This window comes from Pholis gunnellus (genome assembly GCF_910591455.1).
Source record: "Pholis gunnellus genome assembly, chromosome: 4".
Classification (NCBI taxonomy): Eukaryota; Metazoa; Chordata; class Actinopteri; order Perciformes; family Pholidae; genus Pholis; species Pholis gunnellus.
Genome location: NC_136530.1, coordinates 4,710,685 through 4,854,863, shown reverse-complemented (window position 1 = coordinate 4,854,863; position 144,179 = coordinate 4,710,685). Strand labels below are relative to the sequence as shown.

At 42.7% G+C, this 144,179-nt stretch overlaps 6 protein-coding genes across 9 annotated transcripts; 2 read left to right on the top strand and 4 right to left on the bottom strand.

Moving 5' to 3' along the window:
• Nucleotides 1–5,203: 5,203 nt before the first annotated feature.
• LOC306694486 (Rieske domain-containing protein) lies at nucleotides 5,204–7,174 on the top strand (the record flags this gene model as incomplete). The annotated part of the gene is made up of 3 exons (XM_079157366.1): nucleotides 5,204–5,393; nucleotides 6,357–6,472; nucleotides 7,041–7,174. 3 exons carry the CDS (start codon nucleotides 5,204–5,206, stop codon nucleotides 7,137–7,139), a joined length of 405 nt encoding a protein of 134 aa, XP_079013492.1. The 3' UTR covers nucleotides 7,140–7,174.
• A 2,345-nt stretch (nucleotides 7,175–9,519) lies between these two features.
• Nucleotides 9,520–34,488, bottom strand: cilp2 (cartilage intermediate layer protein 2). Its single transcript, XM_079158667.1, has 10 exons — nucleotides 34,324–34,488; nucleotides 22,988–23,065; nucleotides 22,010–22,279; nucleotides 21,589–21,771; nucleotides 20,764–20,919; nucleotides 20,356–20,673; nucleotides 19,736–19,844; nucleotides 18,507–18,664; nucleotides 14,223–16,649; nucleotides 9,520–14,131 (listed from the first exon to the last, which is right to left on the bottom strand). The coding sequence occupies exons 1-9, from the start codon at nucleotides 34,385–34,387 to the stop codon at nucleotides 14,233–14,235; spliced, it is 3,753 nt and encodes a 1,250-aa protein (XP_079014793.1). The 5' UTR covers nucleotides 34,388–34,488; the 3' UTR covers nucleotides 9,520–14,131; nucleotides 14,223–14,232.
• Nucleotides 34,489–38,573: 4,085 nt separating this feature from the next.
• Nucleotides 38,574–80,239, bottom strand: yjefn3 (YjeF N-terminal domain containing 3; the record flags this gene model as incomplete). The annotated part of the gene is made up of 6 exons (XM_079158346.1): nucleotides 38,574–38,770; nucleotides 39,071–39,221; nucleotides 39,994–40,107; nucleotides 44,754–44,864; nucleotides 52,866–52,974; nucleotides 80,172–80,239. 6 exons carry the CDS (start codon nucleotides 80,237–80,239, stop codon nucleotides 38,574–38,576), a joined length of 750 nt encoding a protein of 249 aa, XP_079014472.1.
• Nucleotides 80,240–84,281: 4,042 nt separating this feature from the next.
• Nucleotides 84,282–106,516, bottom strand: gatad2ab (GATA zinc finger domain containing 2Ab). 3 transcript variants are annotated; one of them, XM_079158198.1, is made up of 11 exons: nucleotides 106,382–106,516; nucleotides 92,571–92,882; nucleotides 88,956–89,079; nucleotides 88,729–88,860; nucleotides 88,450–88,518; nucleotides 88,130–88,246; nucleotides 87,819–88,019; nucleotides 86,612–86,861; nucleotides 86,106–86,491; nucleotides 85,782–86,004; nucleotides 84,282–85,543 (listed from the first exon to the last, which is right to left on the bottom strand). In XM_079158198.1, exons 2-11 carry the CDS (start codon nucleotides 92,867–92,869, stop codon nucleotides 85,410–85,412), a joined length of 1,935 nt encoding a protein of 644 aa, XP_079014324.1. In that variant the 5' UTR covers nucleotides 92,870–92,882; nucleotides 106,382–106,516; the 3' UTR covers nucleotides 84,282–85,409. The 3 variants fall into 3 exon arrangements, with proteins under 3 accessions (XP_079014324.1, XP_079014325.1, XP_079014326.1); XM_079158199.1 differs by lacking the exon at nucleotides 88,450–88,518; XM_079158200.1 differs by lacking the exons at nucleotides 92,571–92,882; nucleotides 106,382–106,516 and adding an exon at nucleotides 90,390–90,527.
• Nucleotides 106,517–109,371: 2,855 nt separating this feature from the next.
• Nucleotides 109,372–119,042, bottom strand: mau2 (MAU2 sister chromatid cohesion factor). Its single transcript, XM_079157464.1, has 18 exons — nucleotides 118,785–119,042; nucleotides 118,379–118,462; nucleotides 118,141–118,236; nucleotides 117,812–117,906; nucleotides 116,688–116,715; nucleotides 116,424–116,579; nucleotides 116,182–116,328; nucleotides 114,986–115,076; nucleotides 114,737–114,840; nucleotides 114,524–114,601; nucleotides 113,895–113,960; nucleotides 113,664–113,747; nucleotides 112,673–112,722; nucleotides 112,460–112,537; nucleotides 112,263–112,374; nucleotides 111,547–111,637; nucleotides 111,239–111,366; nucleotides 109,372–110,687 (listed from the first exon to the last, which is right to left on the bottom strand). Exons 1-18 carry the CDS (start codon nucleotides 119,016–119,018, stop codon nucleotides 110,613–110,615), a joined length of 1,797 nt encoding a protein of 598 aa, XP_079013590.1. The 5' UTR covers nucleotides 119,019–119,042; the 3' UTR covers nucleotides 109,372–110,612.
• A 683-nt stretch (nucleotides 119,043–119,725) lies between these two features.
• On the top strand, nucleotides 119,726–126,385 carry LOC306695398 (mitochondrial coenzyme A transporter SLC25A42-like). Of its 2 annotated transcripts, none has more exons than XM_079158630.1 (8): nucleotides 119,726–119,893; nucleotides 120,396–120,533; nucleotides 122,040–122,151; nucleotides 122,367–122,392; nucleotides 123,668–123,834; nucleotides 124,107–124,223; nucleotides 124,423–124,574; nucleotides 125,231–126,385. In XM_079158630.1, the coding sequence occupies exons 2-8, from the start codon at nucleotides 120,447–120,449 to the stop codon at nucleotides 125,554–125,556; spliced, it is 987 nt and encodes a 328-aa protein (XP_079014756.1). In that variant the 5' UTR covers nucleotides 119,726–119,893; nucleotides 120,396–120,446; the 3' UTR covers nucleotides 125,557–126,385. The 2 variants fall into 2 exon arrangements, with proteins under 2 accessions (XP_079014756.1, XP_079014755.1); XM_079158629.1 differs by having other exon boundaries at nucleotides 119,726–120,015; nucleotides 125,231–126,384.
• The last annotated feature ends 17,794 nt before the right edge of the window (nucleotides 126,386–144,179 follow it).

Below are 144,179 nucleotides of genomic sequence, written 5' to 3'. Positions count from 1 at the left end.
AGTCTTCTTCCTGATGGAAGAGGTTCGTATTGAGATAAGAGGGGATGTTGAGAGTCCGCAATGATTTCTGTTTTTGTTTTATGACTGCCTCAGGGTACGGGTCTGCACGGGCTCGTTGGCTTTCTTCTTGGTTATCTTAAATAACTGTTTAGGGAAGCCTGCTTTTCAGTCAGGCTGCACCATAGACTGTGTGACTGTATACATATATATAGTGATGTACGACGCATCCCCACTGTGCAGAGGTGAAGCCAAAATATTCCTCTGCAAGAAAGCAAATCAATGTTGTATTATTGCGTTACCATGACTGGTGTGATCAGTATGAGTGCAAGACGGTGTAAGGGCTTAAAATTAGCTTGTTGAGTACTTTACCAGGTGTCTATATGTCTGTCTGTGGACAGATTTTCTCAGTGTGATAGCGTTGCAACCATACATGATGCAGCCATACATGATGCAGCCATGAAACTTTGCACGCGTGTAGTTCAGCTCAAAATGAAGGCCATATGTGAAGATGGGCAAGGTCAGAGCAGGGGGAGGGGGGGGGGGGGGTCTAGTTTATCTAAGTTTGCTGCTCACTTTCTGGATCGAATAAGTCCATATGTTACTATGTTTAATCAGAGCAGATTAATACAAATCAACAGGATAAAATAAAGAACTAGACCTAGTGCTTGCTGTTGGGTAAACTTGTTCTTCATTTTTGGACCTCCTGTTATGCTCATTTTTAACATGAGAACGCTATGAATTGTGGGTTAGTCCCTGAAGCAAAATCAGCAGCATTGCAGACTTGTATAAAGTGTGCATAAAGAGCTTCAAGGTTTATTAAAGAGCCCTTGACCACTTATCGTTTTCACAGTGGATCCGTGCAGAGCCTTGGGGCTTTTTGGGAATGCTGGTGTGTGAGGGCAGACATCGGGACTGGGCCCAGGAGTCAGATGTGGGTTCAGTTTCCTGTCCACTAAAAATCAAAATCGAGTCTGGATTTGCATTTGAAGTGACATAACGACATTATGGCTCTTCACGTTCCACAGTTATAAAAAAGGACACCAGGTACTGAGAAAAAAACTGACTTTATCCTTATATGAGCTCCTTGTGGGAGCGTTAAATCACGCCGCCCTCACATCGGTACTTGAAACGAGAAGCACTTGAATGACAAGATCTATTGGAACAAGGAGCAAAGCAAGCAGGTAGCGGCGGTTTGAGCTTGGCTGAAACATTTGCTCAGCTAATAAAAAAAGCACGTTGGCTGGAGAATTTGTCTTCCATCCATCCTTGGCGGATGAGTTAGGAGACATTTGAGGGTGGTTTGCTGGGTTGTGGACAAGATGAGGCTAATGATGGATGAGTTTGGGCTCCGCTCACGGTCTAATATCTCATCTGAGCCAGACTTTCTCTACCAAATTTTGCCTGACACAAATAGCTGCACTGTCCAGTCGAAGCAGAAAGAAATTTATGGACAGCGCTATCCTCATTTTGGCCCGTCTCTCGCTGTCTGCACCTTTGTTTACTCATCCAGCCCACTGATTCAAATGTTCCACAGTACATCATTTTGATGTCTGTAATTATTTTTTTCCCCCCCTCTCTCCCTAAAAAAACTCAAATCATTTGAAGCTCATTTAATTTGATTCACAGCGTGTGCCTCGCCGTTTTCTCACCTTTCAGCGTGCCAAAGCGGAGCTGTTGGTAATGACTGTCAGTTTGTCAGTGGCACCTCAAACCTGCAGACATGCCCACTTCACTGTACAGCTGTTTGGCTGAAATACTCTGAAGTCTGTTTCCTAACCTCAGGACTCCACCCTCTAATTAGTAATACTTGGCCGCATTGTCGAAAATCAACACCTTTGGTGATTTTCCAATCAAACCCTGCTGTGAGTGGAGGCGGCATGACTCAAGCCTATACCTGCGCTAATCAGCCTGCCAAAATATCCCCAGCTGTGTCTCCCTGCTGCTTGTTATTTGGGTTTCATTCTGGGTATTTACATAGAAATGCTATGATATGCTGATAAACACTCATTGTCGGTAACTTAATTATTTAAGTTTAATAAAGCTAATTTGGTCCTCTACCTGTTTGAACATTATTATTTGGCAAGCAAAGAGTGATTGAAAAAACATTAATTCCTCAGGGCACTGCTGTGAGACGTTACACACCGACCAGCCCTGCCTCCTAATAATGACTTTCCCATACAACGAAACTGCATTGTAATACGTTTTGATTACAACTTATTAAACATATTATATTTACTTTTGACATTTTACAAATAAGTCTAAAATGAGTCGGCGGAGCACCGTGTGAGCCAACTAGTTTTCATTTTGTTAGGTTTTTGTTTAGTTTTGTTATTTTAAGCCAAACCATGTTTTTTACTTGTCATAAAAAACTAAATGTGTTGCCTAAAACTAACAAAGTATTGTCGCCTAAACTTAACAAAGTTATTTTTGTTACATTTTTGTTTTTGTCTTGTTATTTTAAGCCAAACCATGATTTTTATGATAGTTTTGTAGTGTTTTCCGTTCAATTTACAACGTAAACCACGTGTTTCAAATTTCTCAAACTGTGACCATGTTGCGTGAGAAAATAAGTTTCCCTCAAAATGCAACTAAGTTATATGGGAACTTAATTTTATCAGAGACAGAGTTACACCGTCATGACTTGGCACACAATAACCAATTGAACTCAGTTATACAAAGTGATGCTGAGCAATGGTCAAGGCAGAACCAAAGACCAAAGCCAAACAAAGATGAGCACCATACTATTACATGACATGTTGGTCCATAATATTTAGTACCTCATCCAAACTGTTGGCATGTAGAAGTCTTTAGTCAGCATTCACACTTAATGGAACACATCAGGATGTGTGTAGAATGAGTTATAATGATGATAACCTGCCAATCTGCTGAGGCTGTTAGAGGCCTAGAACACAACATATTTGAGAATTTGTTCTCTCAGCTCAGGTTTCTTTACACTGGCTCTCCTCATTCTTCTGAGATTTTACTTCACATTTACTCTCGCTGAGATCCAACTTCTGACAAGACGCAGTGCACATTCTCTCTTCCTGCCCATGACACGTTTTCTCGTCCCTCCTCCTGCTGTAAGGGCGCCATACATGAGTCAGTTTCTCAAAGTCAGGAATCAGAACAAGCGGCCTCTGTTATGCATCACTCCGGTCTAGACAGTAACTCGCATTACTTCTAGGCTAAACCGCCAGCGGCATTATTACTGGCACAATGAAGCGATGGAGACAAAGCGAATAAAAGTTGAAGAAATACAGATCAGTTATGTATTTTCTTTGTTAGCAATTTGCCAATTGGATAAATTTATATGTGGCAAGAAATCCCAACTTCAATGCTACTGGAAAGGTCGGTTTTATACACTGACGATAATTATGAGCAATAAATCTACTTTGTCATAGACATATGGCACAAATATTAAAGGTTGAGGTTAAACTGATTGACAGAAGTTGGAGATCCTGTTTATTGACGTATGTCTCTGAGGTTACGTTTTATCTGTTCCATCAACTTTTATTTGATAAAGTTCTGCTGACTGTAATCGATTTTTTTGTTGTTGCCGCAAGTGAAAACATTACACTGTTGACACGCAAGCTCAACAACTAAAAACCTGGCTCACCAACAACTTGTAATAATGTTAAGAACCTGCACTGTGGAAACCTGAAGAAATCTGCCAAATACCTGTCTGGAGCGCCTATGGAGTCTGCCATGTAAGAACAATAGCAGGCTTTATGGCTGATAATTAAGAAATGGTTTTGAACTACATGCGCGGTACATAAAAAAAGTAATGATCCTCATTCACCGCACTCTTTGGGAAGAAGTCCAACGCTCTGTGTATTAAAGGGCTCCCAGTAAACTCAATAGGGCCACCAAGAAAGCACGGAGGATTGGTATGTTTGCAGAGTTTTATTGTTTGAACATAACACAGAGTCACAAACTGACTTTAATCAATGAACATGAAATGTGTGTCGGGGTGTGTTCTTCATGAAACATGTAGCATGTTTATTATGATGGACAGAAGTCCCCAAATTAAGGGGAAAAAATGTAACTAATAGAATGAAAATTCCCCATTTGTTTACTTATATTAATTATTATTATTTTTTGCATCACAAGTTTTCTTACAAGTTTGTATTTAAATATGTGCTAATTTGCATACATTTTCAGAACAGAAATCTGAACTTTGGATGAAGCCAGGTTCAAAATTCTTCTTTTATTTCATTGACATATTAGAGTCAAAGGTTTTTACAGCGGGGGATTTTGGATATCTCTTTGTATCACTCCATAAAACCCAAAATACTGTCAACAGACATTTAAGAAAACGTTTTTAAGAATAAAATGTTTCAGGCTCTGAATGATATTTGAACAAATCCCTCCATAAAAACCTTTAGAATATAGAGAGCAATGCAACTGGAAAGTTTGCTGTATTTAAGTGCAACTGAAGTGGAGAGTTCTGGATCAGTCTGAATAAAAAAGCAGCCTTTAAAGATATGTTTTGTAAAATTACACAATGACACTACAGGGGAATAGGGTGAACAAATAAAAATAAAAATTTGATATCACAATAAAACTTCAGTTGATTACTTACATTAAGTTTCTTTATTACATTTTTTCTAAAAAAGGAATGTTTCATTATCAAAGCCATTATCGCATGTTAACTTTAGGGGAATTTAGGGGAAATAAAATGACAAAGTAGTCAAATAAACAGCTATATGTTGGATGTTTTCTCTCCACTAGTCTGAAAGAGCACATGTTCTGGAAGCAAAATAGCACAACATCTCTAAATGGGTGAGTGTTTTTAAAACGCAACTTTTTGTTTACCCGAGGTGCCTCTAAAACTCTTTGATTTAAGATGAAAGGCCCATTTCTGCAAGCTGGATCTAGCTGCTGCCTCGGCTTTGTGATTATTTTAAGAGCAGCTGTATATTAAACTGATAAAACTAAGAGAATATAATAAGGCTGTGCTGCTCGTTAGCTGTTAGCAGCCGTGCTCGTGCCTCTCGGTGTGACGGCGTCACGGCTCACCGGCAGCAGGCTGCAGTCAGCCCGGATGGATGCAGCTCAGTCCCGCACCGCTGACCGTCGCACCGCTCGGCCCGGTGGATAAAACGGAATATATTCTCCACCGAGATAAACTGCCAAATCGCATTTTGCAGCCGAGTAGCAGCGCAAATTAGAAAGACAACCCCGGCTCATTTCGCTGTTCTTTATGGCGTCTGGCTCCGGAGATGAAGAGGGAAACACGGAGGGTGTCTCATGGAGACTCATAGGCCCGGTAGCGGGACTCTCCACGAAGCGCTGCCGCCTCATGTACTCCTCGCTCGGCAGCGGCTCTGACGTCTGCCTCTTCTACGTGAAGGAGGAGTTCTTCGCGATGGACGCTCGCTGTTCACATTCCGGTAAAAAAAAGCATCGACCTTAACAACCTCTAAAAAGACAGAATAGTGCATAAGAGGCTACACAACACATTAAAAAAAAAGAGTTAAATAATAAGCGAATTCACTGTAATGACCCGACTGTACACCTGTGCGTCACTTCCTCAAACAGAGTATGAGGTTCTGGTTAATTTATCTCTCAGCTGGTACTGAAAGGTCTACAAAAAAAGTGGCAGCCTGCTGTCCTTTCATAGGTTTATCAGACCCACACATACAGTATATAAGGTGCGTCCACACCATGTTAACAGGGCCGTAACTAAACAGAGTGAGGGCAGAGTGGTTGCTTTGGGGCCCCTGGAACAGGGGGGGGGGGCTAATAGAGAGAGGAGGCCATCTAGCAATGTGTTATATTGGGTACACTCAGGTATATGCCTGTTTGAGAAACAACTAACTGTTCATTTTACTGTTATTTGCTATATACACTAAAAAAAATGAACATCAATTTTATTTTTTGGTTAAAAAGAAGTCAGTGGCAATCTAAAATGGAATTACATGCTTATTCTACATAAACTATTAAATCTACGAATAAATTATTTAAAAATATACTATTTTCATATTTTTGTCATATACAGATATACAATAATGATTTGCTCAGTTACATGTATGTTGATGTCGTCCAAAGTCAACATACTCGGCGTATGTCGTATCGTAGCTGAGGACATCTGCAAGCCGAGCCGGCAGTCATGCATTTTTAAATATGAAAGATGCAGTGAGTAAAGACGAGAGACAAAAGAACAGGAGACGGTAATAAAGCTCCCTAAATTAGATTGCAGCCCTCGGTGTGTGTTTGTGCGTCATAACGACCCCACGCCTCTGCTTGTTATGCAAACCTCACAACACAATCACATTATCTCGAGAAGGACGACAGCAAAAGTCATTTGTTTTGAAAAGACGGTGATTAACAATTTCCTGTCTTGCGTCTCCCAGGCGGTCCTCTGTGTGAGGGGGACATCGAGGAGGCCGACGGAGTCCTGCAGGTCTTCTGTCCCTGGCACGACTACGACTTTGACCTCAGGACGGGGAAGTCAGGGACGTCCTTACAGGTCAGTGAAAAACAGTAGTTGACCCCAAAAAGATGCCCAAAATATCATCATTAAGTACTTAGAGACGTGTCAAATCTCCATCGTGTCCTCAGCTGCATTCGCTGACTGCACCTCGGGGTCGACGAGAACATTCGCAGCGACATGTAGACAAATCGTCCACTTCTATCAGAAGTAGGAAGTTCCATTTATTGACACGGCATGGAAAAAAAAAATCACAGCTCATGAGTCAGAGTCAAGATTATATTTCCCCTTTTTGTTCTGCCGAACATCTTTTCTTTTCCCACCATTCTGTTGTTTGGTTGCAGTGAACGGTCCCAAACAAGAGCTTTACTTTCCGTAAACATCTTGTTCTCTTTTCCATTAATCATTTTCATAAACTGATGTTTCTCTCGTACATAACAAGCAGCAGAAGAAACATAAAAACAAACGGTTTTCACAAAAGGGTTCGTTACATTGTTTAACATTAAATATACTGTAAGCTCACTTCTTTTGACACATTAAGGCGTGAGTTCTTACTCATGTTGTTATTAGCTCTTATGTCTTCCTTTTTGTTTTTCTTTTTTTACAGCAACGAGTGTATGAAGTCAAGCTGGAGGACGGCAACGTGTACGTGAAGCACGGCAGTCGTCTCTCCCTGGAGCCATTTCCTGCGGAGCCGAAGAGTTGAACAACCTCTGCGTCTATTTTTAAGTCTTGTTCCACAAACCCAAGCAATCTGAAACATTCCTCAGCCTTATCTGTCTTTTTCACAGACCGCTTCTACTTTGATTTCTGTAAGCTCAGGATGATGTCAAAAGAGGATTGTCTTGAAGAGGACGTGACATCATGAAATTTGAGTTTTTCCCGCTGCCATTCCAGGTAGATTCTTCATCACAGACGCTGAACATGCACCAGACAGTAGCAAATATGCAACGTGAAAACACTAAATGTTACTTTTCTCACTAGATGTTGAGAGAACTCACCAGCATATAGTATTTTATTATTGGAAGGATAAAACTATTTGCCACTAGATCATTCTAGATTGTTAAGGATTCCTAAAGATATTATATAGTCTATTTATTGCCAGTGTTGTTGCACTTGTATTGCAAATCATTTCTGTTTTTGGCGTACAGAAAATGCTCCCAAATCTTTAATTTAAAGCAACTGCAAGAAACTTTTACTTTGTGTTGATTTTGGCGGTCCTTGTGGACAAAAGCGGTAGTGTTCCCGAGTGCCAGATTCCCTTAAGAAAACCATTAATTTTACCGCAATAGGGTCTGACAGTCGGCCCTGCTGAGTCCTGGCTCTGGTTCTCCCGTACCTCCTTTACCTCCAGCGGGCCCAGCAATACGGCTTCCGACTGCAGGTCGAAGGCGCCAGCGAAGCCGGATCTGTCCTCGGTGGGCCGGTGGCTGCTGGAGGCACCGCTTGAGTCTGAGCTGAAGGAGTTTTTGGGTGAACCTATCGGACCAGATAATGGGCATTAGGAATATCTATGAAGAAATAGCCAATCTTCTCGCTGAACTGCTTCATAACCAGTTAAAAGTTTCTCACAGTAACTTTTAATACAAAATCAAACCATAATTGCAATGAGGGGATGAATTGACAATGCAGCCAGACATGAAGCCTTTGTGTCATTAGAGTTGATATTAGAAGTCATTACAATACATGCAAAAAGCAGAGATAATCTAGTGATTTGTAACTGCAGTTCAATTGGACAACATGCACAAAATCAATAGTACAGATAAATCAATTATGTGTGTAATGTTGAGCTCCTAACAGGCTGCCAGTGTATTTCAACAAGTATTATATTCATGAGTATAAAGCTTCCACTCATTTCAGTGGAAGAATCGGTACAATCATGTAACAGCGGAGACGTAATGACACTTTCTTTCAGCAGCTAATGTCTAACTAAACGAAACCGTCTCATTACCGTCAATAACTCTCTTCCATGTTTTCAACTCACTTGCTGAGTTGTGGCCTTTGGATACATTTAGACACTTATTCCAGTGATGTCGCGCAACAGAAACTCCCTTTCAGAATTTGTATTTCTGAACGGGTTTAAAAAAGAATATATATATATATATATATATAAAAAAAAAAATAGAGTTACAGCAAGTAGAACACACATGAAAGGCACTGCAATTAGGATTGGTGGCGGTCCCGGAGTCAAGATGTCTCCATCAGCGTTTCCCTCCGTTCCTGGCCTGTGCACTGACAGGTTTGTCTGTTACTGACGCAATGGGACTCAAAAGAAATGGTTCGTAAGGCGCCAGAGGAAGGTTCACGACCTGAAATGCACCATTGACTCAAGAAAAGTGTGTTTTTCTAGCTTTGTGTGTGTGTATGTTTCTCTTTATTTCCCAGTGGTGAGGGAACTCACTCACTATATTTTCTGGCAGAAGCACAGCGCCCAGTCATGAAGGTGTCAGTGACGGTGTGGCATAACGCTCTCATTTTCCTTCCTGCTGTGCAACTTTATTACAGTAATAATTCCACTGGCTAAAAATATCTGTTGTGTGCAGCATAACTCATCACCTGCAGGGTAATGGGCGTACACAACAGGGATGCAGCTATTGTGTGTCGGTAGAAAAGTGAAAGTAAACATTGTTCAGGATGCTGCACAGGTCAGGAAGCTGCTTCTTACATTCTTACCTCTTGAGATCTTGAGTCTCGCTGAGAAACAGACAGCGTTCAGTTTAGCCTTTCGCTACATTCTCTTAAAAGTTTTAATGCATTTTGCTTCTTGTTTATGTGAATTATGTTAATTTTAACAACCTGATCACTTGTACTGTAAACTGCTGTTTGCTGTTAACTATATTTATTGTTGTGACTCATGCAAAGCTGAATATTTATCTGTATTGTTTAATTCACAAAATTATAATATCTTGTATTTCAAAGAAAAAAAAATTTTCATCACAAATGTGACTTTTTGTGTCTTTAATATATACTGTAAAACACAACTCAGAAAATATGAATCAGAAGTTTACACAAAATCATTTATTTACAGTTTCTTGTTCGTACAATAATAGTAGATTTAATACAATACACAATTTACACATAGAAACGAGATCGGCAACACCATGCAATAGTTGAGTATTATCAGGAGAACATTTATGTAATTCTTTAACTGGAGGTTAGGAAGTCTTCCTAGAGAACAGTGGAACAAAATCAAACTCCAGAAAGTGGTGGAAAATGTTCAAAGACGACCTGAATAAATTAGGATCTCTCTGGACTGTACAGAAGAGAAAATGGGTGAATCGGATCATGCGTAAGTTACGGATAAATTGTTGGTGGATTGAGAGTCTTTTCTGCCTAAAGTTAAGTTTAGCATTACATGCACCCACTGTAATTCTGTGACAAAATCTGGTGATGTATTTCAAAAGCAATTCAGATTTTTAGTTTCAAATTCTCTTCATAACAAAAACAATCCAAGTTTAGCAAGTAAATCTATGGGATTGAAAATACAAATCAAGACTTCAGTACGGCTGTAACGACCAGTGTTGGGCACGTTACTCAGGAAGTGAAATCTACTTTTCACTCCTTTAAAAAGTTATATTTCTTTAAAGTAATTAGTTACGTTCATCATTAAATTACTTTGGCTCACTTTATTTTTGCCAGGAGTTAGATGAGTAGTACCACTTTCATGTCTGTACGGTAAATATGAAGCTACAGCAAGCAGCTGGTTAGCTTAGCTTAGCATGAACTCAGCTAAAAAGAGCCTGGCTTTGTCCAAAAGTCACAAAATGTACCTGCCAGCACCTTTTAAAGCTCACTAATGAACATGTTATCTTGTTTGTGTTTATCTGCAATCTCAGAACCCATCGACTGAGGGTAAAGGGCTTTATATCTGGGGATCCGGTGTAGTCGGAGGATATCCAGGCCAAGACTCTTCATTGTTTACAAGACGATTAGCAACTTGAGATGAGACTGGAGGTGGAGTAGAGCGATTACGTCAACTAATAACGAACAACAAGCTTATTTTAAACCATTAAAAAGCTAAAGATTGCATTTTGGCTCGTTCTACCTCCTTTGCTCTCCACACGGATTATTTACCCGCATTCAACCACAGCCTGCTCGAACGTGATTGGTCAATTCTACTCGGACTATAAACGAAAACCAGAATGCTTCAGATGCCGAAATCTTGTCCCATCGCAACAGATTTTGCATGTATGTAGATTATTTTATCTGTACAACCAGTTGTGCTTTTACAGTGACTTCCCAGAGTCCTGTCGTCGCCATGAAGTTGCCAGGCTAGCTGTTTCCAGTCTTTATGCTAAGCTAAGCGGCTGCTGGCTGTGACCTCATACCTAACAGACAGAAAAGAAAGTGCTACCGATTGTCTCATCTAACCCTCTGCAAGAAAGCACATGAGCTTATTTCCCCAAATGTCAAACTATTCCTTTAAAAGGTATAAAACTAATGTACATGAATCTCCATTAAGCCGTATTCATAACATTGACACTGAATGATTCCTCAGTGAGATGAAACGGTTGCTACTTCTACTGCCAGTTCAACAAGATAAACATTTTCATTCCATTCAACGTGTTTTATCTTTTGGACTCTCTCTCTTTCTTTGATTCTAAAGACTTTGGAGACTTGTTCTTAAGTCATTAAAGCAAACTTTGCAGAGGTTGTTTAATCTCCTTTTGATGAACTTCCCCAGAAGACGGAGTAACTGTCTGGAGAGCCCCGCTTACTTTCCCATGCAAATCCTTACATAATGGTTTACTCAGCCTATTATTGTTACCTTGTCCTTCAAACTCCCCTGAGAACTTCTCCTCATGAATAAGCCAATTCTCCTGTCAAAGCATTCTCCTCACAAAAACCCTGCATTCTTCCATGTGCAACCACTTTTGAAGCCCGAGATTCGGTAAGTGATGGACTGCGAGGCCAAAGACCACAAATATTTTCCCTTCCCTTTTTTCTACTTTACCAAACAGTTCCCCTAAAAATGATTAAATCCATCACTTGATAATCTCTCTCTTATTTCTATTGATGTCTTTGCTCTAACATTTCCTCCAGTTGCTTTCCAACTGCTGGGCCTCCTCAGCTGACCTCACACAACCACTGCATTTGTATGGGACTTATCTCTTCCAACACCTGGATTCAATCATCTTTTTTTTACAGGGTGAATTCTATGCGTCTGCTGCAGGGAGAGGTTTGTTTTCATCTGTTGAGTGGTGGGCAGCACTCAGGCTTGTGATTAGAGAGGTCAGGGATAATAGCGATGGTATCACATGTTGTCACCCTATATTACTCCAGTTTTTCTGGAGTGTGCTGCTCCTACTACATAATGGAAAAAATATTGTTTTTTTTCTGATGTGGAGTAAAGTACAGCTGTTGGGTTACAGTCCTCTTTTGGTGGCCCACCACGGGACCTTACTTCAGGAAAAAATAGGTACGGTAGTCAACGACGAGAGACAATAATTCTATGATCCTGCTTGAATTGTGCCGTGAATTACACATAATGATGTTTGTCAATTTAAAAGACAATTTTGCTTTTTGGAGGATTGTCGTGGAGTCATTTAGTTTTGTGTGATGTTCGGGCAGCTTTGTTGTAAAACTGTATAAATATATGACAGACAATATGTAATTAGAAGACTACGTTCCCTAAAGTCGCGTACCGGGATGTTCTCACACCAACGGGTCTTGCTTGTTCTTTTGCTTCCCAGCTGAAAATTATATTTTCAAATTGACAAACGTGGAAATCATCTGAAAAAAATATTTGTCTACTGTTAACTACCGGAATTCTTTTTTCTAAAATTAGAGCCCATGGGGGTCACCAGAAGAGGAAGAACTTTGCCTCTCCATATATGGTTTTCATTTTATACATACAACTTTACATTTTAGGCACACATTTAAATAATGAATCTGTGGCACATTGTACAATAATAAATGTAATCAGGCTTAAATGGAGTTGCCTGTAGTGTGGGCTGGGTGCCATTTTAATTTGAAATATGTTTGACCACAATCCTCCTGGGCTCAGTATGTCGTTGATGACATAAGCTCATTTTGCAGGATGAAGTTGTTTGGCTGTTTGTGAAAGTCAGGGTCAAACTGTTTTAATAGTTCTCAAGAGAATATGTAATTTATTTTCTCATAAACAGCAGGCTTATATTTACCTGTAAGCCTCTTCTAGTTTCTCCATGGACCACGGCCCCCCTTACAGTACATGATTTTGGATTAGTTCAGCTTGAAGAGCTCTTCCCATGGGTCTGCAAGTTCACATTTTGCAGATACAAGTTTGGCACTTTTATCACAGAGGGAAGTTTCTTCCAATCACCAACCTCAATTAAAATAGCCTAATATTTGTCATCCAAGTCTAATAATCTGTCTCAATATCTTTAGTATCAAGTTGACATTTTAAATTGACAGTACAATTTCTTAAAACATGGCCAGTAAATTCACAGATGTGTCACTTTTTAATTATCGCTCTCATGTCCAAGAATCATACAGTGGGTTTTCTTAATGAAGAGAAGGCTCCGCTGAGAGTTTTAACTCCCTCTAAGAAGATTGCTCTCTAAAGTAAAAAAGATTACTGGGATGTACAAGTTTAAAAAATCAACTGAGTCATGCAGCAAAGTATGAAAAGGTTAATAAACTCTTGGCAGTTCAGAGAGTTGAAGAGTGATTACGTAGTTAAACTATTTGCTTAAAATGAGTCCTGTGCAAGGCCTCATAGGAAACACCTTAACCACACTATCTGCCACACATTACTGAAGGAGTTGTTGCTTCATTGTACTGTAATAGTTGGTTACATGCTGATCTTTAAGAATTCTTAAGTTAAATTATATAGTTATTGCACTTCAAGATACAAAACGCACCTCACAAAGCACATTACCCAACAACAAAAACAAAGTTAGACACTGAATGAGTCTCCGAAAGGTTTTCTGAGAAAGTGACATATTTGGGGTAATTTACTTTTAGGAAATGTTTCTCTGGTGATGCTAATTTGGAATGTGCAGAGGACAGAAGGAAACTATGTCATACCTCTCAATCAGCTAACCTCATTTTGGACTGCCTGCCTCCAGTGAGATCCATGCTTTTCTTGGCGGATGCCTCGGTCTTGCACCTTCTAAGTATGTGTGAAAGGACGTTTGGCTGATTCACAGATGGCAATGTGGCATGCTAAGGAAAAACATTAGGAAGCATGACAGAAAACATCCTCTGTTCCCTGGGTGGCATGCCTCATCCCGCTGCATGTGTCTCTTTTGGTGGAGAGGGATGGATTCAAGTTGTCTCTGATCTTTAAGAAAAGTTCAGTGGAAGGGAATGGCTAGTGTTTGGGGCCTGGCGCGTAGTATTTACAGTTTTTAAATGTTTCAACTCGTGGGGGAAAGTGGAATGCCACTAATTATAACTATAAAAGTTACATTCTCAAATGTCAATTTAGTCTATTCATACATAAAATTAGACCAAAGCTAATTAAGTAAATGCCAGTCACCGCACTACACACAGTCAAACGATGCATGTATTTTCAGAGGGAAGGAAGAAATGAATATACCAAACCCTTCAAGTAAGTCTAATGAATATCTTCAACCACTCATCGATGTTGCTGAATTGCCGTATGCCTCTGTTTTGTGGTTTCGATAGTCAAGAGGGAGTTCATACTCATCAACAGACGGGCAACTTTTACTTCCTTGATTCGACGGCATCATATCAGTCTTGATGGAAGAGCTAGAAATTAAAAAGAAAAGGACATTTAAATCATTCCGATATTACTGTCAATGTAAAGACACTTCAAATGATCTTAATTAAACCTGCCTACCTTGGAACATCTATTGCCGTTGCTGTGTGCGCGTGGACACTCTTCTTCTGGTTGTAGAGGTGACTCTGCGACTCTGGGCCCTGACCTGCTGCTCTGAAGGATAGGCCACAATCCGGGAGGGTAACCTCTGCACCTGCATACCATCCGACTCCCTCATGCTACTCGCCATCTGTGTCAGAGTCTGAACCGGGTTGGTCTGCAGGCGTTGGAAAAGGCTTTCTCTGTTAATTTTCCTCTCTGGACAGCTGAAGGTCAGCGCCACACCGGAGTCCGTCTTCATCTCCCTGGAGAAACCATCCGAGGTGCCGTCAAAGCAGCGGCCGATAGCGATCTCCTTGGCCACCCTGGGGTTCTGGTCTGTGACTGTGTAGATGCCATAGTTGTGTCCCAAAGGATCAACGGGGGCCAGCATGGTGAATCCATGGGACTCGTTGTTTTGAGCGACTGGTGGATGTTTGAGGAGATACTCTTGGAGGAGGCTGTTGGTGTTGGTCCTGCGACAGTTCCCCTGTGAAAGCACCGAAATGACGGATCTGTCCACCTCGGCTTGATCGAACAACATGCCGCTGCATTTGAACTCTAAACAGGCCGCGGAGGTGTTGGCCTCTCGCATGTCCCGGGTGCTGCGGATGTCTCTTATGCCATAAAGTTTGCCTTTCGTTTCTCGGTGTGTTCCTCCGTGATTCCTCGACCTGACCATCACTTCCTTCTGTCCTTGGATCTTGACCTTAATGAAGCATGCTCTGAACTCCTGGGGGTTGGGCCACCAGGAGAGGTAGTCTCCCATCCAGGTCGTCAAATCGTTCTCCTCAAAGGGAACGACATTGTACTCATACTTGTCCTTTTCCACTCTGAAGAATCTGAAATGATTCGCATCAATAGGGGCATTTTCACAACCTATTAAATTCTGATACGGATATATTGGCCCATTCGTCTCATCGAAATTATTTTGGTTAGGCTTTGCTAAGTTGATTTTGAAGGCTGTTTTCTTCAGAGCCGGATCCTCGTGGTCGGAGCGCTGGTAGTCTAGTTTATTCAGATACGGCTGGGACACGCCAATGATGTTTGGATTCATCTTGGGGGAGGACGGAGCTGCCTCAAGTTCTTCCCCACCCATCATTGCTGTGACATAAGCTGTGTAAGCATCGTACCTTTGGGCATCGCAGAAAGCTGGTAAACAGGCCCCGTTGTGTCCAGTTATGACACTGTCGAAGCGGCCCCACGCCCTAGGATTAGAGGAAAATCCAGGTTTAGGTTCCAAATTGATCAAGCTGATCACAACGCCCTCCAGCTGTTCACTAGCTAGGAACTTGTCGCTCATGTAGGCACGTACTTTGACGTAGCAGCGTCTGTTTTCAGGCACGTCTAGATTGAAGAGCCTACGTTCTCTGATCTCCATGTTGCCTATGAGGAATGTGCGCTCTTCTCGTTTGCTCCGCCCATGACCACCGGTAGTTGTCGCGGTGTAGGAGAAGTCACTCTCTTCCTCCCAGACTCCCGTGTCCGGGTTTAGAGACCACAGTTTCATTTTAGGGATGTGCTCTGGCATTTTGACGTGCTGCGTGTCGAGAAGGACTTGAACAGCTCCAGCTCCAAGCACCTCCTTGTTGGTCTCGTCTCTGAAGTCCACAGAGAACATGCCATAGGTCCTCAGAGGGAGCATGTCACCCTCACCATCCACAAAGTTGAGATCGCCAGGCGCTGCGGCCGCCGTGGTGATATTTCTTGGGTCAATGAATGTGACGCTGGCTTTCACGGTTCCCTCATAGATTTCTCCATTGTCCTTGTGGAAGGAGTTGGGAGGAATAACCAACTGACCAATGGGGTCTTCGCCTTTAATTTCCCCTAGGTTAATAGAGTTGGTCTCTCCTGCATTGATGTCAATTGGTGTCTTCTTTCTCATCACCTTCACATTGTGGTAGATGGACCCACCTTTCTTATCGAGGATGAACACTTTAGGAGTGTCAAGAAACTTCTGAGTGGGGTCAACAAAATTGACCACTAATCTCTGTGTGTCAGGAGGAATTTGCAGCGTGAACCCTCCTTGGTATCCAGTGGTGCCCATCCTCTCTTTACCAATGTAGATGTGCCCAAAACGCAGAGGCTCATCATTGTCAGCTGTGACCACTCTGCCACGGACCAGCACAGTGGGCTGCAAACACTTCTGACAGCTGCAGTGAGTCACAGCCTGGAGTGGGAGGCTGTAGCTCCCACAGTTGATGATTCGACTTTCCGTATTTTGGACCCCGCAGCAGAACCCGGCTTCGTCTCTGCAGCGCATATCAAAGTCTAGGGAGCCAGCGCATTTGTTATGAGGGCAGCGGCCAGCGTTGTAGTGCATGGAGTCAGTCCCAGGTTGAACACAGTCCATCGGCAGTCTGATGAAGTGCGTCTCAGGGATGGAATTGCACGCTGGCTTTCCTTTCGCTGTGAATAAGACGATAAATTACATTAGGCTGGTGTTGACATGACACATCTGAAAGATAAAATCAGTTATCTGATGTACATAAAACGTGTAAGGCTTTTTCTCAGTGCAAAAATGAACAGACTTGCCATGTTGAATACTGAACTGTTTAAGTTCTACTTTCTCTAAGATCTTAAAAGCCTGTCAAATCTGTTTGATTGTAATTATAAAATCACAGGGTACTGGATAATTGTATATCAATGCATGAGTGGAATAGGACATGTGTATAGGGAATAAATTGGAACCTGCCAATTGGATATTTGAAAGATATTATTTCTGCCCTTTTCACACATAGATTGTATACAATGTATTCATACACACACACACCGTGTCTCCATGGCCTGAAAGTATCTTTGAGTGGCCAAGTTGAACGGTGAAAGGTGCATGAAACGGTAATTAGACATGAAGTTGAAGAGAACATTTATTTATCAACCATCCAGTGGGAGTTGGAAAGAAAGAATGAGTGTTCACCCAGACATTGGCAGAATAATGAATGTGCATGATATCATGGTTGACTTTATAGTTAAGTAGCCTTGTTAAGCTCCCAATCTCCCAAGTAAGTCCATAATTGCAGACACATGGAGCAGAGAGATTCCTATGAACCATTACTGTACTGCTGATGACTTTACCAAAAAGGCTTAGAGTTTACTTTGATGACAAATTATGTAACTGTTAGTCATCTGTATGAATTGTGATTAAAACATTTGATGAGAAATCAACTTAAACCTCTGCATAATGTAAAATAAGAGACTGTGTTAGAAGGAGTAAAAGTTTTTCATCCTGCTCTGAGGCGCAGGTGACTTTTGGAGTGCAGGGATTCGTCTGTGGCCTGGGATAGATTACTTTAGCACTCTTCCATGAAAGCCCTGTTTGTTAACCGCGTCTTAGCTAACAAGCACCTGAAGGATATAAGCAATGTGTAGCTCGCCCATGCGGTCGTGGAAACGCATACTCTATGCTCCATCATAGACTCCGGGAGAGAAAAGAAACAGGATTTATTGACAAGCTTGGATTTCGCCTCAACACCGGGTGTTCTGGAGAAATTGTGTTTGAGGTTTTACGGTGTCCAGAGTCATCTCACACAACTAAAGCAATCCCAGCTTAGGAAGTCGTGGCTTCAACCAACGTCAACATAATAAAAACGTACTCCAAGACGCCAGAGTGTGCCAACCCTGATATTTTTACTATCCTTTTTTAAAATCTGTAATAAAAATGTTTTTTCCCCCCAATGACCGACATTCTATCAACTGACTTTTCTCTCTCCCTCAAATTGTAGCACACTGTGGTTTTGTTTGAATCCTCTTTATGCATAGACATGGCTCATGGATGATTTGGCACTGACATTATCCCACATTAAGTGTATATGCAAGCTCAGAGGCAGCTGCTTTTTATCCAGTAAAGTAAATTGTGGTTGTTTGCTTTTTGTCAGCGGTTTTACTTGAATCTTGTGTCGAACTTTGACTTAACACTATCATCACACTAAATTATTTTCTGTCCAGGCTGATGATGATTAATTACAGTTTACATTACATCACTGTGCCACTGACTAGAGGGGAGCTTTTGTGTCGTTTTGACTGTGAGAACAAATTAGACCAAATAGAAAGGATACCCCCCCCCCCCCCCCCCCCCCCCCCCCGCCTTTTCTCCGCAACTTTTGTGCGTTTACTTGCACTGATATGTGTCATCAAAGCGGCCCTCAAACCAGCAGATTAAAGAGATAAATACTGGCCTATGTGAAGGGGTTTATGTTTAAGTGGAAACATCCCAACTACGGTGAAATCTAGACACAATTGCTTTCAGTGAGAGATCCAAGGCTTTACCGATTACAGTGAGGAGGGCTGGAGAGGACTTGATGCTGCCTGCAGAGCTGCTGGTCTTGCAGTAGTACTGCCCCGACTGCTCCGGCTTCAGGCTCCACAGTACAAGGTCCTCTTCATACTTGTATAACTTCCTGTCCAGAAGAGTCCCATTGTGGTACCTTGAAAAATAGTTACAGAAATTAGTTTTTTTGATTTATACCATTAATATATCAAAAAGATGTATATAAAATGTTGATGACGGTACCACTCAAACCCAAAAATATGCAGATTGTTCAAAAAATGTGATTTGATATTTAAAGCTGCACTGATTAATGATTTATCCTAATTATGGATTAAATAGCTATGCGTTATGTGAAGAGGGTTTCTTATAGTGATGAACTCATGGATTAATATCACCCGACTCAGCAGTTCCTTTCAGCTTTATTAAGCACAGGGGTCCCCAATAAGTAGCTCGCTTAAGGTTTAAAGAATATAGACTTACATTTGACAGCACAAAGTCACTCAAATTCACAAACATCCCACCCCCTTCTGACGCAACATTTTTAACAATCAGCTATAAATTAAACAAGTAATGCTGCTTTCAAATTTGGTTACAGCAGTGATGCTGTAACACTAACATGTTTTCACGAACATGACCGACTTTGGCCACCTTAACGAAACACATAAAGCACCTTGTATATGGTGGAATTGTAATAGAAGCGATGACTGCAGTGGCTGAAATGTTATTAATGGACCATAAAAGTAAACAGAAATGATGTCTGCGTTTGGCAATGTACAACTTGGTGCCATGAGGCCACTCTCATTTGGTCAAACGACTCTCAAAGGAAAGAAATGTTCGTTAAACCCCTGATTTAGCTTCCTTCAGCTCATTGTTCTGGCAACTTTACCGTTTTGGTTCAGTCTTACTGCTCTCATAAATGGTGTTTTTCAGCTTCAGCTGGCAGATGATTTCAGCCAAAAAAGGGCTTTGATAAACCTTCTATATGCTAGCTGCCCAGCACCAAATAGCAGATTGGATAAAGGCTCTAACTGGTGAACATAACGGAGTATTTAGCAGCTACAGAGACATTATTCTCAGGACCGGGTAAAGACCAAACAAAGTGATTAATGCCACTTTAATAAAAAGGAACCTCCAAATATAAATTTCACAATATATAAAAGTAATCAGTCCGCTCTGTTGCTAGCTATTTCTGTGATTAATAATGTGCCAGCACAATAATTCCTCTCACCAGTAGTATTTGTCGGGTGTTGGTGATCCCGTTGCCTTGCAGCACAACATCACCCGTCCTCCCTCAAAACGCACTTTGTCCTCCGGGTGCTTCACAATGTACGGCTTTTCTGTGGAAAGAGGAATAAGGGCAAACCCTCAAGACCTTCCTCTGACTGTTGTGAACGTTACCGCAGAGTTTTGAGACCTCATAAAACTCAGTCAGACATTACACTTTGTTCTCACATTGGTCCCTATCCTTATGAAAAATGATTGTTGGGGGGGATTACTTTTTCAAAAGCAGCACTGGGTTATTTGTATTTGGTTTCCATGCAACCAAACAAGTAAGTGCTCCAGACAATGTGAAGTCTTACAATAGGCCAGACTGTTTATGTTGCAGCTTTGACAATTTCCTGTTTTCTACAGTCTGCGAATATGACTGGAGGATTTACTGGCTCTGTAGAATGATAACAAAGGAAATTAAGAAACTCTTTCTTGAAAATTAAAATAGATATTTTAAGAAATAATACCTTCAATTAATGCTAAATTATTCTTGCTTTGTTTTTGGTTTGATTGAAAGCAACAGACATCAATAGTAAAATATTCTTTTTTTCATTAATAATCTTTTTCATGAGCACTCACCGGCTGATTTGAGGACCACTCGTACCCAGGACAACCCTGTGGTGTTACTGGAGCTGGAGACGGTGATCGGGGCAAACTTATCCTTCCTGATGGAGATCAAGGTGGAGCTGGAGGAGCAGATTCCTGTGAGCCTGAACTGACCTTTGGCATCTGTAAGGGCACGGATCACCTTGGGCTGGCTGCCCAGAGCCACCCACGCTTCTGCCACGGGGACACCGGTCACACCGTGGACTTCTCCGTGCAGCACGTGGTCCTCACACGTACACTGGCTGCAGTCCTCATTGGGGCGGCCCTCGGTGCACACAAGCTGACATTTGGCTGTTGGGGGACAGACAGAGACATGAGCACAAACACACACATATAAAGGAAGATTTCACAATTTAACAGCCTTGACTTTGCGTACAGTACCTTGGCATGGACTCTTCCCACACTTCTGCATTTCAACAGGCCGCCCAGTACACTGAACTGTCTCTGAGCTCCTCACACAGGACCGTCTCCTAATCCTGCGACCACCACCACAGGTCGCTGAACACGTCCCCCACCGACCCCACGGACCCCACTTGGCTGATCACACACAGAGAGAGAGAGAGACAGGAATGACGTGAGTTTGGAATTTAACAAGTAATGCAATCATATTTTCTGTTAAAATTCTTGATTATTCTTTTCATTAACTCCATCATTCAGACTTTAAACAAAGTGGTCTAATGAGAGTCGTTAACTCTCTTGTATATAGGGCATATATGATCAGTTAATAAATTGTGCAATTATACAGTATTGTGGGCATAAAAAGTACAAGAAACCAGATTAAGTAGCTGCGATTGAAAGATCGCTGATTACAAGAAGCTCAATCTAGAACTCTTGAACTAATAGTTACAAAGTTCTGCTCCAGAGGGTGCTGAATGAAACCATACAACAGAAAATGGTATTTAGGCATTTTCAAAGTCAGAATGAATACCAAAACTTATGTTTTTATATAGCAATCTCTGCTCTAACAATTATATATAAAGGTAAAATGGTTAAATAAGGTTAAATGTTATTTCTCATGTAAGAATATTGTATTCAGATTGACATTTATTCTACAGTACATTTCTTTTACATAGCTGTACAAAGCAATATGGTATTTTATTGACCTCCCTAAGCCTACTGATTCTTCTTTCACATGCAATTCCATTGCGTTGTACAATTTAAAAGGAACCCGGCGAGTTAGGTTCTGGCAAATCCTGTCATTCTCACCGGTACACGGCGGGTTGGAGCACTCCCTCCTCTCTGAGTGGCGCCCGAGGCACGCCGGCACCAGCAGGAGAGGCATGGGCTGAGTGTTCACACATTTCCTCTGGCGGACCTGGATGCCCACGTCGTTACAGACTGTTGTTGAACACGGACCCCACTCACTCCAATCAGTCCAGTAGCTCTGCACTAAACACACACATTGAAGAAGGAAGTGAGACATCCTGAGCTAAAGCTGCTATTATGTGCTGCTGCAGAATCAGAAAATAAATACATTATTAAACATTAGTCAAGAGCATTTATTGAGGGTGGCTCCTCCAGTGCTTTCATGCATGTGGAAATGTGTATTCATGCATGTGTTTGGTTGTATGTTCATGTCTATGAAGTGACAGCTTGAACAGCCCTTAGCTGCTGTTGTCAGAGCTACCTGGAGGACACTGGAAGCGGACATGGTAGTTGGAACAGATGCGGCCCTGAGGCTGTTCCCTGTTGATGCACCAGAAGCCCTTCTCCAGACTGGAGTGGACCACTTCCCCGGTGTCTGCCGCTGCCACCCAGTCTGTAGTGCGAGCCTCCATGGCGGTGGGCCGAGTGCAAACCTTCTCCCTGTAATAGAAACGGATCGCCTCCAGGCGCTCATAGTCTCCATTCCCTCCAGGATGGTCGATGTTGAACCAAGACGTCCACTCTGTCACGCCTCGAGGCACATGGAAGGGAGACATGGAGGAAAACCAAAAGAATGTAAGGTTAGAAAATGCATAAAAAATTCTCAGGATACAGAAATAAAGGAGGGGAGAGTGGGGGGGGGGGGGCTAGTTTAACATGTAATGGGGACATGGGTCAGAACCAAGAAAAAGCAAGAGGGAGGAAAAGAGAAAGGATGGGTTACAAACTTTAAGAGGAGGTCTGCTACCGCGATTTGAAACTGACTTCATACACCCAAGGGAGCTTTGCATGGTCCAGGTTATTTCCCAAGCCCCATGCCTTGACTCATGAGGAATATTGTCTAGTTCTTTAGTCTGCTGCATGCACTGAAACCTGAGCACCTTCCTCAGGAGAAATACGAGGGATTCAGAACAAAAGAATGTATTAGCAACAAACTAAGTATTTATTTTGTTTCCAAAGTAATGCATAACTCTGATGAAGCTATTTGGTGATGGGACAAGAATCTGGCCAGACCAATACTGCTGCTCTTTTGTTCCAATAAAAAAATGGATGTTAAGTCATCACAAACCTCCGCGCCAACAGATGACCGTATTGATAAGCGGGACAAACTACAATAACCAGATTCCTGTTTTAAACACGATGTACACCTGTCCCTTTCATCTCACACACTCGACTCCCACAGTTTGAAAACCACTGCCATACAAACGGGTCTGAATGTCACTGCTGATGGATTCAGTACCTGTTGTCTGCGTGTCAGTGAACATGTTGAGGGCCCCTCTCCTGCTCCGGTCTGACGGGCTCCTGGTCCTCACAGGTCCTGCAAACAGGGAGAAAAACATCTGGATATAAAGCAACACGCACATAAGCTATTCAATGGAATCCTACAGCTTATAGGATGTCCTTGAATGTATGCATGAAGAAACACTAATAGATTGGAAGTTGGTTAAACTTCAAAAACAAAAGCTCATTTGCTGCCTTAAAAACTAAACTCAATTTGAAGATACGTTTTGTTTTAACTCAAAAAATTAAGTTATACAAGTTTAACTAATGATGATTTGTTGTTTACACTTGATAATGTGAGATAAAACAACCATGTTACATTATCCATTTAAAAGAAACCTTTTATTATCTTGTCAAACAGAATTTCCCACAATTTCAACTCACAATTTCAAGTTAAGTTATCATTTCAACTACAATCATACACATTTCCAAGCTAAGTGGACAAATGTTTTGAAATTGTTTCATCTTTATTCCATATTTTGACTAATAATGGTAAGTTTTCTAGGTTCATTAAACTTCACGAGTCAACGTACAATTCATCTTTTCAAAGATATACAGAACAATATATTTGAACAAGATCAATTACTTTAACACTGTTTCTTTGTTACAATTTTTTACAAATGTCACAAATTCCTAATAAAATACAATAAAAGATAAAAACATTTCCATCCTTTTTTGTCTATTTTTTCATGACTGCTCATCAATTACTCCAAAGTTTCATGTGTCCTTTTTATATGAACAAGCTTACGTACCATTCTGACCACTGAATGGTTTGAAAAATGAATTTAGTGGTGTTACAAATATTCTGAACACTACCCAAGAGGTAAACACTTTTCTACATGCAACAAGAACAAACATGAGCAATGTTTCTGCCTCTAGTCAATGCCCAACAGTGCAAAATGAGAATGGTTTCCTCAATCCTTGAGGTGTTAATATAAATCTTGGCCAACATTCAGCCTTGAGAGGTCAGGAGGAACAATCGTCTCCACCACCACAGCCATGTCGAAGACTTCAAGATGAAAAGCATCACGCAGGACGCCTTCATGTCCAATCACCAGTCCAAGGTTTCACCGTGAACCTAAAACATATGGACAGATTTAATCATGACCTACAGAGCTTGTGCAGAGATTATTATTCATAATTTGGAGTAAAAGAAGAAGTAAAAACATGGAATATCCACTCACTACTCCATTATAAATATTCATTAAAAAACAACAACACTACTAGTTAATTTCTGGATGTTTTAACTGATGTGAAAGATGTACTAAGCTTTTAGTGAAAACAAAGGTTCTGTGATTATTCCAACAAAAATGGACGTGGAAAACATTTGCTTCAGTTACTTTTAAAATGAATACCAGTGAACACAATATGATCATTATCTTATCAATGTGTCAGTATATTTCCTTACATCATACATCCGGATTATCTCAGAAGTATCCTCACAGAAGACCAAATACAGCAGCTGTTCTTCTGTCCTCGTTTGTGTCCTATACAATTAAGAGACAAGAGTGAGCGAATGCAATATTATACTGTGGTAGAAATAATGGCTGCCCCCTCTTAGTCGATTAATCGGTCGTTTTGGTCTCAGTCGACTAAGATTTCTTTAGTCGATTAGCTGTTTTTAATGCTTTTTTCAGGGTGAATTTCCAAGACACTTGTGAGCACATCTCTGGTAAATTAAAGATTTAGTGTGGTGCTTTTTTTTTTTTTTTTTTTTTTACAGATGTGTCGATTTGTCAAACTAATCGCTTAGTCGACAAAATCAGGAGTGTTGGTTTAGTACGAATGTCTTTGGTCGAGGACAGTCCCCATAAAAATCCTTATTTTAGTAAACATTGATACGTTTATTTCGATACATGCCTGCAGAACATTGCTAAAGGTCAACCTCCTTCTTGATGAAACGGCTGCTTTGTACAGTTCTCAAGAGACGTGGCACCAAGGCATCTAGTCCATTTAGCTGCAGATGCATGATGTGGTGGCCATTGCTGTATGACATTATATAAATCCATATAAAGACCAAGGAAAAAGTGAAATTGAATGGATTCATCTGTAATGCTGAAAACATTTAGAACACATATTTGACACACATGCAGCACAAGTCCTCAGAGGAAATAAAATAAGTGCAGGCCAAGCCTCTATTGAGACAAAAGCAAAACTATTTACATCTTAGCTTTTTCCATGATTAGTGTCCACTCCTTTGTTTTATTGGTGCCAGATAGAGAAAGGGGCATGCCATGAAATAAACACAAATACAAATCCTCAGCAAAACTCTGGGCAGCATCACCATGTGTGTTCACTAAAAAGTAAATCAATTCTCTAATATTAAACATACCAGTAAGGACAGACGGTTTAAAAGCAGCTATGGTGATGAATCAGATGTTTGCGCGTGCATGCACGTCATGTCCAGTAACGCGACTCGCAATTAACCCACCAACGAAAATATCTGGACTAGAGTGGTGTGTTTCGTTATTAGCGTTATTAACTGTTTTATAATTTGAGGCCTTGAGCAATGAATTAGCACGGATATAATGCAGTGATAACACATCGGCAGAGCACGGAGAGCTACAATGTTAATTAAACAACGCATATTTCTTAAAAGAATAAAGCGCACTCACCTCCTCTTTGTCTTTGGGTAAACTTTTGAAAACTTCATGTAACGTTCACGTTACTCCAGTTTGCATTTGCGCTTAATCCGCCAAGTCCACCTCAACTTGCAACTGTCCTCCGTAGTCTGAAAAAACCCTCCGCCGCTGGAAGTAGTCCACTGTTGTTTTCTATAGTGTCAATATTTTAGCTGTTGTTGGAAAACTATCACTTTTTTATTACAGTTTAACTTTCTAACTCACTTGACTTTCTGTCAAACCCCACAATGGTGGCCACATCTCCATTCCTGTTTCCATTTTCAACGAATAATTTAAGGTTCAAGGTTCAAGGATCATTTATTGTCAGTGTGCAACACAGGGATGGACGACAGTCCGTTTTTAGCCTATTGTAACACAACAAACACATGACAAACAAAACAAAAACAGTACTATACATTCCTGTGGTGCATTTTTTTAATTTGCATGTTAAGGAATGTAAACAGCAGCAACAAAAAAAACCTCTCTGGGCAGATAATATGGCCGACATCTTCACATTAAAAACTCAACATGAGGAAAACATTGCCCATCAACTTTGACTGTTTGAGCACCAAGCATCAGGACACAGAGTCCACCTCCTCTCGTCCTACTGGGGCCCTGCTCTCTGTCCCGCTGTCCGCCCGTCAAGTGCAGGCATGAGTTACATGAATGCTAACAATTAGTAGACAATGGATAACTTTATGTCAAGAAAACTTTTAAACTTGAATTCATTATCAAAACCTTCATCACGATGATGGAGTTATAGTGAAGAAATAAGTTCACGTAACTTAATGTGATGTAAGATGTGAGTGTATTTTATGTTAAAATGTTTTTTAAAATGTTTTTTCAGCACCAAAATTGGAAAAGAAGGTAACTCAACCAAATCAATTGAGAAGAAACGTATTACAACGTTTGTATATACACACACACAATCATGTGCACACACACACTCACACACACTCACACAGTCTGAGCTTGTTTGGCTTTTTCCTCACGGCATGAAAGCTTTTCTAATGACACACCTTCCCTCTCTTTTTTACTCTCTCCTTTTTTTCCACTTTGTTCATTTTAGTCAGACCTTTATGCGCTAAAAACAAAGATTATATGAATAACTTAAACTAAAGATGGTAAGAAATCTTTTGCTTCGTCGTCCATTTTTTCTGTATTTCTTCTCTTGCAAGCTTTCATCGTTCTAATGTCTACACTTCCATCTCCTCTTCGTCTTTGTGTAGATTTTTTCCTCCTGCTTCGGCGACACGTCCCACTCTTCATCCAAACTGTGGAACATCCTCTCCATCCATCATCTCCCCCATGCTCTTCATCATACGTCTTTCCATCCTTCAGTCCTCCCTTCTCCTCTTGATCCATCAACAAGCAGCTGCTGCTGAGGATGCTAATCAAGCTCCAGCTGTGACAAATCAGGGCATGCAGTCATCTGTTCACCAGCGGCCGAACCAGAGAGCTTCACTTTAACTCGCTCCATCGCCTCTCTTACACACACACACACATTAACACACTTAATGCAGCAATTTGTTGTTGATTTCTTTTTTCGATCTTAAAGATGTATGATTATAATGTATACACATACCATGCACACACATACAGCATGACTGTATCCCTGACTCATTCTTACATCATCTTCCCTTTTCACGCACACAACAGCACAGTGAGGATCTTGAAGAAGGCAAATGTTGCCGTATTAGAACCAGAAAGATATTCAACCTGACACGTCAATGTAAATGTGTCTCTTTGAATAATTAAACATGCAGTATGATGTGTTTTCCCTCCTGCTTTGACATTTAATGATTCATTTTCCTACAGTTTTCTGTTGTTGTTGCTGTTTTCAAAAAACGTCAGTTGTTTGCTTGACATTTCATCTCTGAGTTTAACTTGGGCCGTATGGGAAAAAAAATGTAAGTCATGGCGCGTGACAGAAACAAAAAGTAGCTTGTGCAGCCTCGGTGTGTGTGTGTGTGTGTGTGTGTGTGTGGGTGTGTGTAATAGGTGCAAGCAGTTAGCACTTTCGGAGAGACACCGCTGAGTTTACGAGCAGAGACTCCCAGCACTGAGGCCAGTATTGATCCCAGTCCCCACTGGTTTTACGGCTCACTTGGAGTCTTTATTGTCCTGCCAGCACATTTCTTCTCAACCCTTTTGATGGATTTAGCAAAAGAAGGCTAGCAGCTCAACAGAGTTGTAGGGGCAACATCGACATTTTTTTATGCCCTTGGCTTTAAAAACCATTGATAGGTGTCCATGTCGGCTTTGACTCTCTGATACACTGGAATAGTTGGGTAAACAGAAGCAAATGCTTTCACACTGATCTGCTGGGCAGATGTGGCTCTGCTCGCAGGTTCGGTTTAGTAAATCAAATCAAATAGTTTTTCCACCCCTCTCCTTTTCTGTCCTGAATTCTGTCTTGATTCAATTTTGACAGTTTTTCTGCCAGTTTTTCTCTCTGAGAATTAAAAAAAAAACTTTTCTCAGGGTAAGTATGTGGTGAGAGAACACAAACAACCCTTTTGTTTCACTTGATTAACACTGACTTCTGGCTAATTAATTACCCTCCACCCTCTAAAGGGCATCCATTTATTTCTATTCAATTATAAACCCGTTTTCCTTGTTAAACAACATTTCGTCTTCGCTCACACCAAAAACAAAGCACCACCATTTGGCTCCTGATTATCATTTCAAGATGTTTGACAAGGAAAACAAAATAGCAAAGGATTCTTCAAGTTTTAGGAGGCGATTAACGGTTTTAGAAAGTCAAAAGAGGAAACCTAAATGTTGGCGTAGTGACCTCAGTCGTGGTCGGTGTGAACTGGCCCGGTTCCCGTGACGGACTCGCTGAGCTTATTGTGCTTCTGAGTGGCATGTTAGCACTTTATGAAATGTAAAAGCTGGGAGATTTTATTGGGGCACTGCTTCATAGAGCTGGTATGTGAGGAAATTCACCTCATCAAGAAGCAAGTTTTTCAAGCCAGAGGGAGCGAGGTTAGAATTTATGATTTCCTCAATAATCCACCCTAAAGTGCTCCACTGGTACACTTTATCTTGTTTGTCCTTGTTCATGTGCTCTGTGTGCGTTTGGTTTTGTGCTTTGGTGACACAGCTCTCTTTACAATTACTGACTTTTCACAGCTAATGTGAACAAGTCCTCCACAGAATATGTCATGACAGTGTTTGTCTGTGCCAGCTGTTACAAATTACGGTTGAAAAGTAAATCCATTTTATGACGTGAGCGTGCTTCAGTAAAGGTTTGGTTGGGTTTTGCCGCAGACACAACTTGGTTAACGAAACATTGTGGTTTAGGTTCGAATGAGAGACTATCCCCATCATTTCAGCAAGTGCCCCAAAACAACATACTTTCACGTAAAAAAGCCCTCTACCGTAGCAGCCGTGGGAGTTACCGTATGACAAGAGCAAAGGAGGAAGTCAGGTGTAAGAGGAGGTCAGTGTGGTTTAGAAGAACAGGTCAACAAAAAATTGAACTTTAACACGAGGGACTGCTGTTTGTTTCCTGTTTCTAACCATGGGTCAGCATTGGAGTTTTCTGTGAAAGCTTGTCTACACTCGTTCCTTAATCTTACCTTATGTTTATGACTTCGTCCATCTCCCCTGAGCTTAACGAAGTACTTATTCAAACACAAACCATGATCTTTCCCTAAACCTAACCCTCAGATCAGAAAAAGCTTTTCATGAGTTGTTCTAGAAGGCATAGACAACATCTTTATATTTGGAGGACTTGTTAGACAATGAGTCAGGTTGGGGGACGCTGTAGGCACCGTGTATGAGACGCACCTGGCTTTCATGTAACAATACAATAAAATAGTACAGTTTGAACCCATCCGCATCATTATTAGACGCAGGACTTCCCACGTTGGGGGTTTCTGCCAAAGTGGTAAAATGTGACGAATAGGGATGACATCCCGTTCAATAAAGAGGTTGTTACGGTTATGGAATGATCTTGGCCAAAACAATGTTATCTGTCAGTTAGAAACGTCAAGCGAACATTCGTCTATCTTGTTAGTATCCGATATTTAGTTGACATATCAATCCTCCATCCCGATCTCCTCCCTCTGAAGACTTTGTTGCTCCAAACCAACATCACCTGACTTCCTCCTTTGCTCTCGTCATTGCTCTTTTGGCCAATAGAGGGCTTTAAACATATGTTGTTTCGGGGCACTTGCTGAAACAACTGATGCTGTCGTTCTTTTATTGAGGACAGTATCACCTTTGTGGGTTTGGTTTTGTGCTTCGCTTACACAAAACTTTTTACGAGTTTGACTTTTCACAGCGAATGTGATGGGGTGCACATACAGATGTATCAATTTTCTCTCTCAGTTCCACCTTTGACATGAACCCTGCCATTTGACGGTTATTATAAACCTCAGCCAGCATCACTGTGACCCTCATAAACCTTGCACATGGTAACAAGATACATTACAGTGGCACTGATATATTAGAGGAGACCTGCATCTGTGGACTGGTTAGCATCTCGGTTCTACATATAGCCTCATGGTAAGCACCTAAATGACTATGACAGCAACATGTCTGAAACATAAAGCCACTGGATTACTTTGTTTCCTACACTGCAGTCATTGTCATCTCTACCCTCTCTGTTGTGACAACTGCAATTCTTATTTTAGAGGACTATATTTGGATTAAACAATTTACGTCACAGTGGCTCGTTCTGAAATACAGCCGATGTCCAGCCAGGCATACTTCACACACAAAGGTAAATCCTCTACCAATGATTATCAATGGCTTTACAAAGGACTGCCTCTCTCTGGTTCACTTTAAAAACCAGTCGCCATAAAAAAAGTTGGCATTGTACGTTTCTGCGAACTATGGATACGTTGAATGTCGACGTTTCTGAACCAAAAAAAGTACCATAAATATGTTTAATTTCAGCTTCTTATCACGCATGCAGAAACGCACAATGCCACATGGTTAGTTTGAAACGTAAGTTTAGGCAACAAAATTACTTGGTTAAAGTTAGAAAAAAGATCAGCGTTTGTGTTAAAATAATAACGTAACAACACAATAACGTAACAACACAATAACGTAACAACACAACTTAACGTAACAACACAACGTGACGTAACGACGTGGCGTAACGACGTGGCGTAACGACGTAGCGTAACGACGTAGCGTAACGACGTAGCGTAACGACGTAGCGTAACGACGTAGCGTAACGACGTAGCGTAGCATAACGACGTGGCGTAACGACGTAGCGTAACGACGTAGCGTAACGACGTAGCGTAACGACGTAGCGTAACGACGTAGCGTAACGGCGTAGCGTAACGACGTGACGTAGCGTAACGACGTAGCGTAACGACGTAGCGTAACGACGTAGCGTAACGACGTAGCGTAACGACGTAGCGTAACGACGTAGCGTAACAATGTGACGTAACAATGTGACGTAACAATGTGACGTAACAATGTGACGTAACAATGTGACGTAACAATGTGACGTAACAATGTGACGTAACGTGACGTGACGACGTAGCGTAACGACGTAGCGTAACGACGTGGCGTAACGACGTGGCGTAACGACGTGGCGTAACGACGTGGCGTAACGACGTAAAGATGAAGTTAAACGTAACAAGTGTAACAATGTTACCTGACCATCGTAAAGTTAACATTTACCTTTGTTTTTTTGATTCACATTGCACATGAACAGCGACCTCCTGGGTGACAGTCTTGTGTTTGTTTGACTGATCCAAACTAAGCAGGACTTTCTTGCTTGTTGTATTCGTTATTATACCACTTTCATTAATGGTCGCTCGTTTTTCCTCACTTGCTCTGACCGAATACAAAAATGTTCACGTTCAATGTATCCGTGGTTTGCAGAAACGTACAATGCCAACATGTTTTTCCTAGCGACTGGGCTGCTCTTTCTGAGTGGGAGTTTTTGCCAGAATCTCATAAAAAAAAGCTGCCGAGGAGAGGAATAGGGGGAAAAATAAAGGACTTCTTGAAGTTGCACCCAGAAGGGTTTCAGTCAGATTAGAGTGGCACGGTTGTGCCAGATGTATGTTGGCAGAGAGACAGGGCTTAAATAGAAAGTCTGGGTCCTGTTTATGATATTCCAGATCCTTACAAGAAGGGAGAAGATTTGTAAACAAATTTGAGAACCAGGTTGTACAGTATTTGCCGTTTAAGTCAGCGGTATTTCATTTATGAATTCGGTGATGTGAGTGTATGTATTTGTGTATGTGTGTGTGTGTGGGCTTGTGTATGTGATGATCTGTTTGCCATATCATGTGGAAGCTGTTTATGTGTTTGGCCAGATCCTTCACTGAGGTGTGTGTGGTTGCAGAGGAGTCTGCTTTTTCTCTCTGCATCTATCTCTCTCTTTACTCCGGTGTTCCCAAAAATCCAAGACTGAATCCTAAAACATCTGGAGCTCATTAAAATCGGCAATTTTGTCCTTGACATCAACTAATGATGCAAATCAACCACATGATTTAAGGATTTACAAAGGTATAACAAAGGCTCAAGCATTTTCTCCCCGATGCTATTAAAAACACAACTGGGCCGCTTTCAATTATTTCATTTATAAAAATGTCTGGAAGTCCTCGCATGAACCTCTGCACCTGTGCACAGGTAACAGAGCCAGGAGCTGGAAATAGCTCAAATGAAAGAAGCTGATTAGTCCTGCAATAAATAATATCTTGGCTCACTCGAATATACACATAAATAGAAGAAAAAAGAAAAAAGAGAGATGTGAAATGGCTTGGAGGTTGTTATTAATGGGAATTTGCGGATTTTCCCTTTGATCCATTGTAATCCCTGTCTCAGTCATTAAAGTCAGCTGGCCAGACAGCTCTGTGTTTGGAGCAGACATTGGTCAGCATCTGGAAAACTAGCCCCTGCCTTTGACTCACCACGGCCCTCCAGCTGCTGCTCGCATACACCACCTAGCTTTTGCCCGTATGCAACAAGAGAAGAAGATTGGAAGTTTTCTGGTCAAAGGCTTGGAGCTGGAAGCTTACACTGAGAGGTGGTAATGCCACGGTGGGCATCCAGCAACAGCTGCCGCCTTCAAATAGGAAAACAGCTCATAAATCTGTAAGCTCTTAGGTGTACGGAGAGAGTGACAAAGACCAAGGCGAGCATTTTGACGGAGGAGGGTAGAGAGAGAAATAGACGGAGAGAGGCGATGGAGAGGGGTGTGAAAGGTGGGGGAAATATTTGTGAAGAAATTCCTGAGGGAGGCAGATTAGAAATAAAAGAGGAACAGATGAAGATAGTTGGACAGATGGAGACAATACTTAAGTGGTGGACCGAATGCAGCTACGGTGGTGAGACCATCAAAAAAGGATAAAAAAAATGGAAAGAGCGACATGCTGGCCAAGTAGACAGGGGAAAAGAGGACGGTAAAGTCATTTTACCTGCACCCTTTGTCCCCACTTTTATATTCCATTTTCTCATTTAGCACAAACCCAGCAGGTGGGAGAGTGGCTCGCTTGGTTTGCAATTATTGCCTCTTGTTTCCAAGGTGACAGGGTTTATATCTTTAGGGGCGGCTGGCAGCGCGTTCGAGGGTGAGGCGAGGACAAAGCGCTCCACTTTACTGCACGATGTGGATGTACCGCTTAAAGGAGCGTGGCGCAGTGTAAAATTTTACAACCCGTTTTAAAGGCCGGCATTCACTCTTCACCTGTTCACCATTTGTGCATTTAACTTCTTCCTTCCCTCAAACTGTCTGTGATATACTCATCGGTAAATGGCGCTAAGCCTTCGCAAGACAGTTACGACTCTGAGGCCTCACAAGTCCACCAAGATATGGAGAGGCTCCCCTTCTTTCAAAAAAATAAATGTAAAGTTAATGGGGAGCAGCTGTGATGTGGACAGAAAGTGACAGCTCTGGAAAAACCTGTCGTGTCATTCAGGAAGAGTGGTGAGCTTTCAAAGGGTTGTAATTATCTGGACGATCAGAGCATCATGGGAGCTGACAGCATTCCACAGTAAAAACTGTGAATTAAATTGAGAGAGAAGGTCAGTTTTAATTGGCTCTTTGTGAGATAATAAAAGTCAGTGGAGCACTATGTCTGCAATGAGATATACTCTCGCTTTCTAGTTGCTGATAGCGGCGGCAATTTCCATAAGAATACAAAGTGCGTGTGCCATCCGAACCTTTAGTCACCTGCAGCACTTTCACCGTCATCAACAGAGCTTTTTCTACTCTAAAACCACAGGGACCTCCTCCTCTTAACCTCCTCCTCCATCACCACGTAAGGTTGATTAGCTTGGTGCTGAAATGTGCTGCTTATTCAACAAGAGAGATTAAAAACTACAGAGGCGGTCTGTAAAATAACACACACACACACACACACAATGCCAAACGCACACTCTTCTTATCACATGAGCTCACCACCAGAGTCCTGCTTCTCTGACATCCTCGGGGAAATGCCGTCAACTCAGAAAACCCTACAGTTGTGTCAGTGGTGCACATGTGTGAGCGCTCATACACTGGCCCTCTGTTCAGTGTGTCATTTACTAAGAATGACAACAGAGATAAAACTCTGAACCAAATTCATGTAAAGATTGGCGGTCTTTTGCAGGAATCTCTACATTTACAGTTATTTTCCTGTTTTTCCAGCATTCATTTAAAAAAAAAAAAAAATAGCAATAATATAAATAAGTTAAATGTTCAGTCTTTACTTACCTTGGCCCAGAGCCGCTGAAGCCAGGACAGACAGCAGGAGCGCCACCTTATTTAATTCCAACATGGTACCACACCGTCAGTCACAGAGGGTTGGTTGCTTTTCTCTGATCCTCTACAGAGTTGACATACATTTAATAAAAAAATTAAAATAAAAATAAAAAGTGTAGATTCTTCAGACAGAGCTGAGCGTAGCCGTCAGGTGTGAGTGATGCTGCTGGCCGAGCTGCTCGTTCCTCCTTTGAGTTTAGTTGCTGAGTTGGAGACAGGAGCTTTTTAAAAGAAGGGGCATCGGGAGTGCACACCAATCCAGCCCCTCTCCGCTCACCATTGGCCAGTGAAATGTAACATCTGGGTCCCCCATATCATCTTCCAAAAATAGGTGAGGGTTTGGTGGGGGTGGACACAGAGAGGGAGGGAGAGACTAGCAGAGCGAGGGAGGGATTGTGAGTGTGTGTGTGTGTGTTACTGAAAGGTGTTTCCTGATCGTCAAAGCTAGAGCTTAGTAGTTTTGACTTGTTTTGCAACAATATTTTCATATTTCTTTGAAGTGTAATCCTCTTTTGCTCCAGTGTAGTGGTCTTTATCCACACAGCAGGTGTGTGCGTGCTTCTATGCAAACACAGAGCAGCTTTGTTATTTTATTGTGGTTTATTTCAACATTCAAAATAAAGGAAATTGGTTTGAAAAGTAACGTATGATATTCCAATAGTCCATGATACCAGTTTAAGGCTTTGTTGACTATTTATTCTGCGTTGAGTAAGGGAAGCAGTTCTAATCCCCCCCCCCCCCCCCCCCCAATCTCTATCTCACTCTATCACTCTTTTTTTTATCTCCACCAGACACAGGACAGTGCCAGATGCTGCTCTGCCTCTGGTTCGACTTCTGGTTCAGTTTTGTAACTTTTTAACAGTCACTGATTGCGGGGCGATGCACTGCCAAAGAGTGGAAGTGGCGTCATATGGCATGCCATTCAGGAAAAACTCCTCCGAACGCAGACACGAGAGGTGCTTAAGAGGTGCAAAGTACTCGGGCTCCTTTTAAATATGCCCAATTGTTGCAATTTAGCGACTATGATTGTAAACTAAAAAATCCATGGCAAATAAAAACATTGCCTGTCTTCATTTATTTTTACAAATTCCTCTGGGTTCACAATTTGAAAGATCATTTAAAAAAAAATTCAAAATAAAAGGAACCTCTTGAGGAAGTTGTTCACATATTTATATTTACATGAGTCAGAGACTCAATGCGGTAATTTTGAGGTACATTACTTGAGCATTTACTTTATATTTCAACTCCCTACAATTTGGAAGGAAATATTTTTATTTTTCCTCGACTACATTTACGTGACAGATGTATTTACTGGTTTACTAAAATGCCTCCACAAATATATCAGTCGCAGGGGACATTTTACCACAGAGTAAATACTTTGAACGTTGATACTTTTCGAACATTTTTCTGATAATACATTTACTTAGTGCAGGATTTGTACTTCTAATGAAGTACTTTTATACTCTTCAACCACTGTTATTGCAAAGTGTCATTTAAAACTCATGTTAAAACCATTTTCAGAGAGAGATCGTGTAACGTGTGATCACCCGTTCATTACGTTTTTCTCTATATTTGATTAATGTCTGTGTTTTGTAATGTGCATGTTTTCCTGTAGAATTAAGTGTTCTTGTCCAGCAACAGGTAATTTAGGAATAACAAACAAATAGCCCACCGGTATGAAGACATACTTATCCCGATAGAAATAAAACATTAACTAGTAAAATAGTAAAAAATAAAATGCTAACAATAGGAGCAAAAGTGGAATCTTGAACATGGAATGTTTTGGTTTTTACATGCAATTATGTGTTTGTCTTTCATATTTACCACGAAGACCGAGAGCTGGAACCCATTTAGAAAAAGACCTTGTAAATAGTTCAGATGTACAAATAAAGCACTGTAATAAACTTTCTGCCTCACTCCACGAAGTCTTTTGATCGCATTTCTTCTCCATGTAAGACTCTCTACCTCTCCCATGGATATTACAACGAGTGCCGCTGTCAGATATGACTGTTCAATCCTACGGGCCGCCGCCAACTCTAAAGCCCATCACTCAACGTCTCTCGTGAAAAGCACAGGCGACAACGCGGTGACAAGTCCTTGTTTCCTGACAGGGATTGGACAGGCATGAAAGACAGGACCACTGAGCGCTCACACATATTTCTACAACCCTCGTCAGTATGCTCCTGACAGATTTAATACCGCCGGATCGACATTCCTTTTCACTGACTTTCCTTCTCCCACTCACACGTGTGCATTAGTGCATCAGTATTCAGAAGAAGCGCCTAAACTTCGTACAAACACACATGACTTCATCCATAAACAGCACAGCAGTCTCTCTTAGTCATTCTCATTGAAGCCTGAAGCCCAGAGCTCAATAAAGAGCCGCCGTCCTCCACAGCCGATTATGGCCTGATCACACCTGTTTATGGCTTTCATTACCAAATCAAATCCAGTTGGGAACCAGTAAACAGAAGTAACAGCATGCGCTCACCAAGAACGAAACTTCAACAAAACATCAAAACTAACTGCATGTGCAACGTGATCTCATCCCTACTTGTCATATTTTTGCCGCTTGAGCAACCTTTTGTATTGTATCTTGAATTTAACAATAACGTTGTAACGCGTGGTTAACGTTGTCGATGTTAGGTTCAGGAACCAAAACTGCTTGGTTAGGTTTGGAAAAAAAGATCACGGTGTGTGTTACAATAACTACTTAAGCTACGGAATCTCATGTGACGTAGTGACACATGGTAAAGAAAATAGATCAAAACTTTTGGTTTCACACGGGACACAAACAGCATGTAATTTACGGTAGTTTGACTGTTTTTTGTCCCCACCCACATTCTGGGAAGACCCGCCCTACTCTGCCTCTGATTGGCTGGGACATGTTGTCTTCTTTGCTGAATTTCTAAAGTTTATTGCTGATGAACAAGATTATTGGAAGGTTGGTAAGTAAATAAACAATAAATAATTACCGATAAGTCCTGATTATGGGAGAGAAATGCATTTTTTTAGATAACATTACAGATCCGTTGGAGATTTAAATTTTGATGTGTCATGACTAAACTTAATGTTAACCTAAATGTTGAAATGGCCCACTGATTAACAAGAAACTGTTAAAATGGCACTTCATTTCAAGAAGGTTGCTGACCCCTGCTTTAAAGCTACCGTAGTCTTAAAACGTAAAAAACATAACTTTGTCTCCAGATAAAGGTGTTTGAGAACATGTTAGCAAACAGTTGCCTATCTACACATCCAGCAAACACAGATCAACAATAGCTTTCATTTGGACCTGTGTTTTTAGTCTCCACCAGAAAAATACCGTTATTGCTGAGCAGGTAGAGTACAGTGATTTTATTGGACTTTTCTCGCAGAAAACCGCTGCCTGTGGCGGCAGAGTTGAGCCAAGAAAACCAAAACAATGATCCAATAAAAAGGTTCAAAAGCTCTGTGGAAACTGCACTTGGTCTGTGATTCTTGGTGGGTTTGTCACTATCAGCCACACCCTTTCACATCACATATAATCATTTTCTAGTCATACAAGTTAATATAAAATACACTGATCATTGCAACTTTACGTGAAGGAAAACAAAACACAAACTGAATCCTTTTAAGAGGTTTTTCTTTTTTTTTTTATTGGACAACAAAAACTGTCTGGGCCCTTTGTAACAGCTAATGAAGTAACTGAAACAAAAGTAATGCAGAAGTGCAGGCTGACCAAACAAACAGAAAACACTAACAGAAAAGTTATAAATGGCCAACCTCCACAACGTCTCATCTCAGCAGCACATTTCAGTAGAAAGTTAAACATAAAAGCATCCGAACATGAACATTAAAAAAGTTTTGAAGGAAAGAAAACTACAACATTCCAGTGTCATAGAAAATTCATCTCTCTGAATAAATTTCTGTCTTTTGCAAAGTAATCAGAAAACAGTGTAATGCTACAGCTTTTACAAGTAGACTGACACTAAAACTCATGCCATTCCCTAAAAAGACTTGACTGAAACCACAGCTTCTAAATATTATCCTTCTACTGTAGCTCAACAGCACATTCGGCTAGAGGTGTAGCCTGATCTACACAACTGAGCTGTTAAACATTGAATCACATTAACAATCTATAAAATACAAAACAAGAGAAGGGATCAACCGTACGTTTTTCAAAATCAGGAGTGGTCACTCTGGCTCTTATGTTTTCCCGTGTGTTACAATTCTATGAGACAGTCTGTGCCGGGGTAGTCTGGGAGGTTAAGCTCGTATTTTTTCTGGATGTCATAGGGCAGGAAGCGTCCGGCCAAGAAATGCTTCCCCGAGAAACTTATGGCGCACTTCTTTGGTGCTGTGAGTGAGATGAGAACTTCGGGGTTAATGCCATCCTGACTTGGTTCTTCTACGTCCCAACCTGGGGAAGACAGAAAAGAAGGAGGAGGAGGAGGAGGAGGAGGAGGAGAGGAATTTAGGGCGAGGAGGATTGTGATCATTTTCTGCCTGTTGTGCTCACACCCAGCAGGTGGTGTATTTGGGGTATGATGAGCTCACACTGAGTCGGCTATAGTGTAAGATTTATCCTCCACGTGTACCTCCAGACTTGGAAAACTCTTGCCTTGGAGCCAGGGCTCCTACAGAGCTGCCTGGAGGCACATTTATCAAGTTGTGTTTCTGAGCCTGCAGCCTGATACCGACAGTCTGTGCGAACACGTACCTGAGGGCACATCCACACTGGCAATGGGGATCTTGATTTGCTTCAGGGTGACCAGAATACCAGGGTAGGGCTCTTTAATGTTGGCACAGTCTGCATCTGGGCCCAGCATGGCATCAATCACTAGGTTGTAGGCATCGTTTATGAGCTGCACCTGAACAGATTGGATCTCAGCATGAACAATTGGGGGGTTGCAAGATGAATAACGGCAAAAGGAAAGCAAATCAAGTAATCTGAAAAGTAGACGTTTCATTGTCATTCAAAAGGGTTCACAAACTAAAAACGGTTTTCGCACCTTTTTGAATGATCTAATACAATGCCACACTTTGAAGCAGGAGGATTGGGTTACCTTTGGACAGAGCCGGGCTCACAGTTTCCCCCCATTTCCAGTTTTTGTGCTAAGCTAAGCTACCCAGTATGTTACATATTTACCATAAGAACATACCCCCCCCCCCTACAACAGATCGTATGATATCTTACATTCATTTTTGGTGGGCAGCAACATGAGCGATCTGTGGGCCTGCATAAGTCCCTGCTGTGCAGAATCCGTCTGAGCAACACAACTACTTGGTTAGGTTCATCAAAAGATTGTAGTTTGGATTAAATAACTACGCTTGTACTTCCTAGATGAAAGTCCTGCGTTTGTCGCTCTTTTTGCTACATCACCTGACTTCCTTAGAAGTGGGTTATTTATGAATTACTTTTCATAGGTTTAACCACAAACACAGCAAGACAGCATATGAGCGCATCGCCTAAAATGTTGAACTACTCCGTTAACAAAAAGCAACTTTCAATGTTACAAATGAATCGGTGCGTGCTTTATAATTAAATGACAGATTGTGTGTCAATTGGTGAGTCAATCAAATGTGACGTCTGCAAGCTGCAACATCGCTGAAAATGTGTTGCGCAGTAAAATTGCTGCTGACCTCTGTGGGGAGATAGGAGAGGGAGGGGATGTCCATCTTCTCACACTGAACTGTGAAGTCCTGGTGTAGACTTTGAGAGGAGCGTTGAGGGTGGTAGATGGTGGGCTCATATTCCTGTGCGAGATGAGGCAACAGAGAAAAGCAACGGAGAAGACGTGGGGGTGGCACAAAGGAGGAGAGAAACACAAAAATAGAGAAAAGGTTACTCGATATTGACACTACAGCCTGTGATTTCGGCCAACAGTGACAATGTGTTTGATACATTTCTCCTGCAGTTCAAGTGAAAACACTGATGAGCACTGGTCAGACACTACGGTCTGGCTCCTGAATGAATACTTCCCTTATAAACTGGGAGCTGAGGGGAGTAGAAATCCAGACACCCGCAGTCTGAAAGGTCTGTGGTGCTCAGCAGGAAGCACCTGTGACCCCTGACTCTCGAAGATAAATCCTAAAACCTCGGAACCACTGTCAGCAGTGTGTTTGATCATGGAAGAGGTCATCTTTGTTCTCAAAAACATAGTTATTGATAAATATCGACATATTGACCTTTTAAAAAGGGACACATTACCCAATATTTTTGGCAAGCAAAGTTTAAGCCAACTTTGGAAAAATCGCAAAAAAGAAATGTGGATTAGGTGCGTTACAATGAAATGGGTTGAGGTGAATAAACTCGGCTACGGAGCAGTTTTGTCAGAAGTTGGCGGCTATGCAAGGCTGCAATCCGCCAGTAAGAGAAGAAGAAGAAGTAGAGGTTGTGAACCGATAACAAAACAAGTCGCCTTGGCCATCTAACTATTTCCGATAGAAAAATAGAGAGATGTCTTCAGGACTTTTCTTTCATGTCAGCTAGTATTGGCCATTATTCATGCTGAGCAGAGACGAAGACAAGCGTTGGAGCGTTATAGGAATATCCGGTTTCAGGATTTCCAGAATCTTAAAGAATTATATTTTTATCAAGTTTATCAAAGTTCATAAATGTAATCGGGTGTAACTGGTATCAAGACATGCAGGTAGATTTAGTTTTATTTGCCCAGGCTTTGATATATCCATCCATCCATCCCAATACAGTGGAGGTAAAGGTGCTCAGCGTTACATTTCATTTGTTGCAGTCAGAAAGTGAGGAACATCTGATTAAGATAAAACAGGATTCCAAAGTCATTGTTTGATCTGTAATGGTATTATTCGGTACAGTACTCTGTATTGGCTCTACCCACATGTAAGGTATCGGAGCATCCCGACCACGGGGTTCACATTTGTGTGTTTTTTTAGTGAAAAACACCACATGAAGGTATAAATAAATAGAAACAGTTTCAAATGTGGCTGAGCTGAGGCTGCCCCACAAAGGAAGTGATCTGTCATGTCAGACAGACCGCTGCTTCCTTGGGGATCCTAAACCAATCTGACCTCCACAGACCTTCATCACCTTACCTCATCTCCATCGTGATCTCCACAGAGCGAGCAACCAGGCCAAACACAAACCACTGTGTGTGTGTGTGTGTGTGTGTGTGTGTGTGTGTGTGGCGGCCCCTCCATGCCCTTGAAATCATCAACACCATCTAACCGTGTGAAACTAACGAAGGGCTTCGAAATGACTTTCAGTGTCACTGAGCATGAGCAGAAATGAGGCGTGAGACAGAAACAAGCAAAGGGCAACAATCAAGGTTATTGTTTTTTCCAGTTCTTGCTCACATCTGACCGGGTAACGGCTTCTTCTCCCAGAGGGATGATGGTGTCTTGTTTTCACATACAGCCCATTAGGAATGGACGGATGAGGTCTGCAGCAGCACAATAAAGTCTTTAACTAGTGAAACAAGCAACATTTTGACATGTGACAAGACTTTAAAGACGAGTTTCAAAATTAGACTTCACAGAGTGTCGTCCATTCTGTTTAAATTATTATACATGATATACATTATATTATTATAACCAAATTGTTTTTCTTTTTCATTATTTCTCATCTCTACTTAATATTTGAGTAATAAACAGATGGGTGGTAATGAAATGGATGGCTTAACAATTTACTGAATTTTATTGACTGTTTCAAAATTCTATACAGCCGTTTCAAACCCTTTTCAAATTACTGTAAAACTTAAGTTCATATTATAATTAGGCTGTATGTTTACCAACACAGTAACATCAGTAGTGCCAATAAGATACTCCTCCACAGCTAGGTGGTGGTTTCAGTGCATTTCTACATTTTTAACAGGCCTCAAAATAAACTGAAGGCAATCAATACCAAACCGGTAGCAGAATTTGAAAACAGAAATAATCATAAAATACAGTATCATGGCAATAAAGTCAAAAAAATACAATAATCGTGTTTTTAAAATGTACGAGAAGACCCCAAATGAACAATGACCATTACAGTCATTTAGCAGACGCTTTCATCCAAAGCGACTTTTATCCAAAGCGGTTAAGTGTCTTGCTCAAGGACACATCGACAGTGGAGCCGGAGCCGGGGATCGAACCGCCGGCAGCTCTCCACTTAGCCACAGTCACCACATTGTAGGCGGACTACATGGTTACTATCAGCGATTACTTAAATATTATTTGCATATGATTCCGTCTGAAGCGGTTAATCGCTGTAACTGTGATCACTATCAGCGGTTTGCTTTGTCATCTTTTTTTTGCTTTAAGGTTGTGTAACAAAGAATTTGCATTTCATTCATGCCAATTATAATGTGACTAACATCAAGCAGTGATGAGCACAATGTAGTGAGCTAAACATAACATCATGTCCACTTGTTTAATAGGAACAATACACCAGAACTAATGAGGATGAGACTGGTTTTGGTTTTTTATACTAATCTAACATCAGCTTTGATCAAGGAATATCTGTGCCTTCCGGTGTGCAACATTGTTTTTTGTTTTTTTTCTCTCATACCAAGCAGTGGAAATAATCAAAAATGCATGACAGCCTCAGACACAACCAGCCTTTGTGAACACGGATGTCCTGGAGTGACGTGAGAAGCAAGTTGGCCCATTCCTATGCTCTGTCTAATCACATTCACAGCTCTGCATCAGGGGCTCAAGACCGTGTGTGTGTGTGTGTGTGTGTGTGTGTGTGTGTGTGTGTGTGTCTCACGTGTATGCTTGCATGTCTTCCTGCTGACATGGATCACATCGCACCATGAAAAACACAAACTCTTTCACAGTCCAAAGTAAGTACTCGAGTTTCTGAAGTCAGAGCAGAGAGTCAGACATGTGTGGTCCCAGTCGGCCTACTGTAGAGCGCAGTCACTTTGAAAAAAATAATAATAATAATAAAAACGCACAATTTAAGATCCAGTAAAAATGTTCACAATAGGCGACAAAAGCACAGACAGGAGCAGATGGTGAAAACATTAGAAACAAAGACATAAAATAATACATTTAAAAGACAGAATCAATGCCTAATTGTTTTTGCTTTTTTAACGTTATGGATAAGCTTCATTTCTGGAATGTCCGGGTAAAATATATATCTCCCTTGGAGCTGACCTCTAACCTCTTGTCCTTGGCCTCAAGAAAGAAAAAGATGGAGGGAAAGAGAGAGAGAAGCTCCACAGAGAGCCATCAGAGTCCATCTAACATGGTTTTAATCAGAACTATCAATGCACAGTAAATCAAGCGTGTCAGACACATGTGGTAAAGTGTATAGATGCATTCCGCTCTAAACCAAAGATCCCAAAAACACATATCCAATATTTCCCATCCAATAAAGTCATAGACATGGGCGGGACTACAACGCCAAGTACTGAAATGAACTGTGAGAAAGAGACTCTTTTTTTTCTGTAATGCGTTTCAAGGGGATGAATCCCACGTCCAAAAACAATCAGTCTTCAAACGTCAAAATGTCAGTCAGCATGTGGCCAGAAGGGCAGAAATCTTGGTCATGACATCATATTGTGGCTGCCGAGCGTAAGAGGCAGACGGCTTTAACGAGAGTAACAATAGCGTGACATCATGACTGTCTGAGTGCCCTTGCGGGGAGGGTAACAGGATAACTGCTCCGAGCCGTTTACAGGAGCCGAAATGAAACCGCGTACAGCGCAGAGGGCCCGTATAGGGGGTCCCCTGTTAGTCCTGATGCAAGTTTGGTTTTTCTAGTGTGATATCATCTAAATGACTCAGTCAGCACAAGACTGTGTTTTTTCCAATGGATTGTTAGTGGTGTGGTTGAATACAAGAGCTGGTTTTGTGCACTAAAGACGTTATTGTTGGCGTTGATGGATTACTGGACAGGCCTACTGGGCACAGGCCAAGAGGTCAAAGTGTCAGGGCCTCCCCTTCACCTACAATATGTCGCTCAAAGAGACACGTACCAACCAGGAAGAGGCCCAAAACGACCACAAGACACACAAAACGGCTACAAAGAGACCGAAAAAAGACTACAAACAGACCTACAAAGAGATAAACAGCTGTGGAAAGGATCAAAACAACCACAAAGACCCAAATAAGTCACAAAGAGACAAAAACCTAAACTACAAAATGACACAAAAATAACCCAAAACAACTAGAAAGCCACAAAGACACTCACAAACAACTGTGAAAATGGCCAAAACAACCACAAAGATTCACAAAATGGCTACAAAGACACACAAAGCAATTACAAAGAGACTTTCAATGACCACAGAGAGACTCAAGACAACAACAAAAAGAGGCTAAACAACTAGAACGTGCTCCTACTGTTTGTAGGAGAGGTAGTGGGGCCTTTTTTGGGGCCCATTGTCTCACAATCCACTCACGATTGTTGGCTACACTTTGTGCAGTAGTTTACTTACATACATGCGCAGGTGTCGGGCACACACCAGGCCAATGGAGCCGTTTTGATCTGGACCACAGATCACCAGCACTGTTGGCTGCTTCTTTGCTAGAGAGCTGAGAGGGAAGGCCTGGTGGAGAGACAGAATAAGAGGCAGGCTGTTAGCGGATTACTGAGGGAAAGAGACAGGGTTACTAATAGAGATCTACAGTGGTCAGCAGAGGTGGGACCAAGTCATTATTTTTGCAATTCTCAAGCCTTTGCACTAAAGTCACAAGTCAAGTACCAGGTCCTGAACTGTGAGTGTAGCTTCCTAAACAAGTCATAATGCACTCTTCATAAAGTCATAGAAATTGTGACTCTACTGACTCGAGTCCACCAAGTCATGTGACCGGAGTCCACCTCTCTGGTATTCAGTGTTCATCCCCGAGAGTCAGGCCTCTTATTCGGCGCAGGTCATCCGATCTCTGCCTCTCCATCACACTCAGAGTGACTGACTGCAGCATTCCAGTCATGCCAGACGAGGGTGGAAATGGCACCAGCTACATTGTCTCTTCTGTCTGCCAGAAAAGGTCCAATCTCATTAAAATAACCCTGGCAGCATGTGGAAAAAATACCAGTGTCCTATAGCCACGGGATGCTTCCTCGTGTGTAATACACTTTCCGTCTCGGCCCCGGCTGCAGCGAGCTGCTGGCAACCGCCTCGCTTGCTGGCCGCATAATCCCTTGTAAATCCCCCTGCACCTTCTTAAACGAGCCCGGTATTCGCCTGAGGAACTGTCAACCTGAGTGGCTAATTTTCCATCTGCAACACCTACCGATGTACTGAGTGTGTGTGTGTGTGTGTACACACTCACTAATGATCATTACTGAAAGCCCTAAAGGTGTCTGCCTTCACTTTCCACAGATTCTTCAAAGCAACGACGTTGTTCCCTGAGTGTTTCTGCACTATTATATTATACAAGAATGATTGTTCGTCATCGTGAAGGTCACAGCAGCGTCTCGTAGAAGAAGAACTTGAACTGAGGGAGACAGTGCACGCTGCCTTCTGGAAATCCTGTCCAATTAAATATGTCAGAACACAACTCGTAAAAATCAATTAGACCAGTTTTTTCACCGCCATAAATAGTCCACGACTGCCTTTAAATGCAGGGCAAACAATGAGCTCCTCATAATAAAGACAAATATTGCTGGCCTTCTTTTTTGTGGTTTCTCTTAACGACATCACTACATCCTGTAATTACCCTGTACGGAGTTGTTACTCCTTTATTATAAGATGTTCAGTCATCCATGAATGTTTTATTGTACCCCTTAACTATTTTAAATGATTACAGTGTATCAGTATATGAGTGAATTGCAAAATAATGACACTATAATGTTCAGGTTGTCATAGTGTTACGCTATTGAAATTAGGTCTCTCTTCATTGTTGATCCTTGACCTCCAAAGTTTGTAGATTATCTTAAAATAGGCCGAAATTCTTCCATAAAATCCATTTATTTCCACTTCCACTAATGTATTCAGTGCGGGAGAAAGTTCATGTGGAGAAATAGACCACTACCCACATTGTATAATTAGACATAACGAGACTCAGAGTGCATTAACTAGAGCGATGAATCCAGAAGGAGAGACAGCAGCCGTTACCTCCATCATAACAGCTCAGCTGAGAAATCATCACACAGACTCAAAGAGATGGATGGGAGAGGGGAGGGGGAGGGGGGGGGGGGGGGGGGGGGGGGGGCTGATGGCAATATTAGGAGAGAGGAGCGGGGAGTGATTGAGTGGAACGGAGAGACAGAGAGCAGAGACTGAGAGTGGAAGACAGGACAGTGTCTTTCATTTTCATATCTAATGAGACTCACTCTTAGTGAGTTTCACACTGTGTAATCTGATGTTAATCCCATTGAGTTCATTATAAGTGGCACCCTCTGTGGATATGTGCACGTGTGTGTGTGTGTGTGTGTGTGTGTGTGTGTGTGTGTGTGTGTGTGTGTGGCATAATGCCAAACACTCTGTTCTGAGCTGCTCCCTAGTGGGAGATGCCAACAGTAATTACTGCAACCAGCTATTAAAGGCTAGCCACCTCCGATGGTGCCGACCCCCTACTGTGAACTCGCCCATATGGGTTATTGACTAAAGTAAAACATCCGCAGATTAAAAAAGGAACAGAGGAGTAATAATGATCCAATAATAATAATAATAATAGGATCAAATCACTATGTGTATTATCAAAGTGGTCACCTCTCGCGCTGAAACCATGGAGCATTAGCGACCGGCTAGTTCCGAACAGATTTACCGATGCGATCTAATCGTTCGCCAATTTAATTAGACGCTTTTTAAGCTTTTCATGTGCCATTCAACACCACGCCGGTAACGTGAAACGCTTGCGGTGATGTTTAGTCAACAAAACTACTTGGTTGGGCTTCAAATAAGTACGTAAACTAAGTAAAATACACGAGTAAACAACGTAACACAAGTACAGAAAACACATCGCAAGCGTGACTTACAAACTTCCAACAATTTAGCTTTCTCCCAAGGGAAAGTCCTGTGTTTGTTTGAGCGACATAAACATCCCCTCTCTTCCCCTGTTGGGTTGAAAGAAGTACACTTGTTATGAAAGTTTGGGAGTCAGCGCAGGTCGAAGATAATGTTCCTCCGTGTGTCATCTGTGAATGGACAACAACTTGCTAACACTTTAGCCAATACATCTTTATAAAAGGTGATAAAAAAAAAAATATGTCAGTGTTGTGTTTACAGCTTGTTCCACTCTCGCAAAGTGGAAGAAAAATAAAATGTCACTTTAAAATGAGCTTGGTTCCTCTTTCTTTCCTGCCCTTCATGCAACATACAAAAACTCACATCAGTTGGTTTTAATGGCCTTTCCTCCGACTGTTAAAAGCCGTCTGGAGGATCAGTGATATCAATGCTGGAGCCATTTCATGCTGCTGGTGAAACCATTAGAGCCACACACACACTGTGGAAAGGTAAGCGGCTATAAAGGGAGCAGTCTGGATCAATGCAGGCAGCGCTCTGATGTCTTTTGAAGTGCTCGTCTAATCTTGTTTGGAACAGGAGCTTGATTAACTCCAACACGTGTCCGTCCTAACGCATTTACTCTGATATGAAGCCTCCAGATGGATGAAGCAAGCAGAGGAGATAGATTTCAGTCTCAAGTGTCGGTGTTAAAAGTGTTCTTCGGCTCGTCCGTTTGTATTTTAAATGAAAAATGAGGAGGGGGGGGGGGGGGGATTTTGGTTGATATTGAGAAGAAATGACGTATGTATGTAAAATGGATTTTGTAAATAAAGGGAGTCACATCAAGTTCAAAACTATTATTAAGCCAAACGTGAAAGAGAGGCCTCGATTCAGAGCTGTCGGGGTGATTCTCCCATATAGACTCTATTCTGGGAGGATTTGTGTTAAAGATCCAGAATGTGATGTAAAGAGGTGGCAGTCGGAGCTTAACGTTATAGTGAGTGACACAAATGAAGAAGGCTCGAGTAGAGTAGAGAGGAGGGAGCGTGATTCAGCAACAAAGACGCCTACGGGAAAAGAAGCTACGCCAGAGAGACGAGCTCGTCAATGGCATTAGTCCCGCCTCTGGCACTGATTGGCCAATCGTTAGCCCTCCCTGCTGCGCTTATCGGTGGATTACTTTTCAAATGAGATCCGCCGTTTCGACGTCCGATTGAATCGAAACACTCAAACTCGGTGGAGCTGGCGTATCCGAATGTCTGGACCAGGAAAAAACACATCACGGCCAAAAAAACGCCCTAAAGTTCCAGTCAGTAGTGAAAACAGCGCCACTTCTTTCTAATATTAGCAACTTCAATATTTTGATACACTCTATTCCAGAATAACGTCACTGTGTTAAAGTAATATTCTCAAAACAGGTCAAACTGCCTTGGCAACAAATGACATGCTTTCACTGTGTAGTTCTAGATAAACAAGGTTTTATGATTCCGTTTTCGGTTAATAAACTTGTTGAAGTGTTTTCCAGTGTTTGAGATATTTATGATGTTTTTGATCTGGAGGAGATTTCTACAAGTGCAGACAGATGTTTTGTTGCATCTGTTCAGCAGGTTTGTGGTCTGGTTGCTCCTTTTTTTTTTTAATCTTCTCTTCTGTTTGACGTTTTCTTAGTTTGCTGAGGACATGACATTTCAGGCCTACGGAAAAGTTTTCCATAGTTCTAAAAATAAAAATTAATTACAGGGAAGCGGGCATACTCTTATTTTTACAATAACTTTTATTAAAAACAAACACTGAGTGTGAGATTAAGGAAGGTTAGGATAGTACAGCACTAAAGGACCTCCCTCAGTCACACTCAGAGCTACAAAATATGTCCGCCTTGATTGTAATAAGGTCTCCTCGGGAATACCCTCTTTGAAATAAATGTTATATGCACATGTTCTTTCACCTCCAATCAACCTGAAACACACACTGGGCCTGAGAAAACACGAGCGGTCCCCTAGAAACACAAATAAAACTCACATATGCAGAGAAACAGTGCCTTTAATATTTGTATTAGAGCACCGAACTACAGTCCAGGGGCTCCTGTAAGGTACAGACTAATTTATTGGTGTGTGTGGTAACGTCTCCCGTCTCCACTCAGGTGTTGAAAAGCCTCAGACTGACACAGAAACACACACAGACAGTCTGGACCTGGTGGCTGCGGGCTGCTGTTGGAATAGTAAAGGATTTACTTACAAAAGACCTATAATCTGTCTGGCAACCAGAGGTGTAGCTGTGAGTGTGTGTGTGTGTGTGTGTGTGTGTGTGTGTGTGTGTGTGTGTGTGTGTGTGTGTGTGTGTGTGTGTGTGTGTGTGTGTGTGTGTGTGTGTGTGCGTGCGTGTGACTGAGCACATGCTTGTTTGTGCGGTATACTTGGAAGCCAACAGCAGTAGGCCAGCAGTGAAACCAGCGAAATCAGACTGTCTGCATCTCCTTCTACTGTAATTTTCCTTAAATAGCAGTGATGTCATGTAAGCAGTAGCGTGCTGTGGGCAGCAGCGTCCAGGCCTTGTTTGTCTAGTAAGGCTATGCTGCTGGTGGAGGGCCAGGCAAGGGGCCAGCGGTGACTGATGATAATAGAGGGGAAGTGGATGTGGTGTGTTTTAATCACACACTCCCGGGGGAGTCTCTGATGCTGCCACTCTGCCCGTCTCAGCTATTATTTCTCCTCTTTTCCATTTCACTTTCTTTAAATTGTTTGGTTTCTCACCTCCCAAGAATGCAATAGCTTCATTTGGTTTAACAGTATGCAGTTGTAGTTTGTTGTGTTTGATTTTATAGGAATTCTTATCAGACGCAAAAAATCAACATTAACCGTGAATGCAATAGTGACTCAAACGTCACACTTAAACAAACACTTTTTAAACTGACATTCATAGTTTTGTTTCTTGGCCACTTGGAGGCGGCGCAACAAGCTGCAAACACAATATTGACTTATTATCACCTTATAAAGTTGATATGATGCACATGTTAGCAGACCGTTGCTTCTTTACACATCCAGCAGACAAAGAGCTTTTGTCACTTGGTGCAACTCGGTCGCCAAAGTAAAATGTTGGCATCGTACGTTTCTGCAAACCACGGATACGTTGAATCTCAACCGAAAATGTTTAACGTCAACATTTCTAGATCTGTGTATTTCAATGTGTTTTGAATGCTCTTGGTTATTTGGGAGTTTCCAAACTAGTTGGTTGGGTTTAGTAAAATATCATCGTTTGGGTTAAGCTAAGTACGTTACTTTTCGTTTCACACGGGTCACGAACAACGCAGACTTCGATTATAAACGTATTTGTGATACAAAAACAAACGAAATCCAGGAGAAAACACGTTCCCTCAAAACGCGATTGATAATGCAGTTTTGTAACATGCAGAATGTAATTTTTAGTAAACCAGGTTGACTGGCGATCACTCTTTTTAGCTCTGGTTTAGTCTCCACCAATTGCTGAGGGACTTATGTGGCTTATTAGCTCGTTAAATGCTCCATTAGATAGTTGCAAACTTCGTCTGCCGCTTTTTTTTTTCACAGAAAACTTCTTCCTGCGGCAGCTGGAAACAAGTTTGGCAAAGTGTGACATTAAAAGGTGTCACTCCTACTGATGAACCTACAGATATTTATCCCCCGAATCTGCAGCTCTCCTCACCTTTTCAGAGCTTTATAGAAAGTTTCAGCAACTTTAAGTTCTCCATTTCACTGTAAAGTTGATGATATGTCCATGTTGGGAACTGCATTTGTGGTCCCTAAGTGGCCAAAAAAACAAAACAAAACTAATTGCAGAAAACAAAGTGATATTTCTGATATTAGTGTTCATTTGCATTGTCAAAAACAATGTTCTCGTCTTTGTCTTATACTGCCTATTATTCTAAGTATCTGCTTGTCTGCTCCCGTTTCTTTGCTTTTGCTGAGGAGAGATATTAAAGCTATCCGATTAAACTGCTGCCATCACATTTATCATTGTGTTTTTTGTAACTTTTCCTGTAAAATCACTCATTCGTTAAACCTCTTTCCTTCTTTTTCTCCTCAGCCTTCCCCTCTGACAGCGGCGCAGGGTTTCATGTGTCTTGCCGCTCAGACTCCTATTCATCACAGCCTGTTGAAGAGCCCACTGAGGAAACCAGTGTGGCGTTAAACCAAGCCAGTGGTCTGGTCAGAGGGAACCACATGTGTTCCCAACAGCCCTCCACTGACACACACTTACTTGGCCTGACACAGTCCAGACCACAGAGAAGAAGAGCTGTGGTTGAGCAGCCACAGAGTGAGCTCAGGTGTTCTGCCGCTTCAAATGTTTAGAGGTTAATGACACAGAACGTTAGAACAGTTCCTCCACATAATAATCAGACATTTTAGTATGGAAGTTAATGCAAATTAGGAAAGTGTAAGTTGCAGTAGCTGTGACTTTTTGCCCTCTTCTACTATCAGACATCACACCAGCATATTGCTGAGATTTGTCGTGATTACTGAGGCCCACTGTGACAGAATGTGGAGCGGCTAAAAAGTGTGACCTTACCAATGATTTGCTGAGTGATACACAGTTAGGCTAATAGGCTAATAGGCTATCAAACAGATTTTGCACAGCACTGCGTTGGTTGAGGCCACAGTTTGCTTTTATTTGACTTGAGCTTGTAGTTGTTGTGGGTCGGATGACTTCATGCAGAAAAGAACATTAATTGGAAAAGAATTGCATGACTTCCCTTTATTTGACAATTTTTGTGTTTGTTGACACTGACAGCTATGAGATTGGTGAAAGGACAGAACGGGACAAAAAGCTCTGTGTGTCATTTTCAAAGAGTTATTCATGTTTATAGTGTTTAACCTTCCTGTTTTGTTTCAATACAAAGACAGAGCAGAGCTGGAGAGAAGATACATCTCTTCAATTAATGGAAAACAAATCACAAAATATATGCAAAATATAATTGCTGGTTTGTAAGAGTACACACACACACACTAAATGGCAACTGCTGTTCAGTGCGACGGGTTTAATGGTCCAAAGATAAAAGCATTGTGCGCATAACATCACATTAAAGCAAAGGTTTATTTCTGAATAAATACTAAATCTGCAATAAAAGAAATGTTGTAATGATGTTCTTTTACTCTGCTTTTATTTTTTAGAGCCAGTCAGTGTCCGTTTCTGCAAACCCCCGGGATACGATGAATATTGACGTTTCAGAATCAAAAACACATTTCATATCAGTATCACGCTTGCAGAAAACGCACAATGTCACACGGTTAATGTTGTGAAATGTTTGACAAGGTTTAGGCAACAAAACTATACTTGGATAAGGTTAGAAAAAAAGATCACGGGTTGTGTTAAAGTAATACTGCAACAACGTACGATAAATGGTTGCTAATGTAAATAAATAACAATCGCCCTTAGTGGACTTTCTTACATAACGTTATGTAACAAGTGTACTAATGTTACCTAACAAGGTCTACTTTTGATTTCACACAGGACACGAACAGCCGTTTCCTGGGTGAAAGTCTTGCGTTGTTATACCCATCGTTACTCAGACCAAATGCAAGAATGTAGACACTCAACGTATCCATGGTTTAAAGCAAGAACGACAGAAACAAAGACATGCAGACTAACAACAGAGAAGTGTTGGAAAATAGAAGTGGCGCAGACCTTAGTGATGGCGAGGGCGCACGCTTGTCCCCAAATCTCTATCAGCTGCTGTTGTCCAAACTTGTAGTCCCTCAGTAGCTCCGTCTCGATAGCTGCTGCCTCCCCTTTACTGTCAGACACAGAAGAAGTCAAGACACAGTGTTATTCATCATCATCATCATCACCATCAATAAACACATCAACAACAGGTGTTCAGGGAGAGAATCATGTGGTTGTAAAAGTCCCTCGGGCAAGTTTGCCGAAATGTCACATTGTTGTTTTTTTCCTTTCTTTTTCTTTAACGCAGACCATCATAGTGAGCGATATGACAGCTTTTGGGTTGACCATTCGGTGGGAGAGGGCACATGTCAGAGGTCGTGTCACAAATGTCTATCCCGCACTCAAAAGACTTCAGTTGACTTTAGCTTGTGATACATTTTGTTTTTCCTTTTACAGTGGAAATTCAGCTTTTTAAATCAGGCTCGGCCCAAATCTGCTGCAGTGGTTCAAGCTCGGCTCGGACAGAATCTACGCGGGTTCCCTTCGGGTCTGGCCTGATTTTTTTTTTTTTAGCTCTATTTGTCACCGGTGTGCTCTGAGACTCAGGCTTCACACATAAGTTATTAGCCAACCAGCAGAAATGCACTGAACTCAAAGTGTAGTGTGAATAAAGTGGCCTTCATGCCTGAATGTAATATATACAAATGCAGCGCTGACAGCAGGCCAACACCACAACATACATTACAAGGGAACATTTGTCTTTTACAGGACACAAAGATTACACATAATTGAGTGGTTGAATGAACAACACGGTGACCTATGGTACACTAAGAAGGTATTCACAACACCGATAGCTTACAAGCTTAAGAGGTCGTCACATATCTGCTTAAGCAGCAAGCGTGGCGGTAGGTACGCTTTTAAGACTTTCTGTGGGTCAACGTGTACTCGTAACAAACATTAACAGCTTCTGGGAAGCACGGTCATGAAACTCAAGACAGAACATGTGGGTGAACTGAAATGTGGCCTTTACAGTAGCTACATACATACGACATGTTGTAAGATCTAATCAGTAGCTGTCGGAGCCACATCAGCAACTGCTTTTTCAACAGTTAGAATTCCAATCCCAAACATGAGTTATGTAATTCTGAATAATAGCGATTTTAATTAAAGATATCTACAATTCATTTCTCTCACATGTCAAGATGTTTATTTATGAAGTCCATCATTTCTTACTCGTGGACATTTTCATTGTCGATATCTGTAACCCAATTATAACTAATCAACTTTTACCAACTTCTACTCAAACTCAATTGCAGATATCTAGATTTCAACTTCGACGTGTTATAAATCCAAGTTGACGTATCCACAATGTTATTTGGACTAGTTGCAACTCTGATTAATGATGATCAATTCTCACCACTTTGACGTTTATGTTGGTTCTTAGAGTTTACCACAACCCTTTGCTGTTCGTACGCAACACGACCAACTCGGATAACGAGGTGGAGACTGTTTTTGCAGGGATGCAACTTAGAGATGACAACATGTTGGCAGACGCCCACTCACGTGCCCGATTTGAATCTACTGTAGGGCCTGAGCTAAATGCAGCTTCCTCATTAATGTATAGGTTTTTTTTTACAGGTTTTGGTGTTTTAAATACCAGCTTAGATACATGTATGTGTTACTTCCTAAGGGGCGAATGTATCATTTTGGATACTGGGAGGCAAGAATCAAACAAAAGATCCGCACACTGCAGTAAAAGCTCCCGGCAATTTTAGTTGTGCAACATTTCTATCCGACAGAGATCTTTGTCAGGCATTATCAATTGACCATCACAAAGCAGAACAAGCAGTATATTGACACAAACACATTCATCACTCAGGTGACGGCGATCTGCATGTTTGAATCACTCTCAAGTTGGTCCAATCAGAGCAGAGTTAAATGACGCTGTGTGGGAGAAAGCATGTCTCTATGACAAAGGAACTACAAACATCAAGATCAATATCAAACAAGCATATATTAAACATAACCACAACACAATTGTCAAATATGTGTAAGAAACACATAAATCATCTGGAAAACATATATAACTATATAGAAAAATACTTATGAAAAAAGAAAATATTAAATACAAGCAAGTTTAAATCAGCAATAAGCCAAATGTAGTATTAATACCTGCATATCAAATACAAGTACATAAAGGATGAGTCAAAAAAGTAGCATATTACTCACCCAAAGTAATATTACTCGTTCAGTATCTCAATCATATAAAAAAGTATAGGTTTGATCTTACGTTACCCAATCAAAACAGCAAGGAGCTTTTAAATTCAGTTTTGTTTTTTATACCAGCAGTTTGTATAAGTCGCTCCTCGTCAGGCTTATTAAATGCTAAAATGGCTTGTTGTGTCTGTGTATATGTATGAACACAACCTGATGTGATTTCAGCATTAGTTATAATATTTGTAATCTAATCTTCCCACATGTTGGTTCAGAACTGATTGTCCCTTTGCTTCCTCTGGCTGCTCACAGCATGGTGACAGTGTGACTAATTATCCTGTAGTGGAGCCTGCTGATGCTGATTTTAGCATGTGTGTGTGTGTGTGTCTGTGTGTGTGTGTCTGTGTGTGTGTGCGTGTGTGACAAATGCCATTTTAAAACAGCACAGCAGTGGGCAGCAGAACGGGTCAGTTGAAAACCATCATGAAAGTCTTCATTTAGTGTCTTTGAGTCCATCCCTTTTACTCTACAGACACCTGGTGGTCCTCCTCGGTACTGCAGCTCAATAAGAACAACTGCTCTATTTTAAAACCTCTTAGAGATGTGAGTCAACTTTACAGCAGAAGGAACAATACAGCAGCTTAAATAGGATTTAGGAGTGGTTTTATATTTGTGTCTACCCTATTAAAGATCATTTATAAGACTATTACAGTCCAACGGGAGCAGATGAGAAGGATCGATGCACAACATCAATATTTTGCTTCTAATTTGCACTGACTTAACAGGGTCTGCTCCGCTAAAATCTTTACCTCTTTACAGAGATCAGGAGCTCTTTGCATGAGTGGAGTGAACGTGTGTGCGTGTGCGTGTGCGTGTGTGTGAAAGAGGCTGTGTATGAATCTGTAAAAAAAACATTCCCTGTCTCTATTCCCTGTGGTGACAGTGTGACTAATGCTAAGCCTGCTTGTGTTCCTTTTCGGTTCTTATAAGACGTAGCAGTGTGTGTGTGCGCGCGCGTGTGCGTGCGTGTGCCTACTTGCGTGTTAACAAGCCAGTGTATATCCAAGTGGGGTTTCTGGCATTTACCTGAGCCAGTGGAGCAGCAGCAGTTGTCACCCACGGCTCACCTCAGGGATGTTTCCTGAGTCACTGTGACAAGGTGATCTTTGGAAAGTTCAGCTGGGTCCACAGGGTTCGCTCCGTGTACCCGGCAGCACCGGAGCTCCTGACAGTTTTAATGGAGTCAGATTGATTTTACATGGGGACAGGGTGTTTTTTTTCTTCTATATGTTGCCTTTAAAAACGGAGACAGGAAATCCAATTTGTGTAAAAATCCCAAATATACTTTGCTGTTGTGGGCTGGTGGAGAACTCGGAGTCCAGGACTGCTACTATTGCAGTAACATACTGGTGCTGAACAGGCACTTACTATTGATCCTTAACATTTCTGACAGAGCAAAGTGGTTGTGGGTGTACAGCTCAGCTGCTCGTTTTAGCCAAGAGGCTCCACCACAAGGGAGCAGCACACAGCGTTCAGGACCGACTAAAGACAGATGGTGACGTGTTTTTGCAATCACCAGCTCCTATCATAATTCTTAATCTAACATGTAGTCACCTAAAACTACTGACGCATGCTACAAAAACCATGTGTGACCACCACCAGTCATTTCTTGCATTTAAATGTGCAAGGACCGAGCTGAAAGCTACAACACCAAATTGCTTCTAAAGGAAAACAGGTGCGCAGATACAACTCTGCCCGTGATTAAAAAAGAAAAGTGTGTGTGTGTGTGTGTGTGTGTGTGTGTGTGTGTGTGTGTGTGTGCAAGCATGTACAGGGCAGCTGAAGGTAAAAACAAGGTCTTATGAGCATTAGCTTGTGTTGCACCTGCGGCCACAGCTGTGCAGCAGCAGCAGCCTCTCCCCCAGAGGGGGGGGGGGGGTTGATTTCCCCATGCTACATGTAACTGCTCCTGCAGAGGGTTACCTTCATTGCAGCGCTGCTCAACTGTGATCATAACTTGCTTAATGAGTGTGTTTACCTTACATGAGATAAGATACAATGAAACTTTAATGGTCCCTTAAGGGAAATGAGGACTCTGCAGTAGCAAAGAGAGGAAGGCCATACGGAAAAAATAATAATTTAAATAATAGATAAGGGTCATTACAATGCAAACACATGAATAAATCTTGTGTGGATGAAAATGTGACAATAAGTACAAAATATTCATCCTACCTCATCAGCTCGTGCAGAAAATATAGCAGCGTACCATATGAATACAACTTACAGTATGAACCGGTTAGATATAATGCAATCCAATGCAACAGCCCTGCCACAGATCCAGTGACAGAAAAGTAGCACACAAACGTGCTAAATCTATGTAATGTCAGCCAACGAAACACTGATGAACAATGTGTTACTGTATATAGTCTGCAGCTGTGAAGCATCCTTGTTCTCCACTAAAATTGGAAGCCAGATTTTCCGCCCCCTCCCTCTCAACTTGCCTCATTTCCACCTTTGCAGCTCGATCTGCTGGTGTGATAAGGAGTGTGATTAAAATAAATAAATCTATTTCAAACTCCAAACTTCATTCCAGTTGGTAATGCAGCACAACGTTCTTCGCCTGGAGTTCAACGCCATTTTGCTGTCTTTGTACGAGACGCATTGTATAAATGTGGGACACTGGAGCATGTCCAGTCGGCGTGCATGTTACGCTTACAGCCCGCAAAGTCACACATTTTAGGCTGCGGACATGGGCGGATGAAGACATTAAGATCACAGCGGACCCTTGAGGACGCGTGGTCTTGGAGAGAATTAATTGGCCTTAAGCTGTCCCCACTCGTAGCAGGCTATGTGCGTCATGAGAACCATGCTGCTCTGTTCAAGAGCAGGGAATAATTAGTCGAAGTCCTGCCTTGGAGAGGACAGAGAAAATGAAAACTGTTCATTAGGTCCACGGCCCTTTTCTCTATCCCACTCTCTGCCTGTCCTCTCTCCCCCATTATCTGTCCAACCCTCCGCTCCATCTAATGCTCAACCGATTATACTTCAGGCCTTTTGAACACAAATGAAGTGCTGCATCGAATAACACTTCGCTATGTTGACATGTTTTATGTCTGTTTCGGTCCTCTCTACAGTACTAATCTGTGGCATTTACATAATCATTAACATCTATTTTGTTGCCGTCTATCACATTTAATAGGACACAGATGATGATTCAGCATAAATACAGTGCAGTGAAAGCTTTTGTGTTTTCTACAAGTGCTGCTCTAGTGGATCAGCAGCCTTTATTGAGTACGGTCCGCCTCTCTCTGGGATAAATCCCTCAGCACAGAGACTGTGTTCTACATTTTTGATGAAGAGACAGAAGAGCAATATCTGTAGAAAAACATCATTAAATCTAAGGAAGCCAATGTCTTAGCACCAAAAAGGGGTCTTATTCATCTGGTATCGTGCCTTAGTTTAATGGATAATAACACATCAGGTATGGAAATTAATCTGCAGATGCTGCGCTTCAAAATGAGACCAAACTTTTCTGTGGATGTCAGTTTTTGAACCATGACAAAGGCCAACATGTGGCCTGCAACAATATCCTAGAAATGTCTTTCACTACTGAAGCATGTTGTTGATCACTGCTGGCTGGTTACAAGGAGCGATGAGTCGGCAGTCAATGGCGGTACACAACAGTCAACATTTAAAAAAAAAATTGTGAATCACCTTACAAGAGGTCCTTGAACATATAGTCACAAATGAGCAAAGCAAATATCAAGACTGCTGGGTCCAGTAGTATGTAAGACTAACTGCGGGCAGACAAACAGATACACACATAGGCACACACACACACACACACACACACACACACACACACACACACACCCCCAAGGCTTGTGCTTTGCGGAGATAATTATTCATGGCCACTATTTATAAACTCATAGCTGTCAGTTAAAGATGATTTCAAGTCCACTATGTTCCCTTTATAACCACAAATGGAATGGCACAAACTGTACATGCACTTTTTTTTGGTGTCAAACAGTGATCGATACATTATCAGACTAGTTATTGAAGCTTCACATATCTTGTTTATCAAGCATTGTATCGCTGAATGATGATTCGCTCTCCAACATATCAAAAGAAGGTTATTTTTCTGGCTCGACGGCAGCTCAGAAAATGTCTATTGTGAGACGGAATCCCCCAACAATATTTTTATGAAACAGTGGGCGTCCTCTTTTCACAATGTTTTAATTTTTACAAATGTTGATTGTGTCTTTTCATGCTCTTAAGATTAAGAACAAGGCAACAGCTGCTGATTTAGTATCGTCTTATGTGTAAAGTGTGAGATAGACTGTCGAGTTTCTGTGAATTGCAAAGCAACACGAGGAGCGGTGGGCTGCATGAATCATACGTCTTTTTATTTGTTTTTCTGTATTCATAGAAAAGTAGAAAAGGATCTTTCATATAACCACAACTCAGCCGAGCTATTTGACCTGCTTCACATTCTGTGGTACAACAATGCAGCCGAGAGACCCTGAAACTCTTCCTCTGTCTCCTTTCATTCACCTCACGAATGCTTTCTCTACTCTTTTCTGTCCTTTTGATCTCCAACTTGTTCTGATCTCGCCTCATCATTCACCTCAGTTTACCCTTTTCCATTTTCTTTCCTCACCTTACTCTGCCGCTCTCGCCCTCCTCATTCCGCCGCCCTCCGTCTCTTTCTCCATCACAGCGGCTCTGATGAAGGTTCGCACTTTACTGAAGCAGAGTGATTGCAGATGGAAGGGCGACAGCAAGAGACACGCAGAGAAAGAGAAAGCGGAGATTGAGGGAGCGAATGGGAGATGACTCACCCTGGTTTATATCTATCTGTTGTGTGTGTTTCGCTTTCTTTTTTTACTTATAGATTTTTAAAGGCATGTGTTTAGAAGAAAACTGCAGAAGGTGAATGTAGCTTTATACCACTGTACAAGCAGAGAGGTGAGGCTGTGGGCCCGATATTAAGCCTCCCTTTCATCAGTACTCTGCAGATAATCTCATTATGGACACTCAGCCCTGTTCCAGCTAAAAGGTTTTCGTCATCATTTTGGCATCGTGCCGATAGACGGCCATGCTCACGTCCTACCGAGCCTCGCAGCTCGTACTATGGTGCCGAATGATGGCTCCCCCGCCGTTAACACAAGATCCTCAGCGAGCTTTCCCAGGTGTACGAGTACGAGTGCAGCTAATTTCATACGTGTCATCTCAGGACGCCTTTCATCATCAGACACGACTCCCGGAGTGCGACTCCAGGAAGTCCTGCAGCATCCAGCTAAGGGACGATGTAAAGGGGAGCGGTCGAGGGCGGGGGTTTAGATGGTTCAGATCTAAACAAAGTTTAGAGAACAGAGAGCTATATTTGTTAGTACAAATGAGAATAACATTTAAGAGGACTACGAGCAGAGAACGGGTGGTGTCCACTCAGGTGCTCTTTGGGTACGCCCCGGCCTAAAAGGAACTTTTTGGGGTACGCCGGAATGGATGGCTGCAATTTTACAACAGGACATTTTCAAATTGAAAGCATTTGTTGAGTCTTTTATTAAAGATCTTTCCAATAACTGCAGATTGGAATTGTCGCCCACATAGGCAGCTGCTATGACAACCTCCCTGCGGCCGCCTCGGTGAAACCAATCAATCATCCCCATGTTCTGTGATCGTGCACCGGCAAGTGCACACAAGATTTTCCTTCACCCGTTGTACCCCAATCATATGACACGATATGAAGCCGTGACATCGACCTCTTTTAACCTCGAATCCGAGGGAGCAGGACTCATAACGGAGGTGTTTCACAGTGTCCCACTGCATTCAAACTCACATTTGTAGATTGCTGGAAGCTTTAGGATACGCATTACGTTTCTCTCTCTGCTTAATTCGATGACGGGCGGGAGGATCAGGTGCCGCAGCGGTGGGAGTGTCTCATAAACGGCCTCAGCTGGCAGATAGGAGCTGGCCTTGAGCCTCCTTATGTTCCCGTTCTAACTGCCCAGCGTGAGCCCCTTCATGCTGCTCAATTCTTATCAAATCAGGACGGCATGATTCACTTTGTTTCAAGTCTCCTTTGGCAATCATTTTGAACTGGCTGTAAGTAGTGTGTGTGTGTGTGTGTGAGTGAGAGAGAGAGAGAGACAGTGAGATAGAGAGACACAGTCACATCCATAAGACTGTCTACAGAAACATCATTCATTCAAATCAGGCTTAATCAGTTTAGCCGTCTGCTCCTGTTCCTCACATCCGGTACGACGAGACAGACGATCTCTCTAGATAATCCCAATCAGTGGCTCCTGTGTTTGGCTCTCATAACTCATTTCTACCCCCCCAGCCACCACCATGCACCAGTGGGAAACACGAACATGGATCACATTTACCTAAAGCCACAGGTGTTGGTGTGGTCATCTCTGCGTTAAATTTCCCGTGAGTGTGTGTGTTCTTGTGAGCTAAAATCGTCCGTCCATGAGTCAGGTCCACTTAACCCCGGTGCATAACTATCACCCACACACAGATGCACAAGACATGTATCCCCCCCCCCCCTAGTGGCCTTGATCCTTCTACCCAGTTATCCAGAATATCCATTTATAACCTCTGCCTCCGCTTTAAAACCCAGATCCTTCAGTTTGAGGCCGGGGGCTTTCAGCATCACTGAATACGAGGCGTTGTCACATCCGATCCGTTTCCACTGAGCCAGGGTCTCCAAGTACTGGAGGCAGAGCAGAATGGCTAATGCAATATATAAAGGCCGCTGGCCAGGACACGTCAGACTGATGACCTATCTGTGTTACTAAGGGACCTGAAGTTTAATAACAACAATGTATCAGTTGCTCTGAGCTTTAGGACGTACAGCTCGTCTGCGGAGAGAGATTTGGCCCAGTTGTGGATTCATTTGAATCAGTCTTCCTACTGTTTTATCCTGATTGATTCACATTAAAACACGAGGGCCGCCTGCTTTCACACGCAGCGTCAACATCTGTTTTTAAATGACTACTCATGATGTTTGCTTTTCAAAATCAATGTAAAATTCATATATCGTTCTTTGCAGCCAGATGATGGTTCGACTGAAAGGTGACCTCATTTTCTTCCCTAGTGTGCCCCGTATGGACAGCCCCGGTGCCATAGCAACAACGCCTCAGAGCCTCATAAAGCGCATGCTAGAAGAAAAAAAAAAAAAAAAAGAATTCAGTATGTCCCTTTATATCCATACAGGAACTGACTTAGTCATTATATCCTTTCATAAAAAAATACTTATTATTCAAAAAAAAGTCAGTCTGTAAATATTGTGTAAAAGCATCATATATATATATATATATATATATATATATATATATATATATATATATATATATATAGAGATATCGATATCAAGCTATTTGGTCAGAAATATGGTATTTTATTTCTCCATAACACCCAGACTATTTAATTTTCATAGCTCATCCAATTGAGCTACAACATGCAAGAAAAAAGCTTTTTGTTTTACCTCCAACGACATGTGGAAAGTGCGCACTAGATAACAGTAACGTTAGCAGACAGAGAGTTTGATTACTGACAGTGGCAGTCAAAACCCAGAGTAAAAGAGAGGTCTAGACTATTACGGCAACATAATGAAAATAAGTGAAGGATAGATGAGGAAGGTGGAGAGGCAGCAGACAAGAGGAACAGAGGAGGAGAAAGAGACAAGGCATAATTAGAACCGCTGCCACCGCCGTCCTGAGATACAAAAGGAAAAAGTCAGACTAATAAAACCCTGCCATGAAGACGACAACCTTCCCACAGCCCCTCTCTGCTGTATGTGGCTGATTAAATGTGGTTTTTTTCCAGGGCTGTAAACTAAGACCGCCATGCTTTACTGCGGCAGCGTGTGATAAGTGTTGTCAGTGAGCTATCATTATGTGGCTAATGTCGACGGGGAATTGATAGCGCCGCTGAGAACGGCCGGCAGTGAACGGCACAATGTTTTGCTGTATTTCAGGTCGTCCTATAATCTCATGAGGCCCCCCGTCTGCAGCTTTTACACCCATTTGGCTCCAGATGTCACGGTTGGTTAGTTACGGTACACAGTGTAACAGAGGGGGGGGGGAAATATATCAGAAATGTGATGGAGGAAAGAATGTAACTACATTCATTTACATACATATTGCTACAGCTACAAAAGAGATGCGAAGATAACTCTAGGATAACTTTGTCAATGACTGCTTGTGCACAAAGATAATCGTGACCACACTGCTCATCACAACAATATATAATGTTGTCTCGGGCAAAGTACTGGGATGGGTTGGCTTCAAACCTTCAGGGAGAAATAATCAACAATATTCGAAGCTTTGATGCAGTCACACGTACACAGTGAGCGAGGAAAAGAGAGAGCGAACCTCCTCTTTACGTAAGTCAGGAGGAGAAATACAGAGTCAGATATACAGCTGCTAGAAAAAGCAAAAACCCGGCAGACATTGGGACACTTCAGGGAAGAACATTTAAAGGATTTTATCATTGTTTTTAATGGATGCCTATTAAATCTTATCAGCTCACAAGAGAGCTACAGAGATACTGCACAGATCAGTTAGCAGTTAGAAGGGATGTTTTCTGGTAATTCTTTGTAAGTAATTTGACTTTGAGTCATACAGGTTACGTTGTCATGCAATCACGGGAGGTATGCACCGAACCGCACTTAGGCCTCTGTTCAGACTGACAACCCACTTACGTTACGATTGATTGTAGAATGTTTGCATGGCAAAAAAAACAACACATGAAATGAAAAGGCAATGAGAGACTACTTGCAAGGCGACACACACACATAAAGGTTTGTCTCTGTATGTGTGTAGCGTAATAACGTATGTGTGTACGTATGAAACAGAGCCCTGTACCTTAATAAACACATCGGTAACTCAAAAAGAAGGAAACTATAGATCGATTTGTCGTCAAGAACAATGCAGCGATGCCCGTTGGAGCCGTCCCTGAAGGCCCACGCCCACGCCACACATCACCGGAGGAGGTCACCGCTCCACCACCCGTCTCCCCCGGTGAGAATATACTGACCCAACAATGATAAAACAGCCAACATTAAGCAATACAAAGAGCATGGCTGTGTGTGTTTCAGTCCTGTTCTTTTATTCTTGCATTGTCACAATCTCAGTCCGTTTTGCTGTAGCTAATGGGGATCCTAATAAGCTCTTTAATATGGCCTCATACACTCACACACACACGATTATATGGAGGGAGAAATGATGGATCTCCAGCCGTGTAGCTGCGTAGTTACTGACGCCTAAGGTGCTTCCACTGCAACCCATGCGGATAGGTTGGTGATGTCCGGACACATTCAGCAGTCTGCAGTCTGAACGAAGCCCGCCGACCAGCAGAGCGTTGTCCACCATATGACTAAATAATCACCAAACTTGAATGTCATCGTACCCTCATAATAAAGACAATGCACAATATATTCAAATAAGTAAATCTTTTTTTTTATTATTATGACACCACTGTTTCATCACAAACCTATTCATATAATCAATATGTTTTATATTGATAAGGGATCACATGACTATTGTTATACGAGTTGTTTGTGGAGATGAACCCATCAGTTTTTCTCAGCTCTTTAGTAATTTAGCATCTTTTGGCTGTTTTGGCAGCATGCAGGTGCTTTTAGCAAAAACAAAAGCTCCACTAAACATGCTGCATGCTGCCTTCCCAGCACCAACTGCTGTCTAATGGGAAGTAAGTGACTAGCTGGGGAACACAGTGGAGCATTTAGCAGCTAAAGAGACAGATATTTCCCTCAAGAGTTGGGGCTAGAAAAGTGAATATTGGACCAACATTCAGCCGGCCGGCCAGAAACTAGAGCCCAGATGAATGCTAATTATGCTGAATGTGCTAGCACCAAGTAGCAAAAAACAGTCATTGCAGGTTTAAGAACAAACAGACGCATCAAAAGCAACTACCAGCTGTCGCAGAAACGCAAGTTTTCTCGACACAAATAGAGGTTCAAAAGAATTCTCTGAGGTAGCAAATCAGATTTCACTTCTTTGCTTTGAGAAAGTCTGAACTAAACCACTTGAGAGGCATGCAGGGAAGAAAAACAATACTGTGATCAAACAGAGACGCAGAACTCCGCTCAATCTAAACCACAACAGCAGCGAGGAAGAAATAATTAGTCGAGTTAAAACCAGATCGTCATTTGATGTTCAGGACTGCAGGTTCCAATTAAGAGGTTTACATCTACTGTACGTACTGTAGTGAGGCGGAACTAGAGCGCTATGGGTGAGATGTTATGAACCTACAGGGCATGTCTGTTGCATCTCTCCCGCTCTGCTCTCAGAGGGGCAGGTTCAGCTGTCAAACAAAGGATGCAGAAAGGGTCTTATGTCATTCTGCTGATTAATGATTGTATTGTATTCTGTTCTGTTCTAAGCTCAAGCTAAAAAAAATAAATACTAGATCCACAAAATTGGCCCCCATGATGTGCATGTGCTGGTAATAATACTTCTGCAATGCACAGGGAACATCTGTAGTAAATCTCAAAAAGTGGCTTCTGAGAAGGATGAACAGTTTTGAGTTCAGCACGGTTGGTGCTGAAGATAACAATTTGTGGGCAAGCTGATTTCATTCATTACTTTTTTTTCACAGCAAGTGTCCCCGTTCCAGCAAATGTCCAGCACAGGGCCTCGTCTCAGCTCTGCTCCTGTGGATACAAGAGACTCATCTGTATCCTGCTCGCACTTTTTATGACTCTATTTTGAATCATTGCCAAATAAAAGGAAAGACAAGGAGACTCCTCAGGCAAACAACAAGGGAGGACAAAGAAAGAAAATGATGCTTCTGCTGCTGCTGAAAACTCTCCAAAGCTTTCTTTGAACTCCCTTTGCATAAATTAAATTGCCCTCTTTCTACCCAATCATCCTGCGAGTTTGTGAGTAAGTGTGTGAGTGTGTGGTCGCGGATTGGCCATATGTGAATGTCTGATCCCGTCTCGTTTCTCTTCCAGTCTGCAAACTATGGAGACTGTTTCATAAGGAAAAAGGCAGGTGGGTCAGCTGAAAAGCAATTAGATACAGAACACAAGCAGCACACAAACAACCAAGAGCATTTTAATGAGAAAGCACAGCCTCAAACCCTCACCGCCACCAGCGTCTCCCACCCTCATGTTCTGCCAGAAGCCTATACACAAAGCAAGGTTTTGTTTCTGACAACAACATCCTCGCACCTGCACATACACGTACACACACACACACACACACACACACACACAGTGTATTATTGATGAGCACAGCAGTAGGGGAAACCATGAGAGGGGTCAGAGAGCCATCACATCGAAACTGGCATTCGGCCGACCTTTCGCTGCCACGTTGGCATACATGCATGCATATGTGCGTGTATGTGTGTGTGTGTGTGTGTGTGTGTGTGTGCGTGTTTATGATACTTGGGTGGCAGGTGGCGTGTCAGAAATGCGTGAGAGGTGCCAGGTCACCAAAGTTGATGGCAGAGATGATGATGAGAGTATTCTTCAGAGATGCTTTAGGTTAAAAAACAATGATGATGAGAGAGTTGAAAATAAGCTGGAGGAGCGAGAGAGGAACACTCACAGCCTCTCGTGAGAGCAGAGCAGCCAGGTGGACGAAACGGTCTATAAAATGTCAAAGACTAAACTCCACACACACACAGACACTGATGTGAGTAAATCACGCTAACATGAAGAAGGTTCTTGCAGTCAAGTGCCGTTTTCTCTTATTTACGTTACTCATAGCAGCCTCATGACTTCAGATATGGAGACTAAATTCCAACTGCTGCTCAAACTTTCTCCCGGCTCCAGACTTGCCCTGGGCGTCGTCCCTTCCTGACTTTGTCTGTTAATAAAAAGGTCCAATGTGTGCAGCTGTAACCTCCGGCTACCAGCGGCAGGCTTAGCTGTAATGTATGCACATGTGGCATTTCCCATACATTAGGAACAGAATGTCACACAAGCTGTGCAGCCTGTGGAGCCTGGAAGGGGGCAGTACACGAGGACTGTTGGATTGTGTGTCTGCACCATGTACACATGGCGTGTGTGTGTGTGTGTGTGTGTGTGTGTGTGTGTGTGTCTCCGTACAGTCAATCTTCTTCACCTCCCTCTAAAATGATTAGGAAGTGAAAGAGCAACAGCAGCAGGAGGAGAAGGAGGTGCTGATGTGTGAGAGGCCCACCACAGAGGTGTGATGTGGAGGATGGGCCGTCACGCAAAGCATGCATCTGTCACTGCTTACACACACACACACACACACACACACACGCACACACACACAGAATCAGTACAGCCATTAGACACGTTTAGCCATTAGTTTTTATTCAGAGATTGTCATTCATGTCACTACAGTATAATAAAACTAAGGCTCATATTTTGCATGAAGATCCACCACAGTGAACATCATGGCCGCTTTTAATGCTTAAGTTATGTTACCGTTAATAAAACTCACAATGTAGTAACCTTTTCATACCTCAATTATATTATAGGATTTAAATATGCTAAATATAGAACAGCCCCACGAGCAAAACCTTCATCTCCTGCCAACGCTCACAACTGGTCAAGGCAATTATGCAGTCTAGAGCTACGGACCCTTTCAGTAATATTAAGAACAGCAGTATTTGTAATATATTCTTACGCATAACTGAATGGTTGATCATTATTAAATCTCCTCAACCTTCAATGTGCCGTGGAGGGAAACTAAACTGACATGAGGAACTTAATTTTCTCTCTCTAGCTAATCCATTGAGTCATTATTTCTTACTCTTGTGAAATACATGAAATGAAGTTCATGTGGTCATTTAACTCTTGACACTCAGAAGATAGATAACTGAAAAGTTAAATGTGATACGAGAGTTTAAGAGAAGAAGCGGTTGCACATCAAACCGACCAGACCAAAGTAGAAATAAAATGACGGTTTGTTGATGAATCATCATCAGAGCACAACAGATAATTCTGCTTTTATCCACCAGCTGAATGAGAATAAGGTGCGGCAACAGACGACAGACCTGGTTTGCGCAGAGTTTGTGGCGTTTATTCATTTGAAATAAAACTAAAAAGTAAGTCGACATAAAAGCGTCCTACATTTGGAACAGCTGATGATGATATTTACTAATCACAGTGAACCTACAGAAATTAAAAAATACGGTAAAAACACATGTGCATCCCTCTCTGTCTGCCTGGTCATCAATACAGCAATTATCAGATGATGCTAACAAAGAAAGTAGACGCTTGGCTGTGAGAACGAGAAGAGAAGACTTATATAGAAAATATAACACATGCAACATGGATGTGCTTCTTTCATTTTCCTCTTCTCGAGGGCTTTGATTGGCTCCGTCTGCGTAAACGTTTAGTTGATTGTCTGCTGATTCCTTTGTCTGGCTCTCCAGGCTGCTGTCGTTTACACTGCATGCCCGTCTCAGCATCACCACTAATCTGCTGGTTCACAGGTCACGGGGGACGCTGTCCATCAAAGCATCCAAGGTGCAAGAATTACTGGACTGAAAAATAGATGTTAGCATGGGGAGCCTGGGCTGAGAGGCATCATTAGTTGTTAGGTAACGCAGAACACAAGTGTTGACAGTGAGCGGGTGCTTGAATAGTTACGGTAGTTTTTAGGTTACGTTATGTTATTATTGTAAGTCTTTTCTAACCTGAACTAAGCAGTTTCGTTGCCTAATCCTCAGCAATCGTTTCACAACATTAACAACGTACAATTGTTTCTTTTATGCAAGCGTGATATGAAACATATTCATGAAACTTTTTTTGATTCAGAATCATCAACATTCTATGTGTTTTGCAGAAACCTACAACATCTTTGGGTGATAATCAACACGTGAGCAACACTACTATGAAGCTCATTCAATTTGTACATTTTTGTCCTCACTCTGAGTATTATCTTGACTTTCAAAAGCCAACTTTAATTGCTACGCGGTAAACAACAACAGAGAGCAATATAAAAGACCAGACATTTACATAATCAGCGTCCTCCAATCGGAAACAAAACAGAACTGCAATCAGGACTCGGCAGAGCGAGACAACAAACCTAATTAATGAAAATTGGGAAAGCCTTCCTGGCTGCAAACCTGTGTCGCACACACACACTCAAAATGCTGACAACAAACACACACCAATAAACAGTTGGCGACACTATACCAAAGCACAGACGCACAATGTTCCTTTTTTGAATTCACAAGGACACAAATGTATTTATAGACAGAAAAATACAAGAGTTTAGACGTTATACAACAAATCAGCTTCATGCGTTCACAGTCAGTTTGGTGAGTCGCTCCCTCTCTTTCAGCCGTTTCAATTTAATTTACAATCATGCACTACTGGAAGTGCGGAACAGAAAGAATATGGAGATTATAACTTTATCACAAACACTCTCACTCAGAAATAATGCATTGTTTAATAAAACCTGTTCAATAAAACCTACCGATTAACTTGAGTCCTGCATCCCTGCAAAAGTCTCTAACAAACTGTTACATCCCTTTCTAGTCGAGGGTTAAGGGAGGAACATAAGCCGGTGTAACCGGGTGTAAAACTACCGCATATTAAAGGCCACAGAAAATAAATATAATAGCAACAAATACACCGTTACGGATGAATCAACGGGACTGACACAGTATTAAGGGAACGACCACAACTGGTGCCGTATCATCAACAAACAAAAACAATCCCGCATATTCAAATTTACAGCCATTTAGCTGGCAGAACCCCAAAAGAGCGAGGCAAAACATATGCTTGCCTATATTTAAGAACGAACAACAGGCAGACCCCCCCCCCCCTAGAAGGACAATGCAACCCGCTAAACAACTAAACCCTTATGTAACCTAAAGGGAACGAAACACAGAGGTTCTAGTACACAGAACAGAGTTCATAATAGCATCACCTTGCATGTCTGAGCCACCCGGCAGCATCTCTTGCTGGGGTGTTAGCTGGGGTTGGTTTCTATGGCAACTGGCACAAAGCTGATGTGAGTGACAAGTGGTAATGTCCGACAGAAAAGTGAGTGCTAAGACAACAACCCCCCCTCTGGATCTTATTACCCGTTTTTCCTTTCTTTCTCCTCTCCTCCCTCTATTTTTGGCGGGTCTGCACCTTCTCCCCACATTGATTTGTTTTTTTCCCAGTGGAGAGGACATAAGGCGAGTTGTTAGTGGGCATCGCTCCCATTCTGTCACCATGAGAACACGTCCCTTTCTGCTCACTTTCCTCAGAATAGCTCTGACCACTGTCAGCGAGTCGCCCACACGGGGTGACGAGGAGGAGAGGGGAGAGGAGGCGCCTCGCCCCCCCCCCCACCTCCCCCCTCTGGCCAACAGCAAGGCTCCGTGACCCAAACAGTTTGCATGATTATTCATAAGACTGCTGCAAGCCGTTAAGTTTGTTTCTCTCCAAGTCACAGTTACAACATTTGACAATGTTTTCATTCGTTTGCCTAAACTAAGCGGAGCTTTTCTTTCATTTGCTGTACAAAGTTTTACTTCTTTTTCGAAGGACAACTGCGTTCCATCTCGGGCTGTATATCCACTAAAATATTTACACAATGAGATTTTTGACAAATAATCATCAGTAATGTGGATATAATGACTAAAGCATTGGATATACTGTACATACCGCGATGAACCAACACTCTCAAAGCTTTTCCAAGTTCTCCATTTTATCTGCCCGTCGGCGGCGGCAGAAAACGTTGGATGTGCACACGGACAGAGAAAAACCTGCTGCACCGAACACACGCAAAGGGCCATGTCTGACGGTGCGACGTCACTTTGGCAAGCATAAATCACACTTCAGTGGGTAAAAGGCAAATAAACAGTCTGATAAGTTGAGAAAATGACATCTCTTTGCTGTAATGCAGCCTTTAAAACCAGGAAAAAACACAACACTTATGCCACATTGGTCTCATATCACCATAGTGATCTATTGCCCTAGTTCCTGTGTCTAGTGTCTACTTTCTTCTCCAGGAAGAACAGACAGCTTACCGACCTCGCCTTGCAGGTCACAGCGGCCTGTCGAGAGTCTCACAGGCAGGTAACGGAGGAATGAGACACAGGTGGAGGGGCGGGCTGGGAAACAGGAGGCTAGAACCAGCTGAGTCACTGAGAGCTACTGCTGACTAGGAATGACTGGAATGTCAGATAAGTTATTGACTGGCAGGTAAAACAGACCGGGGGAAAAAAAAAAACTGGCTAATGCCATGACACTGACGGATTGATGGCAAACATGAGCACAAGATAGATGGAGACAGACATTCTCTTGAACAAATAACATAAAGTCGACTCATGGTTCATTTCAAGGAAGGCCATTGTTGCTGTGGAGATATCAGATGATTGAAACCGCGGGAATCTCCAGCTTTGTGATTGACTGTTCTATCAGCGCTCTCCTGACAAGATGTGATGGATTAGTCCTGTAAAGCCGCTCAAAAACAAAATGCCTGGGCACATGTGCACGCAGCTCAGCCAGGGCTCGAGGAGAAACGTCTAACAGACAATTATATTTATACATTTCTCACACTTTCCCTCCCTGGAAATCAATAATGAATACAAGACTGGAGCTAATGCTGGTTACAGGGCGCTAATGACTTTTTTCAGAGAAAAGTATTTTCTCTTAAGGGGCACAATAAATCATCTGTTTGAGATCGGTTCCTTTATTTGCAACAAATCCCTTCACGCTTTAACTGAAGCCTGTATTAGAGACCGTGATGAGGTCGCGAGGGTTTGAAGGAATGACGAGTTCATGTTGAAATCCGACCCGTTATTGTTGTAAAGGGAACAGAAGAGCGAGGGCGACAGTTGCAGCATTCACAATACCTTTTGATTTTTTTTTAAACCCCCACCGCCCAAACTATTCTCATACACCTCTAATCCGTCTCTGTTCTACGTCTGCTCATGCCTGTCAGCTTTCTAAATATCCAACCAACGCTCACACACACACACAATGGCTATGCAACCTGTCGACACACATTAAAGCCTGTATAAATATCATCATTTCATCTAAACAAACCCACGCATGGCCTGAAGCTCACATTTACACATGCTGTGACTCAGATCTTTCTCTGGGTAATCTGTCTGAAGCCCTGCAGATACATATGATGCACTCTGTGTACAACAGATTCAAAATAATGATTCGTCTGGATTACAAACAGTTGGATTACTTCTCGTAATATTATGATAATGAATGTCAAATACTTTGGAGGAGCTGAGCAGCGGGTTACTTAAAAGAAAACTGGTTTTAAAACATGGATCTTATTTTTTTGTTATGACCACATTTTCTATAGTCCATCAAAGCGTTTCCTCCACTAATTTAATTGCTGCGATCTTGGGGGCAAACATCCTAAATTGCAGGAAATACAAGAAGCGAGATGATCTGGCAGGTTAACAATAGTTCAACAAAACCATAAGAAAAAAAACAAGTGACTGCAGGTATTTACAGACACCTAGGACCAGGTCAGGCGGCAACCTCCGGTTCTGAAGTGCTTTAAACCTGCATTCTCTCTAGTGTCCATCAGGGGGCGACTCCTCTGATTGAATAGAAGTCTATGAGAAAATGACTACTTCTCTCTTGATTTATTCCCTCAGTAAACATTGTGAACATGAGTTTATGGTATCAATCTCTAGTTTCAAGCCTTCTTCAGTACAGCATTTAGTAAATTATGGTCCGTTTAGAGTCAAACAGACCATAAAGCAGGGGATGCTTTAGGGCGGGGCTGCCTTGCTTTTGACAGGTCGCTGTCACGGCGTGGTCTGGTTTGGGTGTCCGTGTTTTTGTCTTAGCACTTTAACCCTTTCACCGTGTGCTCTCAGTTCATGAAAGTTAGCCTGTAACATTTAGGTCGCCCAAAAATGCATTGCAGCAAAGACAGACGGGGAACACAAAATCCTCCAAAGATGAAAAAAAGAAAAGACGTTTACTGCACAAAGTTACTTCTTTACTTATATTGCCTGTCCTCACTACACACACACATACACATTTATCACAACGTGCTCAGCTGGAGGTTTTATGCAATGACCTATCTGACCTACGAGTAACTGAGCAACATCACCACGGCAACCTTTGATTGTTGCTAGGCAGATAGGTGAATGAGATGAGCTAATTAGTGCAGTTGGACACACACACACACACACACACAGACACACACTTAGGACTTGACATTTTCCGACAAAAAGGTCTTTTCCCATCATAGCCCCTTCTTACGGTAAACTCTCTCTCCCCCACCCCTTCAAAATAAAAGACAATAGAGTAACTGTACAGGAAGTGCAGGATGAGGCCTATCGGAACCACTTCCCCAAGTACATCAGACAGTCTGACACTTCCTCTTCAAAATAAAAAGGACCATAAAGTAACAATGTCTTAACAGGAAGCACAGGGATGATCACTATAAGTATTTAACCTTTTGAACTGTTTCAAGTTATTTTAACCTAATACATCTGAACACTTCCATCACAATCCTCTAAGTACAATAGAAGAAAATGGATGCACAAACTTCTGAAAAGTGAAATGGACGTTAACTAACACTTTGTAACCAACACATTTTAGTAAAAATGCAGTTTGCTGAATGTGATGCAGCCTCTGTTTCATGAATAAATTACAGTATCACCTCTAATATCAGAAAAATGACTGAAATGTCATTTTAAAGGATCCCATTTAAGCAGTATAATAGTTTAATTAACGTTAGTTAATTGAGGCATACTGTGAACCTGCAAAATGAAATAATGGTCTGTCTCCAATAATAGCCTGGTGCTCAGTCAAATGGAAGCCTCTGTCATTACTGGGAGTTTTGAGTACTTCTAAACCATGGCAAAGGAAAATGGATCTGAAAATAGAGACTAAAAATCAGCTTCCACATGAAGTACAAAGGGGCCAGCCACACACAGTCACAATGCAACATATAATAGTGTCAAGAAACTGTAATTCCTGCACTGCAGAGTAAGGGCTTTTCATTTTAGAGCCCAAAATCTGCTTGTGGCAGCATTAACACTGTGTCATTTTGATTAATGTCTTTTTAATGTTAAGTGAGCAGTGTGTTTGCTAGCTTGGTCAGCTCAAAATGAAACACACAAAACATCATTGACGACACATAGCGGTTTGTTTGCATTGTAGCCCCAAAACCACAGTTTGGACTGTTACACTGCAAAAATAGGTTTTCCGGCCTTCCAGACAGCCATCGGTAACCTTTTCTTTCAACACTGTATGTACGTACGTGTGTATTTGTGCATATTTAATGAACATTTAGCAGTGACGGGACCTGGGGCATTTAAATGAGAACTTCTCGGCAGATGCTGTGCTTGAACGGCCACTAAAGGGGCACACCATGGCTCACTGCAGTCCTGTCAAATCAATCTCACAAGCACCCTCACTCACATTCAAACATGGAATTTTGTGTTTTTTTTGTGACTCAAGTGTGTCGATGTTTCTGTCTTAATTACAGTTTGTGGTTAACAATGTCAGTAAATGTGGAATAATACATGGGCTCTGTCTCTATTAGATGTATGCCACTGAGCAGAGTGGAGAGGCAGTGGGAGAAAGAACGTGAGGATGTTTTTCAAGGACAAGATGTATTGAGCAGCCTCTTAAGTGTGAGAAAGTAACCATTAAAATTATCATACGCAGCCTCTTTCTTTAGTTCTGTCATTATCTGGCTGAATGTAAAGCTTGTTAAAGCGGTGAAGGAGGTGAGAAACTGATTAGAGTGCAGCGTGCACATCAGGGTGTGTTGCTGTATGTGTTCATTCTCCATTACAATAACACACAGAAGCACACACTTAAAGAAACACAACACCGGTTGAAGGTTGTGTACAGGTGACATAAAAGAGGTTAAACACTTGACATATTCTGAACCTATCTTGCCAATTTAAAGCACAAATGATTTGCAATTACCTCTCCGAAGATAGAGTCAGAGGTGGTTTCTCTCTCTTTATCACCGCCTCAATTCATTGATGCATGTTCATGCACACACACACACACACACACACACACACACACACACACACACACACGAGCAACTGCTGCTGTTCGACGGACAGCAAATCGTATAAGGTTTGTCACAGAACACCCAGAGCGAAGATAAGCCAACCCAACTCGCCCCCGTCATTTCAATTCACAGGAAGTGTTTGACCTTTTCACACTGCTCTAATCTCCCCTCAAGCCATCTTGAGCTAAAGCAAAACTATAGTTGGGAGATTATTTTTTTTCTGAATGAGTCATTGTAAATGTTTAAATTGAGGCACCTTGGGGAGATTTATCTATATAGATATATTGTTTTCCTCCCCTTAAAAACAATTTAAAAAACGGTCTTGGCTCGGCCTTCCTCAAATGGCTCTCTTTGTGTTATTCATTGACAAAGGCTGCTGCCTAGAGACTAATTTAAACCTGAACGAACAGGGTTTTCTGCTTTCGGGTGGTCAGGCAGACTAAAGCGCGAGCTGTCAAACCCCAAGTGAAAGAGAGCTCGAAACCTCAACAGAGATTGAATTGATTACACAGATACAAGTATTACCAATACAGCAAATTATAAATAAATTAAATAAATGCATATTATGTTTGAAAAGGAGTAGGCAGAAGTAAACTTTTTATGACTTCAATTACTTAAATAATGAAGTTATGTGCAGAATAATTTATGTAGATACAGATGTATTTTACACACTAGCAACGGCATGCAGATGTTAGCATTTAGCTAAAATCACCTCTGTGCCAAAGTACAGCCTCACGGAGCCACGCGCACGGCCGCTTGTGTAACTCTATGTTGGTGGGTTGGTAGAGTACTTTGCTCCAGGCTGAAATATGTTAACAACAAATATCTGCAAAACAAATGGCATTAACATCAGCCTAAGCTGTAGTTTGTGTTTAGTATTACAAACATTAGCATGCTAACACGCTAAGATAAGATGTTGAATTTGGTCAACTTTATATTTGCCAAACATCAGCACGTTGTCGTTGGGAGCTTGCTAACGTTAGCATGTAGCCTCACAGAGCTGCTAACATGGCTCGTAGCCTTGTTACTACCAGAGAACTGAGGTTTCTGTAAACCATAAAAGTGCCATAATCAAACTCCAACCTCAAACTAGGTACTCACAGTAACTAAATCATTTTGTGTGAATGCATTTGGAGCAATCTGGCTACTTCTTCAATTGTGTTAGCTCACACGTAGCAGCCATACAAAACCTCTTATGCTACTTATGAAGCAATGTTCAGAAACAGCGGGCTTACTGTCTGAAACCAATCATCAGACCTCATCCTGCTCATTCTACAAACATGGAGAACTCTTACAGCTAATCGGACTGATGGAAGAGGAAAATGATGTCCGAACACTGCACTGGTAGCAAATCATCTCGCCTCTCCTTATATTCTCCCTCTCTGCCCAAACCATTACATTTGGCCTATAAATAAATGCCAGAGCTGTCACACAGGCAAATGGAGCTTCCAAAGTGGGAATTGGTGGCAGGGAGCTGAAAGGAGGGATGGAAGCAAGCCAAAAGAATAATGATAAGACACAATATGCGTCGTTGGTAGGAAAGAGGCACTAAGGAAGAGCAGGTAAAGTCAGAACATCTTGACAGCTTGACTCAGATAGACAGGTAGGCAGAACAGCAAATGGAAAGACAGACTGAAATATCTCTGTACGACTGGCTTCAGGTGTGGTGGACAAAGGGGCAAAGGTGGGCGAGGAAGACAGAACATTCATCACCGTCAGATAGGAGGAGGAGGAGGAGGAGGAGGTGAAGTCACTCGAGAAAAATCCCGGAGGAGAAAGGTGTCTCACACACCAGAGCATCGTAGATATAATCGAGTTTAATTGCTTTGATTCAAACCAATGTGACAACTTGTGCGTTCATTCCTGGAAGAAAATTGCCACCGAGTGCAGTTTCTAAATTCAAAGTTGCTTTGAAAACAGGCTTTTGTACAAATATATTTAAAGTTCTCTCCTGCTGTTGGAGGATATTATTTGACAGTAATGAGTAGATGAAACAGAACAACTAGAGATGTAGAAAAGGAGCACTGCCCTGTTGGAATTAGAGGTGCAAGCTTTTTTAAAAGCCCAAATGAATCACACAAGCCCAACATTTGCCTTGTACGTTTTACCAAGTGAAGAAATGAGATACTGTTCCAGAACCAAGGTGAAGTCATCAGCAGCTCATGTAATTTACAGGTTATCCACCACCTCATTGTGTCTCATCGGCTGAGAAGCTTCACACTACCTGCGTGTTGACGTCGGTCTAAGTTCTACATTCTGCCAACGTGTTTGCAAGGCTGCATGTGTTGTAATTCATTTTTAATCCAGATGTGGATTCATTTCACATTTTTAAGAATGACTGGGTGCATTATGCGTTTGTTTAATGTGTTTGGGTGTTTTTTGGCAGACACGACCGCCGTCACACTAAAGCAGCAGGTTTGTCATGTTTTCATGCGTTAACTTAATATGTTTCTGCAGCTTGCCACGATATAAACATATCAGATCATTGAGCAGCTTTATCACACTGTCTCCGGGCTAATGTCATTATCGCCTGTGGATGCTGTTTTTTCATAGAGCTTACAGTTCTAGACAGTAATTATCTTATCTAAATATACTTTGTTCATAAAATCTTTTGCTTTAACAGGTTGCCATAACAGCTGCATGTCTGGTTGCTGTCGATTGGCTACAACGATTAATATCCACATATCATTTTTGAATAAATTACCACATGCTTGATTTAAAAAGTGAATAAATTAAAAGCATGAGGGACATGCAAGTTCACACATGTTTGCAAAAAAAAACTAGATATGTAGACCCTGATGATGACGATAGCTGCATAATCAGGTACCCCTGTGGTGGTGTATGGGGGCTTTAATTGACTGCCAGCCAGCAACAATCAAGCTGCAGAGATCTGAGAGGTCTGAAGACCTGGACAAAGCCTCTTGGGTGCTGGTTAATCCGCCAGCCTCGGCTCCTCAGATGTCGACACACACAGAGAAGGGTATAAATGCAGCTAGCGCAGAGAGCGTAATTACATAAGTTATCGAGAAGCGTAAAAAAAAAAGAAATAGCTCCCAGAATAGATTTAATATGTGGGTGCATGCACTGCTTGACAGGGCAACAACATGGAGACACTATTGAAAATACGTGAGTACAGTATACTGCATAAAAAGGTTTACACGCATATTGTAAAATCAATCACAGGCTCGCAGGGCGATTTGTGTAAATAAATGCTCAACAGAAAAGGAGTAAACCATCTGAAGCGCATCATCCTATTTGAAGTGCTCTAAAGGAAGAAAGGCAGCAGTGATGTTTCCTCCTGAGTGACAAAACACCTCATTTATAGTAAATTATCCAGAGACACAAAAGAAAAAACAGGAGGGCCACAAATCATTCAGGCCTTCACACTGTAATCTCGCCAGAACACAAAGAAAACTATTTTCTGTGTGCAGGCCCAAGACAACAGGGGACCCTGCAAGATATTCCTCGGGGGGCCCCCTTTACTTTGTGTGTGTTTGTGTGAAAGAGACACACAAAAACATTCAAATTGATGAACTAATTCATCATAAATCCACTATACAGTTACGAGATTCATGTCTTTAAATATGATTACAATTCAAATTTGAAAAAAAGCAGACAAACATTCATTTCTTTTTCAGCATGAACTGCACCAGAACTGCGTTTTTGAATAGATATAAACGGTTAAACATTCTAATTTAAATAGAATTTGTCAGTGCTATCATCTTGCGGTTTAAAAAGGTGCCTTGTCACCCAAACAACCGTCGTCCTCCTCCAGCACATGAGCCCTCTAATGCACAGGGACTGACCGTTACAATGAAACAGGGAAGAGGATCATTCAGTGGAGATTGATGTAGAAGATCGGTGATAAGACGGATCCCACTCCAGATTTCTTATTTGCATAATAGCAAGAGCCTGCTGCTCAAAATGAAATCCCAACTATATTAGAATATATTTTATGCATCAGTGGACATTTTCTGGCATTTGGTTGTGAAAACTGTTCCTTGAAGGAATAAAGTCATCTCAGTTTATTTCAGTCCATTGGCTACAACTTGCACATTTCTTTTTACATCACTAACCCAAGTATTTTTAGACCGATTTCCTAAATTTCAGGTGATCAGTTTCGGGTTGATTTCAATACAAGAGCACGGGTCATTTTCGACCACATCAACACTGCGATGAAACCACTCATTAGTGGAGCTTTTATGCCCACATAAAACTTAATCGCTGAAATAAAATAGTATCTCCATGTTGCTATTTGAGCTGCATATGTTTGGTGTCACAAGTTTGATCATGATGACTAAAGGCGGTGCACTTAGTGTGCCTGCCAGAGGGGCCACATACTGTTGAATTTGAAGTGGATCCAAACAGAATAACCAATATGTGGTATATATATATATATGTATGCATGTATGCATGTATGTATGTGTGTGTGTGCGCAACAGGTTTGAGGAAAACTGCTCACCTGCATTTCACCATTCAAACGTCAGGAAACACCAAACCCATTGTGAGCATCTCTCTGTGTCTCCATCACTCTGAGAGTGAGAGAGTGTAGTGGTGCTACACACAAACCTCGGATTGCATAACAAACCGATTACACGTCTCATCTCCACAAAGATACTGAACCATCGGATGATTGGCTTGGTCCGTAATATGTGGCCTGATAATGCCAAATTAAACACAGCGCTCCTAATTCAATGAGGGCTCATATCTGTAATTCAATTTGAGGCTTCAGTGGAGAGGAAAAGAGCAACGCAGGAAACCCAAGCAGAGTTGGAGTTTCTTTGGGGGGAGCGCTGTCACTATCACCATCATACAAGTCAACTTAAATAATTGATATCTCTTATTACTCCCGGTGCTCTGTTTGCCTTTCTAAAAAGCGTGCTCTGATTCAAACAGAATGCCAGATGAAAGCAGCTCTAATGGTCTCATGTGAAGACTTCGTCTCTCTCGGGATGAATCTGAAAAAACGTTCCTCTCTAATTCTGCCCGCCGTTATTTCGGGCTCCCGCTCGCTCGCGCCCTGCACTGTGCATCGACTTGAGAGCGCTCCGGTAAAAATCGGTGAACCAAACGGGAACGGAGGAGAGAGACCACGAGAGAGAGAGAGAGAGACGTGCAACAGAGAGGTGCCTACCTGAGGTAACGCAGGGGTTCTATGGTCTCAGCCTCTGCTTCCGCCGAGCTGTGGTTCATCTTGTCCATCTGGTTGTTGTTGTTGTTGTTTTTGGTTTGTTTTTCTCCCACCCGGCAAAAAATGTGAGGGAAGGATGAGCTGCGTCGCTCCAACAGAAAGAGACACTTTCCGTTCCTTCTCCCTGACTCGAATTCGATACGCGCGCACTGTCTACCTCTTTGCCTGCGAATACACTGAAGAATGTAAATAGACTTCCTCCCTCTGCGGCTCCTGATTGGTTCAGACGCTGGAAGGTAATTACTGGCTGCTACCTACACACTCTGAATAATGCCTCTATATGATTGTCTCTCTCTCTCTCTCCCTCTCTCTCTCTCCCTATGTGGCCCCGGATCATTCTCTAATAAAACCAGCTGGCTCTGTGTATCAGCTGCGCTCACCGGGGGGAAAGCCAGCCAATTAAGAATCAGGAGGCATGGAGCTCGCCGGCTGATTGGCTCAGGCTGCCTCGATCATAACCCCCCCCCCCGCCCACACCTCACCCCCCACCTCACCTCTCAAATTGACACACGCACACCCACACGCACAGACCCCTTGGGGGTAAAACGCTCCCTTGATGTAGAATCTAGAGCAAGCATCAGAGTGAGGAGACACTTTTCATTTGGTGGTGGGAGGTAAATGAAGCCCAGTAAAAGTGAGATATTACTATGACAGGACCTGAGTGGGTTCACAGCAGCACTTTGTTGCTCCAGCACACAAATGATGGCTGATCTGAAACCAGTGCGACCTCAAAAGGGGCTTTTGATGCATGCAGGCTGATAGTATGGATTTTGAGGGGGGGCAGCAGAGGAAAACATGAAAAGAGTTTAAAAAAACACTCCAAACAGTGTCTATAATATTAAAATGTGCATTACTGTATCACTTTGACACAGAGGAGGTATATGTAGTATCACGGGGAGACCGCAGGCTGTTAAGGAATGGAGCTCATAAGTGGGTCGTGGTGACAAACAATAGCTCACTTTCTTCTATAAAAGTCTCGCTCTCCTTGTTCTCTCCCTCCCTCCAGACGCCATTAAATCGCTTTACTGCAGCTCGACTAGCAGAGCAAAGTCCGAGGACTTGTATTATGTAGATGAGGGTCTAAGTCTTTTGTTTTTCTACCACATTACACAAATAAACCTTTCATTCCTGTGAGGGCTACTGAAGACAAACAGGTTTGAATGGAAAGTTGGCGTACTCAGCCACCTAGGGGTTATACATTGCTGTTGCAATTAAAGCGGGAGAGTCAGTCCTGTGGTCTGTAAACTAATCATCATGACTGCATTTTGAAGTCTGTGTAAAAGAAATGCTCACATGCCCTATTTATACACTGAAGGCATCACTGGTCATTGTAATTGTTCCTCCATACACCACACGCTTCACCTCTAAAAACAGTCTACTTCCCATTTAAAGATCCTCCAGATTAGCTATTCAACGCATTCTAAAAAGGTCAGCTGACTATTACTGGCATGATGTGCATATGGGTTAGCGATACTTGATGATACACTTGAATATGTGAACAAATCATTCAACCGTGATGTTCTGCACAGAGGAGAGGCAGCGAGGTCTGAAGGGTTATAGATGAACGATTAAGTTCCTTTATGCTAATCCAGTGCATTGGAGGGGAAACAAATGTAAAATGTTGAAATGTTTTGACAGCTTGTGATTTTTACAGTCAGATAACGTAACAGTAAATCAGTGTCGGTGCTAAAAACAGTTCTTTTCTCTGCAGGGTTTTCTTTCTTCTTATTTCTTGACTTCACAGGTGATGATGCAACTGCTAGAAAGGATCCCGCTTTCTATGTGCACTCACGTATTCCATGCGGATGCTTGTGAGCAGGAGGTAGACACAATGAAAAGGGGGGAAAAGCTACAGGTGTACGTTATGAAATCCAATACAAAGGACATGCAATAACTACCATCTCTGCAAAAGTCTCTACGTTGAACACTAAAAGCTTTACAGACTAGATTTAGGGTAGGAAAATCAGGATTATATTTTTTTGTTGATTAATCGTTTTTTCCCCCAAAAAATGTTAGAAAATGTTGTTTTTTTAAATGTCCTATGCCCCATTATATAAGAGATGAGAACATGACTCGTATTCGAGGACAGTGAGCTGTGACTTCCAGCTGGCTGAGTAACTCCGATAACTAAAGGTTCTACTCCTGGAGCGGTCGCACGCTCTCCTCCCGGCGAAGTACTTTCCTGTTGGCGGGAAGGAAGAACAGAAAATACTTTAGATTTGATCCAGTAAACAAACTATCAAAACACACACGGGCCGAACAGCATCTGGTTAGTGGCACCAAAAACACAATAAAAGGCCGACGAAACACATGAATCGTAAGATAGCAGCGTTACTTTGACCAGATCTCAGTGTCAGCGTGTTCTTGCCCTGCTGTTACGTTAGCAGATGGCTTTTTATTTTCTATAAACTAATGACTTTAGAAGACACATCGTACAGACCGAGTAGTAGAGGGGAAACGCTGCCCCCTACTGGTTTCGGAGCATGTGCACACATTACACATTGCCCCTTTAAACATTATGAATGAACAGGCAACCCAACCATGACAGAGGGGTTAAAATTAGTTTTATTATTATTTGATAGAGCAGAAAAAAAAAAATCCAAAAAAAACAAACAAACACTTCTCATACATTGTTATTTTTTTTTTCCCATTCGGGCCGCACTGCATTGTCTTTCAGCAGAGCCCCGACCCCAAACAAAACGGAATGGTGATAATGTTGACAAAACAGCAGCAGGCAGTAGTCAGGACAGCACAGGGTTACACTGAGCAGGGCACTAACCGAAGGGCTCGTTCCAGCGGGGGGAGGAGGGGGGGGGGGGGGGGGGGGGGGGCTACCTTCTGCCTGTCGGGGAATGTACAGACAACCTGGATGATTCCCGATTGCTACTTCGAGACAGAAATACAAAAAAAAAAAAAAAAATCTTGAGCAATCTTAAATTAAACTTCGTCTGCTCGTATTTCTATCAGCAAATGCACTGTTGCACCTTCCTAAATGACACCCCGAAAACGTACAGTGATGACACCCCGGTAAGGAGGGGGGTGAACGTCAGCTGGTGCCCAGTTCCCTAAACGCAGTGCACCATCGTTCAGTGAGGGTCCTGATAACGACTGGTGAAAGCTAAAAGAGTGCACGCTGGATTACAGGACTCCATCAGATTATCACATCACGGGTGAGTTGTGAAATCAAAAGTGAGGCAAAACAGGGCAGCAAGACTCCAGGTTTGTAATTACAAAGTGACGAGATCATCATCACTATTGTTTCAATGTGAAAATGATGAACAGATACAGGATAGTGAGGGGAAATAACTGCTGGGATGGTCAGAATCTTTTGTCAAATGGTGGTTGTTTTTTTACACATTGCTTGCATCCAGAACATTTCACCCTCTTTTTACTGCTTAAACTCAACACGACGATATTTTCTTCCTTCTTCTAAATGTAGTGACACTTTGCATCAGACACGTCTTGAGTGGTAGGGTTTTAAGAAACGTGGACCACCCCAGTGACAGAAACTAAACACAGCACGGTGTTAATAAAATAACTCCACGAGCAGTTAGGATTCCCCTGTTTAATGTAGGACAATATTGTACTTCACTAGCTTATCCTGTGCTGCTGCAACCTGATAAAAATGCTCATGTGAAAAGGCATAGATAGCTCAATCAAAAAGGACCTGACATAGACCATACACACCTTAATGTTAAAGACTAAGAAGTTTCATGTCATTTGTTGCTATAGGGGTTTTTGCATAACTACATTCTGAAAGCTGTCCAGCTTCTCTAAGACCAATCGTAAGGTGAGTGGGAGCCACTGGACGCACGAGGGAGTTTAAGTGGTGATCCATTCAAACTTAGGGCATAAGCGTATATCTTTACTAACATGACCCTATAAATAAACCCAGAGACAGTTTGTCTATAGAAGAAAAATAATGCACCACAATCTATGACTAAAAGCAAAAAACAATGTCAATAACATGACATTCCTTACACCCCCACACCAGATATTTATATCCAGAGAGGGTTCAAATAAACTAGACGCCTTCTAGCAGAAGGGATTCCATTTGGGCTCCACTAGTTCTTTGGAAGTTTTTTTTTTTTTTTTTTTTAAGTTTTTTTTAGTTTTTACAATATTCAATACGAATAGTCCTCCAAACATCCGCTCCGTGTCTTTACATGAGTTAGTGACACCTTCATCTTTATTCTTCCTCTTTATCTTAGAAAAAACAAAGTATTTAAAAGTAGGCCACAACATGGAACCCAGCAGATGTAAAACCACCTCAACAGTAACATTAGCCTGTAAATTCAGACCTCGACAAGAGGCCACTTCCAAAGTATCAGGGAGCACAATATTCCAAACACAGTATATGACTTACAGATGAAAAGACAAAAAATCCTAACATTCAGCCATACAAAACCATCCGACGCACATCTTCTTCTCTGCTAGACGCGCTGTGGGGTCAGAGAGAAGAGGAAGTCTGTGTGCCGATAGATCATTTTTAGTCCTTTTTTTTTTTTCTTCTCCATTTTCTTCGTTTTTGCAAAGCTGAAGCAGTTATTGTTTTCGTGGATGGTCTTCGAAGCTCAACCACAATCCCCGTGGCGAGGTCTTCAGTTAAGTTCGGTTCGGCCGCCACACGGGCCTGAGTCAGACCGGCTCAGACTGGAGAGGGGTAGGACGTAAGGCGAAGATATTAATGTGTGTAGTTGGTGATTATGATGATGTTGTTTTCTTTCCCCCAGCCTAATCCAGAGGCAGGGGAGCTTGGGGGTTTATCTGTCTTGGTGCAACACGGAGGTTCAACCAATTTACAGGGAGGGAGGGAGGGAGGGAGGGAGGGAGGGTGGGAGGGTGAGGCCACATCGCCGGAGAAGTTTGTAAAATTGTACAAGCCCATGTAAACCACAACCCTCACAAAAAAGGTACCCAAATTCTTAATCCATGATCTGGATCTCAGGAGCTGTCGCAGCACAACTCCACGTGAAGGACTCGGGTAAAAATGGTGGTCGCAGAAATATCTGAGGAGGAGCTGAAGGGACAAAAAAAAATAAAAAAACTAGGCTGATTCTCCCCAGCATGATTTTGGGCCAGAGGCAAAGTCCATAGAAGGGATTAGAGTGATCATGAGAATGGCGGTTATTGATATTAGGAGGGGTAATAGTTATGATGTCAGTAGGGAGTAAGATTGCATTATTTCCATGTGTTGGCTGCTTGGGAGATAGAACGGGAGGGAATCATGTCCAGCAGGTACTCCCGCTGGCGCTCCACAGCAGAGGTGGTCTTGTGGGCAGACAGGCTGGGGTTCACGTAGGCCATAGTCACACCTGTGAGGAGACACATCAGGGGTCAATGTAGTGGAGGTCCAGCTGTTTTACATCTATTCTACGATCAAGTATAATATGACTCATCTAGTAAGAAAGGTGAAGATAAAAGGAAGAAGTTGGTATTGAGCAAGAAATATTTCGCTGGTTTTAATTACCTGATTAAATTGCATTTTGAGGATACAAAAAGAGAAAATGTCAACTATACAGTCATTCTAAAAACAAAAAGGAGTTTATCTACCTGTGTTGCCGCCGCCCTGCTTCCTCCAGGCGGCCACGTTAGCCTGGTTGCTGCTGCCGGCGCTGACCTTCGCGCCCTGATGCAGCGGGCGCCCTGCAGCATGCTTACCCACCCTGCTGCCCAGCGCCGCTGCCGCCATCGCACTCTGCAGCTGAGAGGAGGAGGTGAACGAGTGGGTCACGCCACGAGAGCTCATCGACTGGATGTTGTGCGACAGGTGACTCTGTGCGGAGAGAGACGTGCTGGGTGTTAATTAACATGCGAATGCTTTTTAAAACCAGCGTCGGCGTGTCGTTAACACACTTTAAAAAAGGCCATGCTGACCTGCTTGTGGGAGTGGTGGCCAGACACAGATCTGTGCTGCATCGCAGCCCTGACATGCTTGTACTGCTGGGACACCAGCACCTCACTCTTGGACAGTGAAGGAGAGGAGATTTTGGAGACACTGGAGGAAGAGGAGGCCGCCTGCTGGAGGATGCGCTGCTCAATCTCCTGCTCCTGTTGGAGTGCCTTAACGAAGGCCGCCTTCAGCCGGTTGGTGTGCTCGGCCTTCAGGGCCTTCTTCTGATTGGACGACATGCAATGGTCACAGAGGATGGTCCCGGCCTTCTCCTTTCTCCAGCGGGAGGTAAAGTCTGTCTTACACTGGGCGCAGGTGTATGGCTCTTTGGGAATGGAGCTGGCAATGGCAGCAGCTGGGCCCAGAATCCCTATTCGGAAAACAGAAAGCTGCTTTAGACTAGATGTAAACATGTATATTGTACATATAATATACCATGTTGTACGACAACATCTCCAAACTAGCGGACGAAGTGGAAAGATCTACCCACCCCTGCCGTGCATCTCCAGAAGTTTTTGCACCACCTCCTCCAGCCCCAACAAGTAGATGAATTCATTATTGGCTGCTGAAGGCAGGAAGTTGAACTCCGGGGCGGGAGGTTTAGGCGGAGGGATCTCCAGCAGCGTCTTCTCCAGCTGCTTGCGCAGAGCGAGCTTCGCAGCCGCCTGCCGGCTGGCCGGGGAGTCATTGATGTTCGAGTTGGGCGACACCGAAGAGCCTTTTAGGCTGGTTGGAGAGGCCTGGACACAAAACACAACAGAACTTCAGCAACGACGCATGAGGCTTCACATGAGGAAGTCTATATGAAAGGATAAACATTCAACACGATATTGGTTGACCACGATAATGATCCTCACATGTCCACAATAACTAATTAAATTATGCAACGGCTTTCATGAATTTTGCGGAACATTCAGTCTCTTTCTCTCTCGCTTTCTCTTTGCTTCACCGCATTGTTGTGGCCTGTCAAAAAAAGGACAACATACCAACACCTAATTTTGGGTTATTGTGGTTTAATAAATATAATTTGCAGTGCTGTTGAGATTGCTGCTGGACCGCCAGGTTAACACAAATGCGTGTGGGAGAGTAAACCGTTTTTGATTAAAGTTAAATATAGTTTTTGAAAGGCTGAAAAGGCTTTTCAATACATTTTGACTTTTAGACTGAGGTAATTACAGAGTCGAGGACAAAGCCCTGCGTTTCTCGCTGTGTGTGTGTTTGAGAGACGGAGAGATGAAAAGGTGGAAGCTGGTGGTTATTAATAATACAAACTTGAATGTCAACGTTCGAATAGTTTGAACGAAGCTACAAATTATTCGGTAGAGCCTGAGGTAGCCCTAACTCCAGTCGGAATGTTGTCCACTCTCGTTAGCAAAAATAATTCAAATGTGCCTATTTGGGCTTAAACATACAGGACTAAAGACGGACAAAACACAAATCTCTGCCCTCATCTTAACACTCACCACCCAACAGAGTACATAAGTCTGTGTAAAACAGCACCTTCTGCCTGTACATTGTGGTCACTCTTGGGTATTACCACATATGCACCTCTAGTCCACAGTACCTAACCCGGTGATCATGTCACGGTTATGGCTGAGCATAGCAGCCTTACAATAGAGTAGATATGAAAGGAACATTTTCCATTGCTTCCTATGAAAATCTCTCTCCAGATGAGCGAGTTATGCTCGTATGTTCACCTGAGGGATGTTGACCATGATGTTACTGTTGGCCACATTAGCCACCCGGATGAGTCCCTGCTGAATGATCCTCTGGCCCTGGATCTGGACATTGGGCACAGAAGCCCTGGGAGCCAGCAAGAGTGGCGGGGGGCCTGAACCGCTGTGGTGATGCTGTTGCTGGCGTAGACTGGCTATCTGCTGGGGAGTCACTGCAATGGGCTGATGGGAGAAGACAAAAGTAAGAGGTTAACAAAGAGCTCTTCAAATCTTAACTTCTTCAGATGAGTACACTTTACATGTGGGCTGGCTTCAGAGGCCCTCACACTCACCTGGGCCCCTCTGACCAGGGGCGGCATGACAATCTGAGAGTTGTGTTTGGACGGCATGTGTTGCCCACCCCGCACCAAAGGAGGAGGGATCACCGTGCCCGAGCTTCGACCGGTCACCTGTAAGCACAAGATATACAGCTTTTTTAGCATTGAGCTACAAAAGCATTTGATTTAGTTTGATGGGAAAGCCTCAGAAAGAACAACTCCGCACTCGAGTCGCTCGGCGTTCGACTTTGTATGAGCTACAATCTAAAATTGCATCTCTCCAGGCTCTACAATGAGAGTTGTGGCAGGAGGATCTATCAAAATGTAGCAACTACCTGGAGGGGTCCCCTGCTTGATGTGATGCTACCTCGCACCAGAGGAGGAGGCGCTACAGAGCCAGTCGACTAGACATAAAGGATACAGCATTAGTCCAAAAAGTTGCAAGGACTTGCAAGAAATGAATGTTTAAAAATCTTCATTGATGATGTACATTGGAAAAACAATAAGGTGGTCTTGTTTTATTAATAGCAGACGCAACAATTCCCACTGATGAATCTATCAGCTCCAACAAAACAAAAACAACATTCAACACTCTCCTCTTCTGGGGTGTTTACCTTCTGCACAGTGCTCTCCTTCTGGATCTGGCTCTGTCGTAGTTTCTTGAGCAGCACCAGCTTGGCCTCTTGGAGTCTCAGTTCCTCCTTCAACGTTTTGATGATGCGCTCCCTCTCCTCAGGAGAACTCTTCTATAGACACCATAGGAGATTTAAAAAAAAGGAGATTTAGCAGACAGCTACAATGACCGTGTGTTGTATGCAAAGTCTAAACGGCGTTCTCTTACCATAAGTTTATCTGTGTCAGTCTTCGAGAAGCAGTGGCCGTTCATGAGAGGACTGGACGACTCGTTGTCTGACAACACGATCACATCATCCGGCGACGGAGGCTGACGCTCACTCTTTACGTCACTGAGGGGAGAAAACGACTACATTGAGAACGTGTTTCATCGTTCAAGATTTAACACAGCAACCGACTAGCAGTTTTGTCTTACATCCAGTAGATGGCAGTATATAACAACGACTTCATCGTCCCCGTTGGGAGTGCAAATGTGTTCTGGGACACACAAGAAGACAAGAACCAAGAGATCAATAATGGAGTAATGGCGGCAGGGGAAGATCGCAACCACCCATTATCTACCCAGGTAGCGTCGACGACATCTTGCTCTCTTCCTTCCAACAGACACAGCCGAGTCAGTCACCAACAACATGCACACAAACGGAAAATGAACTGCATATCTGGGTTTTTTTACAGGAGGAAAAGACTTAAAGCCTTTGATAAAATGTTAAGTGGCTTTTCCTGAGGACTCAGGAGAACAAAGGGCGACTAGTGGCGAGCTACGTATGCATCAATCTGGGGAGGGGTGGAGATTAGAAGTAACGGGTGGCTGTAATTTTACAGCGCGTGGACCATGGCGGAGGAATAAATCTGCCTCCATCACAGCGGGGATCCTGTCGGGTTGTAAGAAAATAGAAATCGGAGTTGTGAGGCGAACGGGTGGAGGATGAAGGTAAGGTAGGAAGTGTGATATATATGACGGTATGCAAGAAGTCATAATGTAAAGTTATGCATGCAAACATGCAGTCAAGTTATATAATTGTTCAGACGCTGTCGAGCGTGAGGCTTCAGGGCTTCCAGCTTAGGCCCAGTTTACCACCCAGACAGGGCCTCACCCCTCCGCTGCCTCCGCGGTGAGGCCTATGGCCTAGCCGGATCGGCACAGCCTGGGCCTCGGCTCGGCCCTCCCTCCCAGCTGCCGACTCCAGAGTCACAAGCGGAGGTCCGCTGGAGACACTGGAGAGGGTGACAGTGAGGGGGGGAGGGGAATACATGGCCAGGAGCCAACCTATTGTGTACACACTCTCTCTCACTCAGTCAGTCACTCACTCAGTCACTACTTCACACACACACACCCCTCCCCCATCCTTGCTTACTTGTTCATCTTTTATACTCCAACTCACTGACTCAGTTCCTCACACTTTAGCACGCTCCAGTCTTCAGACACATTTCTCCGCTATCCTCTACTTCCTCACAACAGCTGTCCAACAGCTCCCCTCAACAGAGACCGCACGCTCGGTTCAAACGGGTCAACTATATGCAAATAAGCATGTTATTTATACATGCATTGTGAGACTGAGCAATTACAACACAAACAGCAACAAACAGCTACTGTCGTATACTTTGCCCAACTGCTGAGAACACAATGAAACCCCGTTCATACCTTCCACTGCTACTTCCTGGAGAGTACATCCTCGATGCGTTTCATTTAGATCTGTTTCGATACAGCCCAAAACGCTGCACAGTGGATCAGCAACTATGTGGTTCTTTGCACCAACCTGCTATCACGTTGTCATATCATTTATCAGATGATTTACATTACACAGGAACAACACGTGTCACTCGCTACCTGATCCGTACTGCACATGTGCAAACTAGTAGCACACACCTGCGGTTCAACACTCTTGTGCATCCTGTTTCTTCCCAGATAATGCTACATTCTGAAGAGCAAATACGCGTTGAAAACGGCATGAGGAGAGCCAGTTAACGTTAGCATCACATTCAAAATATATATATTCAGATACAGTAAAAACTAAAAATATATATCTATACATCTAAAAAGAAAATCGAAACTGAAGATGTTCCCGATACTGTGAAACTGTTTCTCGGTATCGGAACATCTCTAGCGTCAATTAGATTCAGAAAGAGCTGAAGCAGCAATTTGTTTTCCTCCCCAGTCCTCCTGTTTACATTCCTCACACAAGACATGATGAACTACGCCAGACACGAGCGGCATCAGAGATCGAAACGAAGAGCTTCATCGTCTTTCACGAACTAAAACTTAGTGGCGACCCGGAGCCGTGACTGGTTTGGCCTCTGTGACAAGATGACAGGGACTAGCTTGTGATGGCTGCTACTATACTCTATATAGAAGAGCTTAAGCAAGCATCACAACAACACAGCAACACAGCTTGGTTATGTAAGGTCCAGGGTTTTCTGCAAGCCTCTGCCTCCCCAGTCATAGCTTCCCACTGACCCGACTATGGGATTTGGTCATTTAGTCATTTTTAGGTGCAGTGGAGTTCACTGAGTCATCTTAAACTACGTAAATGAAACAGCTGGGCTATACATAGGCAACAGGCCTGGAAAAGAGTATTCAAACATTGACATATTTATTAAAATTCATGCAATCTACCATAGAAAGGAAGAGAATAACTCCTTCTATACATGAACATATTTGACACATTCTCCCAGCGTGTATGCAAGCGGGCTTGCATTACATTTCATTGATGGATTTACAAAAACGGGCCCTCACAGACCGAGTCTGCTGCAAACAACAAGGTTTCCTCACCTTTGCAGTGAGCGAGCACACGCTGTGGGTGAACCAGGGGTCAAAGGTGACACCCTAAACACTCTGGAGCTGAATCACCTCTCTGTTCCACTTTAACAGCCATCACATCACACAGTGTGCATCTATCGGGCCTACCAAACACGTCACATGACACATCAGGCATTTCTCTGCATGGTCATGTGACCCTCGCCCCCCCCCCCCCCCCCCCCCCTTCCTCCAACTGCTCCTTCCAATGTGGAAACCATGGCAACGGCCAGTTGGAACCAGTTTGTGACACGTAGCCTTCATTTTGTGTGAAGTGTGAGGCAGAGTTCAGGTGCTGCTGTGGTGGAGAAAATGGAGCCCGGGCCTCAGGAGCCTCAAAAACTTTTCAAAATGGGGGCAGGCTGCTGCTGCCGACGACCACACAGCGACTTCCTGCACGGCTCCTGTCAGACCACTTCGCTGAGAGAGAAACCCGAAACTCCCAATAGACACGTCTCTGCGCACAACCTGTGCACGCAAGCGTGAAATCCAAGGCCTGCAGTACATAAATAATCCTTAAGAAGTTTTCAAGCAAACTCAAAAAAGGCAGAGAAAGTATTTTCGCCTCAGCTGTCAGCTTGTGTGAAGTCCTGCTCGACCATTCACGTCCCCTCTCCCTTTGACCCATACGATGATCAAACATCAGTGAAGCATGTCCAGACAGAAGTACAGCAGCATAACCATGCTTTGCATCTTATACCCTCACAGATATAAACTATTTAGGAAGGAAATTAAAGTGCATTTTGGCCGGCTGGAAATACTTACAAAGGGTTCATTGTGTTTATTGTGGGCCTCAGACTCGGTGTACAGGAATAGATGTAACTGTTTAAGGTAAGGTGTTTACAGCATTCCTTTCAGTGTTGTTCACAGACTAATTACTTTGACAGCGTGATGTAAACGCAACAACAATTATGTTCCTTATGAGCAACGAGCTCTCAGCCCCGATGCTTTTGAAACACTGCTGATGTTACACAAAAACAGCTCGGTGACTCAATCAAACCCTGAGAGCTCTCTCTCTCCCCGTCTCACCTTTTGGATGTGCTCATGTCGACGGGCTGGTCCCCAGTCTGCACCTCCACCTTGATGGTGGCCTTCACCTCCCCGGTTTTTAGGATGCTGGCTGCTACCTTCGCAGCGTGCTCGCTCTTCAGCGTGGCGCCCTCGGCTCCAGACTCCACCACCACGTCCAGGGGAGCTTCTGCCCCGTCGCCTTTCTCCAGCTTAACCCGTTTACTGTCCATGTCGTCCAGGGGCTCCGACGGAGCTCCGTGGTCCTTCTCCAGAGCCCGCTTCTGGCTGCGCGTTTGACGCACTGCCTCCTCTGACATGGCTGCTCTCACCCTGGAGAGAGAGAGAGGATGTTTGGATACAGTTACACACTGTGTACACATGTTTAGAAAAGACAGGAAACAAACATTGACAACAAGTAAAATAGTCTATCTTGGAGCTATGCATGGATTCAAATTAGACAGCAGGGTACCCATTTGGACAGTAGATAGATATAGATATATTTATATATACACACAGCATCATTTAAATAGACAGTTTTACTTTAGGGGGAAAGTGCTGCTTTCACCAGAGCAACTCTGAAACTGAATATTACTTTTTTTCTGCTTTACACTTCTGTTCGAGTTTCTACAAGTTTTGAGAGTTCCCAAGTGGAACCGCCTCTCGCCTTTAGCCAATAAAGTGTGTTTTCATAACAACCCCATAGTAAGATGTAAATGTGGTGCTATCGCAAAGTTCTGGAAGGCAGTAAATGAGATACAGTTCTAACATAGAGTGCCCTATCTAGTTATACTGCTTATACTGCTGCGAGGTTGTAGCTTGGCGTGACGCTAGCGAGAGTTCGGTCCGGAGAGAGTGCGTGTGACGAGGAGTCAGAAGTAGGTATAGAAGTCCATTTGTAGGTAAATAAATGCTACAAGTCCCCAAGACCCACATCGGGTTCCCCTGTTTTGAATACCAGCCACCTGCTGATGAAAGTGGAAGTTAACCACAAGTCCTGCTCAGTTGGACTTAAGGTGGGCTGGCAGTTAAGGTGGACGAGTTATTCTCCTTTAAATGACGAGGCGCTCCTCGTCATTTAAAGTTCAACTTTCCTTTTCAAATTTGTAATATTTCTTTTCACCGTTTAACCGATAGCATCGATAACGGTTAATTATCAATACACCTACAGTAGAGGATATCCAGAAATCTGGCAAGTACCAGTCCAGTGAGAAATAAGTAGTCGTATACAACTAGTGAAGTGAACTGTTACTCTTGCTGAGGTAAGATTAGGACCTACAGTAAACATCTATTGCAGGAGTACAGAATCTTATCACGACCTCAATATAATGTGAGTGAGAGGCTGCATTTGAGTTGGAAGCTAAAAAGACATTTACAATCTCACACAGGTGAAGATGTCATTTAATAGGTTTGAAATGACAGAAACTTAAAACAAAACCCTCTCGATCAGTCACTCCTATGTTATGTGAATATATACGCGTCTTCCCATTTCAAGTACTTTTAAATCACATCGTATTCCACCCATTGCCATAACATTAAACCAAACCTTAAAATATGACGTAGAAGCAGTGCCACTACAAAAACAATAAAATTAAGAGGTCCGAAATGTTGTTTGTTCACTGGATTCACAAAACAAGCCTGGCTGGTGAGTCCATCTACTGCAAGTAACCTCAGAAATAATCATCCTCCTGAAAAAAGTATTGTGTTCGAGTCATGTACGTACATGAACATGCCGCCACCACCACCACCAAGCGCACCAGATGCTGACCCAAATCTCACTCGGTACAGTAATAGCAGAGGATAGAGGGACCACTTAGATTTCTGGGAAAACATATTGCACAGCAGAAAAATGGCACAACAGCTACCCGATGTAGGACACGCAGACTTCTCTTGAATAAAGCATTTTATAAGAAGCGTTTATAAAAATGTTAAACATTTTCGCATGAGGATGAGCGCATGTCTGTCACAGAAACGTCGGACACGGTAGCCCAACATGGCTGAAACAAATGTACACCATACTGTGCATCTGATTCAGAGCGCTGACTCAAGGTCTTCATCGTCCCACGTGACATCATCACGTCACGTGACCTTATCCCAAGATTCCATGAGAGGCATAAAGCGCTTCCCTGAAAACCGGTTCAGACCGGTCTCTGTTTGAGAGAAGGCGCAGGTTTAACCCCTGGAGAGACAGAGTGGCAGAAGGGAGGGGAGACGGGGGAGGCCGCAGGCACCTCCCACACTTTGGGGGGGGGGGGGGGGGGGGGGGGGGGGAGTGACGTCATCTTTGGACATTCCAAAACGTGTCTACTCAGTCAACGGCTGTTGACGGGCATAAACATCTTGTCATAATCTTCTTTAAAAACATATCTCAAGATGTTTTCTGTGCCTTCTTTTAAGGCTTAAAGATTTTTTAAAAAGCGACGTTCATAATCTAATGTATACAACAACTCCCACTGCTGTCGACCGTAAAGCAAAGCATCGAGAGAACTGCACAGTGAGGTGGGGAAAATGAAACTGCTTTTCAGCAATTTCAACAACTGGCTGTCTGCAGTAAGGTTGCAGTTACACGCCACATCTGTGAATTCAGCCAAGTTCGTATTTTCCACTGGAGATAAGACACAGGCATCCTTGACACTTTGCAAGATGTTGAGCTAAAGAGATACTAACCCCAACCAAAACAAATACAAATTAAAAAGAAAGAAACCACACAGCTAAACATTCAGGTTTGTGTTTGCATATAGAGCCTAAAATGCTCTCTCTCTCTCTCTCTCTCGCTCTCTCTCCTCTAGTACACAACAAGGACAGATGTGCCCTGCTGTACCATCCCTGGACACAAAGGCTATCTGTCTGCCAGAGATGACAGTGGGCCGCATATACGACACACACTGCATCAGAAACCGCACTTCACTCTGTAAGATTGCAGCAAAAAGAAGAAGCTGCTGCACGTTGCTCGGGCTGTAGCGGTGTGGCAGTGAACCGTGTCAGGTACAAAATGACTCAAACCCTCGGGGACGACGCAGGGCGATCAGATCTGCGCGTTACCAGGACGGCTGCGGTTGCTAGTTTCAGGAGGTCCGGAGACACGTGGCTTCCTTTTGTCCCAGAAGAGACGGACGGCATCATGAACCCAATGATTCATGTGCTGGATGCACTGCTGCTAAGCAACACGGGTGGAAAAAAACAAAATGAAATTGTTGTCCATGATGCATATGTGGTGATTACGAGCGTTGTGTGTGTGTGCGCGCACTGGAGACTGACCCGGGGATGTGTGTGTGTGCTCGTTCTCATTTTTGCATCACACTTCGTTTCACTGGGCCTTTTTAGTGAAAGACCACGTCTCACTGGAGCCTGTTTTCTATTCAGAGCCTTGATTTCTATCACAGAGCCCTGAAGCCCTGTTGTGTGATAGGAGGTCATTCACAACCTCCAGGTTATCCGAGACTCTCGGGTCTGTAAAACTGTAAATTCATCAAATTCAGTGCCCAACGCCATGTTGATATTTTCTAAGCTACTGTAGCTGTCACTCTCGTCATGCGTAAGTGGCCATGGTTTCGTCTCTTAGCTACTTGCCCTCGAGATTATGCAGTGGGTGGACTTAGGCCGATAACCTACATCAAGCTTACATAAACCAATTTTGATTGAAATTTGACATCGGGAAATTGTATTCTATGGCCAGGCAATCAGCTGAGAAAAGACCCTTAATCAGTGCTAGTCCTGCCCGTTCCAATGCTCCCAGAGCTCCATCCAGCGTGTCAAACCAAATGAAACTGACACTACAATCTCACAAACAAGCCCGACTTGTCCATCAGGACGTCCACTGGGAGCTACTGCTGCCCCAAACCTTGCTGCCTGGGACTCAACAAGCCCAGAGTAGCAGTACTGCCTATTAACGTCCACAATAGTTGGATCAGAGGTCCACTCCGGTATTCATTTCACACCGTTCAAGCCTGCCAGCCTCGTCACGTTACAGTTCTCTGATTTACACGATACACATGCTCCATGTACTCGAGGCCAGGCTCAGATTACAGGAATTAAAAAAAAAGCGGACTAATTTTGACATGAGGCTCATAAATGATCTGTTCCCGAAACAAGAACACATGATCATTTCACTGTTTATTTTGTATGTGCGTCACATCTTATCTGCATGGCGTGCTTCCAGTTTTTTTGGGGAGGAAATTCAAGCACCTCGAGTTCAAAGAAGCTGAACTAAACATCACCAAAAGCATCTGCATAGTGCTGGTGACACTTTGATCAAACATTCTCTCCACGGGACTCAAGAACCTTTCAAAGTAGTTGCCGAGCAGGAGACCTGGCATCACTTTTTGGTTGCCATTTTTAAGTCACCTTATATTCTGGGTATTTAAGATGCTATGCAGTTATATGTCATCTTAATAATGAGATTGTGATGTCATGTGTATGTTTGTGCATGCTTTCCCATCCAGCTCAAAGTTGGCGGGATACTTTGTTTGGGTTCATCTGGTTAAATTTGCACATTCGTGATGTTTCTGGGTTATAAGACGTACAGCATCGTCTGGTTCCAGTTTTTAAATATCACTAATGCAACATATGTTTTAAAAGGATTTATTTTGGGGTGCATGTTTTGCTGTCTGCATTTTTGGTTGCCACCTTCTGAAGATAGATCACTTTGACACGCTAATGCATCGCCACATTACAAGAGCAGCGAAAATGGCGAGAGGAGGAGAAAGAGAGTCGGAGAAGGCAGCCAGCGATTAGTGATCTGTGTCTGCTCCTCTCAGGAGACCACGGAGGAGGAGGAGGAGGAGGAGGAGGAGGAGTACATGCATGTCCCTCTCGTTTTCTTCAGAATAATAAGGCCTAAGGGCCGAGCAGATCTTACATCAAAACAAAAGACGGAGGAGTTTCTACTGGCCATTCAAATTAAAGGTTCGTACCAAGCCGTTTCATTTCCTACACAGTAACTGCCTCAAAGCAGGCCGGCTCAAAATCAATGCACTTAATACATTTCTCTTTAAGAGCTGTATGTGCAAACATTAGGCTTCTTAAAATAAGGTGAATGCAGAAAACCTTCCAACCCGGTGTGTGTGTTGCAGCAGGATAAGATGCACTTGCCTGAAAGCAAATGGAAATCTTGTGACCTCGCCTGACACTACAGGTTTTATTCTATTGTGTCCAGTAGTTCATCAATGGCAGAACAGATCAATGGCGAAAGGCTCATCATCCCCCTCGAGGTAGCATGCAGGGCTCTCATCTCCAACACTGTAATGATCTCCCCACTGGGACTGGACCCAGCCAGCCAACACATTAACAGCCATTTTAAAAATACTGAGGCTTTTCAACCGTGTCCTTAGGGTTCAATGAGAGGGGAGACAACAATTATATTGTCCAATAAAAGCAATACAAGTATGGATTATTATTGCCCAATAAAAGACAGCAGTGCGACAACTCTTTTTTTTCTTTCTTATTTGGCTAAAGGAACCTGGCCCTTGTAATTATGAATTAGCTCAAACTGCCAATATTCTCACTAATACGTGACGAAGCGATGATTATCTTATTTTCGGATTATTTACTGCTCATCGCCCATAAAGGTTACTTTCACTGCCTTAATTACGTCTTACCCCCCCCTTATAAAATGTGTTTTTCAATTACAAAATCATTTCCAGCTATCAAAGAGCAAAGCTATTTTTCCTTTGGGACATCGCCTAATTAGAAGAAAAATAAAAACCGGACTACCTATGTTAATCTGTGCTCACTGCACTAGGAGTGGGGGCAGGGACCCAGCTGAGGTGGTGCCATAGTTGGGGGAGGGAGAAGGGTGCAGAGCGCATGTGGTTAGCCGAGCCATAATCAAACTGTACCCAAGTGAAAAATACTCTTCCTTGTCTTCTTTCTCTCTCTCCCTCACTCCTTCGTCCTTCCCTCTACCCCTCCCTGCCTGCCTCACACGCTCCCCTCCTCCTCCTCCTCAGTTGTTCTGTTGTAGGCTCGGCCAGCCCAGAGTGTGTGTGCTCCTACTGGTTGTGTCCCGAACGCCAAGGGTTAAGCCCCTGCCATTTTAACGCCACTGACAGATCAGACCATTAGGGTGTTACCTAACAAAATGGAAGCCTTTAACCCTGAATCTGCCAGGCTGCCTCTGTGTGTGTGTGTGTGTGTGTGTGTGCGCGCGCTCCTGTGTGTGTGCGTGTCTGTGTGTGTGTGTGTGTGTGTGTGTGAGCGAGAGAGAGCGAGAGAGCCCGGGCCAAACAGAGTGTATGTATGTGTGCGCATGTCTCCACCTGGATTCTTCCTTTAGCAACGTGACATCGACAACAGCAGTAAGTCCAGGAAGTGCAAACCAGGCTTTTGTACACAAGCGCTCAAAGAATGCGTGACCATACAGCCACATTAAAACGTACATATGGCTCTGGATATTTTTAAGAACACATCGATGTACTTCAACGAAGCCTTACAACATAGAGAACCAACTAGAAGCAGAGCGGTACACAAAGTTCACGGGGTTCGGTATGTCACTTGATTTGGGGCCACGGTGCGGTTATAGGTGGGGTGAGCCACATTTTAACGAAAACCTTTTTTATTTTAAACATTCAACAATGGCTCATTGGCCAGAATTGTTACTGTATCAGTAACGGCCAGGCACTCGAATTTTGGCTTACTGTCAGTAAGAAGCAATTATTCCAAAAATATAATCACAAATAATAATTTATAAATTAAAACTAACTGCGCTATCTGATTAGCATGCTACAGCGCTGCGACAACTGGTGCACTGGCAAAACTTTTCCGGTGAACTCGAGCTCTAGAATTTTACTGTTCCACGCATGCGAGTAGCAGACAGCTGTTTGGGTCACATGGCATACCGAAGGGAACCGTTCCACCCTTAGAACCAACGCACAAATAAAAAAGGACACGTCATTCCCACATATCTTCGGGATTTTGGCAAGCACGCATAGACAAACATGTGCAATGCATAAAAGCCTTCGGTGGTATTCCCAGTAATTGTACAGAACATAATTTACTGACCATCAAATGACATGAAGAATGCCTAGATTACGACGTTAAGCACATTAAAATCGCATGTCAACCGTCTCTAGTAGTATTCAGCCTAAAATCAATGGATACGTTTCCAACCACAGATGTTTACTTGCTATAATAAAAAAAAGAGCGAAATGTTTTCAAAAACCCTAGACAGGGATAATCTCCAATTTCAGCCAAATTGCTTCCGAATGGTTACTTCATAATCCTATGAAACCAGAAGGCCATACCCACATGCAGACTGGAGGGCCAGGACACAAGCACACTGCTATCAGATTACATTTCTCAGAAATGGATGGTAGCAGGAAGTGACCAGAGTAGGAAGAGAGAAAAAAAAAAAAAGAGATTAAAACGGTGCAAAGAAATACTGTGAACGCCACAGGACAACGAGGAGCTGAGCACATCAGCAGTGAGGAAGAACAACATTGGCTAATGTGCGTCGCGCTTGCCACATATTTTTGAGTTCAGTTGGCAATCATAACTTTCAGGAGATCCTTGTCAGTAATAGTTAGTACGCAGAGAATAAAACATTCTGTGTAAGGGACATCCATAAGACTTCAGATATGGGAAAGTCATCAAGAAAACAGATTTTAGATGCACAGACTCGTAGTAACTGTAAATGAACTAGCTGCAAATTATAGCTGGGGTAGGCAGGTCTATTTTTGGCGTTATTGGGCAATAATTCCACAATAACCTTTCAGCATATTGTAATTCAAATGGTATGCCAGGAAAAGTAAAAAAAGAGTCAACATTTAAAAATACAGCTCGTCTCCTGCAGCTCTGTCCTAAGCCCCTCCCACAAGACGAGCACTAGCACACGCACACATTTCATCATTCGTCATTCATTTCGGATCATCTTGATCATCACTGTGATCCCATTGCCCTTATATAGAGGCAATTATATGAAAATGACGGCCCAGTTTTCTTTGCTTGTAGGCCTGTAAAGCCCTTTGAGATGACGGACTGCGATTTGAGGCTCTAGTGAGCTACAATATCAGGCGAAGCGGCGTGAGCTCACACAGAAGGCTTAGCTATTAGAGAGATGGAGAGAAAATGTTGCTAATAAAATAGCCTTCTGCTAACCACAGCCGTCTAGATGCACAAAACACACAAAGACAGAAAGTGAAGAGTGTGTATTCAGTCAGTAGACAAGTATTCTTTTTCATGATAATCAATGCCAAACCGGTGATCACTTTACACATTAGCGTGCCTTTTTTTAAATCAGCATCACGACTGGCGTGAACATTTACGCATTCAGGTTGCACCTCTGAGCCCTGTCCTACACCTATTGGAGGATGCCGACACAAAAGAAGGATTACAATTTAATCTTTAGCACAAGTTGAGCCTTTTTTTATGGCCAAACCCAAAACCACCATTGGGTGTGGCCGTTAAGTGTCTGTTGTACTTGCTACCAAACCTAACAGTGATGTTATGACTGTGTATTAACACAATTACACCACATTAAAAATGACATTATCAAATTTGACACATCGGCGAAACTACAAACTCTTTACAGTGACCTTCCAGGTCTCACGTATCACTTTAAAGCCCCAAACGTTCACCTGTTGGTTCTACTTTACAAACAGCAAGAAAACAATAATTGAAGTCCACGGTATAAAACACTGACAAGTGACATCATACCCAGGAACTCTTGAGGAGACTCCTGCTGGTTTAAAATATGAAGATTAATAATCAAGAATCAAACAATTTGCAACCCAAGTCATTTTCCTTTAAAAGGCCACATGACATTAGCCTGATGACGGGCTCCTCCAACAGATTTGGGGCAGTGGGAATGACAGCGTGCTTCAGGAATGATAATCAGGTCATTTTTTTCCTATGTAGAGCGACGTGGCGTTAGACAATCAATGCAGTGTGTCGAACACTTCACAGCCCCCTGGCACAAAGACCATTTCAGGACTATTTTTACCGTTGTTCATCTCGCGTTACACTATAAACTTCACCTGATTCTTCGTCCTGGCCCCGTCTAAACCCACAACAACAGACCGTTTTACAACCAACGTCATCAAAAACGTGTGCATGCATGTTGGCAATAAAGCCAACGTTTTGCCCGAGCCTTCCACGAGACTTAGCAAGCTTTAAACGTTGAATTCAAATTTTTACCAGCATCAAAATGTTACGTTCAACGAGGTACCGTGTTAACTGGTGCCTTTCAGCCAAATGCGCCAGCCTCGCGTACGAGTATGTATTTAAAACTGATCGACTACTTTTACGAGGACAGGTACATGTTTTGTTCGTGTACAGAACTGGAAGGTCAATTTGTTTAGGATGCACTCTTTGGTGGTTAACGCCCGTGCATAGCTATTGAACTCCGCCATACTTCCGTACGGAAAAGTGTCTATAGCTGTGATTTAATAAACACGCTCTGTGTCTACTGCTGCACACGTTCTACTCACGAAACTGATTACTTTGCTAATCATAAACTGGGTAAGTCAGTGTAGTTAACCCTTGTTTTGATGACATCTATACACAATCCACACTAAACAGTCACGAATCGGGCAGTTTGTCCCCTCCTGGACACACATGCCTTGATGTTGCATGGATCCAAGTTGCCCGTCTGCTTGTTTGTTGCACTGAGAGTTGCCGTGTTTGCACTGGCAACACAGTGGAAGCAATTGTTACAGGCAGATTGGAAAAAAAAAAAGAAAGAAAAAATCTTTAGAAATGTATATTCAATAATGTGCAAATTAGGTTGTTCACATCAGATACTGGTCATATGGGTTATCACATAAAAACGCTTGTGGAACCAAATTTAAAAGATATAAAGCTGTGGCCAGTGAGACAGAGGCTACATATATTGTTTGCATTTATGTGTTAAATATGTCAGGTAGGGATGGGAATACATTTTTAACAGCTACTTGTGCTGGGAAGGAGAGAGCCCACAACACCTGGCCTGGTGTTATTTGTACCTGCTGAGTTTTGTTTTTGTCTGAAGCCTTTTCTACTTTACTAACCACTGTGAAATTAAAACTGAGACATTAGCGCACTCTTTTTCAACCGTTTAGCGGAATTTCTCGACCTCATGAAAATTGTACCTCTAAAAGTATGCGGGGCAGTCTCTTGACAACAAATACCACTTCTTACTATTTATTCAAGGGCCAATTCATTGTTAGCCATATGGCCCACCTGGTCAACAGGTGGCTTTTTATTGAAAGAATACCGGAAGTCTTCTACATTGATGCGTGTCCAGTCTGAACCAGGGGACAGGATTTCATTGCCACACAAACGGGCTACTGTTGAGCTGAAAAGTATCGAGTAGTGGCGTACGGTGGAGGCTATAAGCTGGTTTTAACTCACGTTGTTTGAAGTGAACCTACAATTTGATGTGGTTAGCATACCTCTCACTGTTTCAGACAGGTTGGTCACACTGTAAACACGCACGTTTGAGTCAATATGAAGTCCAACAGGATAAACAAGAAAGCGTTCAGTCAGCCAAACCTTGGAGAAGTGCTCTCCTCCAGCTCCATGAATCGCCCAAGGCCTTTGGGTGGGACCCCGGGGCCGACAGAACTACTCCTGTCCAACAAACGGAGAAACTGACACAACAGGCAGTTCTCAAACATCCAGATCTCTAAATAACTATACAGATCTGCCGAGTTGGGACACATCAGATTTTAAGGTACTTCTGATGAGATAGAAAGTCGTCAACGGGCACGCCCCTACATACCGGTCTGATCTCCTTAACCCTCTTATTCCATCCTGTGCTCTCTGCTATCAGACTATACAGGGCTACCGTCTGTCCCCACAAAAGAAGTCAGCAGTCGACGAGAACACTGTAAACCTTCTGAAAGCCACTGCATCTCTCTAAACCTCTGTTTGTTGTTGTTCCATAAGCGTTCAAGCTGTATGCCTCTCTCTCGCTCTCTCTCTCTCCCTATTTCCTGGACCTTGTCCTCTCTTTTCACCCAGGCTTCTCTGTGCTGGACCATTGCTCTCCCTCCCCTGGCCGTCTATGCCTCATTCCAGATGTTTTGAATCTGGATATTTATCCTCCAGAGGATTTCTCTCTCTCTCTCTCTCTCTCTCTCTCTCTCTCTCTCTCTCTCTCTCTCTCTCTCTCTCTCTCTCTCTCTCTCTCTCTCTCTCTCTCTCTCTCTCTCTCTCTCTCTCTCTCTCTCTCTCTCTCTCTCTCTCTCTCTCTCTCTCTCTCTCTCTCTCTCTCTCTCATGATGTCCACGTCTCTCTATCTAGCCGCTTGTGTCCTTTCTCATATTTGTTTGAATTGTGTGCTCGAGCTTTGCATGCCTGTCACTTTCCTACCTTTAGGAAAAGTGAGTAATTCAAAATGGTGTGATGAACTTAGCTCAGTGTAGCATTCAGTATGCAACACAACTGAATGAAAAAAATGAAAGCAAAACTACCCTACCCCCTACTAGACCAGGGGTCATTTATCACTTGCAGCAGCATCTTTTACAAGTGAAGAATCCTACAGTCATTATTTTCCTGTGGACATCACTACAGCTTAATCTGGATCATAAAAACTTAAGTACAACAATGGCCCCTCGACTGTCATCCACGATAGCTGGTCGATTTTAGAGAGACTTCGTGGTTGCCCCAGCATTTCCTGTTAACATTTTCACAGTGACTGAGCTCACACTCGACCAGACCCTAACTGCTGTGTTTAAAATGTGTCCTACAGTGAGCTACACGGATACTATTATGATAACACCACAGTCAGACTTGGATGGAAACAATAAGAGCTATGCCATACTACCCTGCAGAGAGGTAGCAGCAGTATTAGGAGTAGTTACTGTGGTTTATTATTAGAATAGGACAGAATCATAGAATAATATGGTGTGTGTGGGGGGGGGGGGGGGGGGGGGGGGGGGGGGGGCAATGTCCCTGGGAAAAAGATACACCACCATTCACTTGTATGAAACAGATGTTTTCTCAATTTTAAAATCTCTCACATTCGTACATTTTATTTACAAAGCGATAACAAAACACTAATTACTATAAATTTGATCTAAAAACGTGACATTCTTCACATTTACAACCACTGCTCAACACAAGGACAGAACTGCACAAGTTCAGAAAAACGGACAAAAAATGCTTGCAACAATTCCAAAAGGAAGTACCTACAAAGACTATATATATATAATATAACCATAATAAACTTAACAATGGCAACAATGAGCAAGGTGCCTTTGATTCTGTGGGACACATGCAAAAAAACAAAGCCTAGTGGGAGATGGAAAATACAGATGTGTTATCAAAGCGTTTCAGTCTTGATACAGCAGAATAAAGAGAGGATCTCGAGTTATGCCTGTCCGGTCGCATCACCCGCAGTAGGGTTTTTCATAAGAGGCACCCCTCCTCGGGCTAATCCAAGGCCCATCATAAAATGCAATGCGACATGTGTCCCCCATCACTAGCCAAGGGTGCTAACTGTCTACTTGCCCTAAAAAAAGAGGGCACTTGTTTAGCAGAAGTAGGGATATACACACTGCTGTATGTCATCCTAAACACACCTCAAAGACAGGTGAATGTAAAACTGACTTGAACCGACCACTCAACAACAACATGACCCAAGATTCATAGCTAGCTCGCTGTAGATGCTGTCCCTTCCGTAAAATTATGCTGAGCCCCAACAGTCATTACAAGACATAATTCACATACATCTGACAATTAACATGACATTATTATGTGTGCCTTTAAATGCTGGACTTCAACCGGAAATGAACGATAAAGTGGGCATAGAGCTTGCCCTTAGACTTGAGCACAAAACACCTCATTTACATTCACAAAGTGGTGAAATTTGATCTCAGTTACACAAACATTAGTATTCTGGTGCAAAGTAGGCGTTTGGTTGTGTGTAGTCTGGCGTGGACAGACAGACAGACAGACACACACACACACCCAGACGAAGGCACCACCGTCCACCATTACGCCTCCATAAAAAGGCTTTTCACGGTTGAGCTAATCTGACAAAGTTCTGAGATCAATGGCTCATGAAGCCATAATCACAGCCATCCACGGCTAAGACCAGTCGGCTTAGCAATAACCGGTGATGATACTGGTTTATAATGTTTACAAACTTTCGCACACCCCAACTTTGCAACCCAAAATAATAGACCTCTTAATTTTCAACTAACCCATCATCAACAACAACAAGCTATCTCATGCTAACGTTAACTCGGCTTGCCCAACAACAACCTGTCCATCTGTCCGGCTACAAAACGATGGCTAACTCACGCAAAGCTAACAGCCTATTGTGGTTGTAAGAGATTAAAGTAAAGTCACTGAAACACTTGAGTATATATTGTCCTTTTACATGAGAGTCTGGATATTGTGATATTTAGCTTCGATGACCAAATAGCGATACACGACAGACAATGAAACCGACCCCATCTCTCAGTGAGCTGCTAGTGTTAGCAAGGCTAGCTAGCGAGCTAAGTTAGCATGCTAACGCTAACTCCCTCTGGACACTCGCTAAATTTATTCACAGATAATCAAGCGTTGATTACACACAGAAAAATGACCGTTTTGTCACAGAGCTTTGTAGCTTCATTACAGCTAAAACATAAATAATAACTTACATTTCTATCGTACTAGTTGTGCAACCCAATACAAGTTTTGCCGGGGAAGTTTGTTTAAATATTTCTCGACTTTTGTAGGTGTGTGCGTGGAGCCGAGCGACACACACGAACTGTTACCTTAGCACGTTAAGCTAAAGCTAAGCTAAGCTAGCTCAACTTAGCTGTGGCTAACGCCGATAGAGAAACTTCACTTCCGTCGTAATAATTTAATTGAAATTTTTAATTTTGGATTAGTTGATGTGATAATGTGATGCGTTAACTTACGAAGTCTAGGAGGAGCTTGACCGAGTTTCCCCCCCCTGCGATTTTCAGATGTTTTGATGTTAGTGTTGCGCTGGCTTCGGTGTAAAAACTCCCGGGGATCCCCTCTTTTCTGTCCTGCTGCCACTCCGGTTGATCATGTAATGAGCCACCACAGGCGGCGTCATGCTGCGTTCATACACACCTCGGAAATGTTAAGTTTCCAACTGCTGCGAAAAGGAGGTAAAATGCTGCGTTTGGAAGTAGACGGAATAACTAAAAACATAGTAAAAAACAATTCAAGGAGAAGACAACTAGTGAATGGGAACCTAAATACTACAATTACTCTGTCTGTATATGTAATATTGGAAGACAACAATCATTCTGTCTGTATATATAATAGATTTTTTACCTTTTTACTTATTTTTATATTTAATATTCTTTACTGTTTTATTATTATTATTATTACTGTTTTGTTCTGTTGTCTGTTTGTTGTTGGTTATCTTTGCACTACTGTTTAGTTAGTTAATTTAATATTATTATTTTTATTGTATACATTGTGCATTTTTATATTTAATATATTTTTAATTTTTACTCTCTAACTTTGATTGCTTACCTGTATCATAATTCTGCTGTAGCAAACAAATTATTAATAAAATATCTATCTATCTATCTATCTATCTATCTATCTATCTATCTATCTGTCTGTCTGTCTGTCTATCTATCTATCTATCTATCTATCTATCTATCTATCTATCTATCTATCTATCTATCTATCTATCTATCTGTCTGTCTATCTATCTATCTATATATCTATCTATCTATAAACATAGTAAAAACAGGAAGAGGACGACTAGTGAAATGGGAACCTAAACTGCTGCGTGGCTCACATTTAAAGAGTAGCCTACACAGGTAAATAAACACCAGAGTTTAATTGTATGATTAGAAGCTATTATTGTAGGCTACTCGTTGACTTTGGTTGGATCTTATTACAGGCTTGTGTAACGATGATGTGCTTGCTTGTGACAGAAACTTCTCAGTTCCTCTGTGTGCTGCTCGGCCTACTCCAAGAACATAAAATAAAGAATTCAAATAATAAACCATTTTTTGCTGAAGAATTGTAGCTAGGCTTGGTTAGCTTCTCCAAACTTACACTTCTTACAGTCTTTACGACGACACCACAACTCATGATATGGAAACATTCAAATTTGACCCTTATATTCTTGTAGAAGTTTTGCTTTCTGTGACTTATCATATAGTCAGTCACACCTATGTGAGTTCCTGCATCTAGGTGCTTTAAAACCCATATGATCCTATGATCCTCTGTTAACTTACATTTTGCATTATTCATATACTTTATTATAGTATGTTATATGTCATATGGCATATGTGTACTTTTCATATGCAATACTTTATATGTCTTGAGGTATTCTTATGTGCATGTATCTGCGTGTGTGTGTGTGTGTGTGTGTGTGTACGTGAATATGTGCATATTGGCACCTTTACACCGCTACTTTCTTAATTAATTGCTGTTGCGTACCACTTGATCCCAATGAACTCCAAACAGTACTGCAATTCCTAATTCTTTATTTTGTCAGACAACACATAACAAGTGAGGGTTTCCTCAACAAAGTCGAAGTGATTCATAAACCTTTAGTACTATTGTGGTGAACCTAAATCTATAAGTGTATGGTGGTTTCAGTGACACCCCAACAGGAGTTCTGCTCAATATCTAAAATATAATCTGTATCATTTGAATGTACTTATGATACAGGGTTGTATGGTTAGACTTTGTTTACGCTGGATATTTAACAATTAAATTGTTCCGCATTGTACATGGGATGGCAGTTGAGGCAGAACAGAACTATTGGTTGCAAAGTAGACATTTCCGTGGATCTTTCTGCGACCCCAGAGGACCCTGTAGCAGCTTCAGGATCGATGGATATAATAAACACCACTTTTGCTGTTAAGAGCCCAGTGCTAAACTAGACTGAGAGCCACTATCCGTCTCTGAGGTACATTGTTGTCCTCTGGGTCTACCTGCTCAGTTTGCCCCTGAAGTACACTCAGACACACAGGCGCATCATGTGACATCTCCAGAATACATAATTAGCTCACCATGCAGGGACACTTCTGGCTTGTGATCTGGTGCTGGTGTGGGAATTCCTGTGGTTATCCTCGCTAGCCCCATCCCCCCCCCCCCCCAGCCCCATCCCCCCCCCCCCTTCCCTTATGTTTCCTGGCTAATTGCAGATCTGCTCAGACTGCCTTGCTAATAATCACCTCTGAATTGCAGTGGAGGTCGGTGGTTTGAGCCAGGGAAGTGATGGTGCAGAAGATCAGTGAGCCTGTAGCTCTAACACTATGGGCACACAAGTCCTTGTCAGCTGGGATAACTCAACACTGGTTCCCAGTTAGCACGAAGCGTAAAAGAGCGTAGACTTGTTGTAATGTTCCACACACGCCTCAAACAGCGTGCTGAATCTACTCCTCAGTGGGCACATATCAAATCATTTCCACTTATTTATATTAGTTTGTTGACTATTTTTTGAGTGCATCAAGTATCACAAACACAATGAAGACAGTTCGATAACTTCACTGTGAGCTAACTTTTTTTTTTAAAATACAAATAAATCACAACTCTTGTTGAAAAGCATCAACGCATGAATTTGGTTTGACTGATAATCATACAGGGTGTGATTGTTGTGGTGGTACCTTCAAGGCACGTAGTGTTTACATAGCATGCAAATGTTTCTCCTAGGAATACTAGGTTCTTATACTTATACTTCAGCATTTTGCCCTAAAATTAAGATTTGTGCATACTTTGTTGAGAAGAAAGGATGTTAACAGTACAACTGCATCCATGTTAACACATTTAAAAACTCCAGCGCCACCTACAGGTAACTTAAAACACATGATCACCACTAACTCACTGTGTTGCTGTACAACTGAATTGTTTAAAAAAAAAGGTTGACAACCTTCATATTTAAATCAGTAAACTACAATTTTTTCAATCATATTTTTATTGGAAAATTATTGAAAACAATGTAAGCATTAAAAACATAGGCATTGGATAGAATATGGCTAGTACTCAAGCTTAAACTGTGTCCTTACAGAGTGCCTTAAATACCAAGCATTGAGATTTCTACACAGGATAGCTAAAAATACATATCACACTTTACTAAATCGCCTTTATAAAATGTCACTGTACAATAAAGGTTCAACGAGTGGCAAATCTATACAAACATACTGTAAAGAAACCTTTTAGTAGAACTATAAAGACAAATTAAAATATAACAAAATAAAATAAATTTGCTTTTTTTGAATATCTGAAGATTACCGTAAGCTCCAAAAGTCTAAAACTGATTTGTAAAAATGAATACATCGGCAGGGAATTCCTATATTATGGAAAAATACATCAGTTGTGTTGCTTTTAAAAGGGGTATGTGGCAAACCTGGCAGCCACCAAATGATATAAAACTCACAAGTATTTAAACGTCGCTCTCCAACAGAGAAGTATTTCGGTCCACAGGCGAACTCACCCAATACAATGTTCGCTGCCAATTTGTATCGTGACATTTTTTCAACTGATTAATGTGTGAAAATATATTACAAGATGATTCTATTCTTTCGAATATGGATTTTGTGCAAAAAAAAAAATGACCGACCAAGAATTTATTGTTACCAACCCAAACTATTGTACAGGGAGTCCTCGTCAGTAACTTCCATGCATGAAAAGAACAAACCAAAACAGGATCCATACAAAAAAGGCAAGATGTAAAATATTTACCAACAGATACAAAAATATCGACATGAATAAATTAATTTCTTCTACATTTCTTTACTGCCCTCCCCTTTATCTAGCCCCTCCTTTTTCTCTCCAACTAATGGAAGAGAAGCCTGGTGACCGTAGAGAAGGGTTCGCTATATCCGAGGCAAAGAAGCCCGTTTATACGTCGCTATGCGTCCTTCTCTACTCTCATCCAGAGTCAAGACCCCGCCCTGCATCCATGCCATCAGAAAGTGTGAAATACATGCACGACAGTAGTTGTAATTGCTTTACAACAATTAAAGAAGTGATAGACAATCAGGAAGCAATCTTGAGAAACTAATAAAGTGAAGGCCTGAACTCTGTGACCTGTTAAAAATCCTCTCAAATCTCAGCTACAGCGGTCCGATAGCAGGTTGTTAGGCGTCAATCTGTCGCTCGCGATAATGTACCAGCTTCCGCCGTGGGCGAGACCGACGGGTTTTCTCATAGCAGGCTTGCAAGGCTGGTGGTCGGGCCGTTCTGGGCTTGGATCTGGACAGGAGGCGGGCCATCAGTCCACTGAAGAAAAAAAAAGGAAACGGACAGACAGAAAGAAAAATAAATCTCAGCACCGCAAAACGTAGATGCAGAAAATAGATACAAGGGAAATGTAGGGCTGGGTAACACGGTGGGGAAAACGGTGCATTCAGGCACCAACCGATTTATGCCGGCCATAACCGTTATCGAAAAAGTGACTGATAAATATTTGGACAAGTAACTGTTAAATACTTAAAGTATTACATTTGAGAACAGAATTTGGTGTTTAAGTGAGTTATTTTCTTTAGATTTTGCAAACGTGTCGCTTTTGCAACGAACTAACACCTCTGTTTTAATGAACTGTCATTTCAAGAAAAAGAGAATGTTTACATAATACATTTTACATATAGGAGAGAAATGAGCTGAACATAGCTGTTCTACTAATTCGGCTATGAGGTTTTCATTCACAGAATGTATCAGTAAAAGTATCGTGGTGGTATCGGAATTACATTTTTTGATATCGGTATTAAAAAGTGCTCATGAAGAGTGATGACATGTGAACGTTCAGGACCACGTTAATCCGTTTCACGTACACTGATGAGGTTATGCTCGGGGAGGCTGCAGGCGGCGATGTGGTCCTGCAGCAGCTGCTGGGAGAAGTTCTGGTGCATCTGGGCCGCTTCATGGGCATCCATGGTGTTCCCGAGGGCCTTGTTCAAGTCTGCAAGCACAGCGTTCAGTCATTCAACCACAGCTCTGCTCCTCAACAACACAGACTTTGTGCTTCAAATGTGACGGAAGAGTCGGGTATTAAAAGGCCTGCGAAGCCCGTTTCATAAGTCGAACAATCTAACAACATAACATATGTCCTTTATAAAAAGGGGAAAATGTAATTATGTACCTTTCAACAGTGCCGAAGACCAGAGCTGAACAGACATGTCGGGGATCTTGCTGGCCAGCTGCATGGCAGGGACCACCATGTTGTTGCTTTCCTAAAAGACAAAAGAGGAACTTTTTTTTTTTTAGAAATCAAGATGGACGGAAGCCACGAGACGACGATCCTCATTTATAAATAGGCCCCCTGTCACGGCGGCCATTTTGACCCGTCATTGAAGGGTCAACACAGGTGTAAATAACAATAATTATGGCCCAGGGCCTGCTGTTGTGCATGCTGGCTCACTGGAATGACTGTCAAACACTCAATAGAATAAGTCCATGATTCATTTGATTAATTACACCTGTGTTCACAATGCCATGACATGTCAAAATGGCTGCTATGCAAATGAGCCTTTCCCATAGGCATTAAAAGGCTCGTGTGTGAAAGCCATCGCAGCCTACAGAGCAAGGGCCGTTTTGGGATCACTCATGAGCATAAAACCATCGCTTGTCCTCCCCCAATTAATAATTCATGCACAGAAAATAATAAATCATTTTAAACTGTGGCTTCAAAGGAAGCGCGAGCTGCTCATGGAACATTGTTGGGGTGAACAAGAGCAGGAACATTAGAACAGGGTTTTCTTATCTTGATTCAGGTAAAAAAAAAAGACAGAAAGGTTCTGGTCTGGTGAAAGTTTGTGTGAGCATTCGGCTAATCTGTCGTGTTCTCATCGGTCTTACTCTGTGGTTGCCGAGCACGTAGAAGATGTGTCCCAGCAGAACCAGGGAGCAGGCAGTCAGTCTGTTCAGATCCTCAGCGTTAGACATCTTCAGGGTTTCCCTCAGGAAGCGTCTGCAGGACAACAAGATGTACATTTACAGAAATATGTACAGACGCAGGGCGAACCGCATTCAGCCATTTAAGATGCGATACATACTTAGCCTCGTTGTAGCGTCCTTGAAAGAAGGACAGGAGTCCTCTGATGTAGAAGGCTGCAGCACGGAGGCAGTGAGAGCTGAATCCCAAAACAAAGACCCCGGTTGTATATTTAATCATCTGAACCAGTTTCAATAAAATGCATTGACTCAATGTATTGTGCTGTGTTATATACAGGTATACACACAAACTGTAAAAACCTTATGCCTCTTACCCTACTGGGAAGTTATGGTCTGGGTTTATTCTCTCTAGCAGGCTGTACAACTGGAGAAGAGAAACAGGAAGTACATTTAAGGGTGTTCACACGGACTTTACACAAACCGAGAGGAGTAAACATGATTGATTGATCGGACAGTTCTGACGATTGTCATCCTGCACCATCAGCACCAACGTAGCCAATTCAAATGTGATGCTGTACTTTAATGCTTCTGGTGCGTGTATCCATGTTTCTGATCAATAACTTATTATGAGCATTATTAGACTTTAAATCGACCACGTGTGGTAAATAGTGATACAGACAAGGCAGGGCAACGTCAGGGAGACTTTTCCTTTTAATGGAGTCAATGCACTGATGAAGTACAATGAATTGCATACAAACTGCAGTTTTAACAGCTTGTGTAGGCCTATACAGGGCCTCATTTAGCTCAATTATAAGAACAGATTTCCCATAAAGCAGATGTATTTATCAGTAGTTTAGCTTCTGAAATCATGCTAAGATCACATCTATCTATGGTTTCTGCTTTCGCACCACAAACAAACAGCCCCAGGGTCCACTTGTAAACTGACTGACACCAACCTTTTCAGGCGGTCTGGTTCGGTTGTTTGGTCCGCACCAGAGCTCTTGACCGCTTTCACATCGGCCCAAACAAACCGTACGAAGCAAGCAATGAACCAGAGTGTGTTGGGTGTGAAAGCACCCTAAAGGTGCATCTATTAGTCATTATTAAAATAAACTCATGTTTCCTTTAATTCAAAAATCAGACTAAAACTATAATCCACTGACTAAAGAAGACATGGATCACTTCATAGTATTCTGCTGAGTCGGACATTTTAGAGGTGAAGAATTGACTCAGCAGCGCTCTCTGGTGGACAGACTGTGTAATGAGAAAACTGTTTCATGAGATAATGAATACTAACCACTTCTTCTTAGAAGTTGCAGTACATTGTTGTAGTTTAAAGAAGTGACCCGTTATTACTTCACTGACCTCCTGGTGTCGGTTCCCCTCCCTTATGTAGACACTGGCCAAGTTGGTTACGATGTATGTCCACAGTTCCTGGTGTGTGGTGAGCTGAAAACACAACGACACCATTGAGGTAAGAGGAGAGAGCGGCTACCGCAGAGTAGAAGAAGAAGTAAGGCGAGTAAACAAACGGGGAGGGAAGAACAAACTGCTGACATTAATATCCGAGGAGAGATTCATTCATCACGTACTCACCCGCAAGGCTGTGGTAAACTGTGCCTCCGCGTTATCCATACAGTTCACCGAGATACAGTACAGACCCTGAGGTGTGACAAGAGGAACAGATCCACCATTTATAACAACACAAGGATGCAGTAGTATTGAATATTACTTCCTTCTGAAGTAAGAAGAGAGCTTTTGGAATGTAGAACTGCTGATTATTTCTCATGGAAGTCCACAAAGTTTGTACACACACACACGCACACACACACACGCGCGCACACGTTTGAAATCTAAATCTATCCATCCAATAACAAAAATGTAATAAAAACAATATTCCAACATCCCTTACCCACTTTCATTATTTGCACGTCTACTGTCGAATCTACGGGACTCTTTAAGGGGAAAGTATTTTAAATGAGAAGAGCTATTTTTTTTAACTAGAAATCCTGAAATATAAACGAGGGATGAATCAAAAATTACAAAACTTTTTATTGTAATAGAAAATTTAAGACACTTGACCACCGACGATGTCTTGATTTGTGTTCAGTGGACATTATTAACTTATTTTACTAGAATTTGATCTGAAACTTTTTTTCTGGCCTTGCACTAGTAACCCCCCCCCCACACACACACGTTGGGAGTAGGTTGCGGTGGATACTCACTAATAGCGTGTGGAGCTGAGCAGCGTGGTTGGTGAATAACCTGGGCGACTGTTGGCACAGCTGACACACCTGTGAGATCTGGGACGGACAGAACACAACGTTCACATCCTCGTTCGAGCGTTTGCTTCTCTTGCGACATGCTACAAAATAAAAGCTGCTGGACTGCACATCTTTTCACACCGCCACGCATCGAACACGACAGAAACAATGTACCTCTTGTAATGCAGTGGCCTTGTGGCCCGTGACGAGCCTACACATGATGATGTGCTCCAGTAGAATGACTTGAAAGGTAGAGAGGATGGGGCTGCAGTCCAACACTGACACATGGAGATAAACATTTAAAATCATACACAAACGAGTGGTGGGAAAATGACTTCTTTTTACAGTTTAAAAAAGCACAGTTCCCTTTAATATGGTTTAAATCTGTTTTAGAGAAGCACAGCAACACGTTGGGTGACTCACTTTTTAGTTTCTCTAGTTGCATAAGAGCCTTATCTGTGTACTTCTGAGCTTTCTCCAGGTAGCCCGCTTGCATGGAGTGCATGACCGTCACCTGAAGAATGACAAGGAGGAGATATTAAGCAACGCGAACCAACTCCTAAAAATGACATGCATGGTGTGTCAAGCTAACCACAAGGATAACAACAACTGTGTCATTGTTGGTTTAGTGTTATTAGTTGTCTTTTAATTACAAAGTTATCAGATGCATCTTAAAAGCAACCTAACAGAATCATGACAACACTTCATCAAGACGGCCTGTTGTCTTTTTATCCTCTATATTCAAAATGCACTAATTCTTATTGTAGTAAGTGAGGTTTATTTCCACAGGCCTCGGAGGACATCCAACCTCTCCCGCCCACGACAGTCTCAATACCAGAACCGTGTGCATTCTTTAAGAGGATAAAAGCACGAATAGAATAGAAGACCAACAAAGGAACTGTTAAATAACTTCAGTTACATGCCCGGGAAGTGTTTTCTGTTATTGTTGTTGTGTGGCGGGTACTTGACGGCATGACCTAAAATCACTCAAACTCAAACGTAGAGATAACCAGATTGCAATTTCTTGGTTAATTCCAATTTATTAAAATCTGACCAGCTGATTCTGATTTTCTCTATTTCTAAGAAATATAACAGACAGAATAAACAAACATTTTTGTAACTTTTCTATAATGGAAAACTGAGAATCATGTGTGTGTGTTTATAATAAAACGTTGTCGATTAATTAACTTACAAGCTACCAGACCTTCTTGTTATCAAACCCTCATTCCTCCGCAGCTTATTTTGGACTTGCAGGTGTTAGAAATTGAAAGCGTTATCTCTTCTTCACCCCCACTGAAGAACTTCCATACAGGCGACACGTTGCGTTCGTGTGGCAGTGACTTGAGTGTGAAGTAAAACCTTTATGTGGCACATGTGCGCGTAAATTTGACTGGCAAAAAATGTGGATATACGTCCCCGGTCATGGCCGATCACCTGACAACCGGCGGGTTTTTGAGCGGTGGCCCATTGATTGGTGTATCTTTACCAAAAAGCAGCCAAAATGCAGACTGTGCCCAACCTTATTTCAGAGTGGTGCAGCAAACACATTGAGAAGAAGAAACACTGGGGGAGGTTGGTGTGTTAAGTTGGAGGACTCAAAGAAAGAGAAGTGGCATTACCAAATAGACGAGGACACACATGTGCTCCTTGGGCAGCCAGTGGAAGAGGTCCGCTGGGTTGCTGGGCAGGATCTCATCGTCGTGGAGTGTAGAAATGGTCTGGATGCACTGCTGCAGCTGCTTCAGACACGGCTTCACACTCTTCACCTGGAGAGACACGAACACAACGCTGATGTTAATAAACGGACATTGAAAGCCTCAGAAACAAGTCCGTCCCACTTTATAGAGACTGGTTTTCCTACCTGACCAGCGTCCAGGTAGTGTGTGACCTGTAGGACCAGGAAGAAGACCCTGAGGGACTCCTTCTGGATCGGGTTTCCCTGCCAGTTTTCTACAATAGTTCCGCACAGTGTGAGCAGAGGATGCACCTCCCCGAGCTTCCTCTCCATTAGCAGCAACTACGGAGAAAAAGAAGAAACACCACGATTAAAACCTATCCGTGTTTATACTGTCATGGTGCAACAGTGCAAATAGCATAAACAAATTAAGTAGAGCAGATGACTCACCATTCCTTTACTGAGGAGAAACAGTGCCCTAAAAAGCAAAAACACAAAGTCAGCTTTTTTCAATCAATCAATTCATATTTCATATATCAATCAACAGTTTGTGCTCCAGCGTCAAGGCGTGTTCAAATGTACTCAGAACCGGTTGAACCGCGTCGAGCACAAGTGTAGGGTTCCCATTATCACGACACTTTTACGAGAGCAACATTTTTATCTGGAATAAAGGTGAGTAACAGAGAAGTTATGTTCTTTTGTTCTTTGTAATGGTATTAAGTGATTTGACAGGTGAAAAATGTGGCAAACCCGGCAGGGCAGTGAATCAGTCAGGGTGCAGCGACTGAGACGGACAAATTACTCATACGTGTCCTTCGTCTATAAATATTTTGTTTTAGTGTGAGTAATTAACCGGAATTTCCTGTGCGAACAAAATGTTCTAACCCTTCCAATTAATACACATTAAGGTGTCTCTATTCAGTCTAAACTTTAAACACCATATGGTTCATCTCGAAAAGAAAGTCAAATTCACACTGGGTTTTGTGTGTGTCCCTGTTTTTCATGCCATCGAGAAAACACTTTTGTTTTTGTTGGTACTATTTATTTACAGGTTGGTCACACCCTCCACCTTGTCTTAACTTGGCCCACTGGATCACTCGTCCCTGTAATGTGTCACTAATTCTAACTTCAGGACCCATCATTGATCCTTATACCTCATAGTACTTATCACTTTGCGTAGGTTACAATGCTGTAACATTTTAATCTACAAGATCATTTTTAAAAGATCTTATTCTTAATCTCAGGTCGCACAAATGGCTTCAGTTTTAAGTGCCTTCGATAAGTACACGAGGCTGGCGAAACAATAGCTTCACTACGGCTCTTGGTCCTGGAACAATCTTCAGGCCAAGCTTCAACTCAAGACCCTGATCTCTTTAAATCATTTAAAATGATTTAAAGCTGCCATTTGATGTCCTATTACGTGTTGGATGGTGATATTTGACACTGTCTCGGCTAGGACTCACTTATAATAAGAGGTTTTAATCTCAATATGACTTCCTCGTTAAATAAATGTCAGCTGCTAACCACTGAAAGCCTTAAATATGCAGTCAACTAGAGGATTGTGGGACATGTACCTGGTATATTCTGACCCAACCACTCGGGCGTACTCGGCTCCGACCCCCAGCAGGTCACATGCTGACACCAAGTCTTTCTCCAGTGTATGAAGTTGCTGAAAGAAGCAATATAAGAACATTCCTGTCTTTTTGCTATTTGGTCACAAAAGGCTGTACTCTTGCAACAAACAAACAAATCTAATTAAAAAACATACAAAGTACAAGTGTGAGCAAAGAGCACAGGGGCGAATGTGTTCTCATTTTCAACTCAAACAATGTTGGACCTGCGCCTGAAAATGACTCAGTGCAACAATGTGACCCCTGTTCAATGCTGTCGCTCCGATACATACCGCCAACTGGAACAACAACCTGCAGTGCCAGTACGGGGTTTGTTGTGAGATCTGGATGGCCTTGCGCAGGAGTGGTTTTGCAGAGTCCACCAAATTCTAGAAAATTGATTCAATAGTCAATAATCAATCATTAAAAACAAACTATGCATACCCTATCCTGCACGTAGCATCACAATACGATGTGAATTTCACGTCGTGGTGAGAAGCGATGAATGTATGTTACTTCAATGTAATTTACCTGTTGGCAGAAGAGTTCTGACAAAATGCTGGCGGCTTCAAATTTGACATCTTCAAACTGAGGGACTTGTTGAGATATGAACCACTGCAAAACAAGAGATAGCAAACGTTAGCGGCGTCATATTGTCGGTGTTTGTTTGCTATCTTTATGAGCCAATAATAATCCCATACAGTGGCTTATTTGGGCTAACATCAGTGAAAGGACGGAAGCGGCCGGCCCGGGACGAATATTTCACAAAAAAACACCTAAGATATCTAAAATGTTAACTTCTTCACACATTTAACCTTCATGAATTAACAGCTATGTAAATATTTCCGCCGTTCTCTGTGTTTTGCTGCCCGCGGCCTACACCCCGTCCCCCTTCTCCGCTGCATCCCCGCTCTTTCCTGAATCGAACGTCCCTCACCGCTTTCTCCAGGTGGCTGCGGGCCAGCTCGCTGTTCTTGGTGTGGTGGTAGAGGACCGAGCCCAGCTGAAGATGTGTCCGGGCCTCGATCCTCTGCGGCGGCTTGAACTGAAACACCGCCTGTAGACAGTGCACACAGAGTCGGATTTTGGGCGGACTGGAGGTTCGGAAATGCTCCGCAAAGCCGAGAAGGGCGAGGTACCAGCGCTCCGGGGCCTCAACGTTTGACGCCATTTTCCCCGACAACAACAAGTTTTTCAGCGCTATGGCCAGACTCCTGGGATGCCAAGTTCGGTCACGTAGAACCCACAACCAGAGTGTTTAAACCCCCAAATCCATCGCTTTTTAGTTAACATTTAATTTAAAAATAAAAACACAAAGTACAAGTGATACAAATTCCTCAAGGGCTGCAACAATTTGGTGATAATACACTGGTGCTTTCAATAATTTCCATTTTGTGGGACATGCTGCTCTTACTTTATTCTGTTTAATTGATAAATATAGGATTTTTCACTTCCCTATACATCAGTCACAAGAAGGTTTTGAGTGCAAAACCTACAATACACGTATGCTGAATCTCAACTAACTATATGGAAGATGTTAATATTAAAAGTAATTTTTAAATGTCCAGTCAGTAATTCAAACCTCTGGAATTTATAATTCTTTAAACTAATCATAGGATTAACTGATTAGTCATAACCATGTAATGTTAACTTAGTTGTTTGAGTTGAAATTGCTCTGAAACTCAAAATATTATGGCAACAGCATCGACTGAACACAGTTTAACTTAGATATGAGCAGAACTGGCAACCCAATGTTTTCGATAAACTCGCGAGATTTCATCCGACCAACGTGATTCGCTCATGGGGTTTGTAGTCCAAAACACTGCCCCAGTTTTTTTTCTTTTTTTAAGACCTTTGAAAAGCTCAAATAATCTTGTGCGCAGAACCAGGCAGTGGCAGCAATTCCTCGCAGCTCTTCATCTATAAATACACAACACAGTCTGCTTCAGCTCGACACCTGTCTTTGACAATCATCTTCACATACGACGAGAACGTGGAAGGGAAAAAATACACACAAGACGTGCAGGCGGCGGAACGCGCAAGTTAGTAAGTGCGACTAGTCTGAACAGCCCAGCTCCAGCGAGCAAACAAGAAATGTGTGCAAGAATCTGCAGGGGCAGAGTGGCGTCAGACTTGTAAACACGGGGTCCTTTTAAACACAAACGAAGGTAACTAAACGCGGCATGAAGTCCTCAATGCATATCCAGATTCAACCGCAATAACGATTCATTGTGCCTGTTTGTTCATTTTTTTTTTATCAACTCTGATTCGCAGTTTAATTTACTTCAGGTGTGGTCACTGACATTGCGTTGCTCTTTTATCAGCGCCCAGTAGTTTAGGATAATCTGCAACATTGTTTATTGATACATGTAGACTGTTTATTTATTTGTTTTACGTGCTGGGAAGTAATCGGATTGAACATCAGATATTGTGTTTACAAGCCAGGCTGTTGTGTTTAACTGAGGCAGTGCGTCATGGCGGCTTGTTGTTCCGTCTTTTTTTATTTATTTTTTAAGTGCTCCTCCATATTCTTTTAATTCCTCCTCAGTGGGTTTTTTACTGAGTGTCCGACCGCCTTGGTGATCCGTGAAGGGCACACATGGCCCCTCGTGTGAGCGACCATCAGAGCCCCCTGCCAGTGTCCGAGGCCACCGGGCTACCTCTGTCCCCCTCCAGCGAAGCAGAAGTGAGTGAGCGTTGTTTCTCTTCATACTCATGACATGATACATAGAGCAGCTGGTGGTATATGGACGTCATGGACTACAGTATCCTTGACCTTGTTTACAAAAGCATTTGTAAATGTGAAGTGTTTTGCTGTTAGCCGGTGTGTACATTGTAACATTAAAAAATAACACGAACAAGACTGCAACTGAAGAATCAGTGTTTCTCAAAATCCAAGATGAAGATCTTAAATGTCTCGTTTGTCACAGAGGAGGAAAAAAAAAGAGAAAATATTCACATTTAAGAAGTTGGAATCAGAAAATGTTGACCCTTTATCTTAAAAAATTACACAAACCGATAAAGTGATTATCAAAATACTTGGCAATTTATTTGTAAGTTGAAAACTAATCGATTAATCATCGCAGATCTAAACACAAATCCCCTTTTTACAGGGCACTATTTTTAAAAGTTGTTCCATTATCCTATTGTGATACGATTTCTCCCCCACAACCAAACCAACCTGTGTAACTGTCAGGCTCTTATCATTGTAATGGAGCCGGTGTGACGTAAAGTTGTCCTGGTTCTCTGTCACAACACACAACTCAACCGGTGCATCGCTGGAATTAGCCGGCCGGTGACAGCTGATCTAAGTCTGGCCTCAGTTTACAAAGAGACACCGTCAGCAGTATTGAATAAGGACAATCATGACAGATGTTTACAGTAGTGTCACAGGGTTAGGGTGTGTCAGTATACTAGACACACAATAGACATATAATGTTTTTTCTTTTTTTTTTAAATAAAAAGACACAAATATATCAAATAATATAACATTTTTATTTGAAAACATCCAATAAAGTTGGCAACAATTGACCCCAGACAGCCTTTGTAGTTACAAAGGTAAGTTTATTGATTATATCAGAATCAGACTTCATTAAGTACGTGAGCACATACTACATAATACTTTAACGCCATTATTTTGCATCTCTTTTGATATATATGATCAGCTATAGTATTTAAAACCTTCTAAAATGTGTTGATGACTGAAATCCAAAAACTGTGTCATCCCTCCTGTGGTTTAAGTTGTGAAATGTGTTTGTTTATTCGTGCCAAATGCTCTTCTTATCAGTCGGTCTGATTTGTTTATTGGGTTCAACTGTCCCTGCCAGCAGAAGAAGTTCACTCAAACTGCTCTGCTTCAGCGGAGCACCGGTTGGTGTTATCTCTTGTGATTCTGTCATAACAGTTGAGTCACTCCAGCTCTAATCCACGTGCAGATTTTACTTTGCTCGTAACTTTACTGAGTGAAACACACAGGAGTGTTTGGGCTGATAAGCCTATGACGTCCCTGTTAAATGTTTGTGAGGATAAAAGAGCCACCGAATGATAAGATACATTATTAAACTGCCTGTCTTTGTCCACACCAACCAGCGTCAGGTCGTGACGATATCAGTGTTTTGCTATTAGTTGTTACTAGTGTTATAATGTGACAACAATGTCTTCTAAAGCAATGTCGTGCTGTGTGTCCAAACAGGACTTGCGGCCCAGATGGACGGTGCTGGACTCCCTGCTGTGTGGGGCATTCGCTGGAGCAATAGCCAAAACGGTCATAGCACCTCTGGATCGGACCAAGATCATTTTCCAAGGCAAGAACAACACTCCATACGCACAAAGATCTCTTTCCAAATATAGAATCTAGTGCAGAACACAGGCTACTGTGCACAAATAAAGCAACCACTGTTTTCATGTTTTCACTGACTGTTGTACGTGTTCTTAACTCATTGCTAATCCTCTTAGTAGATGTTTAGCCTGTGTGTGTTATTTAACCCTGAGCTTCACTGTGTTTCTTGTTGCTCCACAGTGTCCACCAACAGATTCTCAGCTAAGGTGAGTTCAGCAAATCAGTCAGTGATGTATTCTAACATGTAGCTACGCTGGCGGGACAGAGTTGAAAGGCGTAATGTATTAATGCTGCAAAGGAATCTGTGACAATTTAGATAAATGATTTATTGCCTGTTATTTATCAAGTATAAATAAATAAATACAAAAACACTCATTTGGTGGTTACAGATTCTAATATGAATATTTCTTCATTTTATACGGTTTTAAATTAGCGCTGCACAATTAATCAAGATTGTATCACATTCGCAACGTGGCCTACTGCAATTTTAAAAAACGCAAGAGGTACAATGTTTTATTTAAGGGCTAAGATCTAAGATTGTGAGCATTTCGATTGCCTCTCGACGGCTCTCAACATGTCGCCCGCGAGCTAGCGGCCTATAGCTAACGGTGCTAACAGCGCAGGTGAAACAGTGGCGGAAATGCAGACAGAGCTGACAGTGTTTACCTGAGGGGGAACCGGAGGGTTTGGGTGCTGCGCTTTCATAACGACCCGTCTGGTCATGACGGCGTTAGCAGCAGTAACAGTCGTATGAGAGCGATGGCCGTTAGCTAGCCAGTGGGGCACGCTAACATGCACTAATATTCACTAAAAGCACAGGCGAGAAATAGAGAAGCTCGGATACAAGACACACATAGGGAGAGTAACTTCATTCTCTACTCAGGTAGACATTAATCCACTATATCTTTACATAGACAATAGTTATTTGTTCCTCTATTAATGTTCAGAATATTAAATACAGCCCGTAAAACAACCATAAATGTGCCACAACTACACAGCTTTGTTTGGTACAGATTCCTGCAAAAATCACACCACAATCTCTGTTTTCAATGAAGAGGAGAATAATATAGTACAAATGATCATTCTCTCTAATATTGCAAGTCATATCGAAATTTACTTATTCTAAATCAAGTAGTTGTGTATTTTTGTGACAGAGAAAACAAACAAATCAGACAAAATAAGGCATGTTTGGCACCTATTAAGATGGAGAATGTTTGTCTCTTTGACATTTTATATATTAAACAATTATTAAATGAATCAAAAAAAAGTATCAAAAACAACCCTAGTTGGAGTATCTGGTAGATCTTTGCTCTTGTATTACTTTATAAGCCTTTATGTAACAGCCACACACATTAACTCCTAAAAACTACAGCTCATTGTGCACTTTGACCGCATTAAGATTGTCACGTTAGATTATTAGATGTGGATGACATGAAGGACGTCTGTCTCTGCTCCTAACCCAACCTATCCATCACCACCAGGAGGCCTTCAGGCTCATCTACTGCTCTTACATGAAGGACGGGCTGCTCAGCCTGTGGAGGGGGAACTCTGCCACCATGATGCGGGTCATGCCCTACGCTGCCATCCAGTTCTGCTCCCATGACCAGTACAAAAAACTACTGGGGGGCTACTACGGCTACCAGGGGAAGTGAGTAGAGCATTTGTCTTTAAGTAGCCGTGATTTTAGTTAAATAAAACAGTTAGTTTAGATAAAACATGTTGGATAAGTTGTAAGCCATGCTAGCGGCGTAATAATGTTTGTTATCAACATTTTATTATTGTAATTTATTATTGTAATGTTAGCATTAGCCTCACAGAGACGCTAGCATGGCTGTGGACTCTTATTCTCATTTTTTAATCATCAAAATACAGAATGTTTTTATTATTATTTACTACAGATCATTGTGTTGTTTGTTTCAGAGCTCTGCCTCCTTTCCAACGCTTCCTGGCTGGCTCTCTGGCCGGCACCACCGCTGCAATGCTCACCTATCCTCTGGACATGGTGCGAGCCAGGATGGCAGTCACAGCCAGAGAAATGTAAGCACCCATCCCCAGTTTGTGAGAGTCCCATAACACCCGCTACCCTGTAACGAGGGGTCCCTCTCTTGTGTGTATTGGTCCCATTGTTGCCTTACCACTACAATAAAATGGTTTAAAATGTCACTCAATGTCATATAATTCCTCTCATAAAGGAATTGGTAAACGATGTCTTACCTGGTGCTTTTTCTTGGGACAGGTACAGCAACATCATGCACGTCTTTGTGCGGATCTCCCAAGAGGAGGGCGTCAGGACCCTTTACAGAGGCTTCACGCCCACTATCATGGGTGTCATTCCATATGCAGGGATCACATTCTTCACATATGAGACCCTCAAGAAACTGCACACAGGTACCGATCCTTTTACTTCTCTTTTAAAGGGACAGTGTGGGGGATTTAGTGACAATCTAGCGCTGCGGTTGTAGATTGCGGTCAACTGAATACCCCTCCAATAACCCCTTCTTACTGTGAGCTTCCGAGTGCAAAACGGTGGTAAAGCCGTGTTATCGATCAGCACTAACACAACATAACACTGCCTTAGCGGCAACAGAAATCAGGCGGCGTTTGGCGGTGCAACAGTGTAGTACTCTGCTTCTTACGTTACCGCAGTTTCACAAGCAGGTCAGAGAACTACGGTGGCCTTCAGGTAACGTAAAAACGCCGAAGGCCCTCTCTCGAGTCAGTGTTTGAGTGTTTGTCCATTCTGGGCTTCTGGAGAAACATGGCGGTGCAACACGGGCGAACTCTGTGGAAGAGGACCTGCTCCCTATGTAGATAAGAAGGGCTCATTCTAAGATAATGAAAACATAACAATTCTTGGTTTCAGGTGATGATACACTCATGAAAACAAAGCTTTCTGCTAACAGATCCCGCTAAATCCTACATAATGGTCCTTTACTGTCTTCAATACGTCACATTCATACGTTTAGTAAAGTGCCGTTTTCGATTTGAAAAATGTGTCATTCAGATGTTGAACTCTTTCTTCCTTTGTGTCCCCCCCACTCTAGAAAAAACTAAGCGACCCCAGCCGTACCCCCTTGAGCGCCTGGCTTTTGGGGCCTGCGCCGGCCTTATTGGACAGTCCGCCTCGTACCCTCTGGACGTGGTGCGTCGGCGCATGCAGACGGCCGGAGTCACCGGCTGGTCGTACGGCACAATTCTGGGGACCATGCGTGAGATCGTAGCGCAGGAGGGAGTCGTACGTGGACTATACAAAGGCCTGAGCATGAACTGGATTAAAGGGCCCATCGCCGTGGGGATCAGCCTCAGCACGTTTGACATCATGCACAGCCTTCTGCTCAAACTGCATCAGATGGGCTACTTCGCCCACTGAGTCATTTGGGGCAAGAAAAGCGTGAAAAAAAGCTCAGACTGACGTGAGGGAGGTGTTTAAACCCTGTCGCATGGCAGCAATGAGGGGCCGTCCAGCTGCACGCTCCGGTTCTTCAGACCGGAGGACCGGAGATCTGTTTCTGTTTCTGACACTTACGTAAACGCACAGTCGGGATTCACTGACGGAGAGGGAGCGCGAGAGGAGGCCGGGAAAAGAAATGTGTCTTTGTTTTGAAATCACGTCGCCGTCGCGGGGACGAAAGTGATGAACAGAGCAACAGTGGATCGAGAGAAGATTTGTTCTCGATGGACAATGTGGAGCACTTTGTGTTGTGTTGATAAGATAATGCTTGCACTTTACTCGACCTACAAGAGAGAACTTGATTTGTATTGAGTTTTATTGCTTTTAATTTGGTGGGAAATTTCATTTTAATTGTAATCAAGTTGCTTTGTTTTCATTTTGATCATTTGAAATTAGCCTGATTATGCAAGGGTATGATTTTTAATGAAAGGGTGATTATGCAATATGTTTTGTTTTCATCTCTAGTTATACGACGGTGCCGCTGTGGGTTTGAGATGAACGGAGCGATTGATTGTAGGAGGGTGATCATGTCAGCAGGACTGCACAGTTTCACTGTCCATCCTGCAGTGAGGAGGCGTTGTATTGTATTAATATGTCTGATAAGTGGGCTCAAATCAAATATATGAGAAATAAATCTATATATACACACAACAGTTTGTTTTATGTGCATATTATTAAGATGCCATTTTTTGTACTGTGTCCACATTGTTGTGCAGACTCCATTGTTTCTTTAAGGAGTTGTTTGCCTGTTAAAATCAAAACAATGGCCGAAGCACTGAAATCAATTATACGTTTCATGTGAATGATTTGACTTTCACTGCTGATGTACATTTGAAATATACAATATTTCCTTTCACAGCTGTGAGCAATGAGTCCTTTTGTCCACTTGAGGGCGTCGTGTGATAAGCAAAGCTAATCGCACCATCAGCGATATTAAAAACTGCTCTTAATGTGGGATAGGAATGGTTGCAATGATATTGTACTGAAAGCACAAAGATCTTCAATGTGTAATGTTACGATCACTGACTTTCTTTTGCATTGTCACGTGGTCTTAATTACATAACCATTCTATCAATGACACTTATTTTTTACACTTATTTCCGGTGATATTTAAGATAAACTTAAACTATTAATAAATGATTAAATCCAATATCTAATACATAATGTAAAACGACAGCATAAATACAGTATAATTTGATGAATCACACCTGACCCACGTGTGTGTGTGTGTGTGTGTGTGTGTGTGTGAGCGTGAGACCACGTGTCCCTTTACTTCCAGTAGATGGCAGCATTGAGTGGCTCGTTGTCTCTGTGCGTCCTGGTCCATCATGGAGGTTAGTTCGGCTCTGATCACCTCATGGCCTGAACTTGACCCGCCCTCCGCTCCCCGAGACGCTCTTACTCTTATTTAACGGTATTGTTTTATTTCACTCAAACGTTCTGTGCAAACCGTCTCTTACTGGAGGTTTTCATGTGTCGACGTTACAAAGCAAAATATTATATTATAAAGCATACATGTGTGAATTCATACCACAAAACACTGCAGAGGGAAATCACACAAACATTGCATAAATAATGTATGTAATGTGTTGATGACATGGATGTCAAAATAATAATCACAGTGAAACTGAAAGAGAATTATAATAATTTAGTTTTTAAAGAAATTTAAAGAAATTAACTCATCCATGCAATCCATCTTTGAATAATATTTTCATTTTTGTGTTGTTCATATGGAGTCTATATTATAAAGCAATTTATTTAAAAAACAGACCAAACAAATACCCCTAAATTAGTAGCAATTTTTGGTAAACATGAGAAAACTAAATAGATTTTAATCACACACATTCAGGACGTAAATAGCATTGTTTTTTACTCTTCCATCATATCGACTATAGACTGATGCACACTGATACACATCTACCCAAATCTTAATATCAGAATTACTTAACACTAATACTTTTTTTATGAAACTTTACTTAATACTGCACTTATACTTACTATTTAAAACATTTTTATTTATTCGTGACATCCTGATAACTGTTTCAAATAAAATAAATCCGGTATTTGAGTAACGGTATGCTGCATTCACAGGTCATATTCTTCTTTCCGTGCTCATCCTGTTTTTGCTGCACTGGTTAGTGCGCATGAGCTGTGACTAAATCTGAATAGGAGGTGAGTGTGTTCCCGCTCCGTCGCATCGATGGAAGCATCGTTCACCACCTGAGATCGTTTCCCTTTTTTCAAAAGTCGTCTCCTGAACTTCACGTCCGAGCAGCGGGAAGGAAGGAACTCTCTCCGTCCTCCATCCCTCCAGCTCTCATCCTCTCCTGCCCGTATGACCTTGACTATGAATTATGGGATATTCTGCCACCCCACGGCGTGCAGCCACCCAGCCTGGTATTGCAACAATCGAAACAATGCCACTGGGTGGATAACATGGTCGGAGGGCGGGTGCCTGAGAGAAGCAGGAGAATCAGGAGGAGGAGGGGGGGGGGGGTGGAAAAAGATGCTTCTTGAAGGCGCCGTTGCCATAGGTAACCTGGATCTGTGCCAAGAGAGGGGAGTGAACCATTTGCATGTATTCAAATCTCGCATGAATAATTCACTTTGAAGCCCCCTGCTGGAGCACTGGCAGACAATAGCTGTTCACACACACAAATGCACAATATATGGGTCGAAAATGCACACAAATACAGCGTTCCCAGCCCACACCAACCCGGCCGGATCCTGTGTGAGAAAGGTGAGGAGGTTACTCTGGGAGGCAGGCGGGAATAAAGCCTCTCTCACATCTAAATCAGACCCGGATGCGGTGAGACGGCGGCCTCGGCTGTAATATCATTTTGCATGTGTTTTCACAGCTCGTTCTGTTTCTGTTCAGATGCACAAGCAGGCATAGCTGCTGTTTGACTTTGAGCTTATACCGGGGAAGTCACACCCCGGGAGTCTGAGGAGGGAACGTATAGTACACAAATGCATTCACACACACACACACACACACACACACACACGTGTTCACACCCCTGTGGTGCCCTGCAAAAGCCACACTGGCTGGGATCCTTCACTTTGAAGGCCAGCTTCTCAAGCACCTGGCTTCACTGCATAAATTCACCAAGCGTTAAAAAAATAAAAAAAAGCCTTGAGAGGCATTATATCAAACATAAACAGGCCTGTAAACGTTTCCCCGTAAACTCGCCTTAGAAAAGCAAAGAAGCAAGAGAGAGAAAAAAAAAATCACGTCGCCGTGACTATAAAACTCAGTCAAGAAGAGCTATAATCCCTCTCCATGCATGCATGCTGATATTTACAAGTGCTACAGGGACGTCATCCTCTCCCTGCCGCACAACCTCGCAGCTCCCTCTCCCCATAGCTCAGTCTTGTTAATTTTATAAGATCCAGCATATTGCCACTTATCGGCTGGCAGCGTTGTAAAAGCTCCGGGGTCAGTGCATTACTGAGCTGCTGGGCTCCACTCTTCCATTAGAGGGAGTGTTCAGGCTGCGTTGGCCTTCACTCAATCAAATGCGGGCTGCAAACTGCTGCTCCAAGTGCAGATGAGGGGGCACAAACACACACTTTCTCACACACACACACACACACACATACACACACACACACACACACACACACAGACTCCTTCAATCCCTGGTTGTGAAACTATAGGGCGCATAAATCTGAGCACATAAATCCAGGCACACACTCACTCACTCACACACACACACACACACACACACACACACTCAGTATGCACTTGTCCTCACTGTTTGGAGCCCGGAGGGGGGCAACACATTCATTTGCATGGAGTGTTTGCATTTATAGAGAGTAAATGCATATAGGTGTGGGTGTGCTTGTATTCCAGCTGACATTTTCACCACTTGGCATTTGAACAGATTTCCACACTAAATGAAATGTAGCCCCCCCCCCCCCCCACTCCTCCCTCTCACCCCGATCTCTGGATCAGGTGAGACTCATGAGAGGTGGAGACGAGCGAGCAAGCGAGGAGTGAGAGTCAGGGAGAGAGAGGCTGATTTAGTGCAGATGCTAAAATAGAAATTTAAATAGGATTTGTGCTGGTTGGAATATGTGCAGTGCAAAAAATTATTTTTCACAATCAGTCATGAAATTAGGTCAGTTTTATGCCAGTGCCTGTCAGGGTAGTGTCAAGGTCAAAGGAAGAGAAGATGGCTGTTAATGCGAGCTCTGCTGCATTCCTCCCTCATAACTAATTATGATGATATAGTAAGTACGCCTCTGACTTCATTCTCCTTCCTTTCTCTTGTCTCAATGCCGCCGACTCAAAATGCTTCATTACAATTCAAGGGAGAGTTGTTAATTCAAATGTGACATGTTAAGTGTAAGTATGTAGCCTCTCGTAGGAAAGCAGCAGGATGACAGCGCTAGCTGTGGATTTTCACGTCATATATGTTTTTTACAAATGGGTTTATTTCCATCCTCACCCCATGTGGCGTCACATGTTCGCAGACCGAGCACACATAAAGAAAGGGGCACTCTATAGCCTCAGTGAATGAGTGTGTGCCCGTTTATAAACATGCATGTATTTCTCCTGCAAGAGCAAAAGGCTGGGGGGGGGACGGGGAGAAGGAGACAGACTTTGCATGAGAATGGGCCGGGGTCCTGTGAACCTTCTGCTCCCTGTGTCCACACTCAATGGCATCTCTGCAGTTAGCATGACAAACTAGGCTCCAAGTTCTCGGACTTTTATTCAAGCAGCAGACCCCCCCCCCCCCCTCCATGCACACACATACACGCACACTCCCCCCCCCCCCCCCCCCCCCCTCATCCCATGTCCTGACTCCACCATAACCCCTTTTTTTGCAAAACCCCCTAACCTTGCTCCTCTGTGTGCACCGTGGGCTGAGCCTACAGATTTTATGAGGTGTCTGGGGGGCTACCAAGTTCAGGGGAGCCAAGGTGACGATCCCTGCACACACACACACACACACACACACACACACACACACACACACACACACACACACACACACACACACGTAGCTACACAGAGCTTCAAATTAAAACAGCTACTGGCAGATCATTTTAATAACTTCTTTTTTTAAATTCACCAAAATCAAAACTGTGAACCTGCAGGTTTCATTTAGTTTTTTTTCCCCTTCTCTTAAATCTTTGCTTTCCTTTAGATTCCAACGCCACATCAACACGATTCTGAAGTCAGCCTCTCATGACACGTGAGTGTGAGAACAGTCACTGGGGTCTGAAATTAGAACGCTTACATAAGAACTTAATTTTGTGTGGTTGCATGCTGGGATGGCACATCAGTGGGCCACAGCTGAACTCTGTGGACTCAAATTCCTCGGATATTTATGCATGAATATAAAGTAAAACAACAACACATCAACTCACTGCACATGCGTACATTTAGCAATGCTAAAATAGATTTTCAGCACATAATACATTGTTTTTTAATGTGCTCATTGGAGACACACACACAAGCTGTATCATGTTTTATCAAACAGCTCTGGCTCCGGTCGTTTTGCTCGTTATACTATTATTGCCTGCATGCAACACTGACCGGGCATTTAAGCTCATTGCCTTGATGAGCTCATACTGAGTCAGCATTACATAAATTAATGTAATGTAATTGTAAAATAAATAGATTTAATTAATGTTGTTATGTAAATGGTTACTATATAATACTGTGGGTTTAATGTTCTCTTGTTAATCATCATTGTATAGTGTAGTATATTCTTGCAGCGTTTGTGTAGATGTTATTATAAAAGATAATAAAACACTGGTGTCCTCTTTCTCTGTTATGATGGAGTTTAGGTTTTAACTAACCCAATTTGAGCACATTACAGTGTATAAACAATTAGAAATATAATTGCACAATATCTGAAATCTATTGACCGAAGTGTAATTTGAACTCAATAGTTTTTATTCATCAGGACCAATGACCACATTTGTTTATTGTGGTAAAAAAAAAAGAAATCATTCATTGTGCTTGGCTGATTTGTTTCTTCTTCTCTTTCTAATTACTTACATCTTTCTCGCTTCCTGTGCCATTTATGCAATTTGCCTCCAGAGCAAATTCAACCCATCAGAGTGTGTGTGTGTGTGTGTAAAATAATTAGAACAAAAAGGCCGACATTTATTACAGCAAAATGTTGGGAAATGTTTTTATTCTTCGCATCACAGTAAGAACATGATGTACATTATTCTAACTTTGTTCATGTAAAATAAATTGCAAATTTGAAATGAAACCCTGTTGTTTTATTCCAGCCTGTTTATTCCAACACATTTAGCTTGTCATGGTAAAGCAAATCAAAACAACGAAAGGATAAATTACATCATCTTCACTGCTCTCTTGTGGAACAAGAATAACTCATTAATTGTAGTTTACATGCAGTAAAAAGAAACACACTCCTCTCCATAAATTCTCTTTTTTGTTTTTACTGCTAGTGAGCTTTATGCAGCTCCGTCCTGCTGTTAAAGGCCTTTGTGTTGCAGGATGTTAGAGACTCTCCATCCACAAACAAACAGCTGAGCAATTAAAAGACAATTAGTTGACCCCTGAGGGTTTGTTAAGGCCAACAATGGGCGGCTTTTACGACTAACGGGAGCTGTTACAAACCAGTGTGGTGGACAGGTCAGAAAGAGTTTCAATAAACTCTGAGAGTGTGTTTATAATCATTTATCTGTGAGGTGAAAGCCTGGAAGTTTAAATCACAAAATCTAAAATAAGAATGTGTTTTGTTTCCTGTGTTTCCTGTGTTTTAAGCGGTAAAGATAAGTATATAGAACAGTGAAAAACAGGGACATTCATGGACTACAATACATGTTGTAGTGATCAAAAGGATGTTATACGGACATATTAAACATAAAACAACTAGAAAAAAAATAGATGAGTATAATAATAATAAAAAGAGAGAGACACATGTAATTTTATCTTTCGACACAAGCTAACAATGTTTCACGCTGGTCTTTTAGCACCAGGCCTCGCTGTCAGAGTTGTCCGCTGTACACAGACTGCATGTGACACGATCCGTAACTCTATCTATAGGTGTTATGGTATCATTCCCACCATTAAAGAGGTTTTCCACCTTCCCAATGACCTCCGCCTCGCCTCACAGGACACAGAAAACGACCTGATGGCAATGTCTTTCACTGTACAGAGGCTACGCTGAAATGTGTGTGTGTGTGTGTGTGTGTGTGTGTGTGTGTGTGTGTGTGTGTGTGTCCGTCCCTGTGTATGGAGGGGAGGGTCAGTGCGCGTACAGACTCCAGTGTCTTTGGAAAGCGTCCACCCTGTAGGGTTTGGCCTTCTCCCCGGTGAGAGTGGGGGAATCTAGCATGGCCAGTAAGCATGTATATCAGGCCATCTCACGGCTGGCTGGACGCTCCCTGGGTGGCCCACTGTGGTCAATACTGCACTGGTGACTGGACACACAGAATGGGATAATCTCCTACTTTCTTTCAGGGCCATGGTGCACACACGCAAACACACACACACACACGCACACACACACAGTAGCCTTTTATGCCGGCCTGGCCGGGGAGGCTTGCCTGGCCCTAATTTTCAGGTCAGGACCAGTCAGGGGGAGGCCGAGGAACCCGGAGAGAGCGAGGGGACAGTGTTGTTGGGGCGAGAGAATGGGGGGGGGGGGGGGGGGGGGGGGGGTGTTGGACAGAGGGGAGCAGGGAGACCATTTCAGCCAGAGCAGTGGAGCACACTGGGGGCACTGGGGCATCGCCTCTACTGGCTGCTGGGGGAAAACAAAAGGAGGTGTGATCCCCACAAAACATAGGGGCCTTGTGTGTGTGTGTGTGTGTGTGTGTGGTTATGAATGTGTATCATTGTTCAGAGTTTCCTTCAGGTCCAGCAACTCGCTTCAACACCCCTGCTGCTCACACACAAAGGCACCTAATTGACACCACAGATTTAGGCCACTAGGTTTAACTGTTCCCCTTCCAACCCTTCAGCCACTGCTGGAATAATCAGAGTAATCCAAGGGAGCACAGCTCCCACAGCTTCTCATACCGCATCTTAGATGATACGAGAAGCAACAATGGCCGGCAATATTTCTGTATTATTGTTATTGTCTACAAAACCAACATAGATCATCTCTTAATACTCTGACTTCTGTGGCTCTCAGCCCAAAGCCCATTGGGTCACACTGAACAGGGATCGTCAAATATATAGTTTCAGTTTCTTTCAAAAAGGCAAACAAAATTGCTAAAACAGCTGGGTGCTGCAGTTTCATTTAAACAGGAATGAATGCTGTACTTTTTTAGGGACTGCTTTCAGTAGCGAACTCATACATATTTGGAGTATTTACAGCTCTAGGACAGTATGAGGGATTGACTTCAAATAAATCCAGAATGCCCAAGTTCATTGTAATGATGGAAAATGTCCCCCAGTCCAATGACACGTCTCGTGTGTTTAAACCAAAAAAATTGACAACAATGAAGCCAAAGGCACAGAGGAATACGATGGATCCCCTCTCTCAGATGTCAATCCATAGTTGGTTTTGGTCTTTTCATGGATTTGATGACTGTTACTTGAGGACGGTTAGTAGTGTGCAGGCTTTGGGATTGGGGGCAGCCCAATCAGTTTGCTGTCTTCCAAGACCTTTTATATCCTGTCAATCAGGGAGGATCTCTAAATTAGTGCCACTTTAACTCAGGTGGCATCAATCTCCCTTCGTTTGGAGACAATTGATAGTCAAACACACTTTGACGAGAGATATGAATCAAATGTTCCTCTCAAGAGGCATAAACGAAACATAATTATTGTATAAACAAGGAAACACTCCCTTCTTTGCAACTGTACTACTTTGAAATATTACTGCAGGAAAATTACCCACAAAGACACTTCTTAAAAGGTCAGGCAGGTCAGGGATTTAGTCCCCCTACAGAAAACGTGTGTAAGAAGAAATACTGAACACATTAGATGAATATGTTCATACGTTCTCGAACTTCACAAGTTCTCAAACTTCATATGTTCACAAACGTGCACCATCCTCTTAGCATACAAACCAAGTTTACTCAAGGAAATTACATATTGGTCATGGAAAAAATAGGCTCCATGACATCGACACTATATACATATAAAATATCACCAAAGCAACTGCAACTGTAAAGTTTCAGCTTCTTTATAATCTCAGCAACAAAACCAACATTACTGACATTTGAATATAGAAACAAGAATCAAATAGAAGAGGAAAAAAAAAGAGAACTGAGACAAATGTTCATTGCACATATCGTTCAACTTTATTGAAAATATATATCATATCAGGCCAACACTGTCGGGATTCTGCAATCATTTGTTAATAAATGAGTTCATTAACTATGAAAAAGATTGTATGAATTTGTATGTGTACATAATGACCCGCGGAAAAGAGGAAAGTAATTCAACAGCGATAAACTCTTGTCAAACGAGTTTCCAGTCAAATACTAAAAGGTAAATTACTGAGTGAAAAGAAGGACCCCTTGGGGTCTCATCCAATCTCCGACCTAAGATTGGTCTCAAATACAGTAATTCATATCTAATGAAACTAATTTAGGAAAAGATTACTCGGCTGCTCCATTTTACACTTCAGACAGCTGTTAAATTGATCCAACCTTTTTAAACTTACCTCTTAGAAGCGCTTTACGACTTACCTGTCCACGTCCACAAAGACTGCGCGCTACAACTGATAATCAGACTCTAATGACGTGCGTCTAACTGACTGTTCATGTGGGCCGAGGCTGGACGTGGTCCGGAGAAATCGCTGTGTGATTTGTTGGACTGAGGTCCAATGGTCGATCGCTGCTTTTCAGCTCCACGCTGGCATCTGTGAAGACATGAGCGAATAAATAAAGAGTGATTAGTGAAAAGAAGACTCCTTACATTGTGTAATTAGTCCAGTAATTGTATCTCTAAGTCTGGGTGTTCTTTAACAACATTACATTAAAGTTAATGCAGGGAGTAGACACGATTGTAGCTGTACGTCTAAGAGGCGGAATAACTATCTGTGCTTATTAAATCACATGCACATGAGCTCTCTGCATACAGCCTGTTGGGATGACGCTGTTTATGTCATCACGACTCCAGACACACCAAACTGTTAATGTTTACTACCAGGGAGTGTGTGTGTGTGTGTGTGTGTGTGTGGGGGGGGGGCTTTGCGTTTGTGCATGTGCGTTATTTTGTGCGTCTATCAGCCGTCTGTATCAATGGTGTGCATGACCCCTGAGCTAGCAGACAGTCATGGGTCAAAGGTCTAGGTAGAGCCTGTCTGGGTTTCCTTGCTGACCCCAACGCCTGCAGCGCAAACGCACACATAAACACAGGGGGGGATGGGCTGCCCCCCAACCAGACTAATATCACCTTTGGGATTAGGATCCAGACAGAAACACATTGACCCCAAACACACACACACACACACACACACACGCACACACATCGAGTTTCTCAGACAGACCCTAGATCTGCTGGGTCATAAAACAGGACACGCTGCACTGCATGACGCAGAGAGAAGCAAGCAGAGATGCTGAGTCCGAGGAAGGCCATCTAATTATCTCTCGGCGCTGAGTTAAACCGGAGAGCAGAGGAGACCGGGGAGATTCAAGCGTCACCGCGGTGAGCAGAGGAAGCAGCTAACGCGGTGCTAGCTAGCTACAGCGTTATAGTGATGCTGCGAGGATAGAGGAGCCCCGGGAAACACAAACAGAATCAGTATCGCAGCTATCACAGCTGGAGAAATCTAAAATGTGACGGTTATGAATATGCACGTGTGATTTTATGGGTAAAATGTTCAAACTGGACCAGGTGAAAGAGCAGCTAAAAAAAAGAGAGCATTGTTTGTTGCTAAATCCCCCGGTCATATGTCAAGCAGTTTAGCTCTGTAATTGCATTTAATCCAAGCACTGATGTAGCTGCAGGAAGTGAGGGCCCAGAGCACCAATCTGGATAAAACAACATCAGCATTCAAGAGCAAAAAACAAAGAAAAAAGAATCACAAATCAAAGAGGAGCGGGACGGAGGGATCTTAGCACCGAGTGAAACAGAAAAAAGGTCAAATTCAGAGGAGCTGACGGGCTTCACTGCCAGGCCACCGGGAAAACTCCCCAAATAAGCCCCAGTGTTAAGCTGGCTAATCCCCTGTATTATTGCAACATCTGTGAGGTCTAGAGAGGCTCTGCCAGTGATTAGCAAGACAGATGTAAACAATATCCTGGCTGAAAAGGAGAGGAGAGGAGAGTGCGTGGTTGATCTGAGCAACACAGTGCTGGAAGGATAAGAAAAGTAGAGATGGATGGAGAGAATGTGGAGAATATAGAGCAGGTAAGGTGGGGAGTGAGTGCGTCAAGGGATTTAGGGGAAGAAAAAAAAAAGGAGACGAGGAAGTGGAGGGTTGATGAAAAAACAAGCCGGAGAGTGATGGGGATTTTGGAAGAAATTAAAAACACAAGAAAGGAAATGAGATGTAAAGGAAGGAGCGCTGTTGGCTCGAGGACGTCTGGTCAGAATAAGTCGAGGATTGACAGGATACAGTAGATGGGGGAGGTGGAGGGAGACAGAAGGTGACAGCATGAGGGGGAGAAGGAGCAGCAGATTGGGAGACGGCGGACCCGAGGCCAGGGGTGCCCCGACCGGCTGACGAGACACCAGGGAGACGTGCCTAATTTATGCAGAGTTGGGCTGAAGAGCGGAGGATGTCTGGGACCCCCTCAATAGCCCTGAGAACCGAGGGGAGCAGCTATGGGTGCTGGCCGTGTGAGCGCAAGAGAGGCATGGGGGAAGGTAGGGGTGGGGGGAGTCTCTTTTTTTAGGAGAGACAACAAGGGGGGTGGAGGCTGCTCTCCCTGCTCAATTCAAGCAGGGCTGTCCGTCTGACGTCCCATTAAGGTTTGGGACAGGGCATGGGGAACGAGGCGATAAAGGGGAGAGGGAAGGGAGAGGGAGGATGGGCGGGAGGAGAAGTGAGGGACAGGCCATGCTTAGCTCCCTCTCTGCTAGATATGCCCCCCCCCCCCCCCCTCTCCCCTCCCCTCCCCTCGACTTCCCACCCCACTCCAGTCTTCTTCTCCAGTCTGGCTACCTATTAAATCCACAGAGCCGTCCGTCTGCTTCTCTGCATACTAATTCCCCATTACGACAGCCTTGAACGTGAGCAAAGAACAGAGACGGACTAAATCAGAGACAAGTAGGCCTGCTGATGGGTCGGCGGTATGAGAGGCTGGGAGAGTACTTCAGCATCCAGGCAGGAAGATTCATGGGGGACAGAGCAGTGTGTTGTGGTGTTAGCCCAATATTGGCCTTTGGTGAAATTGGCATCATTTCTTTCTATTTCTATTTTTTATTTCGCATTTTCTCTCTTTATAGAAATTCAATACATTGAGTTAACTTAGTTTATTGTTGTTATTATTTAGTCAATAAAAGCATTAAAGATTGCAGCTGAAAGTGGAAACCTTGCCTTATGAAACTACTAATGCACCCCAAGAAGTAAACATTTGGTGTCACATGATAAGCTGCACTAGTCGCTCCAAACCTGGGGGTTGGGACCCCCTAAAGGGTCCCCATGAAAAGCTGAAGAGGCCCTAGATGAGTGAAGGGCTAAGAAGGAATTATATGTCTTTGTTACACAAAATTATATATATTTTTTCATACTTTTCTCTATTTGTTTTTAGCTTTTTTTTCTAAAAACACTGGCTCTAAAATGGCTCCTTCAAATGGAATAATCTGAAAAAACAAAAAAATAAAATAACGGTTCATATTCTCGACGGGGTCAGAAGTAGACACTGCTTTATTGTAAGGGTCTATATTGTATGCTGGAACACTGGGATTCTATTGGTATGAAAAAAAAACATACTGGCAGAAAGTATTAGCTATCTGCAGCTTTAATATCAAAATATCAGTTTTAATATCAGTCTTCCAAATCATGTATCAGTTTTGTGTGGAGTGTGAGGAGACATCGTGTATGCTTGGTGTATGTGAATCCTGGCTGATGGCCAAGTGAATCAGTTGGTGTGTGTGTGTGTGTGTGTGTGTGTGTGTGTGTGTGTGTTGTTCCAGAAGCAGAATGGACAGCCAGGCAGGGTGATGGTTGAGGCTGGTGATGCAGGCAGACAGTTTAATGACAGTCCTCACCCCTGAACATACAAGCCAATGAGCGGCTGGCACGCCCGCAGATGTACACACACCGCATGACACCTGCACATATATGTGTGATGTATGGTGTGGCGTGCTCTGAAAAAGACACACGACGGTGAAAATGAAAGAGCAAAAAAAAAATCTCTCTCTGTGAATGACCCCGGAAAAAAATAACTGGAGAGGCTAGAAATGGCTGTCAGGCACTTCTTTTGACCGTCACTTTATTCTGTTGAAAATAAAAAAAGAGTTTTGAGCACATTCACACGCTTTCAAGCGATTCTGTTAATTAAAGAGTACGGTCTAGACCTGCCCTATATGAAACCTCTGATATGATTTATGATATCAATAAATTGAATTGACATCTTTTAAACAATATTTATTCAGACGAAACGGCACAAAACTCTACAGAAATGACACTTTTGTATAAATTTGAATTTGCTTGCTACCAGTGAAGTTTGAGGCAAATTCACAGGCTCAACAGAAGCCAAGCCCTGTGATTCTTTCTTTTTTTTTTTTGGTAAGTTGTGCCTGGCCACGGCCTTGCATCTTATTCAGCGGGACCCGCTCAGGTCTGGACTTGAATGTGGTGCCCAAACAAAGACATAGAGCCACCTCATTAAAAAAACATGTCATTGGATCAGGCCTGGGCTGAATTGTGTGATTTTCCCTCCTACCATAAGTGGCCGTGACTGAGCGTTGGGCTGAATGAGAGGCCGGATAGAGGCCTACCAATGGAGCGCCACGCCACATCCCTATGGGAACCACCCCCTCACAGAGGGGGGCACATTTAAAGCTTTGTTGGTCTGTTAACACAGCTTTTTAAAACGCCTCTTTATGGACTCAGCTAAGCAAACTGCAGCCCCTGGTTTTCTTGCGCCAGACGGAGAAAGTAAAAAAAAAAAAAGAAAGAAAGAAAGGAGACAGTGAAGGGCAACAGAAGAAGAGGGAAAAGTATGCTGAAGAGGTTTTTAAAAAACTTTAACTAAAATGTTCAAGTTAGGGATATTTTCTTTATTTGGTTTTATGTAACCCTAAAATCAGATTTTAATATTTCAAATCCACCAAAATAAAGACAAAATTAGTTCTCTGCAGAGGACTCTGTGCACCTGCTCTCACTGCATCTAACCACCTGAGAACTGAACTTTGCAGTAGTCGGATGCAGCAGAACCAGGTCATTGACAAACTGTGCCGTCTCACGGTGTCCTCTGATACAGTCAGCACACACGTTTACCCAGAGGACTACAGACATCCTGCTGCTGAAACAATAGGTTTGTGTGTGCCTGTGTGTGTGTGTGTGTGTGTGTGTGTGTGTGTGTGTGTGTGTGTGTGTGTGTGTGTGTGTGTGACAAACACACTCCTGCCTATACCTGGGCTGGAGACTAAGTCAGTCTCACAGGGCGCTCGGGATGACAGTGAAATGAATAACAATGAACTTGCTGAGAGTCAAGTTCAGAACATTAGAGATGAACCAGAACTGAGGAGCACAGCTGTACACAAAGGAACAGTGTGTGTGTCTGTGTGTGTCTGTGTGTGTGTGTGTGTATAATTGTGTCAACGCGCTCAGAAAATATCTCAATATGAGCAGAGCACTGGGCTCGAAGAGCACCCACTAAGATGAAAATGCACACACACACACACACACACACACACACCTCCCCATCTCGCTCCCCTCCCCTTCCCATCACGCCGCGCGCATGCAGCAAGGACCCCGTCCTCGCAATTCTATTGCTGTCTGCTGCGCGCCTGATGAAAAAGCAGAGCGACACAGGGGGTGCACATGCCTAAAGGCAAGAAAACGCACATTTGTAAATCACAGCCCCAATATAAACATAGGGTTTAATAGGGGTTTCTCAGGCGCGTTGGCAGGGGTCCACCTCGCCGTGCGCTTCATCAGCCGTGCTGCACGTTTCTCAGCCTGCTAGCCTGCTACAGGAGAAAATGTGACTGAACAGCCTCCACCACCACCACCACCACCACCACCCAGCAGAGATGATGGTCGACGGGGCTGGGAATGCATCTGAATACATTTACATAAAGATTGTGCTACGTTGACACAGGCGACTGCTGAGAATGCGGTGTGCTCGTCATTGTCCCCAAAAATCAGGGTAATGATTGAAATGTGGTGCAGAGAGAAGGGGAGGAGGGGTGGGGGGATAAAACGGAAAATGGGGACTTTATTCTGGGAAGAAACCGGGGAGCTGCTGGGAGCTCAGTGTTCCCTGTCCCCCTTTATGTTAATGACATCAGCAGTGTATATGAACCAGGGATTCATGCTGGGGAGTGATACAGAGGATAGAGTACAGCGCTATGAGAGCAAAATATACACAGATAATTACAACCCATTAACTGAGACTCCGGCTGGTTGGAGATTTGATCAAGAATACGTTTGTGACAATTTACACAAACAACAAAATCACTTTGCCTTAGAACTGAGATGCTAAAATAAACTCAAAATTGCAGACAAATGTGCAAACACTCATGGGTCTAACACAAAAGCTCTTTCTCGAACAGGCAAATCTGTATTCATAATAAATATCTTAATCACAATGAGATCCTGCTGGTTTTGTTCAAAATGATGGTAAAACTGAGGTAGATAGTGCAAAAGTATACAAGCATATCATGAAATATCTACAATTTATCTCTAAAAATGTATCAAAGGGAAAACTTGAAGAGTGGAAGAATATTCCTGGTTGATTTTTTTTTTTTTGCTTCCCTCTGGGAAAAATAAACCCTGCAAGGATATTTGGTAGTACAGTGACTTCAAAATACTGCCGATATGAGACCTCATTCCGTAACGCACAGCACAGATATTTCAGCTCCAGATTTTATTAGGAGATAAACTGACCAGTTTTTGCTGTAACAAATTTAGAGGATAGGTTTCCAGTAACCTTTTAATCAAATAGACGGGATGTAAAGGTGAGCATGGCCTAAGGTACGGAGCGGCTCCTGGAAAAAGCAGCACTTTAATTTTGAAAATAAAATAAAATAAAAAAAAGGTATAGGCAACAGTGGAGCGCGGTGAAGCCCTGTGATAAACCTCTTGCAGATATAGTCAGCTAGCCAAACCATCCTGTCAGATCAGTGCCTGAGGAGAGGCAGAGGGGGAAAAGAGAGGCGGCGAGAAGGGGAAGAGAGCAAAACACGGGTGAAAAGGGTCAGCAGGGAGGAAGGCTAAACCCCAGAAGCAAGCAAAAGATTGTGCGCAGCGCATTTATATTTCAGCATGTGTGTGTGCGTGTGTGTGTGTGTGTGCGTGTGTGTATATGTGTGTCAACCCCAGCTGGGCAGACATTTACTTGACATGCTGATAGGGATTTAAGCAGTGGGTGGGTGGTGTGTCTGACCAAGGTGAGTGAATGAGCAGAGAAGGGGAGCTGGTGGGGATCGGAGGATGATGGGAGGCGGAGGGGTTTTTTTTCGGAGGGGGGGGGTGCAGACCAAAGGGGCTCACAAAACTGCCGTTACTAAGCTTGATTTCAGCGCGAGTTGAGACGATTAGTAGACGGAGGGCAGAAATGAGGAGGAAAACACGGGGGTAAGGGAGGTGGGTTGTTATGGGAGAGCCCTCCAGGCTATGGAAGAGAAGGGGGACTAGTCTATTGAGGTGATGAGGGAAAGCGGGTCTTTCTTTCAGACAGTCTAATGAAGCATAAGTCCCCGATGAAGAATGGAGGCAGGCTACCGCAGGGTGGGTATGCTCTCCTCTCTGCTGCCCTCCATCTCTCCCCTTTCTTTCTCCCCAGTCCTCTCTTTTCCACATCCTTCCTCCTCTCCTCTCCTTTCCTCTCCTCGTGTGCTGCGGTCCCTCCTCTTAAAGGGCTTACACTGTTTATTTCAAAGAGGCGTAATGTGCCAAAAGCACACGCACTCTCGCCTCTCAGATGATTTGATGAAATGGCAGTGATACAGTGGCCAGCCGCATTTCACCAATAAAGAGGATTGCTATTGATGGGCGGCTTCATCAAGAAAATGTGACACGTGGCAGGGGCAACATATGAAATTAGCAAATGGCTCAGCCTGACATAGAGTGCACTGCATCATAACAGAATTTCTATTTGGAATTTTTTAAAATGGGATGATTTCAAATGTTTTCCGTTTGGATCAAGCCAAAGCGTTCACGTGTAATGAATGACGTCTATAGATTTGGGATTGAGGCGTGCCGTGCACGTACGGTGAACCCCGAGCCGACATGTTAAATTACAGGAGGCAGCAGACTGAGACAGACAGGGGGGCTGTCAAACTGTCTGACTGGGTTTGGCTGTTTTGGGCTGGGGGGGTTGTTTGACCAGGGTGTTTGAGTGGGCTGCAGGACTGATTCTTGGCTCGATTTGGCTCAGGGCCGGCTGGAGACTGGCCAGCGGCTGACTGAAGGGGGTTGGGTTCCCCTGCTTCTCAGCTCAAGTTGTCCCTGAAGCGAAGCAATAAGGAGCAGCTTATAAAATAAGCAAACACGGAGGCAGCTTACCGACAGTCAGCCAGCCAGCCGGGGATGAACCACACACACACACACACACACACACCCCTCTACGCTGCACTGATACCCCCCCCCCCCCCCACACACACACACACACCCCTGACCTTGACCCTTGAGGTCCCTTCTAACCGGTTTCTGAATGGAAGTCAGTGCAGCTGGGGCGTCTAGCCAAGAACTAACCGCAACCCCCTCCTCTGCACAGACCCCCGGTCCCCTAATCACGCAGCCCGTTCCCACGCTTGACGACTGGGATGCCGTCTCTGCATCTGAAAGGTGCAATTTAATATTCATGTGGACCGCCACGGTCCGGTTTCTAAGGGCAACAACAATCCCAGGATTTTTCTGTGGTTTGTAAGAATTACCTGCTGAACATTAATACCAATGTTTTTCAGTGTAATTCAGGAAGCTTTTCTTTGATTCCACACAATATCATTCCTCTCTGCTTTACGCCTCAAATTGCAATCCGCCGTCTCACTCGGTGGCGCTCGCTCATATAAACCATTCAGCCTGAGCACATACATACGCTGTATAATGAATGTGTAAGGGTGTGTGTGTGTGTGTGTGTGTGTGTGTGTGTGTGTGTGGGTGCTCATACGCGTCATTGAGGGGGTTCAACCCCATCCACCTTCACATTTTCATTACGGCCAAATCTCAGGCCTGTGCTACAGCAGCGTGGCCTTTTGCAGGCGAGCAGGCAGTTTAATCACACATACAGCACTACTCCATTTTCATTTCCTTTTCATACAGCCTCCATTCCAGTACGGCTTCATAATTCTCCCCTCAGAGCTGTCTAGCCCGTCTGAGTGTTTGCAGCCTGTTGAAATGACATAATCAGTGACTTGGATAAATGCCTGACTGTTTTTCCCTGAGTCTATAATCAGACTTGGGGCTCAGTGTTGCAGCTCCGAGGAAACAGCAGCAGCAACACTTGACTCAGGAATTGCTTCCTGAGGAGGG

Bases quoted from the DNA above. Each gene is read 5' to 3' on its own strand.
- cilp2 (XM_079158667.1), bottom strand. From the start codon at position 34,387: ATGTTGGAATTAAATAAGGTGGCGCTCCTGCTGTCTGTCCTGGCTTCA. The intron at 22,280-22,987 runs GTACTGAATCCA...ATGTGCCTCGAG, and splicing joins CACTGACACGCAGACAACAG to GCGTGACAGAGTGGACGTCT. The intron at 20,920-21,588 runs GTGAGAATGACA...GTGTGTGATCAG, and splicing joins CTCCAACCCGCCGTGTACCG to CCAAGTGGGGTCCGTGGGGT.
- gatad2ab (XM_079158198.1), bottom strand. From the start codon at position 92,869: ATGTCAGAGGAGGCAGTGCGTCAAACGCGCAGCCAGAAGCGGGCTCTG. The intron at 88,020-88,129 runs GTGAGTGTGAGG...TTCTCCCATCAG, and splicing joins CCCTGGTCAGAGGGGCCCAG to CCCATTGCAGTGACTCCCCA. The intron at 85,544-85,781 runs GTAGATAAACTC...GTCTCCTCACAG, and splicing joins GCAGGGCGGCGGCAACACAG to GTGTGACTATGGCCTACGTG.
- mau2 (XM_079157464.1), bottom strand. From the start codon at position 119,018: ATGGCGTCAAACGTTGAGGCCCCGGAGCGCTGGTACCTCGCCCTTCTC. The intron at 116,329-116,423 runs GTAGGAAAACCA...GTGTCTCTCCAG, and splicing joins ACTACCTGGACGCTGGTCAG to GTGAAGAGTGTGAAGCCGTG. The intron at 113,748-113,894 runs GTGAGTACGTGA...TTGTGTTTTCAG, and splicing joins AGTTTACCACAGCCTTGCGG to CTCACCACACACCAGGAACT.
- LOC306695398 (XM_079158630.1), top strand. From the start codon at position 120,447: ATGGCCCCTCGTGTGAGCGACCATCAGAGCCCCCTGCCAGTGTCCGAG. The intron at 122,152-122,366 runs GCAAGAACAACA...GTTGCTCCACAG, and splicing joins GACCAAGATCATTTTCCAAG to TGTCCACCAACAGATTCTCA. The intron at 122,393-123,667 runs GTGAGTTCAGCA...CATCACCACCAG, and splicing joins CCAACAGATTCTCAGCTAAG to GAGGCCTTCAGGCTCATCTA.